Genomic DNA, 121,140 nt, shown 5'->3' on the forward strand with positions numbered 1-121,140 from the left:
CAGCTCTAAGTTTAGTTCTGTGCTATTTACATGTCCTCTGTCACACTCTCACCTGGCCCAGTGTCTCCATCATTGCCAGAAACAGGTTGGTTGCTCATGCAACAAAAATTCCTCGACTTTTCCTCACAGTCAGAACCCTGATTTTGTTCAGATGTCCCCCTTCCCTGTGTGACCAAGGAAAGGCTGACCCCAGCCCAACTCCATGAGTGAGTCCTGTTTGGTCCAAGTTCATCATGGTGGTCACATTTGTCTTGCCGGTGAAGGTTGGGTAGGTCTGGCCTAAAAAATCAGAGGTGAGGCCTATTGCAGAGAGGGGGCTCCTAGAAAGGGTTTCTTCACTTTCACAAGCAGTCTGCCCCCTTTGCTCAGTGTGGATGTGTTTGGTGGCAAAGCTTGAAATTGTGGCAGCTGTCTTGCTTTCAGTGGGTCCAGGAGAGTCCTAGGGAAGAGGGGCTTTTTCTTTGACCCAGACCTGGACTTTTGGTTTGTGAGATGGTCCATCTTACTGCTTACGTTAGTTTCATAGTGGTGTGCTGTCATTTGGCAACCCAAAGAATCCCAACTGATATACTGATATGCACCCCCCAGTGGAGGAGTGTTAAAAAGGGCAGGGTCTAAATTATTGAAGCGTTTGAAGTAAAATGAAAAAAGTCTTGATGGTGGATAAGACAGTGGCTTTATTATTCAACATGTACTTACTGGTGTTGAGTCTGGGCAGGCCTGTAGGAGTGGATGGAATAAACTATGACACTTTACTCCCAAGGAGCTTGCAGTTTAGAGGGAAAAACAAAGAGGAAATGTCAGGCACGGTAGGGTTCACTGAGTACCCTCACATGTTATTGAATCTGAGTCTCAAAGCAATCTTAACTAGTACGTATTATTACCCCCATTTTATAAGGAAGATACTGAGGCTCAGAAAAAGGAGATGTGGTAGAAATTGCTAGTTGTCCACTAAAACTCATCCTCCTGTTCTTCAGTACTAATAGAGTAGCAGTTGGAGGAATGGCTGGTCTGTGAGAGACTGCACTTCCCAGCTGCTCTTGCAGCCAGGCGTGGCTTTCTGACTAAGTTCTTTCCAATGGAACATAAATAGAAATAGGCCTTAAGACATGGGACTTTTGCTCTTCCATGCTCCATTTCCTCTTTCCTTGAGTTGGAACACAGATGTGCTAGGGACCCAGCTTCAATAATGCTCCAAAGGGGCTGACAGAGCAAATATATGAGAGGAACCTGGGCTCCTGAATGACTGGATGGAGTAGAGTCACCCACCGACATGGACCAGAGAGGGAGAATTAATCATTTATATTCTATAAGCCATTGTTTTTTGGGTTTCTTTTTTGCAGCAGATTAGCCTTCTTCATGCTATTCGACAACTGTTTTTAGAAGAGGCTCTGGTACTATTTTATGCTTTTGTCTAAATCCTTCCAGTAGATAAATTCCATTTAATATCTAACTTCAATCTCCTCCGAAGTGTATACAATGTGGTTTTCTCTGGCTGAAAGTCACAACCTCTTTTATCTTTCATAATACTTTCCAGTTTTCAGTCTTTTTGCCCTTCGTACTTCTCCTGACTTTACTGCATCTCAGTTAAGATGCAGGACACTAAAACTGTGCATTATATTTAAGTTTGGCAAGTCATTGCTCTCTTTGGATCTCTGTTTTCCCAACCTGATGTGGTAGAGTGGTCTGAACTAAGACTGAGAGGTTCTGACTGCAGTGTATGCTACCTCCTACCATTCATACTCTAAAAAATAACATCAGCAATTTTTTTGTTTTTGGAAAGCTATCCAAGAGATATTGTTGAATGAAAAAAAAAAAAAAAAGAAGAAGAAGAAGAAAAGAAAGACCCAAGCATATGCACACACATAGATATTGATACAGACTTACACATGTGCACAGATATTATTTGCATAGTAAAAATTCTGTAGAAGTATATAGTAATTCTAACTGTGTTCATCTATGGACTGGGATTACGGAGGGACTTTAACTTTTACATTATATAGCTCTGTTTATTATAATAATTAAAAATTAAAATGTTCTAACTGCTAGATGATATGGGATATTATATTAATTTTGTAATCAGAAAAAATAAAGATACAGTCCATCCTCATTGTTCATGAATTCCATATTTGCAAATCCACCTACTTCTAAAACTTATCTGTAACCTTCGAATCAATACTTGAGGCACTTTTGCAGTTACCTGTGGACATACATATGCACAGAGAGGTGAAAATTTTGATTTGCCCCATACATACTTTCCCAGCTGTGGCTGAACAAGGACACACTCTGCCTTCTTGTTTCAGTGCTCATATTGTAAACAAGCATCCTTTTAGTGACTATTTAGTACCATGTTTTTCTCATATTTGTGCTTTTTGTTGGTGATTTTGCTATTTTAAGTGGGCCCCAAGTGTAGTGCTAAAGTGCTGTCTAGTGTTCCTGAGTGCGAGAAGGCTGTGATATGCTTTTGGGAGAAAATATGTGTGTTTGATAAGTTTTGTTCAGACATGAGTTATAGTACTGTTGGCTGTGAGTTCAATGCTGATGAATCAAATATATATATATATATATATATATATATATATATATATATATATATATATATATATATATAAAATAAGGTGTCTTTAAACACAAACACACATAATACATGGTTATGTATTGATTGATGAAAATGTGGCTAAAGATTGGCAGGAACCTGATGTACTTCCTCTAGGGACAATGATTCAGTATTTGCTAATTCAGTTTTTGCAGTGACTTTATAAAACTAGCTACCGCGAATAATGAGAGTCGACTGTATTTAAAATTGCTGTGTGTAGCGGCATCCACCCAATGCAAGGTACCAACACCCGCATCCCTTTCTATCCAGGTCACATTGGCGCAGGCCCATTCGAAGGGACAGGAGCAGCAGAAGGGACACTAAGCAACTCCCGTGTGCCAAGTGTTGTGCTAGGTGCTTCATGTCCGTAGTTCATTTCTTCCTCAGGACCGCCCTCCAGACTTGACATTTTTCTTTCCATTTGCAGATGAGAAAACTGTGGCTCAGCGGGCGGAAGTGACTTGCCTAAAGCCAGAGCTTTACTTACAAACACAAGCAAGTAAGCGGCACAGGCTACTCTACCCCAAGCTCCCGGAGAAGATTCCACAGTTGTGCAGTCTGGGCCGAGGCCCAATCTGGGCCGTCAGCTCCATACAGTAGACGTCACATGAGTAAATGGTCCAGCTGAGCGCCCTCTCTCAGTCCCTCCCCACCATTCCAAACCTTTGCCTGACTCCTTTAGCCCCATAGGGACCCACCTGCTCTTTCTCAGTGGGGGACCTTGTCTCCATGAAGAAAGTAAAACCCCCTCCATGGGGACTTCTCAAATTCCAGTCCCCTTCAACCTGTCAATGTAGCTATGGAAATGCCTCACGTCCCTGTGTAATGAGGCAGAGTCTAAAGTGAATGAGTGGGCGAAGTAAATGCATTTGTGACTGCATTGGCCCTCACCTCTGTCCTCTGGTCTCAGAGGATGACGTGGGCCTTCTGTTCAGAACTGATTCCTTCCCCTGGGCCCTGGTCTTATGCCCTCAGGCCTCCTCTGGGACCCGACTCCTTCGATTATCCCCCTCGACTCTGTATTTTCGTCTCCTTCCTTTTCACTGGCTGCTCGTCTTCAGCCTATAAACATGCTCAAGTTTCTCTTAAGAACACCCTTTCTACAGCACGGCCTGGCTTCCTGAAAGAACCGTCCACGCATCCTCCCTGCAGCTCCCAACCCACTGCAGCCGGGCTTGGCTCCCACCTCTCCTCTGTACTCACCAATAATCTCCTAATTGCCAATTAAAAATAACTTCTGAAACACAGTTGCTGCTGCAGAAAAACAAAGTAGAGGGAAAAACTAAGAGGAAATTTGAAATAGTCATGATTCCAATACCCAGAAAGAACTGTTGTTAATGCTTAGGGTAGAGCCTTACAGACCTTTTTCACATATGTGGGAGTGGGGAGAGGGGGAGAGAGAGAGATTTGTAAAACACAGACATGAGCTTACTCTCTAAATCAGTGCTTCTCAAAGCACAGTCCTTGAACAGCACGTGTCTTAGCATGGGTTCTTCCAAGAGCTGACGTGGAGATAAGGACTGGAATGAAAATAGTTTATTTGGGAAATGCAACTAACACTAACAGGGAAGTGGGAATGGTGCCACCCAAGGGGCAGGGGAGCTGGGGTATCTATACACTATCTTGGAGTGTTGAGGCTGCTACCCCATGGTGTTTAATTCCTCAGGACTCGTAAACTGTTATGTGTACAGTCAGCTCTCTGTGGTTCTGGGGAAAGAGTCCTCAGCAACCATGCAGATGCTGATGGTCGGAAGTCTTGGGAGCTCACCGACAGGTTTGAGGGAAAGAATAGGGCATTGACAGTATCTATTACAGTCCACCCCTTGCACCTGCTCAGATAAACTTGCACCCACATTAAGTTTCATGTTCTGCCACTGCTTCTTCAAGGTGGTACCGTCATAATTACTTAAAAGAAAGTGTGTGTTGGGGGGAGGAACATGCTCCAGACACCCTCTTGCTATGGTTGGTCCTGAGACTAACTGATGTTCATCATCTTCCTTCTCTACCACCCATTGTAGATGCCCCTTACCTGGGCCAGCAGGGGTTGCTCACACATACCAGTTCAGGAACTCCTTTCTTTGCCTGCTGGTCTACCAGCATGAGGAGCTCCAAACTGCCAGGGGGCAGATATAATTTTAGGTTTAGTAAAACCATTACTATGCTCTATGGTAGAACTGTTTTCCCCTACCCTCCGGGAACTAGGATCTCTAGTCCAGCAGAGCCTAAAGCTTTGGGGATAGGGAGCATAAATTTACCAAGTGGGTCATAGGGAATAAAGGTGAGTTGAGCCATTTCTTGGTTCCCAGACCCACATATTCTGCCTATCAGGGATACAGCATATATTATGGCTATTGGCTCAAGGTATATGTTTAAGGACAACACTACAACCCTAACTTCAAGCTGATGCTTTAGCTATGCTGTCAAGTGGTTATTCCATCATTTTCTCAGGATGGCAGCTTCTGGTTGATATGATATGTAATAGGACCAGTGAATAACATGGTCATGTGCCCACTTCCCCCATGGTATGTTATGGGGTTGGGGGGGCTCCCATGATGATAAATTACACACTCTGGGGACTCTCCGATAGTGGTGCTAGCCAAGACATTGTGGACAGAGAGGGCAAATCTCCATCAATCCCATGAAATCATAGTAGGATCATGCCTCTCCCGACCCATCGCCCGAGGGTGATTGGGTCTAGTGTAATCAACCTGGCATCATGTGGCTGTGTGCTCTCCTTGAGGGATGGTACTATATCAAGAGTTCAACCTTAGTCTCTATTCCGACAGAGTGGGCACTTAGTAGTAGTAATACTTAGATCAGGCTTGGTGAGAGGGAGCCCATGCTATTGGGCTTCACATGGCTTCCATCCCTGCCACCATGGCTACTGGGTTCACAGGCCCGTTGTGCATGCTCTGGGGTGGTTGAGGAGAGCAATAAGCTCATTTCCGCTGGCTGAGTCCTCCTATCTGCCTGGTTCTTCAATGCTTCCCTGAAATGGGCACTTTCTGGTAGACAATGAAATGAGATAGAGTGGTATAATTTGAATATGTTTGTCTCCCCACGGCTCATGTTGAAATCCGATCCTTAATGTGGCAGTGTTGAGAGCTGTTTGGGTCATGGGAGGCAGGTCCCTCACAAATAGATTAATGCCCTCCCTTGGCGGGGTAGTGGATGAGTTCTCGCTCTATTAGTTCCTGCAAGAACTGGTAGTTAAAAAGAGCCTGGCACCTCCTCTCCCTCTCTTGTTTCTTACCGCCATGTGATCTCATTGCACCTGCTGGCTGCCCACCATGAGTAGAAGCAGCCTGAGGCCCATGCCAGATGCAGCTGTCCCAGAATTGTGAGCAAAATAAGCCTCTTTTCTTTATCAATTACCCAGTCTTGGGTATTCTGTTATAGCGACACAAAAACAGACTGATACACAGAGATTCACGCATTTTGTATTTTCTCTTAGAGATCAGTCTACATGCTTTTTCCCTGGACCTTCTTAATTTCAATTTTCCAATTTTGTTCTTTGCAGGTCCCTGAGCAATCAGCCAAACTATTTACCACTGCCCAGGAGTCCTGACCTCAGGCCACTTCTGTTTTTGCAACAAGCCGATGACTCAATGCACTGCTTCAAATTCTGCCTCCTGGGCTGCGCTGCAGCAAGAGTGCATTCTTGTCTCTCACCAACCTATTATGCCAACTCGCCCATAAACCAGGTCGAAGCTTTTTCCTCCTCTGTCAGCTGGTTGTAAGTGTGAACTGAGGGAAAGACTGCAGTGCAAATACAGGTGATAATATGGGGTCTGTGCCTGCTTGTGTAATTTATTTGTGACCTCTGGTCTTGCTTGGGCCTAATCCTGAATGTTCCATTTTCAACCTTCAATGGATTGCTGTTGCACCTGCCCGGCTTTATAGCTTGATGGATCCGATAGTACACAACTTACAATGGGAAGCTGTGGCTACATAGTCAGCTGATTTCCCATGGCCAACTGCTCAGTATCCATTAGAACCCAGTAGCTTGCCAGGCATTGGTTTTCAAATACTGAATGGTTCCCTGCTACATGGAACATGTCCTTACTCCAGAATCCTAGGAGTCTGCACTGAAACCCTCCTACTAAGGCTTGTCAAAGATTCTGTATGTGTCTTTATCTACTATGAATACTTTCATCACCTAGCTTCTTCTAAATGGATTGGAGCAGTATTCCCACATGAGTTATATGCTGTCTGCAAAGTCCAAAGAGGTCTACTGAGTGGCTCTCTGTGATAGAGTAGGAAAGTTTATATAGTTCTGGGGCAAGATCATGAATGTATCCTGCTGTTTGTTCCTGTTCCAAGTGAATGCAAACTGCTTCTGATATTTCTTCTTGCAAATGATTGGAGGGAAAAGGAAAGTGGATTTGACAGAACAATTGCTGTATAGCAAGTGTCAGAGGTGGTCTTGGTCTATTTTAGTAGAGATACCACATCTGGAACAGAAGTTGCGATTGGGGCTACCACTTGGCTAAGTTTATGGTAGTACACAATCACCCACCATGATCTACCTGGGTGTTTTTTTTTTTTTCCTACTTTTGATTTTTTTAGTGCCCAGTGTGGTGAATCAAAAGGGGAAACCGTGGGGACCACCACCCTGTGTTCTTTAAATCTTTGAGAGCGATGCTAATCTCTGCCGTTCACTGCACAGTGCAGAATTACTTCTAATTTACTATCTTGTCTGGGCGTGTGTGAGCAATTTCAAATGTTTCCATTTGGCAATCTCCCCAGTGTGGATCTTTCTTTACTAAGAAACCAATGTGAGGTTTCTACCACCTGCTGAATTTATTCATCCCAATTAAGTATTCAGGGATGGGGAAATGATCACAGAAGGGTCTGCCAGATCCATTGTGCCCACTGTGAAATGGGCTTTGGCAAAGACTCCATTTGTCATGCTGCCTTCATATCCCTCTACTTTAACAGGAGGGACATAGTGGCATTTTGGATACCCTAGTATCAGTGTCAGCCTAGACTCTCTATCCCCAAACCACAGAAATATCTGGATATTTTCATTCTCCAGTGTACAGTTACTCTGGTTAAGTGGCTGGTATGGATTGATTGAATTGTGTCCCCAAATTTCATATATTAGAAGCTTAATTCCCTCTGTAACTGTTGAGGGTGGGAAATCCTATTATGATAATTGAAAGGTGGAGCCTTGAAGCGGTGATTGGATTGTAGGACCATGCCACAGTGAATGGATTAGAAATGGTGGTCTTGGGCATGGTTCTGAGGGCTTTAAAAGGAGAGCACATGAGAGATGAGATGAGTTTCTCTCTGCTCCACCATTTTCTGCCATGTGAGACCCCTGGATCACTGTCACCACTACCAAGACCCTTACCAGATGTGTTCCCTGGACTTTGGACTTCCCAGCCTCCAAAATTGTAAGAAATAAATTTCATTTCTTTATCCATTACCCAGTTTCAGGTATTCTGTTATAAGTAAAAGAAATGAACTAACACAGAACCCTTCCTCTAAGCTTCTAAATTTTGATAATTCCACATTTTACCTTGTTCTACCAGCCCCCGAGCACGGTATCTTCTATCACTGCTACCTTTGTGATAACTTAGCACTTTCTTTTTACCTTTCCAGTTACCTAGTTAATAACTTCATAGGTACTTAACAATAATTTACATTAGATTCTCTGTTTAAATTCATGGTGCAGTTTCTGTCTCCTGAATGGACTCTGATCATTTTTTTTCTCCCAAGTTTCCAGGAACCTTCCCAGCTCCAAGTATCCTTGCCGGGATGGAAATCCGGAGGCCCAGTAGAGTGCCTCCATGCAAGCAGACTCTTCTCTTCTCCATTGCTGTGTTCCAATCCCCTTCCTGAATCACCACCTTCAACATGCATTCCCAGGCATGTCTGCTAGCTTTCTGTTGGTACCTATTAGCCAGGTCCTGCAGTTCTTTTAGTAAAAGTCCTGTTTCTCCAAGCAAAGGCAGTACTTCCTCAGTGATACCATGCTGAGACTTGACCCTAGTGATTGGCCTAGAAGACACAAGAGTAGGTAGGAGCAGGTCTTAAACAGGGCAAGTATCATCTTACAAGGTATCTGCCTTGCATGAGACCTCTGTATAGTGTCCAGGCAAGGGGAGGGAGCCTACTATCCTTTAGCAAAGGGGAATGGGACACTTCTGCCACTCTCATCATTAGGTCCTGAACTTGGTTTTCAGCCCTATCTGCCCACCAGCTGTAGGGGATTAGGAGATTTAAAAATGCTGTCATAGCAGTTTTCTGTCTTTCATGCCATGCCCTAGGTTGGTAGTTGGCTAATTTGACCCTATCATTCTCTTTCTTTAGCACATCAATGATACTTAACAACAACCAACAAACTCCATCAGTTCTTCAACTACCATTGCCTGCATTACATCTTTCAGATGCTGGAGAGACTTCATAAATGACTGTATCCCCGTATACCTGTATCCCAGCCCCCAGTTCATCATAGGTGACAGTCCTTATATGAGGCTTCTACAACATGTTAAGGACTCCAAACAATGGCATCTTGTTGCCATTGGCTGGCAAGTTATCCAATTCTAGAATCCATTCTAAGTATCTGCTTTCTCAGACCACTTCCGGTACAAGCTGTCTTAGCTTAGAAGTCTAGAAGCAGACCCCAAGACAAACCTTTGAGTTAGCTTATTTGGGAAGTGATTATGGGTAGAGAAGTGGGAAGTGATAAAGGAAAAGGCAGCCAATAAGAGTCTATGATTAAGTCAGCTACCACGGTTGGTCACTCTAGCTTAATCAAGCACAGAAACTCTGGGAAATGACACAAAACATGCCTCAGAAACAACCCACCTGAGGGGTGTGGGAGCTGGTGTATTTACATACCAATGCTGGGAGTCTTTGGTTAAGGGTGGATGCTAACAGTTGGCAGGAAAGGTACAAAGTATATGGGTGGGAAACTGGCAGCATCTGCAACAACCTGCATCTACATCTGAGTCATCCGATTACTTGCTTAAAATGCAGATTCCTAATTGGGGAAAATGGTGTGAAGGGAACACAGAACTCCTCTGTAATTTCTTGTGACTTTACAATTATTTCAAAATGAAAAGTTAAAAAATAGGGTGACCAAGGAAATAAATTATATGGAAATGTAGTTAAAAAAATATATTTAACTCAGGTTTCTGGGTTTATTTTCAGTAAGTATGGGGTATTATAGGGAGCATAGACGTGCCTTTCACTTCTTACTCTAAATAAATATAAATGCTGAATAAAATATAACAAACATATTTAAAAATACATAGCTGAGCTCAAAAGCTGTAGATAGCAGAGTCACCTGAGAACAATTGTCTTTACAACCTGCATTAGTGTGAGTGTGAGGATTAATTTGCATTAACTATGTAATGGTGGTTCTTGTGTTTGGGGGAACCCTAGCCAAGAAAGTGACATAAAATTTCTATTGGAATTGGTTAAACTAATGGAGCTTCTTGTGAAACTACCCAAGGTATTCCCCCACAATTCAGAATACTTGGGGCTACTATAGAAAACAACTCCCCCTGAAGATAATCTCATAGTAAAAATGTTACAAAGTATGAGAAGAGAAAGGTTCCTAGGAGAGAAAGTCAGAAGAGCAAACAGCTTGGATAATTCATATGCTGTGTTACTTGGGTCCTCCAGAAAGTAAACGCAGAGACAGAATTGGGAGTGCCAGGGGTTTACTGAGGCATAATGCCAGGGAAAGACGAAATGGGGAGGCAGCAAATTTGGGCAGAGAGAACCTCAGACAGGCCGCAGATCTGACAAGGTCTTGGCTAAGCCAAAGAGAAGTACAGAGCGAATATTGCCCATTAGAGGAGTCCTATATTGAACAGAAATGGCAAGAATCTAGCACCCCTGCCATGTTCAGCTATTACTTAGGGATTGCCAAGGAAGAACGTGGCCTCAATGAGAAAGCCGAGGCAGATCCTGAAGGCACTAAAAGCTTGAGGTTGTCACCTAACTCTACTCCTTGTGGTTGAAATAAGTTCTTTCTCGAAGGAACATCTGAGTGGTGCACCTCCCAGAAATTAGGATAATAAAACAATCAGAGAGACTTGAATATGTATGTTTAAAAGAGATAAAATTAGGAATAGAACACATAAGCCAAGAAAAGCTTATGAAAAGAGAACCAAGTAGAAATGAATTATTAAAAACTCAATAAATGTTTTGAAGAATAGACTAGAAACAGCTGGAAGGAGAATTAGTAAACTCAAACTGATCTGATGAAACCATCCAGAATGCAGCACAGAAAGCAGCACAAAAAGATGAAATTGTGATAGACAGTATAGAATATTAGTAGCGTGCAAGCGCTCTGAAGCCACACACCCGGGATTCAATCTTGGCTCTGCTATTTATCAGTAATAAGGCCTCAAGCATGTTTTAAAACTTCTTTGTGTCTCGATTTTTTTCATCTGTTAAATGCAGAGATACTGTTAGGATTAAATGAGTTTATAGTTCTTGACACATAGTAAGTGCTTGGTAAATAGTGGCAATATTTTAAGAAAGATAAATTAAAAGTTATGGAGAAAACGAGAAGTTCCAACATTTATACTAAATGAGTAGTTAGATTAGTGGTTCCAGACGGAGAAAATAGGGGAGAAGCAGCATTTAAAGAAATAATGATGGGGAATTTTCTATAAGTGAAGAAAAACAAGCCCCTAAAATGAAAAGACACACTGAATTCCGAGTAGCACAAAAAATTCCATTTCTAGACATGTTGTAGAGAAGTTGAAAAACAATAAATAGAAAGAAAAAATCTGAAAAGCTACCAGAAAAGAAACACTACCCACAAATGAATGACATTCTGCCTGAAGCCAATTTATCACTAGCAACAGTAGATGCCAATGGACAAATAGCTTCAAAGTGATCAGAAAAACAATTAGAATCCTTCCTTCAGCTAACCAGCATTTAATGGTGAATGTAAAATAAAGAAAATTTCAGATATACACAGACTGAGAGTTTACTAATCTCAGACTTTTGCTCAAAGAATTTATGAGGGATGAACTTTAGCAAGAATCAAAGACATTCTCTCCCAGCAAAGATGGAATAACAAGAACCAGATTTACCCTCCCACCTGGAGCAACAACAACATCTGGACAAAATATATAAAGTAATGGTTCCTAAGGCAATGGACATCAGGAAACAAAGGGTGGTGACCTCTAAGAGATGGGATATAAGCAAGGTGAGCTCTACAACTGCCCCAGCTTACTGCCTAGGGAAAGTTTCCAGGCCACAGTGCAGGGAGGGGGAACCCAGGGAGACCTGGAGGTCTTCCTGAGGTGTGGAGACAGAACTGGGAGTCCAAGGAAACTAGAGTTTTCAGGGCAGAGTACCAGAGAGGGGAGAGCTTCACAGTACTGAGTACTGAGCAACACACGCATGTAATGATACAACCCTGGGGAAAGAACCTCCCAAAAACGTTAGAGGAAAAAATGATCAGAGTTTACATATAGGCAGGAATAGTGCCATTTCCACCAGCCATAGTGGAAAGTCTCATAATTATTGGAGAATTATGGAGAGTAGTCAGAAAGGTTTTGCCTCAGCAATAGGGAAGATTAACTCCAGACTAAATGCTAGTCTCTTCCTGCTAAAAATGTTAAAAGCAAGACCTAAAAGGGAAAAATTATTTCTAAGTAACTTAACCACATTCAAAACAATGCTAAAGAATATTTAAAGGAATACAAAAGCTATCCAGGACACAAGGAAGCAGGAAAAATACTATTTATAGGGAAAAGACAAATCAGTCAATCAAAACTGATACAGGGTTATGGCCTTGGTTATGGCTGCAGACACAATGATGCACAAGCTCTGTCTGCTCTGCCATCTTCTGCCACATGAGACCCCTGCATTGCCATAAAGCCACCACCGAAGAAGATCCTCACCAGCTGTGTTCCCTGAACTTTGGACTTCCTAGCCTCTGAAACTATTGTGAACTTACTGAGGTCTTGCATCTGCAGAGCTTAACACAGCTTTTGGCCTGTGTGTGTTACTCTGCCATCACTGTTGCCACCACCAAGGCCTTCATCAGCTGTGTTTCCTGGACTTTGGACTTCCCAGCCTCAGAAACTGAATCTAGCCAACTGGTTGAGGTGATGAATGAGCCCACTCAATAACCCCAAACCAAATATTCCAGCACAGCTTCAAACACTAACTGTCTGACCTTAGCATTTAAGAGTGTACAAAGTACTGAGGACTTCCGGTCAAAATGGCAGAATAGACGGTCCCCAGCGTCACTCTCTCCCACAAATCAACTGATTTACAACTATAAAAACATAACATCAAGTGTGTACGGAATGGGGAGATGTCCAGTGGGGGAGGCAGAAGTTCCGCAGAGACCACATGACCTGTGGGGCCGCCGTTGTGTGATCCAGCAGATAGGCTTCACTGCCGCCACCTGGCTCCATTCCCAGCCCGGCCCAGTGTGCACGGAGTGGGGAGACGTCCAGCAAGGGAGGTGGAGGCTCTGCAGAAACCACACACCGTGTGGGGCTGCCACTGTGCAATCCAGCAGGTAGGCTTCACTGCCGCCTCCCAGCTCCATTGCCAGCCCGGCCCAGTGCGCACGCAGCAGGGTGACGTCCGGCCAGGGAAGGGGAAGCTCCGCAGAGACCACACACTCTGCGGTGCCTCTGTGCATCCCAGCAGCCCGGCCCAGTGCATGCGGAACAGGGAGACATCCTGCAGGGAGGTGGAAGCTCAGAAGAGACCACACACCCTGTGGTACCACCCCGTGACCCAGCAGCCCGATCGAGTCCAAGCTGACCAGAGAGGTAGTTCCCCGGAGAGGCCCAAGACCCGAGGCAACCACACACGCAAGGCACTAGTGGCCAACTGAGCAGTTACTGAGGTAGCCATACCAAATTGGCAACCCCAGCAACATCACAGTCAGACAATAGTGTCAAACCTGTGGACTGTGAAACCCCCTGCCACAATGAATAAACATCAAAGAAAAGATACCAGAAATATGAAAAATCAAGAAAGTACACCACCAAAGGGTAACAACACTCAAACTCTAGATCCTATAGAACAAGAAGCCCTTGAAATGTCTGACAAGGAATTTCAAGTGATAATTCTAAGGAAACTGAATGAGATACAAGAAAACTCAGCTAGATAACATGATGAAATGAGGAAAAGTATACAGGACCTGAAAGAAGAAATGTATAAGGAAATCAATGCCCTGAAAAAAAAAAATGTAACAGAGCTTGCCAAACTGAAGAATTCATTCAGTGAAATAAAAAACACAATGGAGAGTTTAACCAGCAGGCTTGTGGAAGTTGAAGAGAGAACCTCTGTACTTGAAGATGGGCTGTTTGAAATCATAGGCTGACAAAAAATAAAAAAAAGAAAAAAAAAAAGAATCAAAAGCATTGAAGAAAATCTGAGAGAGATATAAGATAACCTTAAGCACTCAAATATCCAAGTTAAGGGTATTCCAGAAGGGGAGGAAAAAGGAGATTGCATTGAAAACATATTCAACAAAATAGTGGCAGAAAGCTTCCCAGGCATAGGAAAAATCACAGATCTTCAGATCCAGGAAGCTCAAAGATCCCCAAACGTATTCAACCCGAAAAGGTCTCCAAGACATGTTATAGTCAAATTGGCAAAACTCAAAGACAAAGAGAGAATCTTAAAAGCTGCAAGAGAGAAATGTCAAATCACCCATAAGGGAGCCCCAATCAGACTAACATCAGACTTTTCATCACAAACCCTAAAAGCCAGAAAGGAATGGGATGAAATATTCAAAATACTAAAAGACAGAGATGGCCAGCCAAGAATACTCTATCCGGCAAGGCTATCCTTCTGAAATGAAGGGCAAATAGTATATTTCTCAGACAAACAAAAACTGTGGGAGATTACCACCACACGACCACCCTTACAAGAAATCCTCAAGGGAGTACTGGGTTTGGTTCCTGAAAAATAGCTACCATTGCCATAAAAACCCAAGAAAAATCAAAACCCACTAGTAGAATAAAAATGGCATTCATGAAGAGAAAACAAACAAACAAAAAGGCTATCTACAACTCAAGGAACCAACAAATACAGAAAACAAACAGTAAATCAGAAAGCAAGGAACAAAAGACACCTAAGACAACCAAACAATAATCAATAAAATGCTAGGAATAAATCAACACTTTTCAATAACAACTTTTAACGTAAAAGGCTTAAATTCCCCAATCAAAAGACACAGACTGGCTGACTGGATTAAAAAGGAGGACCCAACTATATGCTGCCTACAAGAGACCCACCTCACCCATAAAGACTCACATAGACTAAGAATGAAAGGATGGAAAAAGATTTACCATGCAAGCAAGAAAAGAAAAACGAGCTGGAGTAGCTATTCTTATATCCAATAAAATACTTTAAACTAAAAACCATAAAAAGAGACAATGAGGGACACTACATAATGATAAAAGGATTGATCCATCAAGAAGACATAACAATCATAAATATGTACGCACCCAATGTTGGAGCAGCCAGATTTATAAAACAAACTCTTTTAGACCTAAAGAAGGAAATAGACACTAATACCATAATAGCAGGGGACCTGAACACCCCACTGTCAATATTGGACAGATCATCTAGGCAAAGAATCAGCAGAGAAACACAAGATCTAAACAATACTCTAGACCAATTGGAATTGGCAGATATCTACAGAACATTCCATCCAACAACCTCAGAATATTCATTCTTCTCATCAGCACACGGATCATTCTCCAGGATAGATCACATATTAGGTCACAAATCAAGTCTCAACAAACTCAAAAACATTGGAATTATCCCATGTATTTTCTCAGACCACAATGGATTAAAACTAGAAATCAATAACAAACGAAACTCTGGAAACTATACAAACACGTGGAAATTAAACAGCATTCTACTTAACGACATATGGGTCCAAGAAGAAATCAAGCAGAAAATCAAAAAATTTATTGAAACTAATGAAAATAATGATACATCATACCAAAACCTGTGGGAGACTGCAAAAGCAGTACTAAGGGGAAATTTATTGCATTTAATGCTCACTTCAGAAAAATGGAAAGATGGCAAGTGAACAACCTAACACTTCACCTTAAAGATCTAGAAAAACAAGAACAATCCAAACCTAAAGTTAGAAGATGGAAAGAAATCATTAAGATCAGAGCAGAACTTAGTGAAATTGAAACACAAAAAACAATACAAAAGATCATGAATCAAAAAGTTAGTTTTTTGAAAAGATAAATAAAATTGCCAAACCATTGGCATGGCTAACAAAAAAAAGAAGAGAGAAGATTCAAATAACAAACATTAGAAATGAAAAAGGTGATATTACAACTGATTCATCTGAAATACAAGGAATTATTCAAAACTACTATAAACAACTATACGCCAACAAATTTGAAAATGTGGAGGAAATGGATAAATTTCTGGACACACACAAGCTCCCAAAACTGAGCCATGAAGACATAGAAAATATGAACAGACCAATAACAATAAAGGAGATTGAAGCTGTTATCAGAAGGCTCCCAACAAAGAAAAGCCCAGGACCAGATGGATTCACAGCAGAATTTTACCAAACATTCAAAGAGGAATTGACACCGATTCTTTACAAACTATTCCAAAAAATTGAAATAGACGCCAATCTCCCAAACTCATTCTATGAAGCAAACATCATCCTGATACCAAAACCAGGTAAAGATATAACCAAAGAAGAAAACTACAGGCCGATATCCTTGATGAATATAGATGCAAAAATCCTCACTAAAATACTAGCAAACAGAATACAGCAACACATACGTAAAATTATTCACCACAATCAAGTAAGATTCATCCCAGGGATGCAAGGTTGGTTCAACATATGCAAATCAATAAATGTGATACACCATATTAATAAAATCAGACACGAGGACCATATGGTCATCTCTATAGATGCTGAAAAAGCATTTGATAAAATTCAACATTTATTCATGACAAAGACCCTCTATAAGTAGGTATAGATGGAAAGTATCTCAACATAAGTAAAGCCATATATGTATGATAAACCCACTGCCAATATCATCCTGAATGGGGAGAAACTGAAAGCTTTTCTTTTAAGAACAGGAACTAGACAAGAATGCACACTCTCACCACTCCTATTCAACATAGTGTTGGAAGTACTAGCCAGAGCAATCAGAGAAGAGAAGGAAATAAAGGGCATCCAGATTGGAAAAGATGAAGTGAAACTCTCCCTGTTTGCAGATGACATGATCCTATATATCGAACAGCCCAAAGCCTCTACAAAAAAACTCTTGGAGTTGATAAATGATTTCAGCAAAGTAGCAGGATACAAAATCAATGCACAAAAATCAGTAGCATTTCTATTCTCCAATAGTGAACATGCAGAAAGGGAAATGAAGAAAGCTTACCCATTTACAATAGCCACCAAAAAAATAAAATACTTAGGAATTGAGTTAACCAAGGATGTGAAAAATCTCTATAATGAGAACTATAAACCACTGCTGAGAGAAATTAGAGAGGATACAAGAAGATGGAAAGAGATCCCATGCTCTTGGATTGGAAGAATCAACATAGTGAAAATGTCCATACTACCCAAAGTGATATACAAATTCAATGCAATCCCCATCAAAATTCCAATGACATTTTTCTCAGAAATGGAAAGAACTATCCAGACATTTATATGGAATAACAAAAGACCACGCATAGCCGAAGCAACGCTGAGCAAAAAAAAAAAATAATAAAGCTGGAGGCATAACACTACCTGACTTTAAACTATACTACAAAGCTATAATAACCAAAACAGTATGGTATTGGCATAAAAACAGGCACACTGATCAATGGAATAGAATACAGAATCCAGAAATCAACCCACACACCTACAGCCATGTGATCTTTGACAAAGGCACCAAGCCTATACACTGGGGAAGAGACTGTCTCTTTAGCAAATGGTGCTGGGAGAACTGGATATCCATATGCAGGAGAATGAAACTAGATCCATACCTTTCACAATACACTAAAGTCAACTCTAAATGGATTAAAGAATTAAATATACACCCTGAAACAATAAAACTTCTTAAAGAAAACATAGGAGAAACACTTCAGGAAGTAGGACTGGACACAGACCTCATGAATATGACCCCAAAAGCATGGGCAACTAAAGGAAAAATAAACAAATGGGATTATATCAAACTAAAAAGCTTCTGCACAGCAAAAGAAACAATTAACAGAGTTAAAAGACAACCAACAGAGTGGGAGAAAATATTTGCAAAATATACATCTGACAAAGGATTAATATCCAGAATATATAAGGAACTCAAACAACTTCACAAGAAGAAAACAAGCAACCCAATTAAAAAATGGGCAAAAGAGCTAAATAGGCATTTCTCTAAGGAAGATATACGAATGGCCAACAGACATATGAAAAAATACTAAACATCATTCAGCATTCGGGAAATGCAAATCAAAACCACACTGAGATACCATCTAACCCCAGTTAGGATGGCTAGAATCCAAGACTCTGAACGATAAATGCTGGCAAGGTTGTGGAGAAAAAGGAACTCTCATACATTGTTGGTGGGACTGTAAAATGGTGCAGCCTCTATGGAAAATGGTATGGAGGTTCCTCAAACAATTGCAGATAGATCTACCATATGACCCAGCTATCCCCCTGCTGGGAATATACCCAGAAGAATGGAAATCATCAAGTTGAAGGTATACCTGTTCCCTAATGTTCATCGCAGCACTCTTTACAATAGCTAAGAGTTGGAACCAGCCCGAATGTCCATCATCGGATGAGTGGATATGGAAAATGTGGTACATCTACACAATGGAATACTACTCAGCTATAAAAAAGAATGAAATACTGCCATTTGCAACGGCATGGATGGACCTAGAGAGAATTATATTAAGTGAAACAAGTCAAGCACAGAAAGAGAAACTTATTATAAAACTACAGTAATCAAAACAGTGTGGTATTGTTATCAACATAGACAAATAGATCAATGGAACAGAGTAGGAATTCCAGAAATAGACCCAGACTTACATAGTCAACTGGTGTTTGACAAAGATGTGAAGGCAATTCAGTTGAGAAAGGATAATTTTTTCAACAAATAGTATTGGAACAATTAGATATCCACAGGCAAAAACAAAAAGAAACAAAAATAAAACTCTAGCCATAACTCAAAATGGGTCATAGATTTAAATGTACTGCATAAAAATATAAAACTTTTTTTTTTTAAATTTTATTTTGTCGATATACATTTTGGCTGATTATTGCTCCCCATCACCAAAACCTCCCTCCCTTCTCCCTCCCCCCCCCCAATAATGTCCTTTCTGTTTGCTTGTCGTATCAACTTCAAGTAATTGTGGTTGTTATATCTTCTCCCCCCCCCGGTTTTGTGTGTGTGTGTGTGTGTGTGTGAATTTATATATTAATTTTTAGCTCCCACCAATAAGTGAGAACATGTGGTATTTCTCTTTCTGTGCCTGAGTTGTTTCACTTAATATAATTCTCTCGAGGTCCATCCATGTTGTTGCAAATGGCAGTATTTCATTCGTTTTTATAGCTGAGTAGTATTCCATTGTGTAGATGTACCACATTTTCCGTATCCACTCATCTGATGATGGACATTCGGGCTGGTTCCAACTCTTGGCTATTGTAAAGAGTGCTGCGATGAACATTGGGGAACAGGTATACCTTCGACTTGATGATTTCCATTCCTCTGGGTATATTCCCAACAGTGGGATAGCTGGGTCGTATGGTAGATCTATCTGCAATTGTTTGAGAAATCTCCATACCAAAAAATATAAAACTTCTAAAAGAAAACTCAGAGGAAAATCTTTGTGAGCCTTGGATTAGGCAAAGATTTCTTGGATACAATACTGAAATTTTAAAAAATTGGATAAAATGCACAAGAAAAAAATCGATAAGCTAGATTTATCAAAATTCGGAAAATCTGTTCTTCAAAAGACACTGTTATAAAAATGAAAAGACAAGCCACAAACTAGGAGAAAATATTTGCAAATTACATTCCCGATAAATAACATATCTAGAATATATAAAGAACTCTGAAAACTCAGTTATAAGAAAACCCATAACTCCTCCCCAAATGGGCAAAATATTTGCACAGAGAATTCACCACAGAATATATATGGATGGGAAATTAGCATATAAAAATCTTTGACATCATTAGTAGTCAGTAAAATGCAAATTGAAATCATAATAAGTACTGCTATGCACCTATTGCAATGTGTAAGACCATAGCAACTGCTGGTGAGCATGTGGAGGAACAACCTTTCTTACATTGCTAGTGAGAATGTCAAATATACAACCATTTTGGAAGACAGTTTAGCAGTTTCTCAAAAAGTTAAATATACACCTAGCCATTCCACTCCTAGGAACCCAAGAGAAATAAAAGTATGTATACCTACAAAGATTTATATGCAAATATTTGTTGCTGCTTTATTTATAATAGAAAAATCTATTTAGAAATAAGTTGTCTCTATCCAAATGTCTCCAATCAACAGATGAATGAATAAACAAAATGTGGCATATCCATACAACGGGATACTCCTGAGCAATAAAAAGAATAAACTATATGTGCAATAACATGGAAGAATCTCAAAATAATTATGCTGAAGAAAAGGAGATGAACAAAAAAGAGTACATACTGTGTGATTCTGTTCATATGAAATCCTAGAAAATAAAAATTAATCTCTGATGACAGGAGGCAGATCAGTGGTGGCCTGTGGAGTGGGGCAGGGAGTGGAGGAAGGAGAAATGACAACAGTCAGGACGAAACTTTTGGGGGCTGTTCATTATCTTAATGGTGGTGATGATTTCACGGGTGTATACGTATGTCAAAACTCATCAAAATTGTTCACTTTAAATATGTACAGTTTATTGTTTGTCCATTATACCTCAATAAAGCTGTTAGAAAAAATCTCAGAGGGAAAGTGTGGGAAGTGAGAGATAATAGTGGGCAAAGAAACTGACAAATGTGTTGGTGAATCTAAAGAAGTATTGGTTATTTACAGTAATAATGATAATTATTACTATTTTTGGAGGTTTTAAAACAACAAGTTGGAATGAAAACGCCTGATTTTGTATTGATTCGTAAGTGTCTAAGGGATTTCTCAGCTCTAGATTGTAACATGATGTATACTTCCATTTTAGCCAAGAGAACAAAGGAAAGGAATTTAAAAAGAAATCAATCCAAAAGAAGATGTAAAATAAGTAAAAAGAAGCAAAGAAAAGGCACGGTAAATGGAAAGACACAAGGTAAGATGAAATTGAAGCCATGGGAAAGCAGTTTAACACATCCCCTTAAAAATTCCTGTGGGAGTCGAGGAAGACTTCCTGGAGGAGGAAACATTTATTTAAGATGGTTTTAAAGAGTGAGCAGAAGATGCCCACATAGAAAAGGCAGGAATATAATGATAAATAGAGGGGGTTGCATAGGCAAATGTACAGGGAGGTAAAGAGACATGGTAGAGAAAACACATAGGATCTAACCTGTGCAGGTGGCTGGAGGGGAAGGGCAGGAGGCTGCAAATGGAGGTTAGAGACCACATCATTGAAGGCTTTGAATGAAGGCAATGGGGAGCCACCAAAAGCTTTTCCAAGCAGAGGTGACATGGTGGTAGTAGTATTTTTAAAGGATCCCTCTAAGGCAGTGTAGAGAATGAACTGAGGCAGTACTGGCAGCAGGGAGACCGGTGAGGAAGGCTGAAGGAAGCCTGTGAGGACGGAGAGCGGAGGCCACCAGCCATGCCCTGCAACTCAGCTTCCAGCTCAGCATCAGTGACAGAGGTGTTCCCAGGGAGCTGTGACTTCCTGGCTCAGAGATGAGGAGACCAAGTTGGAGTGAGTAGTTCTCACAGCACATCAGGGGCAGCAGCGTACCTGTGTGAACATGCTGTTTAACAGTGACCTAACCTCTGACCTTCAGATCCACGGTATAGAGTGAGGGCAGCAAGGAAACAGCCCTGGCCTTGGGGTGTGAGGACCTGTGTTCCGGTGCCCAATTTACCACAAGCTCACTGTGTGACCTTGGCCAAGTCCCTGTCTCAGAGGTTACATCAGCAGGACCTTCTCTCTGACTGCCTGTGACTTGCTCCAGGCAGCTTCACACTGGATCTGCAGATCCAGCCCCAGATCTCTGTGCCCCGCATTAATGTCCCAACCCACTAGCATGCCCTCCTAGTAGGGCCACCTCCCTGCCCCACCACTGGGCTCCAGCACCTGGGTAAGCAAGATCCTCTGATGGCTTTCTTTCCTCAAAATCAAAATGGCTTTATTGGTTTTATTATAAAAATAAGATGAGCTCATTGTTAAAAAAAAAAACTGTAAGTATAAAGGAGAAAGTAAAATTCAAGCAAAATTATACAAAGGTAGCCACTATTAAGATTTTGTTAACAGTCTTCCAGATAACTCCTTATGTTGACACACACATATGGGCACACACACACAAATACTTCAAACACCCTCACATACAATTTGGTGTAAAGTGGATCATAGTATTTTAACTGTGGTGTAATTTAAGTATTTTACTCAATACTATGTCATGGGTATCTATGTAAAAAATATATTTACTTTGTTTTTTTCAAAAATTTATTTTGATTAAATAGTCACACAGAAATAAACGATTTACATAAATGTAATCAGCATGAACATGAGAAGACTCCAGCTGCCTCTTTATTTTTAGTGGCACCCTATTTTTTTTTTTTTTTTTGGTTGTTGTTTGTTTGTTTTTTGTTTTTCTGACGGCTGGCCAATACAGGATCCAAACCCTTGACTTTGGTGTTCTAACACTGCACTCCAACCAATTGAACTAACCAGCCAGCCTCACAATGAACATCTTTAAACATATATCCTTTTGTATTTTTAGGAAAAGTTTCCAGATGTGGAATTGTTGGGTCAAAAATGTGAATATTAAAATTTTTGATATCATCCTCCAAAAAATTAGTACCAATTCTCACTTCTACCAACAACATTTAAGTGCCCATTTCTCAACACCCTTTGTAAAGGAAGGCGTTATCAATGTGTAATCTAATAGGTGAACATGTCATCTAATTGTTTTTATTGTCATTTCTTTGATTATTCGTGAAATTGATCATCTGCTTATTGACTGGATGCTTTCTTTTGTGAAATGGCCAATGTCCTTTGTCTATTTTTCTGTTGTGTACATTTTTTCTTATTGCTTTTTAAGAGCTCTTTGTATATTAAGGATTTAACCTTAGACCACTTGGTTTCTCAAGGTCATTGGACTTGGACAATGTGGTTCTGCGAAGTCAGATTCCCAAGAGACTGGAGCAATTCTGCCTCTGGTCAGCGGAGGGCAGCAGTGTGAAGAGTCGCTTTCAGACCTGATGCACAGGCCTGCCAGGGAGCTAGGCAGAACACACACACACACACACACACACACACACACACACACACGCACGCACGCACGCGCGCACACACACACACACACACACACACGGAGCTAGGCGGACCCCCCCCCAACACACACACAGACTTCCAGAGAGCCCGGCAGGAAACCACTTGGTCCACTGACTCTTAAGGGCCCCCAACAGATGATTTCCTCTATGTCTCTAGAGGTAGCTCTGAACAGTGAAGAGAATCAGGCTTTGAAGTCAGATTGAAGTTCAAAATCCAACTCTGTTAACTCCTGGCTATAGGTTGGGTGTGATCTTCATGACCTCCCTACCTCTCACTTTCCTCATCTGTAAAATGGGTTCAGCAGTACCTACCTGCATAGGTGTGGTGAAGGCAAAGTGCACCAGAAGTGCTGTAGCCTGGCACGCTGTAGGTGCTCAGTGAGCGTGAGTCCTGCCCTGGGGTCCACCCAGCCCACTCCCCAGACTCTGCCTCCTGTTCACTCATTGGCTGAAGGGAGAGAAGTCCTGGCTCCTGCTGTCACGGCTGGGTATGTTCCTGCCCCCATGTTTGATGAGTTCTGTGTCTAAGAAAGATTCCCTTTGGGTTATATGGAGGAAGATTTCAGGGGAGGAGATCGGCAAGGAGGGGGAGAGCTGAGGCCCCAAACCAGGGCAGTGAGGAAATACTCGGGGGCGGCAGGGACCAGTGGGAGAGATACGATTTCCAGGAAGAAAAGTCCAGCACCTGGCGATGGATGAGATGGCCTGGCCGAAAAAGGGTGGGGTAGAGCTCCTGGTTTTCTAGCTGAGGGGCTGGCTGGACACCAGAGGAGGTTCAAGTTTGTCATGGAGGGGGTGAGTTCTCCTTGCTTTGTGCTGAGTTTGAGGTGCTAGAGAGTCTTCAGCGATCTTTCCGGCAGTGGGAAATCATGGCTCTAACCTGCACTCTCCCCTCCTCTGCACTCTTCCTCCCACCCCTCACCCTGGAAAACCTGGGTCCATCGCTGCCCAGGGATCAGAGCTAGTCTAGACTAATTCAGCCCAAGGGAGAGGATCATTTCCTCCTTACTTCCTCTTGGATCTCCCCCCCACCTTTCTCCTCCAACTCCCCGTCAATGCCAGTCTGGGAAGGGGGACCAGGGGGAGCCCTTTTTTTCCAGCTCAGGGTGCCTACCTCTCCCTTGTGCTGGAAGCAAGGCAGGGCCAAGGCTCAGGAAGGGAAACTGGAAAGGTGGGTTTCTGATGGGCACGACTGTGACCTGGGGGTGGATGAATCATCAGCATCCGCAGGGGGAGAGGGCAGTAGAGCAGAAGCAGGTGAGGGCTGGCCCAGGCCCTGAGCTGGGGGGCTTGTGGAAGGGGAGGGAGGTCAGGGGTGGTGTGGTCCTGGGATTCCACAATGCAGGGATGGAGGGGGACAGTCTCTGAGTTTCTCTCAATCTCCAACCCAGTCCCAGGGTTAAGGCAGGCTGATAGACTTTTATTCCTTTGTTTATATTAATAACGACAGCAATGACAGCTCTGTTATAGATTGCTTACTAGATGTTGGGCCTCCTGCTAAACTCTTCACTAGTGTTATTTCATCTAATCCTCACTTACCTTATTGTCCATCTCCCTTTCACAGATGAAGACACAGAAGCTCAGAGAGGTTAAGCCATTTCCCCAGGCCACACTGAGGAGTCAGGGAGTCAGGGCAGAGCCCTCTGTCTGCCGCCAGAGGCTGAGAACTCCCCTTCTTGTCCCCCCCCCCAGAGTCATGGTTGAACTGTATCCTGCACCCATCAGAAGGTGCCCCTGTGGGTGTGGAGGTGCCTTCTGGGGCTGACTTGCCCTCAGGGCAGGTTCAGGACAGGTAAGAGTCCAGGTCTTAGGAGTCTGGCCTGCAGTATTGCAGGCCTGGTTCTACCACAGCTCAGCCAGTCCTGACTGTGACTCTGACCAGTCTCTTTCACTCTCTGGCCCTCAATTCCCCCATCTGTCCAATAAGATTATTAGCTTCTAGCCTGGGGACCCAGGTACCCAGAGTCCCTGGAGCTATAATCAAGGTGAAGAAGCCCAAAGGGTGATGGGTGCATCCATCCCCATTAGGTCACCCCAGCCACGGTTTTCCTAGTGTAGACATTCTGGGCAAGTTCTCTTAATTTGTGGGTTTCATGGGGAGGAAAGGAATGAAACTGGTTGGTGCTTGGTGGGGAAAGTGGCAGGGATGCCTTCACCAGACCGACAGAGAGATGGTCAGCAGAGGGCAGGTGGCAGGGGTTCTTTGGGGTTCCTTAAAGCTGTGCTGTTCCATGGTTCTTTGAAGAGAGACAGGGCATGTGTGTAGGTAGGGGGTGGTGCTGGCAGTCAGCCCCTGCGCTGTGGAGGGGAAGCCTGGTGCTCTGCTCCTATCCAGCCTCAGGTAGGAAGTAGGGGTGGGTGTGGCTTCTGGAATCTTATCAATCCCGCAGGAATGTATGTGGTTTTAGCAAACCCCAGCCGCAGGCAGAGGAGCGGGGTATAGGCCAGGGCCTGTCCTGGTTGTGGGTGGGGATCCTGGGGAGGGCCCCCACCCGGAAGGCTTTGGTCAAGGCCAGGTTTGGGGTGGGGCTGGCCAAGGAAATGGCACAGCAGCATCAGGCATCCCTGCCTGCTCCCCAAGCTGGCTTTTCCTCCCTGCTGCCAGGCTCCACTCCAGCTTCACAACACCCCAACCATTTCTCCAAGATCACACTCCCAGTGCAGCTGTAGCCTTTGTCACATTCTTATTTATCAAACCATAAGGTGTCTAAACTGTAACTGGCATTTCTCATTAAGATCTTATTTAATCCTTGTAACCCACCCAATTATATATATTTTAATCACTAGTTTATGCATGGGGGAAAGTAAGCCTCAGAGAGGTTAAGTGACTGGTCCAAGGCAAAACAGCTACTAAATGTTGGGGCCAGATACTGGCTGACTCCAAAGCTAATTCACTTTTCATTCCACTAAGCTGGGGACTTGGAGGGAATAAGACCTGGTTCTCAGACTCAAGGTGTGACCAGTCAGTTCCTATTGGGATAACCAGACAGTAAACAATCTCACATGGGATGAATGATGGGGCAGTAGGAGGCAGTGCATAGGCTGTGGGATGACTGCTTTTTTCCTGCTGTAGAGAGTTTCCCCAGTGGGTAGTCACTCCAGGATTAAATCATCCCAGAGAAGAAAGAGGAGAAAAAGGAGAAAGAGGAGGAGGGGGAGAAGGAAACAGAAAGAGAGTGCAAGATAGTGTGTGTGTTCTGATGACAGTTGCTAATAAAGTGCCTGGATCCTGCTTTCCATGAGCCTGTATTTCTCAAGAGTGTCAGCCAACAATTTCACCTTTTTGCTTAAGCCAGTTTGACACTTGCAATGAAAAGACACCCAATTAATGCCACTTGAACAGCATGTAAATGGCTTCAAAATGGAACTTCTGACTTTTATCATCAAAACCTATGTCTTCCCCATACTTCCCCATCTTGGTACATGGCTCCACCGTGCACCCAATTACTCAAGCCCTTTTGTCACCCCAACATCCTCATATCTAACCTAGCAACAAGCCCTGTAAATCCTACCTCCAAAATATGTCTCAAACCCATCCATTTCTCTTCATCTCCACAGCACCCTTGTTCAGGCTACCATCATCTCTTATCTGGATTATTGCAAATAGTCTTATCACTAGTCTCTCCGCTTCAAGTCTTGTTTCCCCATGGAAATTTCTCCATATAGCAGCCATAGAGATCATTCAAAAACATGAGCCATATCATGTTACTCCCTTGTGTAAAATTCTTCAATAATTTCCTACTGTACTCGAAATGAAATCCATTCTCTTTTTCCATGTCCTCTAATAGCTAACTCTTATCTGCCTTGTAATGTCATCTCTCATTCTTTCTATTTCCACAAAGCTGCCAAGCTCATTTCTGCCTCAGGGCACTTGCATTTGCTGCTTACTCTGTCCAGAAAAATCTACATCTTCTCAAGGCAGTTTCCTTCTCATTGTTCAGGTTGGGCCTCAAGTGTCACCTCTCGTGGATGCCTTCTTTGAGTACCCTAGCTAAAGTAGCATGTGCTTCTCACTCCCACCCCAAATTACTCTCTGTTCTGTCACCTCTTTACCTCCTCCATAGCACTTTTACAATTTGTAGTTTTGGGTGGATCAGAAATAGACTAGCCATCATAAAGACTGAAGATCAGCTTTGAATCGGCTCAATCCCTGATTGCATTAAGATGACCTGCCTCTACTACCTGTCAAAAGTAAGAGAATATCCTCTCTTGAGGAAGAGAACACGATTGAGCACTTTGAATTATCTCTATGTTTTCCATACACAATGTCAAAATTTAATGAAAAATTACCAAGCATGCAAAGAGAAATGAATTGTCCAAAACATCAAGAGAAAAAATGTATAATAGACCCAAAGGAGACCCAGATATTGGCATTATCAAACTTTTTTTTCTTTTGAGCTTTTTTTCTTTTTTCTTTTTTTTTATTGAATCAAAATTGATTATACAGATCCTAAGATGGCAGTGGCTGCGGCGGCTGGCGCGGAGTAGCTGAGGTGGAAAATGCAGCCACTGGGCCTTAGGCAGCTGGGAAACTTGTGGACCTTCCTCTTGCCGTCTCTCAAGGGAGGACTGCTGCTGGTGGCTGGTTGTGGGGGCTGACCACCACTTTGCCCTTGGCAGGAGAGGCTGCCTCATTTACAAGCAACAGCTTTGAAGTATGGAGCAGGAAAAGAACTGTTTCTTAGCTGCAAAAGCGAGTCTCTAAACAGGGAACATGGCGCCGGGGCTGCTGTTGATGCTGCCAGGATCCCGGAGGCCAGGGCCACACTGAAGGCGGCCAGCTGCCCTATTCAGGATTCGAGGTTTCAGGCCGGCATAAAAGAAGATTCCTGGGAGTGCCTGAGCCACACCGCGGGACCGAGCAAGCAGCCCGAGGTGGCAGTGGCTGAGAACGGGGACGGTGATGACGCAGAGGCAGAGAGGGAGCCGCCCGACCCGGCACAGCCCTGTGAGTGACCCCCAGCCCGGCCCTGTTCGGGGGGCAGACGCCCACCCGGCTTCTGCCTGCCCCACTGGGCCACTCATTGGCCCCGGGGCTGCCTCCATTTTCTCAGGTGGTGGTGGCTCTGGCCCGGCTCGGCCAAGCCTGTCCTCCTTGCCCGGCTCGGCTCCTCACTGAGCCTTCCCACTTGCTTGCCCCGGCGCGGGGCTTCCCGGGGCCTGCGGGCCAGCCTCCCCTCCCACTCCCTCCGCAGTTCTCTGGCACTGCTGGTGGCGTGGGGCATCACGGCCAGCGTAGGGAGGGCAAGGAAATATGGGCTGGGCCGACTGTCACTCCACCGCACCCTGGGCTCCAGCCCCGGTAAACTTCCTGTTACTGGGAGGCAGATACCATCTCTGCGGCCACCAGTTCGGAAAAACGCCTAACCAATTTCTGGTTAGGAATAGTGTGGTCGGAGAGTTCCTGAGTTCGCTTGAACCTGCCGGAGAGCTGACTGCGGGCAGGCACCAGAGTTGGTCCGCGCGGGGGCGGGGGGGGGGGATTCAAAGGCGAACCGTGTGCTGCAGGCTCCTCCCCCGAGGAGCTCACGCTCTGGTGTGGGAGATAAGATAAGTACACAAAGAACCGCGACACCAGGAGGAAGGTGATAAGTCCTGAGAAAGATCTACACAGTGCTACAAAGGCACCCAGAGCAACCGGTCGTCTGTGCACCAACCAGCCGTCTGTGCCTAGCAGAAACCTGGTTGACTTCCTGGGCGAGGCGGTGCCTGGGCAGGGTCTTGAAGGCCCAGCTGATAGATGAGGGTTGCAGAAGACACGTCCCAGCCAAGCCCAGTGAGCACAGGGCGGGGAGACGTCTGGCTAGGGAGGCGGAGACTCAACAGAAACCACACACGCTGTGGGGTCGCCACTGCGAGATCCAACAGCCTGGGCCAGAGCGCACAGAACAGGGAGAAGTCCTGCACGGGAAGTAGAAGCTCAGCAGAGACCACACACCCTGCAGTACCACCCCGTGATCCAGCAGCACAGCAGAGTCCAAGCTGACCAGAGAGGTGGCTCCCTGGAGAGGTCCAAGACCCGAGGCAACCACACACACAAGGCACTAGAGGCCAACTGAGCAGTCACGGAAGTAGCCATACCAAATTGGCAACCACAGCAACATCTTAGTCAGTCAATAGTCTCAAACCAGTGGACTGTGAACCCACCTGCCACAATGAATAAACATCAAAAAAAAAAGATACCAGAAATACAAAAAATCAAGAAAGTACACCACCAAAAGTTAATAAATCTCAAACTCTAGATCCTATAGAACAAGAAACCCTTGAAATGACTGACAAGGAATTTCTAGTGATAATTCTAAGGAAACTGAATGAGATACAAGAAAACTCAGCTAGACATCATGATGAAACAAGGAAAAGTATACAGGACCTGAAAGAGGAAATGTACAAGGAAATCAATGTCCTGAAAAAAAATGTAGCAGAACTTGCTGAACTGAAGAAGTTATTCAGCGAAATAAAAAACACAACGGAGAGTTTAACCAGCAGGCTTGTCGAAGTTGAAGAGAGAACCTCTGAACTTGAAGATGGGCTGTTTGAAATAACACAAGCAGACAAAAAGAAAGAAAAAAGAATCAAAGACATTGAAGAAAATCTAAGAGAGATATCAGACAACCTTAAGCGCTCAAATATCCGAGTCATGGGTATCCCAGAAGAGGAGGAAAACGGAGATTGCATTGAAAACATATTCAACAAAATAGTGGCAGAAAACTTCCCAGGTATAGGAAAAATCACAGATCTTCACATCCAGGAAGCTCAATGATCTCCAAACATATTCAACCCAAAAAGGCCCTCTCCATGACATGTTATAGTCAAACTGGCAAAACTCAGAGACAAAGAGAGAATCTTAAAAGCTGCAAGAGAGAAGCGTCAAATCACCTATAAGGGAGCCCCAATCAGGCTAACATCAGACTTTTCATCACAAACCCTAAAAGCCAGAAAGGAATGGGATGATATATTCAAAATACTAAAAGACAAAGATTGCCAGCCAAGAATACTCTACCCTGCAAGGCTATCCTTCCGAAATGAAGGGCAAATAGTATACTTCTCAGACAAACAAAAACTGCGGAAGTTCACTACCACACGACCACCCTTACAAGAAATCCTCAAGGGAGTACTGGGTTTGGTTCCTGAAAAATAACTACCACTGCCATAAAAACCCAAGAAAAATCAAAACCCACTAGTAGAATAAAAATGGCATTCATGAAGAGAAAACAAACAAACAAAAAGACTATCTACAACCTAAGGAACCAACAAACACAGAAACCAAACAGTAAATCAGAAAGCAAGGAACAAAAGACATCTAAGACAACCAAACAACCAATAAAATGCTAGAAATAAATCAACACCTTTCAATAACAACTCTTAATGTAAAAGGCTTAAATTCCCCAATCAAAAGACACAGACTGGATGACTGGATTAAAAAGGAGGACCCAACTATATGCTGACTTCAAGAGACCCACCTCACCCATAAAGATTCACATAGACTAAGAGTGAAAGGATGGAAAAAGATTTACCATGCAAACAGAAAAGAAAAACAAGCTGGAGTAGCTATTCTTATATATGACAAAATAGACTTTAAACTAAAAACCATAAAAAGAGACAATGAGGGACACTACTTGATGATAAAAGGACTGATCCATCAAGAAGACATAACAATCAAAAATATGTACTCACCCAATGTTGGAGCAGCCAGATTTATAAAACAAACTCTTTTAGACCTAAAGAAGGAAATAGACACTAATACCATAATAGCAGGGGACCTGAACACCCCACTGTCAATATTAGACAGATCATCTAGGCAAAGAATCAGTAGAGAAACACAAGATCTAAACAATACTCTAGACCAATTGGAATTGGCAGATATCTACAGAACATTCCATCCAACAACCTCAGAATATTCATTCTTCTCATCAGCACACGGATCATTCTCCAGGATAGATCACATATTAGGTCACAAATCAAGTCTAAACAAATTCAAAAAAATTGGAATTATCCCATGTATTTTCTCAGACCACAATGGATTAAAACTAGAAATCAATAATAAATGAAACTCTGGAAACTATACAAACACATGGAAATTAAACAGCATTCTACTTAATGACATATGGGTCCAAGAAGAAATCAAGCAGGAAATCAAAAAATTTATTGAAACTGATGAAAATAATGATACATCATACCAAAACCTGTGGGATACTGCAAAAGCAGTATTAAGGGGGAAATTTATTGCATTTAATGCTCACTTCAGAAGAATGGAAAGATGGCAAGTGAACAACCTAACACTTCACCTTAAAGAACTAGGAAAACAAGAACAATCCAAACCTAAAGTTAGCAGACGGAAAGAAATCATTAAGATCAGAGCAGAACTTAATGAAATTGAAACCCAAAAAACAATACAAAAGATCAATGAATCAAAAGCTTGGTTTTTTGAAAAGATAAATAAAATTGAAAAACCATTAGCATGGCTAAGAAAAAAAAGAAGAGAGAAGATTCAAATAACAAAAATTAGAAATGAAAAAGGCATTATTACAACTGATTCATCTGAAATACAAGGAATCATTTGAGACTACTATAAACAACTATACGCCAACAAATTTGATAATCTGGAGGAAATGGATAAATTTCTGGACACACACAAGCTCCCAAAACTGAACCATGAAGACGTAGAAAATTTGAACAGACCAATAACAATAAAGGAGATTGAAGCTGTTATCAGAAGGTTCCCAACAAAGAAAAGTCCAGGACCAGATGGATTCACAGCAGAATTTTACCAAACATTCAAAGAGGAATTGACACTGATTCTTTACAAACTATTCCAAAAGATTGAAACAGACACAAATCTCCCAAACTCATTCTATGAAGCAAACATCATCCCGATACCAAAACCAGGTAAAGATATAACCAAAAAAGAAAACTACAGGCCGATATCCTTGATGAATATAGATGCAAAAATCCTCACTAAAATACTAGCAAACAGAATACAGCAACACATACGTAAAATTATTCACCGCGATCAAGTGGGATTCATCCCAGGGATGCAAGGTTGGTTCAACATATGCAAATCAATAAATGTGATACACCATATTAATAAAGTCAAACACAAGGACCATATGATTATCTCTATAGATGCTGAAAAAGCATTTGATAAAATTGAACACTCATTCATGACAAAGACCCTGTATAAGTTAGGTATAGATGGAAAGTATCTCAACATAATTAAAGCCATATATGACAAACCCACTGCCAATATCATCTTGAATGAGGAAAAGCTGAAAGCTTTCCCTTTAAGAACAGGAACTAGACAAGGATGCCCACTCTCACCACTCCTATTCAACATAGTGTTGGAAGTACTAGCCAGAGCAATCAGAGAAGAGAAGGAAATAAAGAGCATCCAGATTGGAAAAGATGAAGTCAAACTGTCCCTGTTTGCAGATGACATGATCCTATATATCGAACAGCCTAAAGCCTCTACAAAAAAACTCTTGGAGTTGATAAATGATTTCAGCACAGTAGCAGGATACAAAATCAACACACAAAAATCAGTAGCATTTCTTTTCTCCAATAGTGAACATGCAGAAAGAGAAATCAAGAAAGCCTGCCCATTTACAATAGCCACCAAAAAAATAAAATACTTAGGAATTGAGTTAACCAAGGATGTGAAAAATCTCTATAATGAGAACTACAAACCACTGCTGAGAGAAATTAGAGAGGATACAAGAAGATGGAAAGATATCCCATGCTCTTGGATTGGAAGAATCAACATAGTGAAAATGTCCATACTACCCAAAGTGATATACAAATTCAATGCAATCCCCATCAAAATACCAAGACATTTTTCTCAGAAATGGAAAGAACTATCCAGACATTTATATGGAATAATAAAAGACCATACATAGCCAAAGCAATGCTGAGCAAAAAAAAATAAAGCTGGAGGCATAACACTACCTGACTTTAAGCTATACTACAAAGCTATAATAACCAAAACAGTATGGTACTGGCATAAAAACAGACACACTGATCAATGGAATAGAATAGAGAATCCAGAAATCAACCCACACACTTACTGCCATCTGATCTTTGAGAAAGGCACCAAGCCTATTCACTGGGGAAGGGACTGCCTCTTCAGCAAATGGTGCTGGGATAACTGGATATCCATATGCAGGAGAATGAAACTAGACCCATACCTCTCACCATATATTAAAATCAACTCAAAATGGATTAAGGATTTAAATATACACCCTGAAACAATAAAACTTTTTAAATAAAACATAGGAGAAACACTTCAGGAAATAGGACTGGACACATACCTCATGAATATGACCCCAAAAGCACGGGCAATCAAAGGAAAAAATAAACAAATGGGATTATATCAAACTAAAAAGTCTGCACAGCAAAAGAAACAATTAACAGAGTTAAAAGACAACCAACAGAGTGAGAGAAAATATTTGCAAAATACATATCTGACAAAGGATTAATATCCAGAATATATAAGGAACTCAAACAACTTTACAAGAAGAAAACAAGCAACCCAATTAAAAAATGGGCAAAAGAGCTAAGTAGGCATTTCTCTAAGGAAGATATACAAATGGCCAACAGACATATGAAAAAATGCTCAACATCACTCAGCATCTGGGAAATGCAAATCAAAACCACACTGAGATACCATCTAACCCCAGTTACGATGGCTAAAATCCAAAAGACTATGAACGATAAATGCTGGCGAGGTTACGGAGAAAAAGGAACTCTCATACATTGTTGGTGGGACTGCAAAATGGTGCAGCCTCTATGGAAAATGGTATGGAGGTTCCTCAAACAATTGCAGATAGATCTACCATATGACCCAGCTATCCCCCTGCTGGGAATATACCCAAAGGAATGGAAATCATCAAGTAGAAGGTATACCTGTTCCCCAATGTTCATTGCAGCACTCTTTACAATAGCCAAGAGTTGGAACCAGCCCAAATGTCCATCATCGGATGAGTGGATATGGAAAATGTGGTATATCTACACAATGGAATACTACTCAGCTGTAAAAACGAATGAAATACTGCCATTTGCAACAACATGTATGGACCTTGAGAGAATTATATTAAGTGAAATGAGTCAGGCACAGAAAGAGAAATACCACATGTTCTCACTTATTGGTGGGAGCTAAAAATTAATATATAAATTCACACACACACACACACACACACACACACACACACACACACACACACACAAAAAGAAAAAAAAAAAACGGGGGGTGGGGGAAGAAGATATAACAACCACAATTCCTTAAAGTTGATACGACAAGCAAACAGAAAGGACATTGTTTGGGGGGAGGGAGGAGAGGGAGGAGGGAGGGAGGTTTTGGTAAGGGGCAACAATAATCAACCACAATGTATATTGACAAAATAAAAGCTAAAAAAAAATTGATTATACATATTTTTGGGGTTTAACATTGAGATGTGTTGATCAAATCAATATTACCAGCATATATATTGTTACAAATCATAATTATTCTTTATGCCCCTTGTCTAATCTCTTACCATCACCCTCTCCCTCCCCCCTCTGCCATCTAATACCCCTAGATTTCTTTTCTCCTGAAAGAATAATGGTTACTCTGTTGACTTGTTGCCTAGATGATCGGTCCAATGCTGAGAGGTGTGATCAGGTCCCCCAATATTATCATAGAGCAGATGCTTCTTCTGTCACTCTGAAATGGGCTTTGTGGAGAGAGACATCCTCTTCTTTTCTTTATCTCTGCTGGTGACTCTCCTTGTCAATGCACTCCAGTGGTTGGTGGACCGTCTCTGTGTTTGTTGTGGCGTCTAGCTGCTTTTGCAGCAGCCATGGTTATTGTGGCAGCTGTGGTGGGCCACCCACATGGAAGTGATGTTTTTGGCATGCTCCTTGGTGCTGGTGGTGTGCCTGGTTGTGGGGGGGGGGGTCTGGTTCCCGGGTTGGCCACGAGGCACTGGCACAGTGTGCCTGGTTTTGGGAGAGGGGGTCCAGTCTCCTTCTCCATGTCCTGGGTCCCTGGGTGGGCCCCGTGGCTCTGGTGCAGTGTTCCTGTTTGTGGGAGGAGGGTCCAGTCCTGTTGTCCATGCCTCGGGTCCCTGGGCAGGCCCCATGGTACTGGCGCGGTGTGCCTGGTTGTGGCTGGGGGAAGGCATTATCAAACTTTTAAATAACAGTAATTAATATGATCAACAAATCAAATGAAAAATGAGGAGTTTCAGCAGAGAACTGGAAACTATGAAAATTATCAAAATTTGAGAACTAAAATATATGACAGTTGAAATTAAGAGCTCAATAAATAGCTTTGACAGCAGACTGGATGCAATTGGAGAGAGAATTGGTAGAATGGAAATAGGCCAAAAGAAAATGTTTAGATCCAGGTAAGGAGAGAATAAAGGATACAAAAATACAGAAAACTTAAGAGACATATGATACAAAGTGGAAATGTCTAAATTACGTGTAATTGACATCTCAGAAAGGTAAGAAAATAGGGAAGATACAATATTTTAAAAGATAATGGTTGAGCATTTCCAAAACTGAAGTAAGACATCAGATCATAAGATGCATGAAGAACTATGAACTCTAGCCAGAATGGATACAAAGAAAACCAAATTCAAGACGGCCAGTTAGGTCAGTTAGAGTGTGGTGCTGATAGCACCAAGGTCCAGGGTTCAATTCCTGTACCTGCCAGCCACACACACACACACACGCACAAAAAAAAAAAAAAAAGAAAAGAAAAGAAAAGAAAACCATATCTAGGCACATAATAGTAAAACTTCTGAAAATCAAAAGCAAGGAGAATATTTTAAAAGCAGCCAGAGGAAAAAAGATATATTATCTTCAAAGAAGCTACAATAGGACTGACAGTGGACTTCTCCACAGAAATTATGGAAGAAGCCAGAAGGCAATGGAAGGAATGATAGCCTCAAATTGCTGGGAATAAAAATGCTGTCGATCTAGAATTCTACATCTATTACCACTATGGCTTCGTCTTCTTCTACTCTCCCCTGCACTCATTCCGTTCCAGTTCTACTGGTTTCATTGCTATTCCTTGTCCATTCTAGACATGTCCATGTAGTAGGCTCTTTGCCCTGGTTATTTCCTCTTCTACTTGATTCATTCTTCCCTCAGATATTCATAGGGCCATTGCCCTTGTCACTTCCAAGTCTTTTCTCAAATGTTACCATGTCAGTGAGGCCTGCCTTGACCACCCTATTTAAAGCTGTCACATACTTACTCCATCTGGCACTTCTTATCCCTTTTCCCTGAATTATTTTTCTCTAGACATTAGTATCTTCTGACATATTACATATTTTACTTATTTATACTTGATTTTTAGTTGGTGTCCTTTGACTTAAATATAAGTTAATACATGCAACTAATTCACTTAATATATATTTAAAATAATTCCTGCTTAATGAAGAAGTCCTCCTTCATTACTTGTTTCACCTCGTTTTGATTTTTCTCTGTATCTTTTATTGCTGGGTAAGACTAATCTTCTCTGGAAGTTGATGGGATAGGTAGGTAGACAGATATTGAAACGTGTGTTAGCATGGATGCTTTCAATTGCAATTTACAGGAAACTCATCTATAAGTGACTTAAAGAATAAAGACCTTTACATGTTACAGATGAAGTCATCCAGAGGCAAGACTTCTCCAGTGTTAGCTCAATGCTGACATAATTTGCTGTCCATTTTTACATGTTATCATGCTCAGCAAGCTTATTGCTCTGCAGTTTCACGAGCAGACGTGAACATATCTTGCTGCAGAAGGATGGCTTCTTCTGCACCCTTTTAAGGGCTAAGATACTCATTCTCTGCCATGCTCCCCAGCAGACCTCCCGCTGTCTCATTGACCAGTTGTGCACCATGAGGTCATTCCAAAAGCATTTACAGGCAAAGACAATGGATGGTTGTGATTGGCTTAGGCTGATTATAACTTATCTGCTGTGGTGGGAGGGGTCCAGCCCCCATGAGGCAGATAGCTGCTTGATACCTGACCAAAATCAAAGTTTTGTTACGAAGAAAGGGAGTGCTGTTGAGTGAGCGGCCCATAGGATCTCTCACAAAACTTCTTTCAGTTTATCATTTAAAAAATCATTTTACATCCTTCAGCTCATTAATCCTCACCTGACCAGGGATATTTTATCATCTCAGAAATGCTGAGTGACTTGCTGAAGGTCACAGAGCTGAGATGGTCAAAATCCTGTTTGGGGTTCACTGGACAACCCTGGATGTCCTGCCTGTGGATCAGTGGTGGTTTAAAAAATTGGCCACAAAACTTGTACATGAATATCTATAGCAGAATTATGCAGATCAAAAGGTAGAAACAGCCTAAATGTCTATCAACTGATAAATGGATAAACAAAATGTGGTGTATTCATACAATGAAATATTATCTGACCATAAAAAGGAATGAAGTACTGACACATGGACGAACCTTGAAAACATTATGTTGTGTAAAGAAGCCAGTCACAGAAGACCACATACTGTATGATTCCACTTATATGAAATGTCCAAAAAAGGCAAACCCATAGAGATGGAAAGTAGATTAGTGGTTGCTAGGGGCTGGGAATACTGGGGACAGTGATAACTAAAGGGTACCCGGTTTATTTGGGGGGGCTGATGAAAATGTTTTAAAATTGATTGTGGTGAGGGGTTGCAAAACGCTGTGACTATACTAAAAACCATTTACTTGTATACTTTAAGTGAGTAAATAGTATGGTAAGTGAGTTATATCTCAATAAAACTGTTACTAAAAAATTAGAGCAAATTGTTTGAAACTGGAGAAGCGAGGTCTATGTCTGCTCCCTTTGATTCTGAGTGGGCTGGTGACTATTTGACCAGTAAAGTATAGCAGAAGTGATACCATGTGACATCTGACTTTAGTGACTTCCCCCTGGCTCTCTCCAGACACTGAGACATTCCTTCTCAGAATCCAACTGCCATGCTGTGAGAAGCCCAAGCCACACTGAGAAATCACATATAGGCCATGAAGGTGACATTCCCAGCTTAGCCTTCAGCCATCCAAGGCCGGGAGCCAGACATGTGAGTGAAGGAGCCCTGGATGATCACAGTCCCCAGTCACTGGAGTCTTCCCAGATAAAGCCTCATTGATAAACCATTCTTGCTGCATCTGTCCAGATTCATGACCCCTGAATCCATGAGTATAATAAAAATGTTGTTTTATACTGCCACGCTGGGGGTGGTTTGTTAAGCAGCAAAAGGTTACTAGAGAGCCACCGTCTAACTTCTACTTGTCCCATCTGATCCCTTCCCAGGTCTCTCTGGAGTCCCTCATCCAGGAGCCCTGGAGAAGCAGATGGTGCTTGGAACTGCGGAGGGCAAGGGTCTTTCTTTTTCCCTCACCCAGTTCTTCCCTGAGGGCTTTTCCTTTTCATTGCATATGGGTGAAATTCACCTCCTGGTTCAGATTCCTGTTAATCCCTGGAACACCTGCACTGACACCTGTTTGCCCCGACTCTGGGAATTGGGAAAAGGGCTCAGGTTTGTATAGATTTGCATTTATTTTACATACATTTGCTGGGACCTCAGTTCCCCCCCGGGGCTCTCCCACCCCCGTGGCTCTATCTCTTGCCCAGACCTCCGTGCTGAGCTCATGACTTCTAAACCTGTTTGCGTGCCAGGCCATTCCCTGTGCCTCTGTGATGTCTTATGGCACCTCAAACTCGGTGTGTCCACAACTGATTGAACACATCATCTCCCCTTCCACAGCTGCTCCTCCTCTTGTGCCTTCTCGGAAGAAGGAAAACCATCCTTCCAGTAGCCCAAGCCTGAAACCCAGGAATCATGCGTCCCTTTCTATACTCACTCCTAGACTTTCATATCTAGTACATTTCTGGGCTTCAAATATTATCTGTAGTTTGATGACTCCTAAGTTTTGTCTCTATTCCTGACCTATCCTCTGAACTCCTTTCAGCTCTCTACTTGACCTCACCACATGGACGTCTGAAAGGGATCTCAAACTCAACATATCCAACACAAGCTCCTGCTTTGCCTTCCACACACCTGGTTCTTGGGCAGTCTTTCCCTTCTTGGGAAATGTCCACTGCATTCCCCCAGTTGCATGGGCCACACGTTTCGGACCTACCCCTTGATTCCTCTTCTGCATCACACATCCAGTAAGTCAGGAAATGCTGTTGGCTCTATTCAAAGTACTTTCAGGATCCAGTCATTGTGCAGCATTACTTTACCACTCTGGAAGCCACCAGCATCTTTCTCCAGGATTACTGCAAAGGTCTCCTAACTGATCCCCTGCTTCCAACTTTGCCTGTGTCTATTTCCCACACAGCAGCCTCCGTGATCCTTTTACAGTGAACGTCAAGCCTGTCCTTCCTCTGCTGGAAACCTCTGCTGGCTTCCCATCTCACTCAGAATAGGAGCCCAAGTCCTGACAAAGGCTGACGAAGCCCATCTCCTCCTGCTGCCTCCCTCTCTCCCTCTCTCTGGCTACTCTGGCTCTTCCCTGAAGATGCTCTTGCTGCAAAACCTTCCCGATTACTGTTCCCTCTGCAAGGAGTGGTTTTCTCAAGTTTTCCCCAGGGCTTGTTCTCTCATTTTCTTCCGTCTCTGCTCAAATGTTTCGAAAGGGGAGGCCTTCCCCAGTTGCCCTTCACCCCACCCTGGCACTCTCTAGCCCCCTCACCCACAACACTTAACATCCGACACACCATGCAGTGACTTGTCTTTTCCCTGTTGAATGGAAGCTCCGCAAATGCAGGGATTTATCTGTCTGGTGCAAGCCCGGTTCCTAGAACAATGCCTAGAGCACCAGTAGGCACCTTAACAGTCATCTATGGAATGAACGGATGGATCCAGACAACTGCCTCGCCCATGTCCAATCAGTCACAAAGTCATTTCTATTCTGCCTTCCAAAAGTCGCCTGTATCCATCCCCTCCTCAACCCTCACCCCGCCCCCCAGCCAACACTCTGGTTCAGACCTCCCCTCCTCTCCCCCCTGAACTACTATAATTGTCCATCAACCCGTGTCCCTCCTTCTGCTCCCTGTCCGTCTGGGCTCTTGCCACAGCCATATAAAACATTAATTTTGATTATTTTTCCCAAATATAAAGGTGATGTAATATAAAAGTAAACATGCTGCTAATGGAAAACTCGGAAGACACAGATAAATGAAAAAAAAAGGAGAAAAACACCACCCATATGCAGCAGTCCGGAGCTGATCCTGCCAGCTCCATCACTTCCTAGCTATGGGACTGTCATGTGTCCTCCCACCTCTCTGTGCCTCATTTTCACTCTAAATGGTAGGCATTTAGAGATCTGCACCATTTGCATTTTGAAGCATTTGTCTGTGCACAAGCTATTATGTTTTTTACATATAGCTGTGCTTCAACCAACTCTTCAGGTGCCCTACTTTGAAGAAACTTGTAGTCATAACAGCTAATGTTTACATTTACTGTATTATTTTAACCATGTCACTTATGCCTCAGTTCCCTCACATGTAAAATGGGAATGGTATTAATATCCTCCTCCTTGGTAGGTGGTGGGGCTTAAATCGAAAGTGAACTTGTTGGGCCGAGCCTGTGGCGCACTCGGGAGAGTGCGGTGCTGGGAACGCAGCTACGCTCCCGCTGCGGGTTTGGATCCTATATAGGAATGGCCGGTGCACTCACTGGCTGAGTGCCGCTCACGAAAAAGACAAAAAAGAAAAAGGGAGAAAGTGAACCTGTTAAGCATTCAATAGCGCTAGCTATTGTTGCTGTTGCTACTGAGCACTTAGATTATACCAGGCGCTGTTCCAAATACATTCCATGCACTAACTCATGTAATCCTCACAACCACCCCACGAAGCAGGTGCGGTTATAACTTAACATGCTGACCTGAAGAGGGTATGGTGGTTTTACAAAGGGAGGAGAAAGCAAAGCTGGTCATGGCTCCCTCCAGCTTACAAAAGTCCAATGCTCCCACCATCTGTAGGATACGTAATACTAATAACAATAGCTGGTGTTCACTGAACACTTAGCATGCACCAGGCCCAATGCTAAGTGTTTGCATGCACAGACATTCCTCCCACAGAGCCAGTTTTCATAACCTGATCTATGCATAGCTTGATGGATCAATTAGAGAACACAATTTGCATCCTGCAGCTTGTGATTGGTTATACACCAGCGCAAGCTTGGAAGCAGCCTGGAAGCTGCGGCTGCTGTGCGGCTGCTGGCTGGGGTTTGCTTTGTTTATCCTAACAATGGTTGCTTCTCAAGTTGTGTTGCTGCTGGTGCTGGTGGTGGTAGAAATAGGAAGACCAGCAGCACTCAGGAGGAAAATCTAGATATAGTTGAAGCCCAGGCATGTTTAGAAATCTTTACCTTTCATAGCTGTATACATAATGCTATGACAAAGGCCTTTACTATTAAAATATTGGCAAGAAAAATGATTTTGCAATTGCTAGACTGAAAATCTCTAACACAACCACTTTGCACATTTGTTACGGCTAATTTCAAAACAACAGGAATAACAATAATAAAAGTTTACTAACATTTATTGAGCTTACTATGCATCAGGCTTTGTGCTGAGAGTTTTATGTACATGATCTATTTAATCTTTATTTTCTCCATTTTACAGGTGGGGAAAACAAGGCCTATTGAGATGAGGCAGTTGTCAGTGTCATACAGCTGGAAGAAGGCAGAGCTGGGCCTCAAACACATGCAGTCTGGCTTGAGTGAGAAGCCGCAACCACTGTGCTGAATTGTTGATAGCCTGAGGTTGCCTGATGGTTGAATAGGCCATGTGATCTCATTTAGTTTTCCTACCAATCCTAGGGGATAGCTATTGTTATTTTTGCTATTTCTGCATGAAGACCAAGGTACAGAGAAGGCAAGCAAATTGCCTTCGCAAAATCACACAGTCAGTAAGTGGCTGAGCCTGGTCTCAAAATGACACCTGCTGAATCCAAAGTCCTCAGCCTCCCTGCTGAGGTCAAGTTCCATGCTATTTCCTTTTGTAGCACTATGTACCTGTCAATCCATGACTGACCACAGTTGTCATTTTGCATACACCTGTGTGGTTATTTGATTGTCTTCCAAACTAGAAGGTGAGCTGTGTAAGGGCAGGGTCCTTATTGAGTTTTGAACATCGTTGTGTCTCGACTACAAAGTAAGTGCCCAATTACTATCTGTGGAAGATGAATTCCTCCAGAGGAACTGAGCCGGACCCAGGGGGCATAGAAAACACACCTCAGCTCCCTCAACCCCACTGAGGCAGTTTCTAAAGCTTAGGACATTGGGCTCAGCCTGTCCTGACCTCATGTGCCATATAAATGTGTCAGTGCCTGAGCACCAGCAAGTGAGGCCTGAAATTACCTTTATTGTCCAGAGCCTGGACTTGGGTCCTTGGAGTTGCAGATAATGTTGATGGCCTACCCAAATCCATCCCCCTTTCTTCCTGGCTGGAAAGGCCTGTTTGTTTGGGGCCTGCACCCTTGAGGCCAAGAACTCAGAGGACAGGCCCTTCCTCAGTAATGGGACACGAATAGTGATTGATCTAAGTCAACCATGTTGGTTATACAGTTGCCCTTGGTATTTGTGAGGGACTGATTCCAGGACCCGCCTCTCCCATACCAAAATCTGTGGATGCTCAAGTCTCTTATATAAAATGGCATAGTATTTGCATATAACCTAGGCACATCCTCCCATATACTTTAAATCATCCCTAGGTTACTTATGCTACCCAATACAATGTAAATATTATGTAAATAGTTCTTATACTGTATTGTTTTTTATATGTATTATTTTTTATTGTTACATTATTGTTTTTTCTTTTTTTAAAAAATATTTTTGATCTGTGTTTGGTTGAATCTGCAGATGCAGAACCAGCAAGTATGGAGGGCAAATTGTGTTCCCTTTGCCAGATACTGATTTAGCAAAAAGCATGTGATCCTATCCTGGGTGATGGGACCTGAGGGGAAGTCTGATAGAAAGGCTTCCAGTAAAGATTTTCTTCCTTTTTACATTCATAAGAGAAAATGCCTTCTTCACTGAACATTGTCATGTGTGAATGATAGCAGGCACTGCAGCATCCACATTGTGACCACGAGGCAAGAAATTGCTAACACCTGAAGGAGGCCAAAGACATTACTGAGCCACTAAATAGCCAAACCCCAGAACTTCCTTCTCTTTTTATTAGGTGAGAAGGTAAACTACTTATGGCTTAAAACATGTTCAGTTGGGATTTCTGTTCCTTGCTGCTCAAAGCTTCCTGAGTGGCATATAGGGAGCCTCTGGCTCCTGTGGCATTTATCTAGTTATTCAGTGGTGTCTCTGTGCTTTGGTTCCTCATTTCAGGGGTGAGGGTGGAGGCTGGAAACTAACATTCATAAGGTTCTTACTACAGATGCATTGTCTCATTTCTTCCACTCAATAACTGCAAGTATGCAAAATAGGTTCTTTCACTCCCAGTCTATGGAGAAGGAAAGTGAAGTGCAGTTGGGTTAAGTGGCTTATCCAGGGCCACACATGTAGGCTCCCTGTTGCCCATAGGATGAAACCCAAACTTCCTAACGTAGCATTCAGCACCCCACAGGATCCTTGGTCCTTCCCAGACTCCTCATCTACCCATTCTGCACTCCTCACCTCACTCCAAGCTTTAGCCAGATCACACTTTCTTTATAGTCTATTTCCTTTCTGCCCAACCAAGCATGATTCTCTCTTTAGGCATTGATTGTGCTGTCACCTCCTCTCAGATGCCTTCCTGACCACCCACGCTGGCTTTATTATAATTACTTGGAGTCACGTCTGTCTTCCCAGGAGCCCTTGCATTTCTGGGGGCCTCACAGGGCAGAGTGGTGCAGCAGTCCAGAGCTGATCCTGCCAGCTCCATCACTTCCTAGCTATGGGACTATTATGTGTCCTCCCACCTTTCTGTGCCTCATTTTCACTCCCGTAAGACAAAGATATTTAATAGTTTCCTCCTTGCATGATTGTGGTGGGGACTAAATGAGTTCATGTATGTAAAATGCTTAGGAAAGTGCCCAGCACACAGGACACACTCAATATGTCTTGTCTATTTTCATTCTTATCTCTGCACTCAAAGCACTAGGCACCTGCCAGACATTCAGCAAGCGTTTGCTGAAAGAATGGATGAAGCAGCAGAACTCAGATGAACCAGAAAACAGCCCCAAGGGCACTGATGTGGCCCAAAGGCAAACACAGTTAAGGCTCTTGAATCAGGCAAACTTGAGCATAAACCCTAGCTGTGTGACCTCGTGTGAGTTGCTTCACCTCCATGCACCTCCACTTCCTCGTATGTAAAATGAGGAAGCCAACACCTATCATGAAAGATTGTTGTGTCTACGAAAGATTCACCTGGCACAGAGCCTGGCATACAGTAGGAGCTCAGATACCTTAAGTTCCCTCCAACCCCATCCCTCCTTGTCATAATTTTTGCCAAGGGCCACATCAGAAGAAAGAATGTTAGGAGATTGGCTTCTGTCCACTTAAAATCTTGAAGGATAAAGTAGTCTTTGTGACTGAAAGACCCCCTCCCCACCTGTACTGTCCAGATCCCCGACTATCCAGGGGCCTTTGAACTCACTGGGCTTTGGCAGGAAACGGACCCCCCACAGTGGAGAGATCAGAAAGCGCTGACTTCCCGCTGAGCTAGAGGAAGCAGGAGGAACGGGGAGGTCCTGGAGGAGCACCGTGGCCCGGATGTTGGTCCCAACTTGTCCCCTGGCTCCCTGTGTGAGCTTGACCAAGGCCTGCGCCTCTCAGGGCTCCACTGGCCCCATCTGTCCAATGGGGTCGGGCTGCGCGACCTCTGCGGTCCCTTCCCGAGCAGGCCTTCTGGGATGCAGGAAGTGACCCCTCCGCTGCCAGGGAGATCAAAGGTGGTTCTCAGAGGAGGCCTCACAGCTGCCTGCCCTCTGAGCAGCTCCTGGCTTCCTGCTCTGCACGGAGCCCGCTGTGCAGTCCTGGGAACGGCCGAGGCCTCGGCTGAGGTTGGCGCTGGGCCTCCCGATGTCCCACACAGTCCTGGGCTGTAGGTTTGAGATACTCGACTCCATTTTCCTCCATTTTCCACCTGCGGTGGAGGCACCATACTGTGTGTTCTTCATGCATAATTCATAGGAAATGTCTGTCTGTATCTTAGGACACTTGGGCAACTTCCCACTTTACCGTTCTGGAACCTCCCAGGATTCTGCCTGGTTGATTCTCCTCCATCTGGCCTTTAAGGCTCTGTGATACCTGTTTTGCCTCCCTTCCCATCCTCAGACCCTGGCTGCTTGCTTTCTCCTTGCTCTGCTCAGTGCTTCTTTTTAACCTTTCCAAGTGCTGTTCCTGCCCCACCCAACCCCACTCCAAGGTACCTTCAGCCAGATACAGGATTGGAACTTTCCTAGGTCATCTCTATTCTTCTTTGCAAGAGCCTCTGAGGGAGACATTATTTCCAGGTTCACTTTCCGGGAGAAAACAGACTCAGCAAGGTGAAGTGTCCTCTTGAAGGTCTCTGGCAAGCTCCAGGCTAAACCTACTCTAGGACCAGACCACCTCTTTCCACATCCAGCACTCTGTTAAAGAAAAAATTCTTCAGGTTGGCTGGTTGGCTCAGTTGGTTAGAGCATGGTGTTGATAACACTAGGGTCTGGGGTTTGATCCGTGTACTGGCCAGCCACAAAAAAATAAAAAGAAAAAATATTTTTAATGATAATCGTTAAAGCACGGTAAGGCAGAATTATTCAGGACCATTGTGACAGGGATAGGGACCAATGCAATGGGATTTTGCAGTGGGGGAGAAAGATTGGGGTCAAGTCTGAATACAGACTGGGCAACTGAGTGTATGTAGCCAAAGAGCGGGATGGGGTCAGTGGATGGAAAATTACTAAGAGGAAACATCAGGGATAAGGGGGATTCTGGCTAAACTGACCTATCAGGATTCTTACTGAAGACAGGCAAGGGTGATCAGACACCACCTGGGGGATGGTGGAGTATGAGGAACCTGATACTGAGGGCGATCAGATATTGAGGGCAGGTGTGTGTGGGGGTGTTCTTGCTAAACCGACTTATCAGGGTTCTTGCTAAAACTGGATTTTATGAGGAAATGCATAGGTGGCCCTAAGAAAAGGTTCAGGAGTTTGACTAAAGTTTGGTCAAGCAGAGAATCTTTGTCACCTCTGTCCATGCTCTTTCTCCCTTGTTCTATTGGTCGGGACTCTCAGGTTGGCATAGCACAGAAATCCAACTTGTAGCTTAAGCCAAAAGGGAAGTTACTGATTTATTAGAAGGATCTGAGGGTACATCTTAGAGTGAGACTCAGGAGTCAGATGGTGGGAGTGCAAATGCTGACTGTGCCACTTCCTAACTAACTGCAGCCACAGCAAGTGAGGTCACACTTGCTGCTTCAACTTCCCTGTCTGTAGGATGGAGCTTATACTAACGCCTTCTTCACAGGGGTGTTGGGAGGGGCTGGTGAATTAGGGCAGTGACCACAGCTCACAGTAAGAAAGATATTTCATATCATGACCCAGTACATATAAATGTAAAACAAAAGTCCGAGAAACAATATTTGCCCTTACTACGTGTGATATACTCTGATATTTTCTGTTCTAGTTTAGTCTAGTTCTAGTTCTACTTTAGTCTAGTCTAGGATAGTCTATTTAGTTTATTTTTAAAATGCTGCTACCAAATGTTTTCACCTCATAAAAATAATAAGTACGTGAGGTGATGAATCTGTTAATTAGCTTGATTTAATCAATCTACAATGTAAACATATATCAAAACATCACATTGAACCCCATAAATATGTACAATTATTATTTGTCGATTAAAAATAAAATGTAAATAAGTTGTAAATGCTGGTACCAAAGTGATTTCATGACTCCTCCCCCTGCCATGGATTGTGGTATGAATCTGAAAATCAGTAATGTCTATAAAGAGATTAACAAAGCATCTGGTACATGATAAGTCTTAATAAATGTTAGCTGTAATTGTTGTTTTTAAGAAAGACTGGTCAAAACTAAAGAAGGACAGGTTTGATTGCAGCAGGCACTGCAGTACAATCAGGATCCTCTCTCTGGCCCTGTCCCTTCCTTCGGCTTCTCTTTCTGTGTGTCAGCATCTCTTCCTTATGCTGGTTTTCTCCACTCAGCAGGAGCCATAGCTGCAGTCTGCTCTGAGATGACATCAGTATGGCTCCACTACCAGAAAGGAAAAAAGTGCTTTTCCTTTCTGCCTGCAACTAACATTTGGTGTGTGTTTATGTGGGCAGACCCTAGTCTAAATTTCAGTTAGCACTCATGATAACCTGTGGTGGAGTCCAAGGCCGAGAATAGCTGGCTATTTATCAGGCCCCTTTCCTTTTCCCACAAGTAAGCTACATCTCCCAGTCCCCTTGCATCTAGGCGGGGTCATGTGACTAGTTCTTGTCAATGGAATGTGAGTAGAAGTGAGCCACGGTCCAAGACAGTTAGGAGTGACCTTCTCCATTCTTTCTCTTTTCATTTAGTCTGCCAGCTGGCTGAGGACCAGGCGACCTTAAAGCCATGTGTTAAAGACGGTGGGATCACATGGTAGAATGAGTGTCTATGAAGCCTATAAATGACTCCAGGCAGCTTTTACCTGCAAGGGCAGAGTTTAACACAGAATTGATGGTTGTGCCAGAGACCATACCCCTTCCTCCACCCCAAGCCAAAAATATTTGCTATCTAGTCCTTTATTTTTTAAAATCTTGGGACCCCTGCTCTAAATTAAACAACAACAACAACAAATCTTGGAAAGCCAATATGAGTCAGATGACCTGTCCTTGACTGGACCAATCACAGTAGCTGAGAAGAGTGAGGTGCTGTGATTGGCCATGCTTGGGTTGGTGCTTACCCATCAGCCAATCAATGCAGCCAGGAAGGCAGGGCCATAGAGCCAGAGCAAAAGGAGAAGTTATGGACTGAAATGTGTCTCCCCCAAATTCATATGTTGGAGCCTTCATCCCAATGTGACTGTATTTGAGATAGGGCCTTTAAGGAGGTAATTAAGATTAAAAGAGATCTTCAGGGTGGGGCAATCAGGGACAATTTGAACATCAAGATGAATAATAATAGTAATGATATAATCCACTGAAAAAAATAAGAATCAATGATGCTTATATACTGATATAAATAAGTAAATAAATTGGGGAGAAGGGAATGCTTTTTCCTTATGGTAGAATGCCAGCTACTAAGTAAAGAAAGAATGAGAGTTGGAAAATCATCAGAGGATGGTAGAACTCATGGGTGAAACCCTGATAAGGAACAGGATATTAGTGTGGTCTCAGAGTACCCCCCATGTTCATTATTAGTTACAAAGGAAAACTTGGTAACTTTACAGGGGACTGTACCTTCACCAGGTGATCAAAGGAAACATGACCAATATTGGATATCATTTGCTTACTGATATGATGCACTGAATCAACGGCAAACCAAGGGTGGAGAGTTGTCTGCCCTGGGAACAGGCAGTAAGAGGATAAATGGCATTAAAAAAAAAATTGTTTAAATAGTAAAATGAGCTAAAATTGATTTTCCCTTTATTATCATCATGTGCCAGCAATTCGGTGATAAAACAGTCCTCCCTGAAAACATCTAAGCAACTACTGAAATTGCTTTTGAGTTTTAAATATATATTCAGTATATATATAAACACACACATACATATTACATGCATATATAAGTCAAGTTAGCAAATTTTAATTACTTGTAATAAGGGTTGGGTTTAAAGAAGAAGTTTATTTGAAGAATACCCCGATATACAGTTAGCTCTGGCATATGTGGACTCTGCAAAATGTGTTTGTTTGTTTTCAGAGTAAATTCATTTGGGTTCTTACCATTCTAGCTAACTTTGGTGCAGTTTGTACTTCCAATCCCCTGTCATATTATGTATCCCTGTGTTTAAATTGTAGACTCAAAATAAGCAACGATAGCAGAGTGATGGCAATAAGATAGAACCTGAGTTAATTTAATATTGACATTCTATGAGACTACCTGGAGTTTTTCTCCCGTGTGTAACATTTTTTTGGAACTTGGGGAAAAAAATGTACTCATGCTTTTCAGTCTTACTTCACTGATGGAAAATGCTGCAGAATAAAGGTATTACAGCGGAAAGACTTTCCCAGACAAAATAATTGCTCCACACGAAGCTGTGCATGCAGTTGAGATGATGTTTGAAAAGTTAACCTCAATCTTTGAAGTGCTGTGTGATCCAAAGGGGTATCTGTTCAGATTTTGCTCTCTGCCGTATGTGACAATTTCCCCCCCCCTGAGTTGTCTTTTTTCAAGTGTGAAGTTTTAGGTGAGGTCAATCAGACACAAAAATATTTGGAATCAGCCAGAATCAACCTTGATCACTGTACTGTAAAATATTAAGCTTTAAAATTGCTCCTTGAAGGTTGGTGTACAGAAATTGTGGAGAAGTGCATTTACTATGCAACATCAAAATGTAAGAAGACGAATATTTACATAGAAAAAATACTCAAATCTCAAAGAAGAGACCTGGGAGAAATGACAGAAGATGCTGGTCTTATGTTGCCAGAACAAGTAAAGGAAATGTTTGAATACCACGATCATTTTCATCAAGAATTGTATACTTTTCAAAGACAATGGATCAATGGACGATGTCAATGTTCAGCTGTTTTGTCTGTTTTTGCAAAAAAAGAAAAACATTGGAATTTTAAAAAATCAAATATCATAGAAATATTTGATGAATTTTCTGGTGAATATATTTTAGTGGAAATGTTTTGACTGTGGAAATGTTTGAATCAGTAGCAATCCCCAAAACAATGCCATGAGCAGCATTGCAATTTATAGGATATATTACAAAGGGGGATTTTTATGAATCTCTGGCAAACTTACTTCTATGTTTAAGACTTTTTCTACCTATTTAGATATTGGTTGGTTCATCTGAAAGAAACTTTTCTAGATTAAAATCAATAAAGATAATTTTTGAGTGATGATAAATTTACAGATCTGGCTACAGTTTTATTGAACATGAACATATGAAGAAGATCAGTTTTGAGGAAATGAGAAATTTATGGAAGTTAAGGCACAAAAACAGAGACTGTGAGGTTGTTATGCATTTCTGTGACAGATCAACATGTGGGTATATGTTTTCCCTCCTTCTTTTCAAAACTGTACTAATTTAATTAAAAATCATTTTCCATTATTTTTTTTCTTTTTTGCCCTGTAATATTTTTAAATATTTTATTTTCTCATTTTTTTTTTTTTACTGGCATATCTGTGTTTCTTTTATGGCCATTATTATCATTCATATCATTTTATGATTACTTCTGAAAATAATTGTGTCATACAGAAGAGGGGAGTGTTAATTTAAAAAGATCTCTTCTGAGTATCGATGCCCTGGGTAAGCCACTGAGAAGAATACAACCTTTAGTGATTATCCTACCAAAAATGTATAATTTGAGTCTGATCCTGAGGAAATATCAGACAAAACCGAACTGAAAGACATTTTACAAAATAACTGGCTTACGGAATCTTCAAAAATGTCAAGGTCAAGAAAGAACAAAGAAAAGCCCAGGAATTGTTTCAGATTAAAGGAAACTAAAGAGATATGATGATTAAATGCAATGTGCCACCCTGGATTGGATCCTGGACTGGGAAAAAAATGGTTATAAAGGACATTATTGGAATGACTGACAAAATTTGCACATAGACTGTGGATTAGACAAGAGAATTGTATCAATGTTAAATTTCCCTTTTTTTATGATATTATTTTTTTAAACAGAATTCTGTTGTTCTTAGGAAACATACCCTGAAATATCTAGTGGAAACAAGAACTACGTCTTCATGTGAGCGTGTGTGTGAGTGTGAGTGTGAGCGTGTGTGTGACTGTGAGCGTGTGTGTGAGTGTGAGTGTGTGTGCATGTGAAGATGTATATTTAGGCAGAGCTGGAGAGAATGAGAGTTAATGAGGCAAAATGTTAACAATTGGTGAACCTGGGTGAAAGATATTTGGGCATTTTTTGTGCGATTCTTGCAACTTTTCTGTAAATTTGAAATTATCTCAAAACTAAAATTTACTAAAAAAAAAAAAAATCCCCCCCAAATCAAGCAAGTTAAGCTGAACCCAGTTGGTATGTGGGCTAAAGGAAATAGAAGCACTGAAAATGACATGGAGCCCCTACTGTGGATGCATGGAAGAGAGAGGAGAGAGAGAGAGAATATCAACCCAGCAGGAAGAACAGAGTTGGGAAAAGGTGATGAGGAGGCTATGGACATGTGGAATCTCAGATTCCTGAGGGGCCATCGGGGTATGTGGTCCTGGGCTGGAGGGATAGATCGGGTGGGAGGATTATTCTTGTGTAAGTCATGAAAAGGATGCAAAGAGAGAACCAAGCATGAACCCTAGGGAGAGCAAGATTTAAGAGTGAGCCCAGGAAGATGTGCCAGCCACATAAACAGAAAAAGAGTAATCCGAGAGGCAGAGGGAGAGCTAAATGACAGCCGTGTCACAGAAATCAAGAGAGGCCAGAATTTAAAATGCAGGAAGAAGTGGTCACCAGGGACAAATGCCATAAAAGGCCAAATCAGATAGGGACAAACTTTTAAAGTGGATTGTTTCATTCAGCATATATCATAACATCACTGTACCCCATAAATATATGCAATTATAATTTGTCAATTAAAATTAATAAAGTGGATTCTAGCAAGCAGTTAGTGATAACACCCACTAACATACCTAAGAAGACCCAGAAAAACAAAAACTCATTAAGACAATGAAAACCAGCATTGAAAATCAACCCATGTTCAGAATCAAGACTTCCCACAGATTAGAAGGTGATAGAGATGGGTTGAAAAGTGGAATTAGCACCCTGCCACCCCCACTGTGATACTTGATAAGAAAATGCGAAGTGTAAATATCTCATCCTTCCCTCCCTCCCTGCTCCTGGCTTAGAAACTTAAGATAACATTGCAATCAGAAAAGTGGGCAGTTGTGTTTCAAAGGCATGGGTGCTACTTTGGGGCAGCCAGAGTGTTTTCTCCCTTGCTCCACTTCAGTTCTTAAAAAAATCCATACAAAACCCAGAAATCTAGAAAACTGAGCAGGAGGTGGAGGGAGGGACCTGGATTGCATCCGGAATTGGGGATTCTGGTTAATATTTATTTTTTCTTTCTCTTTTTATGTCCTATTTTTTTTCAATGACCACATATTATAATGAGAAGAGAGAGATTAAAAATAATTGTATATAAATTTGTGTATTACCAAATGGCCACAAGTTTTTTAAATGCCTGGCAAAAGAAGATTGGAAAGGAATACATCAAAATATTAATTACGTGTTCACTTCAGCAGCATGTATACTAAAATTGGGATGACACAGAAAAAATCAGCATGGTCCCTGTACAAGGATGACAAGCAAATTTGTGAAGTGATCCATATTTTTAATACACTTTCAAGTGATAAAAAAAGTTATCAGTAGGTGACGGGCTCCTAAAGGAGATATTTTCTCTCTTCCTTTGATTTTTACGTATTTTCAAATGTTTCTATCATGAGCATGCATTGTTTTTAAAATGGAAAAAATAAATGTAATTTGTTAAAAAAAAAAAAAAAAAAAAAAGGAAACATAGGTGAAAAAGGGTCTATGGATTTGAAGACCGGTGAGGAATTGTCAGTTGAGGAACAGGATGGGGGAAGCAGGATCAAGGCTCCTATGATTAACTGCTGAAATTTGTAGAGCACTTTCTGTTTTTCAAAGTGCTATTATAGAGCAGGGAGCTTTGTTCTGCTTCCCTCCGACTCGCCTTCCTTTCCCTCCCCTCGTTGTAGAGCAAGCAGGCGGGGAGATGCCTTTTCTAGTTGGGGCTGAAGCTTGTTCCTTACTTGTCACACGCTCTCTCAACTCTTTGGTCTCATGTGTGGGCCTAGGGCTTTGACACTCAGAAGTCTAGAACATGACCCTTTTGTTATCATGTTGGCCCTTCCCTGATGCACTAGCTACTGGAACGCCTTAGCTCATCGAATTCATTCCTTCCACAAATGTTTACTGAGTACTAACTATGCACCAAGCACTGTTTCAGTCACTGGCCATACCAGCATGAATAAGTGATAGAGGAAGGACTGAGGGTAGAAGGACATTTTGTGGGGGGCAAACCCCTCAGTTCATATTCCAGAACACGATCTTGCCATTGTTCTTGGCTCTGATGCCACCCTGTGTGGGGAGGAGATGCTCAAAGGACAGTCATCATTGCTGGGGCAATGTGGTGGGGGTGACAGGTATGCAGTAGGGGCAGGCGCCATGATTCACTCGCTGTGTGGACCACTGACTTCAGCTCTCTGAGCCTTGGCAACTTTGTTTGTCAAATGGGAGTCACAGGAGCTGCCTCAGAGGATTGTGGTGAGGTTAAAAAGTGGGGGGCATGTGTGGGGCCAGGCTCAGAGGAGGCAGCCAGTGAGGAACAGCTGTTAACATTGTGTGGGTGGCTTTGTGTTTTTTTTTTTTTTTATCTCTAGGATTTTCCTCATGGGACCACAAGCCTCATTTTATCAGACTGTAGGCTCCTGTCATTCTATAAAGCTGACAGACTTGGCAAGAGGCTCTAGCTCTCAGCTCTGCAGGAGCAGACATGGGATTTTGTCAGGTCCAGAGGGGCCAGTCTGGGTGAACTTAGGCTGACAATACTCTTGGGAACCTGATGAATGAACCAGGTGTCAAGTGGCTCATTAACAAACAGGGCTGCTCCTTCCAGTGACCTGAGCACCCATGATCGCCATCAAGGCTGGGAAGACAAAGTCTTGTGGAGTATAAACTGTGACACTGGGTTTGTCCTGTGACCCTTCATTTTATTCCCTCAATGCCCCTATGTTAATTAGCCCCATGATTACATGTAGAAGACAGAATCTGAGGCTCAGAGAGTGATAATTTCCTAGGGAGGAGTTGGAGTTAGTTATTAAAATGCTGCTTTAGAGTCCAGGGCCGGGACAAAGGGAGGAAGACTGATCCATGCCTAAACCCAAGGCATGTACAAGTGTGATTGAGGGTTTTTGTTTGTTTGTTTTTTATTACAAGGGATATAGGCTTGCTATTATAGTGGTTTAAATGGTGCCCCCCCAATACATTTATGTCCTACCTCCAGAACTTGTAAATGTGGGCTTATTTGGTTAAAGGATCTTTGCAGATGTAACTAAGTTAAGGATCTTGAGATGAAATTATTCCAGGTTACCCAGGTGGGCCCTAAGTCCAATGACAGGTGTCCCTATAAAGACAGAAGAAGGAGAAGCCATGGGAAGACAAAGGCAGAGACAGAAGTCATGTACCCACCAGGAGCTGGAAGGAGGAGGGAAGGGTTCTCCCTAGAGTCTTAGTAGGGAGCATGGCCCTGCTGACCCCTTGATTTTGGACTTCTGGGCTCCAGAGCTGTGAGAGAATCAATTCCTGTGGTTTTAAGCCACCAAGTTCATCGTAATTTGTTATGACAGCCCTGGGAAATTAAGACACCTGCCCAAAGGGGAATGACTTTGACTGGCTCATTGTAGCCAAACCAGTTAGGCTGAATTCCCGGGGGGCTGAGACAAGGCAGGCTGCCCTCACAGCACAGGATTTCTGTTCTCTTGGATGGCTTGCTCTGGGCCATGGCCTTAGGTGCCTTCCAAGGAAGGACCAGGAGAAGGATTCTGATTGGCCTGGCTTGGGTTATATGACACTCTCATCACCACTAGAATCATCCCCCCCAAAAGGGGGGGTGCCACTGCCAGCAGAAAGAAGGGGCCTGGCCAGCAGCACCCACTGATGTCCACGCACTGGGCATTTCACCCAGGCCACAGTGAAGCCTGGGAAGTGCTTCTCTCCATGCTAGTGTAATGGTCAAAGGGCTCGCTCATGTAGGACTGGGTCCCCAGAGCTCTGGGATCTGATGTCATGCCTACCTTGGAAGGTACAGCTGTCCCCTCCCCCCTCCCAGGTGAGTCTCTTCTGTGTCCACACTCCTGTGATTTGTGCTGTCACTTTAGTTTTATGGCTATTTCCCTTCTATGTTGTGCAGGACACATGCAGGAATTTTGTTTCAGTGAGTGCCTAGTACACATTGCCTGCCTAATGGCCCTACTTTCTCTGGGCCTGGCCCCTTCTCTTGCTCCATCCCTGACATTGCCTTAGGGCATTACAGACTCTGATTTACTGGATGCAGTTGATGGTACAGGGTGGTGTAGTGGATTGAATTATGTCCCCCCAAAACTCCCTGAAGCTTGAATTCTGTCCCCCAAGTTTTATGTATTAGAAACTTAGCCTCCACTCTGTTAAGAGGGTGGGGAATCCTATTATGGTAATTGAAAGGTGGAGCCTTGAAGAGGTGATTAGATGGCAGGACCATGCCGTAGTGAATGGATTAAATATGGTGGTCGAGGCGTGTTTCCTAGGGCTTTAAAGATGAGAGAGGAGAGTCTGTCTGTCTGTCTGTCTCTTTTTTCTGCTCTCTCTCTGTTCCACCATTTCATAATGTGATACCCTGTGTCACTGTCACTGTGTCACAAGATCCTCACCAGATGTGTTCCCCGGACTTTGGACTTCCTAGCCTCTGAAACTGTAAGCAATATATTTCATTTTCTTTATAAATCACCCAGTTTCAGGTATTTTGTTATAAGCAACAGAAATGGACTAATACAGGTGGCCCACATGACCCAAGCTGGGCCAGTGAGGGCAGATGCCCATCACTGACAGAAGCTCTGAACTGCAGGTTGGGGTAGCTTTTGGTGTCTGTGTTTATAACTCTCTGGAAAAAGGTGGAGAAAGAATAGAGCTGATGTTTGAGGGAGGCAGAGAGGAGGGAGGCCTGAGGTGTCCTTGTCCCTGGTTTGATTGTCCCTGAGACCTCTGCTTTTTTCACAGCTTGGCTCTTCAAACTTTTCTTGGATTCTGTGAGCTGGTAACCCCCTTCTTCTGCTTCTTTGCTAGCCTGGGATGGATTTCTGTCTTTTGCAACCCCAAGTGTGCAAAAAAGAATTGCCCACTATTATGTATGAACAGAACAAGGGCTGGAACAATAGACTTGGGGTGGGTCAAGTGTTGGCTCCATCTCATCTTACATATGTGGAAGCTGAAGTGCAGAGAGATGAGCAAACCACCAAGCCGCACAGCATGTGAGCTGTGGCACTGGCACCCAAAACACAGACATCCAGTTGTCTGCCACGCTGAGTCAACTCTTTAAGGCCCTTTCCCTGACTCTGGCACCCTGATTTGTGTGTGATGTAGGGTGGCTGGCTTTATTTCTCCCGGCCTCAATTTCCCCATCTTGTCCCTGTGGGCATTGAATTCCTGGCAGAAGGAAGGGGAACCAGATGTTATTTTGAGGGCTGCTCTGAGTTCTCAGGGCCTATTATTATTTAATTACTGCAAATGGTAATTATGAGGGAAGGTAATTGTCTGCCCTTTCATTATGGCACTTCTGCCCTTTTCCTCTGGCAGCCCCTGGGCCAGTCATAAAAGGAGCCAGGTCTAGATTGCTGTGAGGCCCAGATGGGAGGATTGTCAGACCAGCTAAGGGGAAGGGCTGTGAATAGTTACTGCCATAAGCTCCACTTTCCGAAGGTGATTTGTGCATGGTGAAGCCCTTCTACAGCCATGCAAGCTTAGGTCCTGTAGGAAAAGGGAATTCACAACACTAACCAGCACTGGCCATGTCCTGGACACTGTGCTGGGCACTCTACCTTCTCTGTGTGAGATCATACCCAAAGCCCAGCAAGGTGCTCGCTCATGGCAAATGCTAGGGAAATGGTGGTGTGGACTATCTCTAATCCTGGCATGCTGCCCTGTGAAGTAAGGATTATTAGCCCCATTGTATGAATGAGAAGACTAAGATCCCCCAGGTCCTAAAACTAGTGGGAACCAAGATTTGAACCCTGTGTACTTGGCCTCAAAGCACTCATGTTCTCGCCTTACAACTTGTCACAGGTACTATTGGCCCATTTCACAGTTGAAGAAATTGAGGCCCATAGATGCAATGTGTCCTGCTCCAGCTCACTCAGGTACTTTACAGAGTCAGGACCTGGAGCCATGTGCCGTCCCCTGCCTGGTGGAGGTTCTGACTTGCTGGTTCTTCTCTGTCCCCCGTCCTTCTTGCTGCCACCTCTGTCCATCCCACAGCCCTCAGCTCGCTACTGAAGGAAAATACTCAAAAGATGACTGAGACACAGTCTTTACCCTCTGGCTAAGGAAACACTCAACTAAATTGCAGACCTGGAAGCCCCTAAGGAAGGCTGGCCCATGTAACCTTGCTGCCCACGATAGACCTTGCTAATCAGTCACAGCATTCTTCCTGTTTAACATCCAGATTCCTAGTCCTTTGAGATTGAGATAAAAATTGGCTGGAATTCCTTATCTCACATCTTGTGGAAATCCATTGAAGTCTCCAAGATTTCTTCAAATTCCAGTGACTTACAAAGTCCCGGTCACTTGCAGCTCCAGCTTTCTACTCCCAGCGCACATTCACTCTCTCTCCCTGCTTGTCTTTCCCCTCTTCTCAGGGCCAATCCAGGCAACCCAGTGCCAACCTGACTAAATGAGTATGCAGCTCACTTTACTGAAGGTTTAAGGAGACAGTGTGGTGGTTGTATCACAGCAATGCGAAGGGCAGAAGATTGAATAATAGATGTTCTAATACATCCTTCAGCCACTGGCCACTGGCCACCTCTGTTCTCAGGCTCTCCCATTGTACTGATCACCCCCACACTATAAGGCAATGCTCATATATTTCAGCTTGTTCATTTTCTGAGCCCCTTCACCTTCAAAAGTTCAATCCTCATTATTTTTTTATTGAATGAGTGAATAAATATGTATTGAGTCTACAATCTAATGTCAAACCAAATGATTAGAAATCTGAATGCAAGATTACAGCTGCAATAAGTGTGCAAAAAAAAGAGCGGTCCATGGAGCCATGAGAGCATCCTGAAGGCAGCAGAAGGCGGCCCTCAGGATATGGCTATGAGGGCATGTTGGGGGAGTGGGCGTTCATTAGGTGAAGGGCAGAGATGGTGGGTGTGGTCAGGTGGAGGAGCATGTTCCAAGAAGAAGCGTCCGGATGGCCTCTGCAAAAGCTCTGTGGCAAAAGGAACCATTCACTCACTGGAGGCTTGGGTGGCTGGAACACAGAGGCCAAGAGAGAAAAAGGTTCTGGTTGAGGATGAAGGGGTTGGCAGGGGCCAGACCATGTAGAGACTTAGAGGCCACGATATCCATCATTTTATCATGTAGAGCAATTTATACCTCCATCTCCTGCTCAGCTCATGGACAACCTTGCGATATCTACATTAATATCTCTGCTTATCAGAAGACCAAATACCCAGGGTCCCCCCAGACAAAGTGATAGAAGTTTCTCCCTCCCTCACTTACTCCCTAAGAAAGTGGGAAGGAGAGTATAGAGAGATTTAGTTTCACACTGAAATCAATTATGCCATCAACCTAAGAAGCAGAGCAGCCAGTGGGGGGTTTAAATGACACCTCCTCTGGGTCATAACTTGGGAGGTACAGATGAGAAGGTCTTGAACAATTCCAACTGGGGTGGGGGAAGTGCAGGCTGGTTTTCTCAGGGGAGATTTTCCAAGGGCAGTAAAGTGGGACAGGTCTCCAAAGGACAGGTAGCTAACCTTGCTATGGCCAAACCCATGCATTCTTTTTCAATACCTGCCCTACAAAGTAGGTATTATCCTGCTCAATTTGTACATGAAAAAACTAAGGCTCAGAGAGAGGAAGAAACTTGCCTAAAATCACCTGCCTATAAATGAAAAAGCTAGGGTCCAAACCCAGTTCTGTTGGACTTTTAAACCTAATTTATTAACTCAACTTTACAGCATCCTTAAGGGCAACAAAGTGAACAAAGATGAAGAGGTTGAATCACCAGAGAGCACATCTGCTCATTCACTCATTCAGTCATTCATTCACTCAGCCAATGCAAGGTAGCACCCACCATGTACCAGGTGCTGCAATAAAAGAAGCTCTGGACTAGGAGTCAGAATTCCTCAGCTAGAAGCCTGGCCCCAAGATTTAGCCAACCACTTCCCATCTCTGGGAATCAGTTTTCCCTACTATGAAATGGGGAAAATGTCCCTTCCAGCTTCCCTCTTGGGACTACTATGAGTGTCCAAGTAGAAAGTGCACATACTGGTGCTTAAGATTGTTTTCAAGTTCTGATGGGAAGGACACCCTAGTCTGAAGGATGAGGAGGTGGGTATCTTGACTAGGGGGCAGGGAAAGGAATGGACATCTCTGTTTTCTGTTGCTATACCTGAGTACTCGAGACTGGGTAATTTACAAAGAAAATAAAATTTATTTCTTACAGTTCTGGAGGCTGGGAAGTCCAAGGTTGAGGGGCTGCATCTGGTGAGGGCCTTCTTGTTGGTGGGGACTTTCTGCAGAGTCCCAAGGCAGTGCAGGGGATCACATGGCAAGGGGGCACACAAGAGAGAGCCAAAGTGGCTTTTTTTTTTTTTGAAAGATGACCAGTAAGGGGATCTCAATCCCTGACTTGGTGTTGTCAGCACCACACTCTCCCAAGTGAGCTAACTGGCCATCCCTATATAGGGATGCAAACCCATGGCCTTGGTGTTATCAGCACCACACTCTGCCAAGTGAGCCACGGGCTGGCCCTCAAAGTGGCTTTTATAACAGACCCACTCTCGTGGTAACTAACCCACTCCTAGATAATCCATTAATCCATGAATGGATTAATCGATTCATGAGGGCAGAGCCCTCATAATCTAATAACCTCCCAAAAGTCTCATGTCTCAACACTGCTGCATCAGCGACTAAGTTTCCAATACATGAACTTCGAGGGGACACATTCAAACTATAGAGGTATCAAATTCCCATTGTGAACATGCTCGGGATACAAGGTAATGAATTCAGCCTTGTGCTGGGCACGATGGGGACTGCAGAACCTGGGAGTCACCTGGACACCTCCTGCTTTCTCACTCCCTACATCTGTCAATCACCAAGTCCTGGCAGTGCTGAGTCCTTAACTTGTCCCACATTTGCCTGCTTCTCTCCAGCTCTGCCAATGCCACCAAGGCCAAGCCATCACCATCTTTCACCTGGAAGACTTTGAGGGTCTCCCCACTGTCTTCCTGCTTCTCCACTTTGTCCAGTTCCAGTCCATTCTCTCCCCAGCAGCAATGTGGGACTTTTGGAGAGAACTCTGATCATAACACCTCTCTACTTAACCCCTACTCCCCCACCCTCTATGACTTCCTACTGCTCTTAAGCTAAAGTCCTAAATGCTTACCTACCCGAGCCCACCCGGGATGTCCAGCCCTCAGTGTCATTTCACTGTCCCCCTCCTTTCACTCCAACTTCACTGTCCTTTCATTATGGCAAGCTCCTGCTTGCCTCAGAGGCTTTGCATGCTGCTGTCGCTGCTGAAAACACTCTTCCCTGCTCTCAGCTTAACTGTCCCCTTCTCTGCGAAGGTCTCCCTAAACTTCTCTCACTCACTGTCTAGACACTTCAAATCTCTCCTTACAAGATCAAATTAAATACGTTTAAAGTAGTTATTTGTTCAATTCTGTCTCCTGGGACAGACTGCAGGTGAGCTCACCAGTATCCAGTTCTCTTCTCCTTCCAGAGGCACACTATATCTCCCAGCCTCCTTTGCAGTAGGGCAGGACCATGTGACTAGTGTTGACCAATGGATGTGAGAAGTGGTGTGTGTCACTTCTAGGCTGAAGCAGTGACAAACCCCTGCATAATTCTCCACTCTCTTCTCCTGCCACGGTGATTGAGAAGGTCATAAGTTTCAGTGGGTACAGTTCCAAGATGGTAGGGACTCCTCAGCCTCAGTCTCTGGGTGACTAGAGCAGGGGATCCATGATTGGCATGAGGAACAGGTGAGCAATAAACAACTGTTGTGTCACTGAGACTTTGGAGTTCTTTGTTACTGTAGAATCTGGTTAACACAGGGCTCTGAGAGAGCAGGGCCTGGGTCTTGTTCACCTCTGCCTCTCCAGAGCCTGGGACTCTACGACGTCAGAGTAGGTGCTTTCTAAATATTTGTAGAATGAGTGAAAAAGTGGAAAATGTAAGACATGGATCCTTCCTCAAAGAATTTTCTCTAATCCAAGGGGCAGATACTTATATACATACAGTTAGAATACAATTAGGGGCTAAATCATAACAGTTAAAGAAGAGGGAGATCAGTGGGTTGGAGCAGCCATAGAGGGCTTCCTGAAGGAGACTAAGGAAGATTTGCAGAATTGGAGAGGGTGAGCACGGGCTTGATTTGGGTCTCATTGTTTGTCCATCCATCCAGCAAACATGTACTCTAATGCACCATGATACATGCTTTACCAGGAGTGTGGCTGGAGGACCATGGAGATCTTGGGAACCAGAGGAAAGTGCCTCTTTCCACGCAGAGGACTGAGAATGGCTTCACAGAGGAGGTGATGTTTGAGCTAAGCCTTGATAAGGAGGTGCTCACCAGATGGAGAGAAAGGGACTAAGAATTTCTTCTCAGGTCAAGGAAGCAGCATGAGCAGAAGCTGGGAGGTACGAACGTGTGCTGTATATTCAGGGATGGGGCAGCATCTAGTGTGGCTGGATTTGGAGGCAAGGAATATGGGTGCCAGTGGCAAAGAACTGAGGTCAGTCTCTCTATCCCTGGCTTCCTGCACCTCACCCCACACCGCCTCCCTTCATATCATAGTAATAGCATCTTGGAAGGGCCTGGTAGGCTTTTTAGAGAATATCTAAACTATGGCCTGAAGGATAAGTTGAAGGTAGTCAGGAAAGGTGGGGTGAAAGGGCAAGGGAGGGTGTTCCAGGTAGAGGGAACAGTATGTGCAAAGGTCTTCTAGAAGGGAGATGGCAGGGCCTGAGACGGCAGCTCACTTTGGCTGACTGGAGTATTTTTGCAGGCGGTTAGAGACGAGGCTGGCCAGGTTATGCTCCCTCTCCCTGTAATTTCCTTCCAGAGGCCCCAGCTCAGCAATCAAGGCCTTCAGGATTCTGTCTCCCATTTCTCTGTCCACCCTAAACTCTTGTGCCTTTGCATGTGCTGTTCTAAGTGCCTAGAATGATGATGATGACGATGATGATGATGATAACATAACTTTTGGGTGCCCCTTAAAATGTCTTAGGTGCTGTGACAAGCATTATTTCATTGAACCTCTCAACAGTGCAATGTTTGGTACTTTTAAAAAGATTTTTTTTCCTTTTTAGTAGACTTCTGTTTTTAGAACATTTATTTATTTTATTTATTTTTATAAAAAGATGACCGATAAGGGGATCTTAACCCTTGACTCAGTGTTGTCAGCACCACGCTCTCCCAAGTGAGCTAACCGGCCATCCCTATATAGGGATCTGAACCCGTGGCCTTGGTGTTATCAGCACCACACTCTCCCGAGTGAGCCACGGGCTGGCCCTAGAACATTTTTAGATTTGCAGATGAGTTGGGAAGATATTACAAAGTTCCCATATACTCTCCTCCCAATTTTCCCTATTAGTAACATCTCATGTTAATCGTTGTTATAATTTGTTACAATTTACTGATGGAAGCTCATAGTTTAGATTTCCTTAGTTTTTAACCTAAGGTGTTTCTGTTTCAGTTTCCCATGTTGGATACCACGTTACACTTAGTTGTTATGTCTCTTTAGGCTCCTCTGGGCTGTGACAGGTTCTCAGACTTTCCTTGTTTTTGATGACCTTGATGGTTTTGAAGAGTACTGGTCAGGTATTTTGTTGGATGCCCTACTACTGAAGTTTGTCTGACGTTTTTCTCATGACAAGACTTGGGTTATGTGCTATTGCGAGGAAGGCCACAGAGGTGAAATATCATTTTTATCACATAATATCAAACATACATAGTACCAACACGATTTGACTGCTGATGTTGGCGTTAATCACTTTTCCATTGTAAAGTTACTCTTTTTTCCCTCCCTTTCCATAGTGCTCTTCGGAGGGGAGTCACCATGTGCAGCCCACATCTAAGGACTAGGGAATTATGCTCCCCCTCTTTGAGTATCTACATAAACTATTTGGAATTCTTCTGTACAGGCAATTTGTCTGTTCTCCCCCATTTATTAATTTATTATCTCATTGAACTTCTCAACAATGGCTCAGTACTTTCATTACTCATTTCTAGAAACTGGAAGGCCTTCCTTTCTTCCCCACCTGGCTCACCCCAGAGCCAACTTCTGTAGACCTTCCTCACCTCTCTGGGAAAAAGAGTGGCTCCTCTGTGTTTTCCCACCATGCTTTGTAACTCCAACTAATTCACGCAGCACGTATTTATGGGGCCCCTTCTCTGCGCCAGGCACTGGGCTTGGGGCTTGGGGCTTAGGGGTTGAGAACAAACAGCCGGTAGGGCCCTGTCCTCCAATGGCTCACAGTATCTGCCGTCCTGTGCTAGATTGGAGTCTCCATGAGGGCAAGGACTTGTCTAACTTGTTCACAGCTGGGCTTCCAGCCAACCAGCACAGCGTCTAGTGCTTAGTAGGTCTTCAATGGATATTTACTGAATTGGGAAATGCTTTCTGGAGACAGGCATACACTGGCAAGTGATTGTTTATGGGTGTGTCCTTCCCCGGGGACTGAGTGCTCTCTGAGGGCAGGGTCAGCCCTGATTCATTCTGGCCTAGAGGCTGGGTGGCAGCGGGTGACACAGAATCTAAGCAGGGGAAAGGATCCAGGAACTGGCTGCCTCCTCAGGTAGAAGTGAAGTTTGGAAGCTGACACAGCCCGGGAGACCCGAATCAAGAGGACTTGGTGACTGATTGGCTGGGGAGGGTGAGGCGGGAGGAGGAGTCACACAGATGACTCTGAGGTCTGGAGCAGGGGGACAGCCGGTGCCACCTCTGATAGACTCTGCGAGAACAGCCGCTGCCAGCCTCAGGCCGCCCCATCTGCTGGGGCTCCGGCCTAGGGCCAGGGAGGGGTAGCTTGGCCTGTGCAAACTTCTGTCCCCCTACCCCCTGTCCCCATGTCCTCGTCTTTCAAAAAAAAAAAAAAAAAAAACAAACCCAACAACCAAAAAAACCCTCAGCCTGGATTTTGAGCACGACCGCTGGTTATCAGGTGTGAGGGTCCATTCTGGGGGTTCCCTCCAGCCTGCCGTCTTCGAGGGAGACCCCCCGGAGCAGCCTGGCCCCGCACGGGCTGGGCCTGGTAAGGGCCGTGGCCCGCCAGGCCCAGGTCCCCAGCCCGCCATCACCGGGAAAGGGGTGGCGAGGCTGCGGCCGGGCCTGGGCGGGACAATGGCCGCGGCCGCCGGGGCCCCGGGAGCCCCCGCGCTGGGGAAGGGGCCGTCCTAGGGCCGGGAGCCGGTGCCCTCCCCGCCCAGCTCGGGCGGGCGGAGGGGGGCGAGGAGTTCCTTTGTGGCTCTGCCTCCGGCGCGGCGCGGGCGGGGGGCGAGGCGCAACTTTGCCAGGCGGCGCGGCGGCGAGCGCGAGACGAGGCCCCGGGGCCCGAGCGGGGCCCCCAGCGCGCGGCCCGCCCCCGCCCCCCGCCGGCCCCCTCCCCTCGCGCGCCGTCGCCAGCGCCGGGCGCTGCCCACTCGCGGGAACCCCCGGGGCCGGACGGGCTGCGCAGCCGGAGAGGCGGGGGCCCGACGCGGCCCCCCCCGGAGCCGGGCGCCTGGCGCGGGGGCTCGCCGAGCGCACGGGGGGCCGCGCGGCGCTGCAGACCCAGCCTCCCGCCGCCGCCGCCGCCGCCGCCGCCTCGGCGCTTGCAGAACCCAGAAGTGAACAGCAGGCGACCCGGAAGGTTTGCGCGCGGCTCCGCACCGAGCCGGAGCCGGAGCCCCAGCCCGAGCCCGGAGCCGGAGCCCCAGCCCGGCCCTGCTCGGGCCGCCGGGCGCGGGGCTGCGGCCGCGTCCCGGAGGCGCCGCCAGCACAGCCAGGTCCGTGCGGGCCCGGGGCGCGCGGGGAGCGGGCCCGGCGTCGGCGGCGTCGGCGGGCGCCCACCCGCCCGCGGGAAAGTTGCGCCGAGTTGCGGGCGGGGGCCGGGCCGGGACGCGGGCGCTGTCAGCGCGGGCCGGGGCGCTCCGAGGGCCCGGGGCCGCCTGCGCCTCGGGCCCGGCCCGGAGCGGCGGCGGCGGGCGCGCGGGGTAGGAAGTGTCTCCGAGTGTGTGCGTGTGTGTGTGCGCGCGCGTGTGTGTGTGTTTTCTTAAGCCGGGCTATTCAAACCTGCTGCAATTCTCCGGTAAACAATGATTCATGGGGCTTAATGCAAATAAACGGATTGCAAACGGCGCGGTTCGCGCACTTTGCAGCCAGCCCGGTGGAGCGGCCAGTGCCGGATTTCTCCCTTTTTTTGCAGATCTGCAGAATATGGCGTCCCTGTCCTGTTTTAAAAATAAGCCAGGCTGCCATTTTTGTTTTTCTTTTGTCTGAAAATTTTAATAAAACTGTCTGAGAATGTGGGAGAGGCGGCTGGAGGCAGAGGGGGCACCCGAAGGGTTGGCTTTTTTCCTTTTCTTTGGCGAGAGCCGCGAGCCTTTCGGGGAGGTGAGACACAATGCAATTGCACTTTAAAGAAAAAAAAAAAGGGGGAAGCCGCCGGGCGATTTGGGGGGGAGGGCTGGGAATTTAAAGTTAACTCCGAAAGTTTTCTTTTCTTCCTCTTCTTCTTCTTTTTTTTTGGAAGGCAGTGAAATGCCGCGAAAGAATCTTGGGGCCCATTACTCCCCCAGCCAGCTGCCTTCGCAGGATTTTTGGGAAAAGTTAACTGCCGGTTTCCCCAGAGCTGCGCGGGGGGGATGTGGAGGGTTAGGGATGGGAGTTTTGGGGGAACCGGGAAACGTCTTTTGGAAGGGGCTCTATAAAAACGGCATTGTAAGGAACTACAACCTCGGATTTGGGGGAGAGGCTTGGCATTAGGGGTTCGGGATGGGCGCAGGGTTTCCTGCTACGACCCCTGGCATGAGGAAATAATCCTGCTCTCTCACCACCGTGCCCTGCAGTAGTGTGGAACCTTCGGGAGCTGGGTGTATGGGGGGAGTGGGCCTGTCTACTTCATGGGTGGCCAAGGCCCCCTTGTAGGCGGGAATCCTGCCAGGGTTTTGGGGTGACCTCCCAGACCCTTCAGGCAAGTGTGCTTGGGCTTTGTAGTTGGAGAGCCCCTTCCGGAACCTGGTGGTCCTCCTGGTCCCCAGAGGTGGTGCCTGGTGGTGAAAGCTCCCAGGTGGTGGACTTCTGGCTGGGTGCAGGCTTGCAGCCCAGTGGGTCCTGTCTGACGGGAGGGGCAGGAGAGGTTGTGTGCTGCTTTGCTAGGCCCCCATGGTGTGAGCCTCTCCCTGTGATGCTCTCTTATTTCTTTCTGCCACCCCTGCCCTACACCCTGGAGGCTACTGAGTTGGAAGCAGTTTGGACTTCAGTGAAGTTCCTGAAGTATCTCAATGGACAGGTCAGGGCCTGCTGGCTCTGCAGGCTGCAGAGGGGGTCTGAAGGCCAGGCCTCCAAGGTCTGGGGTGGCTGGCGCTGTCCAAGTCCTCAGGGCAGGCTTGGGCCTGGCCTTTGCCCTGTTGGGGAAGTCTGTCTGTCCTGGGAAGACCCTGTACTCTGCTCTGAGCCTGCCAAGCCCCTACCCCAGCATTTCCGGAGGGGAGACCCCACTAGTCTCACCCCTGGTCTGTGTCATGGCTCCACTGGGCAGTGTGAGCTCCCTGAGACTGTCAGGGGTTGAAGGCTGGGGTTTAGGTGTTCAGGGCTGGAGGCATTTTTTAGGTGGAGAAACTGAGGTCCAGAGAAGGTGAGTGACTTGCCCAAAGTCACACTGCCGGGTGAAGGAGAGCTGAGCCAGGGACCCAGATATTCAGGCTCTCACTGCTAGGCTCTCTCCACTGGGGGCCCTGAGCCCTGGAAGATTTCTTTTGGACAGAACTGGACTGGAATGGGACAGTAGGACCCATTCACTCCTCCTGTCCTCCCCTATTCCCCCCTCTCCCTGCCATCATAATCCTTCCTGAGAGAATAGGACTTTACAGGTTGCACAGTGTGGGGCATGGTCATTATCATGTCAGACTCTCCCAGAAACTCAGTTGGGATGAAACTGTCTGGGTGGGGATAATTAATCCCATTATAAAATTTAGGAAACCAAGGCTTGGAGAGGTTGAGCAGTGGCAGAGGAGGGCTGAAACTCAGGCCTGCAGACTCCTTGTCGGGACCTTTTCCTAGGTGGACTTTGGTACTTGTGGTCAAGACTCTTTCCTTCTTTGTAGTTGTTGGTCTCTCAAATTCTTCTGCTGACCCCAGTGACTGTGTAAAAATCCAGATGCCCATCCCCAAAGAATGTCAGAGCTAGAAAGGCCCTGGGAGGTCATCTGGCTCAGAGAAGGGAAGCTACTGGCTGGAAGTCACCCAGTGATTTGGGTCCTAGCTTGGACCAGAGCTGTGGTCTCCTGTCTCCCTTCCTTGGTGATTGGTGCTGGTGGTGTTGGTGATGGGGCTATAGAATAATGGCCAGCACTTGGGGAGACATGGGTTTGGCCAAGGGACTGAGGAATAGGCTATCAGCAGTCTCGGGGAATGGATGCAAGCTGGAACCAGGTGGAAAGGGGGAAGCTGGTGTGTGGGTGACGCACGGACTGTGTCTGGAGCTAGGCTGGCCCCAGCCCTTCCCTAGACAGACACTTCCCTACCCTGCCTCACTGTAAAGTGAGGAGTCATGTCTTCTTCCTCCATTTGTTCACTATTCTGCCATTGGTTAGCTTATTCATACATTTGTTGCTAGATCATTCCTTTATGCGTTCATAGTCCATTCATTCATTCATTGGTTAGTCATTTCAGTCATCTGTCTGTCCATTTGTCCATCTATCCATCCAATACCTGGCTCACCCAGCCCAGGTTGGACAGACATGTGGGATACAAACATTGTCCTTCGGGGCTCTAAAGCTAACAAGGAAGAAGAGGTGAGACTGCAGTTGCATAAAGCACTAGCCAAGGCAGTACTCACTGGGTGCCTGCATGAGTGCCCAGGGAAGGTTTCTTGGAGAATAGGAGGCTTGAAAACACCAAAGGAGTTCCACAGACCATCATAATGGTGGACCTGGGTCCTGAGATCAAGTCCCATTGTGTCACATGGCTTCTGTGACTTTGAGCACATTCTTCCTTTCTCTGAGCCTCAGTTTCCTCATCTGTAAAATGGAGTACTCTGTGAATCTCTAATGGGTTGTTGGGAGCATGTGGTGGTACTCAGTATATAACAGCTGAATAATGTGGATTGCTGATTACTGTCCTAGGCCCTACCTTGATTTTGAGCACCATGGTGGTGGCTTCAGGATGAGCCAAATGATCTGGGGACCCTGAAAGCCTTGTTCTGCCTTGTCATTCCCCTGCTAAAACTCTTCTAATGTTTCCTAGGCATTTAGAAGAAAAAAAATTTCAAGGGCCCTTCACGGTCCAGGCCCTGCCTACCTCTCTACCTCAGCTCCTCCAGCCCGCCCCCCAGTATCACTACCCCCAGCCACACTGGTTTCTTTCTGCACTTTGAATTTACAAAGCCTGTTGGCAGGGCCTTTGCACATTCCCCTGCCCGGAGTGCTTTTCTCTAAGTGTTGGCCTAGCTGGCATCTGCTTGTTTTACAGGTTTCCACTAGAATGTCGCCTCCTCGAAGGGGCTTCCCTGACTACTTGCTCTGAAGTAGCTTCCCACGGTCACTCTCTGTCACATCAGCCCCTTTTTATTTTCTCTTGTGGCTCTTATCAGTATCTGAAACCTTTTTATTTATTTGTTTCTTTGTACTTCTGCATCACTAGAACACATCACTAGAACACGCATTTCGCGTGAGCAGGTGGTTCCAGTGTAGTGTGGCTGGGGTTTTAGCAGAAGTGAGGAAATGCTGGGGAGTCAGGTGTGGCAGCAGCCCTGGTGGCCAGGCAGCACCTGGGAGATGATGTTACACTGAGGTCTGTCTTCTCCTTCCCCTGGGAGGCTCAGAGATGTTGTTAGGAAATAACAAGATGATTAAATCATGGAATCTAAGAATCCCAGTCTCTTCCTATCTCTGAACCTTAGCATCTGAGAAGCTTTCCAGCTCAGAACCTTTGACATGTGGAGTCTTAGCATGATCTGATCTTGGATTTAGAATCTTATGAAGTGGACTCTCACTGCCTTATTTTTGAGCAGTACAGAAAGCTGACTGTCAGTCCATGTTCTTTCTAAAAGACCTTATAAATATTAATGTATTTAATTCTCACTGTTATTACTCCCATTTGACAGATGAGGAAACTGAGGCACAGAGATTAGGTAACTTGCCCCAGTTCATGGAGCTCATCGGGAGTGTTGTGGGATTTGAACCCAGGACTCTGGGACTTCTCCTTAGAATCCCAAACTCACTTGACCCCTGCATAAATCAGGAATCCCCTTCCCACATCCTTGACGAAAGGGCCTCTGATCCTTGCTAGAAACCCCCCTCCAGTGCGCTCCCTCCTCACGAGGCCTCCCAACCTCCCGTTGTCAGACAGTTCTCATTGCTAGGAAGATTTTCTTCTTTTCAAAGTATAAAGTGCTACACCTCCCCGGTGAATAATACCTGGGAAATGATGTCAGTGTTAAGGTTTCCCACTGCTTTGACCTTGTAGCCTTATGGCTTCAGTAGCCTCTTTCTCCCTACTGGATTGTAAGCTACTTGAGGGCAGGCAGTCTTGGTGCGCCATGTTGAATGTATGAACAAATGAATGGGTGTACAGTGACTGCATGAACCCTCAGTATTTCCTGCGCTCCTCCTATTCCTGTAGCACTGTATTCTGCGCTTGTGCAGGACAGGCTTGGTGTACTCAGGGAAAGGAGATGCAGTTCTCTCTCCAATAAAGTCTATATCTGATGATATTTATATACACAATTCTTGGAGAATCATCTGAGATCTAAAGTCTTGCACTCTTAGGAGAGAAGTAGACGTCACAGATCATCTAGTGAAACCTCATTTTACCTGTTGGGGAAACTGAAGTGGGAAGGGAGGGGAGCAGGCCTTGTCCAAGGCCATGTGCATCTCCTGATGCTTTACCTGGTGGGCTTTCCACTCCCCAGGTGCCAACAGGCTGCCACAGGTTCTGCCTTGGGGTTCAAAGGCAGTAGAAGGCCCTCGCTGGGCAGCTGCTCCTGCTAGCACTGGTTTCCTCACCTCTACAATGGGGCAGTGTTCCTGGCTGCACAGCCTGTGCCTGGCACTTGGGTGGGATTGAGGAAGTCAGCTGTGGTGGAAGTGGGTTGGGGGCTGTGGTGGGGTTGGCTTTCTGGAGCTGGACTTTGGAGGCTGGGCAGGATTTGTGGAGAGGTGGCTGAGTCATGTCTTTAGTGGATAAGGCATGTGAGGAAGGCCAAGGGATTTGCTCTGGGGGTTAAGGGGTCTTGCCTCATCCCTGTGGCCACAAGGATGTCCTTGGGGGTCCCCACCATCTGGGTTCTTTTCTGAGCTTTGGGCAAAGACTTCGGGCTCCTTGAGGAGACAGTCTATCCAGCCATTCCAGGTTCTAGGGTTCTGTGGGGGGATACCTGGCTAAGATGGGCACACCCCCAACACTCTCAAACACACACATTCTTACATATTTACACTATCAGCTATTCCATTACCACCCCTGACCCTACGCCCTACCTCATCTTTGCCAATTGGGGGTGCTCCCCTGCTGTTTCAGAAATACCACCCCAGATTCCCTGCCCTGGGCCTCCAGGAGTTCAGGCGTGTGTCTGCTGGGTGTGTGTCCACACACCAAACAGGAGGCCCTCCATATCCACAGGATCTGCATCTGCAGATTCAACCAACTGCAGTTTGAAAATATTCAGAAAAAGAAAAAACAATAAAAAGTAATACAAATAAACTATACAGTATAATAAATATTTACATAGCATTTATGTTGATTAGGTGTTATAAATAACCTAGAGATGATTTAAAGTGTATGGCAGAATGTGCATAAGTTACATGCAAATACTATGCCATTTTATACCAGGGACTTGAGCATCCATGGATTTTGGTGTCCACAGGGGTTCTGGAATCAATCCCCTGTGGATACCAAGGGACAACTGTGCAGAAACATCACACAGAAGCACGTGCACACACTCCCATGCCTGCAGGATTACACACCCGTGCGTACACTATGTGCACCCCCACCCAGAAATGCAGACACGTGCCTGCTTGTCCATGTGTTCTCACACCCAAGGTACGCAGCCTGTACATCGGCACACAGCTCTACTGGCCCAGGCCTACTTGTGCACACGTGTTTTTACACGTAGCTGTGTCCTGCACGCACACACTCATTTACACCCATGCGAGTATAGCCTCACCTTCTGGGCCTTATACATGATCCCTCATGCACACCCTTGCAGTCATGTGTGTGCCCACACCCTACCTGGATCTGCTTAAAGTGGTAGAGCAGGCAAGTCGTTCCATCCCCTGCCTTCCCTCAGCAGTATTTCTTGAGCATTTGCTATATACCAGGCCCTGTGATAGATGTTGGGGATAGAAATAAGGAAAACTGATGTGGTCCCTACCCTGGAGGGAGAGACAGGCATTATATAAAGGATTGCACAAATGATTGTATGATGACAGATTTTGGTTAATGCTGGGGAGGAACTACTTTTCTGTAAGGGCTTCCCTGTAGCTTCATGCTTTTAGATTTATGCCCATGAATGATGATAATGGGGTGAGGGAGGGGTGCTAGGAGGAAGTGATACTTGAACTGTTACCTGAAGCTTTCCAGGCATTCCAGGCAGAGGGAACAGCCTGAGCAAAGACCCCGAGGTGAGAAATCAAGGAACATGGAGAAGGTGGTAGCACTGAGACCTGGGGGAGAGTGGAAGGGATGAGGAGGTGGTGGGGCTTAGTCTGGCAGGGCCTGTAGTAGGTCCTCCCTAACCTGTCTCCCCTACCCTGGTGTGCCCCCCAGGCCCTCCCCATGCCTTTCTTCAGCCAGCCCAGCTCTCCCTTTGCTGCCTTGCCCTGCTCAGGGCTCACTCCATCTGCCCGTCTCTACCCACAGATTGCCTGCCCCAGGGTCCTGAGATACAACATGGGGACAGGCTTACAACCATCTGCCCAGGATCCCTTGGACCTGTCTAGGAAGCTCTTGGGGGACAGGCCAGAGCCGGGGTTCAATGGTTGGCTTTCCTGTTTTGAGAGGATCTCAGACCTGGATCTCCATCAGTCAGTAGAGCAGCCCCTGGGAGTCCTGAAAGCCACCCAGAGCTACTGCACTCTTGCCCAGGTGGCACCACTGGTTGGTCAGATTTGGGTGCGGGTCTTTGTAATGTCAGGAAAGGCTCCCTTATGCCTTAGAGGACCTAACAACAATAGTAATGAGAACTAATGCTCTGGAGTCTTTACTATGTACTATTCTAAACACTTTATACGTATTACCTCATTTAATCCTCATAACAACCTTGTGGAGAGATCATTATTCCCAGTTTATAGATGAGAATACTGCTTGGGAATTTAGGTAACAATCCCAAGAGCCCTGAGCTGGTTCTGGAAGCTATACTTTTAACCTCTGAGTTGCCACATTGCCCCTGTGACAGTCCAGGAAGCTTGTCTATGATTTAGTTAAACCTTTTCATTTTAGATGAGGGAGGCCCAGAGAGGAAATGGACTTGCCATAGGGTTCTGCTCTCTCTGCCCTCCCCAGCTGCATGACTTTGGGCAGGATAGCACCTGTCTCAGCCTCATTCTTGACCCCAAGCAAGGAAGAGATTACCCTAGAAGCCAGGAGAGAGGGACCTTTGGGCTGTGGGTGTCCGTTTATGTTCTGAGCATCTTTCTGAATATGCATTTTATTTCAAAGTGTTCACAGCATCTACCTCACAGGGGGGTTAGGAACCTGGGTAACAAATGCTTGTAAATCATCTTATAGTGCCTCGTGTGGAGGAAGTGCCCAGTAACTATTTCTATTTTATCATCATCATCATCATCATCATCATTTCATGCAGGCAGAAGGAGTTCCCTGTGGGGATGGGAGCTGGGCGTCCCAGGGGAAATGGAAGTAGAGAGGGACATGTGTTCAGATCCTTCAGAACATTCAGCCCTGAGAAGAGTGTCAAGGACCATTCCCCAGATTAGGACACTGAGACTCCAGGGAGGGTCTGCTGTGCTGGGTGTCTCTGGGTGGCTGGAGTGGGAGTGGGGGAGTGGGAGGACAGAGAAAGGAAGGGGCAGCAACCCAGCTCCCACTGACCTGGGTGTGGGTCGCTGCCCCCTTCCACCCTGATCAACCCACCCTCACAATGAAACAGCCCTTCCCAAACCTGCAGGGCTGCGGGAACCCAGTCTAATTGGATCCAGGGCCCTCAGGAGCCTCGCTCCTCACAGGAAGTTCCCAGGAGTGAGTTTCTGAGGTTGGACTGGGCTGGCCAGAGTCTTGAGGTGGGGTGGGGTACAGTCTTAGGGCTCTAGACTACATGGAGTCAGGACATGTGGAGGGCAGAGGGGATGTGGGAAGCAAACTTGGAGCATGGGGGTCTCAAAATGGGAAACCTCAGCTTCTTTCTCCTAGACGACCTCTTGCATGTCCACTCCAGGCCATCCTTCTGGCCCCACAACGATCTGTCCATTGAAAACTTTGACCATGGCCCTCCCCTGCTCAGGGATCTCCCATGGCTCCCCATAGCCTTTTATCCAAGTACCATAGCCTAAAACTCTGGCCCTTCATGAACTACCCCAGAAACATTTCCTTCCTTTGCCTATGAATTCCTGCATTTTACCAAACATGATGCTTTCCTGCCTCTGGGCCTTTGCACATGCAGTTCTTGCCACCTGCTATCCTAGGAAGCTGGCAGTTTTCCATGTTTTTGCACATGCTGCCTCTCTGCTGGGAATGCTGTCCCCCCCACCCTCTTGCTCTCACGTCACTCTCTTTCTCTCTTGGCAAACTTCTCAGTCTTTAAGGCCCACATGGGAAGATCCCTCCTCCCATTGATTTTCTCAGTGAATATTTATTAAGTATCTACTATGTGGCCAGCACTTGGCTCTGGGGCTGCAGCGGTGATCCTGTCCTTGTGGGTCACGGCTGATGGGAAATAGGCCAGGAGGAGTTTTAGGGATGACACAAAGGTGGGGTAGGGAGAATGGAGGAGGCTGATTCCTATTGGGGGAAAGTCAGAAAGTGACCTTTAAGCTGAGACCTGAAGGAAGAGCCTGTGAGCTGTGGGGCTAGGTAGGGATGTGGGGTTGTAACCAAGAACGAGACCCAAGCTCTGCTCTTGGGGAGCTCACAGCTTACTTGGGGACAGACAAGCAACCAGGCAGTTCATCCAAGGTGGTGACACTTGAACTGAGTTTTGATGGCAGGGTGACAGCTGGGTGGTGTGGCCCCCAGATGGAGGGGCACAGCCTATGCAAAAGATGGTGCATGACAGCCACTTGTTCTGGGGAACCTGCAGGTGATGTAGTGAGGCTGGAAGGATGGATGCAGTGGGGGGGAGGGGGCGGTACCTGTGGGGATGAATGAGGCCAGCAGGACCTTCTTGGCAGAGGCCCTTGGATGTCAGGCTGTGGAGCAATGGGAACCCAAGAAAGATTTTAAGTGGGAGAGTAAGTGTCCACGGCATGCTCTCCTTCAGCCTGGTCCTCCTTGCTGGAGCCCCCAGGTGGGACGGGCATTCCCTTCCTGACTCTATTCTGCTGGCTGGGGTCGCAGATGGGATTTTGAGCAAGCCTCTGCCCCTATCAGAGCACCTCTCTCCTCTGTTAATTTGCAGGGCCTGAGGCTGGAATCCCGTGTGGGACTATAGGCAGGGGATTGGAGTATCTTGCTTTGCCAAAGCTTGATAAAACTTTAGTTTCATTAAAAAAATTCCTTAAAAAGGTCACATAACCACCCTATAGGAAAATCACAAAATAGGGAAATGAAATAAATAAAAACCCACCCCCATGTCCGCCTCTGCCCCAAGCCACAAACACCACCACTGTTAGCATTTGGTCCCTTCTTTTCTCTCAGCACCCAATTTTTATTTAGATGCTCTATCTATGTGTATAATTTTTTTTTAATCTTCCCCTTTTGCACCTGACTATTGTTGTATCACGAGTATTTTCTAAACAGCTGCAGGGTGGTTTCAATCCTTCATTTTAATGGATCTGGTGTCAGTGTGGAAAGCTTGGTCTCCAGAGCCCGATTGTCTGGATTCAAATCCTACATTTACTATTTGACTTGGGACAAGTTACCTAAGGTCTCTGTGCCTGAGTTCCTGATAGGTTGATATGTGTGTTAAATGAGTCATCACAATGCCAGTAACACTGGCTATTATTAATGACCGTTGACCGTATCACTGAGTAACATCATTTACAGAGACATCTTATTGTTTAAAATTTTGGCTCTTTCAGGTTTTTGCTATTGGGAAAAAGCACTGAAGCAAACAGCTTTGTGCATATAACTTTGTCTATATTTGGGTTATTTTCTAGGGATGGATGACCAAGAATGGGATCACTAGGCCAGGAAGTTTGAACAGTTTTAGAGCTCTTGACACATTATTGCCAGATTGTTTTCAGAAATGATTGTTCCAATTTATACTCCCACCAATAGTGCACGAGTGCCAGTTTCACCAAATCCTTACCAGTATTAGGTGTTATCATTTTATCATTTTATTTCTTTTTGCTATTTTGACAGGCGAAGCTCATTTAATTCTCACTGCTAGGGAAGCAGAACCATTTTCTGTGTTTATTAGCTGTTAGCATCCTTTTGGGGTCTGCTAGACTTTACAGAGCACATACAGTCCCTTTGCAGATCAATTAAGAAGATAGCGCTAGATACAGGAAATAAGGAACAGTGTAATGCAGGGGACAACATAATGCCAGAGAGGGTGGAGGGGAGGGGGCTTTCTTCTGTCTAGGCCGAGTCACTTTCAGTTTCCTCCACCTAAGCATTCATTCATTCATTCATTCAAACATTTATGAGATACTGTGCAGGACTTAAAAGGTAAATGACGTAGCCATGATCCTTCTCTGACAGTGCATGTTCAGCAGCAGAGATGGATGAGAAAACAGACAGAAAATGGAGAAGTGCTCTGATAATGGAAATGCAGGTTACAAAGGGAGCAAAGAGCAGAGGCACCCAGCACCGCCCAGGGGTGGAGGTGCAGCAGTCCCTGAAGGCTTCCAGGAGGAAGTGGCCTGTAACCTGGGGTCCAAGGGAAAAGTTGGAATTAACCAGTGAGATGGGGAAGGCAGAGGGTTCCAGGGAGAGGACAGAGCCTGACTGAAGGTGAGGAAGTGAGAAGGGAAGTAGAACTTTGAGGGAACGGACCCTCAGTCTGGCTGGGCAGAGTGTAAGGTAGAACAACCAGTGAGGCCAAAGAGATCAGCAGGGGCTGGATGGGGAGGCCTAAGGAATCCAGAGTTTGTCTAGAAGGAAGCAGGGAGCTATGGAAGGTTCTAAGTAGAGCAGGGTTGTGATCTGATTTGTATTTTAGAAATATCACCTCTTCCAGGTAGCCCTTCCTGATGCCCTCTCTCCTGCCCCCCATGCCCCAGGTCATATGTGCGTTGAGGATAGGGGCTGTGCAGGGCATGCAGCAGTCATGAGGGCCACGGTCAGCTGACCTTGACCTTCCCTGCTTCTCCATACCTCCAGGCCTTCCATCTCTTCCCCTTGAGCTACCAACCCCTTTCTTTCATTTTTTAAGAATAAATTTATTGTTTTCATTATAAAAACAACTGGATGACATTACTGAGCATTTGGAAATTAGAGAAACAAAGACAAAAACAAAATCAGCCCCAGCCACCTTCCTCAGCATTCTCAGACTCCCTCTGGGCGTGGTTCCCTGCACCTTGCTTTTTCTGAAGCAGGTTTTTATTTTTGCCTCTTTGTAATCATAGTGTCCGGACAGTTTTGGGTACTGCTGTCTCCCATTTGCTTTGTTGGGAGCTAATTCCCATGTGGCCATGGGGTCTGGGTGAATCTCATTTTTTTAATGTCTGTGGGCTGGGCTGAGGCTGAGGGGTGGGATTAAGTTGCTTAACTGCACCCCCTGCCCTGCAGTGGGCAAGGCTTGTTACTTTGCACCCTGGGCTGCCTGTCTTCTCTGTGTCCATTTGTCAAGCTCTGAAAGTCCCCAGGTGACAGGGCCTGGCACCTGGTATACCCCTCTCTCAGTACCCTCTTCCCCAGTGCCCCTTTCGTGGAGCTTGCTGAACTGGTGTCGGAGGCACCCTCCTGAGAAAGGGTGATGGACAGACCAGCTTTATAACCTCAGGCAGGTCGCTTAACCTCTCTGGACCTCAGTTTCCTCATGTGTACAATAGGTCTGTTGTAACAGTAAAATAATGCCTGTAAAATGTCCCAGCACAGTTCCTGGCCCGTTGTAAGGGACCACCTTTGGGCTAGATGCTAGCAGAGGTGAATGAGCACCAATGGTGCCTGTGAAGAGCTCACAGTCTGGCAGGGAAGATACCCAGGAAACAGATAAGCGCAGCAGAGTGTGATTGACATGTGATTGGCCCTGTAGTGCTGGGCCAGATCTGGGTGGCATCCTAACTCCATCTCCTACTAGCTATGTGACTTTGGGCAAGTTGGTCAACCTCTCTGAGCTGCAATTTCCTCTTCTGTTAAATGCACATCTCACAGGGTCATTGGGAAGATTCAGTGACATGAATCATGACGTACTCAGCACAGTGCTTAGCACATAGTAGGTGTTGAAATCAATGATAGCTGCCATTTTATTGTTATTGTTATTATTATTGTTATTCCCATATACAAGGTGCTGTTGGGAACACAGAGGAAGTGGCTGGCTGGGGGTTCAGGGAAAGCTCCGTAGAAGAGGGAACACTTGATCTGGGTCTTGAAGGATGAGTAGAAGTTCACCAAGTGGGAAAGGACACTCTAGGTAAGGAGCCTGTGCTTCCAGGTTGCGATCTGTCCATGAGGGGTTTGTTCTTTGGGGGACTGAGGCATGCATTCATCCCACCTTCCCCGAGTGCCCTTCATTGCCGCCCTCTGGGTCTGCCCTGGGGAAGGTATGTGTCCACCCTCCTGGAGCAGCCTCCTGTGTCCTGGTGGCTGAGGGTTCCTGCTCATGACAGTTGCTGTGTCCCCATCAGTCCACATTTGGGGCCACAGGTGTGTTTATGTCATGTGTGTCCGGGTTTGGTGCTATCTGTTTGCATGTTCCTGTGGCTGTGTTTGTCCGTGTCAGCATCCAGAGATCTCCCAGGCCACACCGGGGGCTGGGGGGCATGGGAGGGGCCCTGTACACTTCCTTGGCTTCCAGCTCTAACTGCACAGCGAGGCCTCTTTGGTCAGTCCTCCCTGGCCCAGGTGTAGCCCCTGCCTCTCACCTCTGTTCTCCAGGGGCCTCCTAACAGGTGTCCTGCTTCCTCCTCTCCTGGCCTCTCCAGTTCTTTCTACGCTCAGCAGTCGGAGGCATCTTTGTAAGCCACAGGTTCTGTCCCATCACCCACTCCTTCAAGTCCAGACTCCAGGCCTAGGAATCAAGGGTTCACGGCTCCAGGCTCATCGCCTACCCCTCAGTCAACCCTGGAGCGTTGTAGCTCCCCTCACACAACGTGCCATGTTCTTCTCACCCGCGGGCCTTTGCTCAAGCTGCTGCTTCTGCCGGGAATGCCCCCGCTCTGCCTGCACTCCTTTGCCTGGCTAACTCCCACTCATCCTTTAAGACCCAAGGCAGGCACCACCTCCCCTGGGAAGTCCTCTCTGGTCCTCTCCAGGATGGTTCAGGTCCCTGACTCTGGGCTGCTAATCCCTTACTGGGGGGGCAGGAGCAAGTGACTTGCCCAAGATCACACAGCTGGTGAGTGGGAGCCAAGCTTTGAACCTGGGCCTGTTGGGCTCCAAACAAAGCAGGCTGTCCCGTGGTCCAGCTGAGGTGATAGTGGCTAGGACTCATGGAGAGGTGTCGGGGGTTTAGAGAAATTTGGAGAATGGGATCCTGAGGGTGTGGCTGGTGGTGGGTCTGAGGAGGGAGAGGAGGAAGGGGAGAGTGTGGATCACTGTGGGTCTGTGGCAGGAGCATCTGGGCAGGTGGGGTCCCACTCTAAGGTCCTGCTGAGAGTTGGGGACGACCAGAGGAGGTGCACATCTTAGGGGAAGACCAAGTTGAGCTGTGGCCTGCTGAGTCTGAGCAGCCTGTGAGACAGCTACAGGGTGGAGTCGGCTGGAGAGCTGGGCCCAGAGCTCCAGGGAGAGGCCTGGGCTGGAGGTGGAGGCTTGGGGCTTGGCTGGTATTTAAAGTCCTAGAGTGGACAGGCCACCCAGGGACTGAGGCCAGTGGGAAGGAGGAGGCTCCCACCCCATCCTGAGGATCCAAGCTGGTGGGGGGAGGGTGTGGGGAGCTGTGAGAGAGGTCATGGCACACAGGTCTTCTGGCAGGGCCCAGGTGGCAGGGAGGCCATAGATGATAGGGCTGGAAGGTGGCCTATCAGCTTTGACCACGTGGAGGTCATCCGTGGTGGGTGACAGGTCTCACAGGTGGGAGTTCCTTTTTGCAAAAGCCGTGGGTCACTTGTGTGCTCTCTCTGCTTAGCTTGGGACACCTGGAGGGCACGGATCTTCCCGTTAGCCTCAAGTTCTGCAGCACTTGTCCCTGGTTTGGCCCAGAGGGTGTTTCCAGTATGAATAGATGGATGGATGGGCCAGCTGCCATCCAGATGCTGTTTTCAGAGGCAGCTCTAGGAGGTGTTTCATTCAACAACCCATCCAAACTTTTCCACCTTTTAAAACAAGAGAAACAAAATGACAGTTTGTTTGCCCCTCTGCAAGGATCAGGGCTGTGTCTTCAGGCTCTTAGTACAGAGTCTGGGCTTCTTTCTGGTGCTGAGGGCCCACCCAGTCTGCCTGTCCTGCCCGAGCACCAGCATGTCTCCTGTGCCCTTCCTGGTGTGGACATTCAGCTCCAGCCACCTGGCTCCTCTGCCCCCAACCCCCACTGGGCACCCAGGCTTCTTCCTGACCTTGGTGGTCCCCTCTGCATCCTTGCTCCCTGGCCCAGCATGCTCCCTAACGCCAGCATGCCATCCCAACTTCTTAGCATGGCATTCAAGGCCCTGCCGACTGGCCTCTGTGTCTCTCGCCACCTCACTGCTCTCCAGCTCTCTTTGGTGCCTGCGGGTGGCGGCTTACTGTCCCAAGCCTGCCTTGTACTCTCACACCTCCATGCCTCTGCCAGGAATGCCCTTCTGCCTGGTCCATCTGTCCTAAACACCCATGTCTCTCCTGCTTCAATCCCCTCCCTCAGGACAAGGTCTGAGTAGCTTAGCCTGGCCCTGGTCACCTTCCCTCTTCACCTCTTGCCAGGACCCACCCTTTCATGCAGGTCCCAGGGTTGCACAGGGAATGACCACCTGAAATGCTTGTTGGGGGGTACCCATGAGATACTGTTGATGGGCAGCTAGCAATGTGTCTCATGCTCAGTAAGAGCTCAGTAAATGTTCAGCCCCTGCCCTGCCTTCCCTGCATGTGGCACACAGTAGGTGGACACCAGGGTCACTGAATCATTAAATTACTTAGGACCAGCCAGAGATGGATGCAGAGAAATCAGGCAGAGGCTGTACAGATCAGATTAAGTGATCCAGGGCAGACCCTTTCCCTCTGAGGGCCTGGTTCCCCAACTAGGGTGAGGGGTGGTCCCTGCCTGACCAAGGGCCTAAGTGGAAGAGATGAAGCTCTATACCAGCTATGGGACCCTGGGCAAGCCCCCCTCTTCCTCAGAACTCTCTGACCAGAGTGGGGGCTCTGAGAAGCCTGAACTTGACATTGAACTGAAGAGGAGAGGAGGCCCCCCGGGAACTGTCTGAGGAGTAGTTGAGTGCAGTGGACAGAGTCCTAGGCTAGGGCAGGAAGGAGGCGGGCAGACTGTTTCACTCCATTTTACAGATGAGGAAAACTGAGGCTTAGAGAACCGACACCCAACACTGCAGCACAATGCTGCCTCCTGTTTCTCATCTGTGTGGCCTGGAGCAAGGTGTCTCCCTTCCGTGCCCTAGCTTCCTCCTCAGTGAAATGGGGGTGAAACTTCTCTCCTGCTTGCCATCCTCCTGGGGTTCTGATGAGGATGCCAGTGGGCACAGAAGGGCTTTGTAAACTGTGAGCAGTGCTAGATAATTGTGTGGGATTGTGCTTAAAATAATTGACTATTCCTTCATTTATTCATTCCGTCATACAACTCATATTATCGATAACCTCTGGGCCTGGGTGCTAGGGATTCCCGGATGAATGAGACAGGTGTGCCCAATTCCCAGACTCCCCTGGGGCAGCTCCCAATAACCTGTCCCTCCAGTCCTGGAGCTTCTTCACTCTGGCTTTAAAGTTCAGTCTCCTCCACGTTTCCCCCCTGTGGACAATAGCAGGGTTGGGGGGGTTCTGAGACTGCTGGGTGAACAGGTGCCCACCCATGGGTTGCAGCTATGCCATCCTAAGGCAGCATGTGTTCACAAACCTACGCTTTGTCCTTCCCCTGAACAGCTGAGGAACTGATAAGCTGGATTTTGAGGTAGGCAGATTAAAGTGGGAATCTCAGCTCTCTGCTTATGTGCTGTGTAACCTTGAGCAAGTCACTCCACCTCTCTGAACTTCAGTTTCCTCAGTTGTAAAAGGGGGATGATGAGAGTACCTGCCTTTCAGTGTCAGTGTGCCTGGTACAAAGTAGATACTTGGTAACTTGCAGCGCCCTCACTGTTATTATTGTTTTGAGGTTTTTCTGGGAAAGAAGTCCCAGGCTCTGAAGTAGTTGGGGAGAACTCCAGGGAGGAAATGCTTCTTGTGTTGGGCTGTAAGGGAAGGGCAGGGTTTGGACGGGCAGAAGGAAGGGCATCTTGGTGTCTGTGGGTGGCAGGAGCAGGAGGGCTGATAGAGGGCAGTAGCTGCCCTGGCCACCCCAGAGGAGTATACTCTGATTCCCCAGTCTGGCCAGGCTCGTACCCAAACCAGCCCCCAGGCTGGAAATGAGGACTTTTGCATATAGGGATTGAGCTCTTTGCATGTGGGTATTTGCTCTATCAGAGATTAGGGTTTGCAAAGCAAATTCCCCAGAGGAACCAGCTTGAGCAAATCTGATTTCTGGTCTTGACTCTGGCACCCTAGCCCCATGGTCTTAGATCTCTTTCTCCTCTCTCCGAGCCTCAGTTTCTTCTATAAAATGGGATAATAATACCTCTTGTTCCTACTTTTCAAGTAAAGAACACAAGAGATAATTTGTAGAAAAATTTTTTCTTAAAATATTGAGATTATATTGTGTCCTTGTTGAGTATTTTCTCCCGAAACTCTATGCCTACAGTTCCAGAGCATCTCAAACTCACAGGACAAGGAAAATAAGTTGAAGGCACTTAATTTTGGCTTTTCCTGTCAGAATAAACAATTTCATTTAAGCAACCATACTAGTTAGGTATGTACTTTCTGTAAGGAAGAGATAAGAGAAACTTGATAGGGAGCAAGACTTCATGGAATACCTCTTGTGCAGCATGGTCCCTGTAAGTCACTTCTTGACTTACTCTAGGGTTGCAGGAAGACTCAAACCCTCTGGAAGACTGAGATAGCTTTGAAGGCCCATCCTTCATACTGCCCTGGTTGAAAAGGCCTTCTAACTGCACAGGCCTGCCTAACCACACTCGCCGAAACTTGCCAGAGGTGAGGGCCACCAGACAGATTGTCATACAGTTTTATTAACGAGCCCCAAACTGCCCTAGCTTCAGGCCTCCTGAGTCCCTTCCTTAAGCACGGTATTCTGATACACATCCCTGTAGGTCAAATGCTGCAAATATCTCTCCTGTTTCTTGAAGATATCTTTCCAGAAGTACAATTTCTTGAGTCAAAGGGCAGTAATCATTTGGGTCTCCATAAATCCTCCTGCCAAACTGCCCTTTAGAAAGGCTGTATCTGGTGACCCCAGGTTACCCTCTGTACTCTGACGAAGATGTCTGTACTCAAGGGGGACACGGGGCAAAGGGCAGGGGTCAGGGATGGGCAGTTTCTTCTGTTCTGTGACCATTTACAAAGCTGCTCCAGGGCTCCTCAGTTTGTCACTAGATGGTGGTGGGGGGGGAATTCTGTGTGGAATCCATGGGTCCATGGGGTTGGCTCTGCAGCCTAGGGTCCTGGGGGATGGAGACTGGTCTGTCTGCATCACAGTGATGGGGGATGGGGGGACAGAGAACACTCTGATCTATATAAGACCTTTGCCCTCTAGGGCCCATTGAGGGAGATACTAAATTCCAGACTTTTCAACCTGGAGATGTGGTTCCCTGGGCCTGCTCTGGCTGCAGGGCTGAGGGTCCCACGGGGCAGGGATCCCAGACAATCGCCCGGACTTGTGGCCCCCGGCCGGTGGGGAGGGCTCTCTTCCCTGTGACAGTCGCTTTCTCCCCGCAGGATGGCCGAGCCTCGATTTAACAACCCCTACTTCTGGCCCCCTCCTCCCACCATGCCCAGCCAGGTAAGATCGATGTCGCTCCTCCGGTTGCCTTCCCCCCTACTGGGGTTGCTTCGCTTTGCCCGGGTTTTGGCTGTGGCCTGTGGGGCGATGAGGTGGACCGGCGGGCCTGGGGAAGGGGCAGGGCACGACCCAGCCCCCTCAGCCCCGCTCTTCTCCCGCCCGCAGCTGGACAACCTGGTCCTGATTAACAAGATCAAGGAGCAGCTGATGGCCGAGAAGATCCGGCCGCCTCACCTGCCGCCCACATCGGCCTCGTCGCAGCAACCGCTGCTAGTGCCGCCGGCGCCCGCCGAGAGCAGCCAGGCCGTCATGTCGCTGCCCAAGCTGCAGCAGGTGCCGGGGCTGCACCCGCAGGCCGTGCCGCAGCCCGACGTGGCGCTGCATGCGCGGCCGGCCACCAGCACGGTCACAGGTACGACGCCCGGGCCGGGAGTGGGCAGGGGCGGGCCGGGAGTGGGCAGGGGCGGGCCTGGGTGGGCGGGCCTGGGTGGGCGGGCCTAGGTGGGCGGGCCTAGGTGGGCGGGCCTAGGTGGGGTTAGGACCGCGCTAAGTGAGAGGCGGCGCGCAGGGTCTGGGTTGGGGGCAAGCTTAGGGTGCTGGAGCTGCTGGGACTGGGCACAGCCACCAGACTTCCAACGACCCTGTACTGGGAGGACTGGACAGGACAGGGGCAGGTCACTGTCCGCTGAGGACTTACAAGGAAAACCAAGTCAACATAGAGAACTTTGGGAATTCGGAGCACAACACTGAGCAGATTTGGGGGTGAGAGACTTCCTTGGAGGAGTGGGAATGCAAGGAAAGTTCGGCAAACTAGGGCAATGGAGCAGAAAGAGGGAACAGCACGTGCAAAGGGAGGATGTATGTAGAAAGCAAGAGGACCGGCTACGGGGGGGGGGGTGTCAAAAGATGATGATGGTGGTGGTGGTGCTGGCAGCTGACTCCGGTTGAGCACCTGTATGTATTTATCCGTATTCATTCCGTCACTCCCAGCAGCCTTGTGAGGTGGGTGCTGTTAGTGTTAGGTTAAACAATGGACTGTTTATGACTTATAAAAGCAGCAGTTTCGTGCGGTTCATCTTAAATATCTCCACTCAGCAGACAAGGAAACAGGCAGAGAAGGTAAAGCTGTGAGAAATCATGATTTCCTAGCTAGAAACTGGCAGAGGCAGGCAGTGTTCTTCTGGAGCCCATGTTTTAACCCTTTTTCTATCTATACCCAGTACTGCTGAGGCTGAGAGGAAGCAGGCACTAGATTATGAAGGGTCCTGTGGGCCACGCTAAGCAATTTGGACTTCAGGCTTGGGCACAGGGGAGCACTAAAGGTTTTTAAGTAGGGGAGGAAAATGCTCATATTTGGGTTTAGAAAGCTGAGTCTGGCTGTGTGGCAGAGACTGGGTTGTCGGGGACAAGCATGGAAGCAGGGAGATCTTCAGGAGAAGACAGTGGTCTAGGCCCCCTCGCCCCACAGGCCACAGCCAAAACCCGGGGCAAAGCGCAGTAACTCGAGTGGGGAGAGGGCAGCCAGAGGGGTGACATCAGCAGTGGCAGTGGGGACAGAGAGAAGTGGGCTGCTCTGGGGTACAATGGGGAAGAAGGGTGGACAGGACTTGTGCTGACCAGGATGTAGGGTAGTGAGGAGAGGGAGGAGATGAGGGAGACTCCCTGGGCACTGCCCCTGTGCTGGAATCACTGGAGGAGGAACAAGGGTTGCAGAAAGAGGTGAGCTCAGTCTTGGATAGGTTGAGGCTGGGGTGCCAGGGGGACATCTGGGGGCGGTGTCAAGTGGCTGGAGTTGCCTCATGCCTTCCTTAGAGCCTGGTGGACGAGTTTTCTGCAGAGGCCACAGCAGCTGGGCCTTTGTTCCTTCCCTGCTCACCCCCTGCTGCCAGCCAGGTGCCTCCGCCTCTCCCTCTCTCCCTCCTTTTCTCAGAGATGCCCAAGAATTATGGGGCCTGGTGAGCCTCCTCAGGCCCCTGCCGCACTCTGCACATCCCTTGTTATTATGATTTTATTAAATTTATGTTTTTCATTATAAAAGCAATATTAAAAAAGTAATATAAGCATATTAAGGGAAATTTGGAAAAAAGAGAAACTAAGAAAAAAAATCTCTCATAATCCTGATCTCCCCACTTAACAGCATAGAAGGCCTTTTGGTCCATTTCCTTCCTTTTTCATATTTTTTGGCTGTTTTTTAATATGCACGTGTGTTTTGCTGAGTTGGTGACAGGGCTGTATCTATAACTTTAACTTGCTTTTCTTACTCACCATTGTATCATAAAAATAGTCACTGCATTATTTATTATAAAAGCCATAAATTGTCATTATGGAAAATTTAGGAATTGCAGATGAGCTGAAAGTACAAAAAATTAGCCTTAGTCTTACTGTTGTTAAATTTTATATGTTTTCTCTATATTTTATTTTATTTTATCCTTTAATCACAGGTATAAAAAATGGATGAATTCACCAGGTAAAAGATTCAAATAATATAGAAGCACATAGACAAAGTATGAAAATCTCTTTTTACCAAAAAATTCTTTTCCCTCCTTAGAGAGAACCACAATTAGCAGTTCAGTGTTTGTCTTCTCAGATATATTCCTGTGTATTTACACATGCATATATTGTCCATATATACATAGGTAGTTCGAGTGTAAGTTATTTTTAAAATTCATGGGCTCATAATGTCTGTGATTTGTTTTTTTCCCTGGCAGCACATTCTGGCATTCTCTCTTTGTCACTGCATTACATCAGTCTTTTTAGTGGTCGTGCTGCCCTCCTTAATGAGGATGGACCACATCTGTTCAGCCCCTACTGAGGACAAACAGGTTGTGTCCAATTTTGTTTGATTACAGTTTAGTATGGAAGGCCCATGTACACAAATCTTTGTGCTCATGTGCGAATATTTCCTTATGGTAGATTTGTAGAAGTAGAATTGCTTGGTCAAAAGTTATGTACATTTAAAATTTTGATGGCTATTGCCCAACTGCCCTCTATGAAGGCTACAGAATGCAGAAATGTACACTCCCCTACCACCAGTATGTGATATGAAATACACTCGGGCCAACTCTGGATATTATCTTTTTTAATGCATATATTTTTGGTTTCTTTTTTGAAAAAAAGCATTGTTTGAATCACATAATAGCATTTTCATCCTTTTGTCTACTAAACTTTATATTGTAAATGTTTCTAGTCCCCTCATTTTAAAAGAATAACTTTTATTACAGAAGTGAAAAAAAGTTTATTGTCAAAGAATCAGAAGTACAGTTAAGCCACAGTTTTTAAAATTACTTCTAATTCTACCTTCCACAACACTTTTTGGCACATCTCCGACTTTGGTGTGTGTGTGTGCATACATATGCGGTTTTTTAAAACAAACATAACCTCCTTTTTAATGGGCAGTTCAGTAGAAGAGATTGATCACTGCTCACAGAACCGGTCCCTTATGTCGCATATTTCAGTTACCTCTAAGTTCTTGCTATTATAAATAACACAATAGTGAACATCTTTATGCCTCAGTCTTTTTCTCTGGTTTGAATTATTTCAAAAGTGCCTCTGTGATCTAACTCAATTTAGTCTTACGGTATCTAAGGCATCTTACAGATATGCAAGCTTTCATTTAGTTGCCCTTGGGTAATAATTTATGAATGGGAAGGGGAAGCTCAGAGAGGTGGGGTGACCTGACAAAGTCACACAGCTGGGTGGGCTGGGGCTCAGCCAGCTTCTGCAGATCCCCTCACCCCTGCCCCAACCTGCTTATCTTCGAAGGTCTGGGGCTCTCCTCCAGGACCCCGGCTGTGAGCACCTCCGAGTCCAGTGCGGGTACGGGTACCAGCACCCCGTCCACACCCACCACCACCAGCCAGAGCCGCCTCATCGCCTCGTCCCCCACCCTCATCTCAGGGATCACCAGCCCCCCCCTCCTGGACTCCATCAAGACAATCCAGGGCCACGGCCTGCTTGGCCCCCCCAAGTCTGAACGCGGCCGCAAAAAGATCAAGGCGGAGAACCCAGGGGGTCCGCCTGTCCTCGTTGTCCCCTACCCAATCCTGGCCTCGGGCGAGACTGCCAAGGAGGGCAAGACGTACAGGTGGGGGTCTTGGCGGGACAGGGTTCTGACTGGGCTTGGGGTGGGGGCATGTGCCTGGGGCTGTCCCTGGAGTTCAACACGTGGGGCTAAGAAGAGGGGCTCCAGGGGCTGAGGGCGAGGGCTAGGGTCCAGATGGGCAGGGTCTCCTGACAAGCCACACCCACAACCCAGGTCCTGGTGGTGGGAGTGGCCAAAATGGGGAATAGAGCCTTGGTCCCATCAGAGGTGGTCTGTGGGTGGAATCCGACCCCGCCTCCGGCCTGGAGCTCTGAGAGTCCACTTCCTCCTCCCTCTAGGCAGTTTTTCCACCCTGGCCATGTTAAAATCATCTGAAGAGCTTTCAAAAATGCCAGTGCCAGGATGCACCTCCAGAAATCCTGAGTATATTTTTGGGGGATGGGAGACATGGGGGACAGGCATTGGTATTTCTTGAAAGTTGCCCAGATGATTCTGATATACAGTCAGGTTGAGAACTACTTACCTGCTCCTCCAGAACTACGAGAGAGTGGCCCTGGGCAGAGCCTTACTGGGATGGGGAGGCCCGAATTTCCTATGAGGTGTAAGCCTGCAGGCTGCTGTAAATGATGCCCTAGGTGTAAAGCTTCCTCCTCCACACTGGAGGGTGTCCAGGCTGGGAGTCTGCCCCCTCTCTTTCCGAGGTGGGCCTGTGTCCCCTGCACTCCTCACAGGAGAGATCTGTCCCAGGGGCAGGGTCTCTTTGATGTAGAAGGTCTCTCCAGAAATGTGCAAGCAGGCACTGGGGGGAATCTTCCTAGCTGTGAACCTGCCTCTTGCCCCACAGGTGTAAGGTATGCCCGCTGACCTTTTTCACCAAGTCTGAGATGCAGATCCACTCCAAGTCGCACACAGAGGCCAAGCCCCACAAGTGCCCGCACTGCTCCAAGTCCTTTGCCAATGCCTCCTACCTGGCCCAGCACCTGCGCATCCACCTGGGTGTCAAGCCCTACCACTGCTCCTACTGTGATAAGTCCTTCCGACAGCTCTCCCACCTCCAGCAGCACACCAGGTGAGTGGCCTGCCTGGTACTGCCTACCGCAGCCCGTTTCAGCTCAGCACCTGTGGTCTGGTGCAGGGAGGAGCAAGGACCTTCTCTAGGTGCCCATTGCCCTCAGGGTCAAGACCAAATTCCTTTGCTTGGCATTTGAGACCTTTTATGATACAGCCCTTGTGGACCTCACTGGCCTTGGCTCTCACTACTGCACCACCCTTCCCACTGTTTCTCATCCCTAGGTCTTTGCATGTGCTGCTTCCTTTACGTGAGACACCCTCCCCTCCTTTACTCTGTTTCTCTGGCCATATCCTATCCATCTCTCAGTCCAGCTTCCTCCAGGAATCCCTCCCTGGTCCCCTGAGCTGGGTAAGGCACCCGGCCTCTGTGTTCCCACAGGCCCTGTGTGTCCCCGTCACAGCAGTGGTAGGCTGTCATGTACTCGCCTGTTTATTTGCCTACCTCTCCCGATACATTGGGAACTCTTGAAGAAAACCGCTTGGTCTCCTCCATTGTCACATCCTCAGTGTGTGGTGTGGCACATAATAAGCATTGAGGCATTTGTTAAATATTTGTGGAAAAAATAGAACTAGTTTTTATAAAGCATAAGATCCATCCACTTAACAGATATTTATCGAGCCTCTACTCTATGCCAGACACAATTCTATGTGCTAAAGATATAACCAGGAACAAAGCAGACAAAAATCCTTGCCCTCATGGGGCTTATAATCTAGTGGAGTTTGTGAGAGGGACATTCAAAGGTATAGATGCTGTAAGGAAAGAAAAGTTTGTGCAGGGGAGTACAGACTTCAGGAAGACTGGCTTACCAAATAAAAATACCATAGGCATGCAAAGAAACAAACCAAAAGTTACCAAGATCAAGCTTCTCTTCTGTTAGAGGGGAAGGAACACTGTTTTCTAACATGATGATTATCATTTCTGTAAGCACTGTCATGTGTTTGCCAGTATCAGCATTGTAAAAGTCTGGGATAAAATTGTTTTTGTTGTGGAGTTTGTTAGTTACAGAAATTGCTCAAGGCTTTCTATTTTGGGGACTAGTGCTGTAGGGAAGGATCCTATTTTTAAATTTTTTTGTTGATTGTTATTTTTGTATTTATGTCCATTGTCTTGTATTTTTTACCTCAAAGTGCAAAATGTTTTGCCTTGTCTATTTCTCTGACTCTGGGGCATGATGTGCAGGCTTGATAGTAAGAAAGAAATGACAGAATGGCAGCAGGGCGGTGTCCATCTATTTTCTCACTCCCATGCCTCCTGAGGCACGGATCTGACCACATAAGTCTGTTTCAGCAGTTTTCTTATTTTGCCATTATTTTGGTTTTTCTTTTTAACTTGGCTGGTTGTATGTTCATAGGTGTATGTAACAAGGTATTGATTAATAAACACAGTCCTCCTGGTCATATGGTTCTTAAAATGAAAGCATGTGATCCAAAGGCTTGAACATTAACTTCTGTCAGGAGATTTAGTAAAGCTCCTGAGTCAGAATTATAATCGTGTGTGTGTGTGTGTGTGTGTGTGTGTGTGTGTGTGTGTGTGTGTGTGTGTGTGTGTGTGTGTGCGCGCGTGTGTGGGAAAAAAAATGTCATATTGTCAGAGATCAGGAACCTAGAACCATCCAATTCACCTCTGTCAGACTGTACCTATGCAACCTGTAACAGTAGGAGTACCCTCTCTTTGGAGAATTCTCAAGTATGTCAGTGTTCGTGGTCTGGCAGGAATTGATGTTTTTTTATAAACTTAAAGGCTGGCATTCTATAAGCAGGGGCAGGTCCAGTCCAGTTTCTAGAAGACCTGGGAAGGTCTCATTGCCAAATACAATGTATAGTCCTTGTTCCTTACTATCAGGCTCATCATCTCATGCCTAATTATATGAGATTTGTCTTTAAATGTGACATTTCTGGCACGGTCATGGGTACAAACTTGATTTATCCAATTATATCCTGTTTGGAAGGAGGACAAATTCCCGTTGAAACTATATACAGAATTTATGATCATGAAAAGAAAAGGGTCTCAGTAAAGTCACCTTGAATATTTTTTAGCAATTATTCTGAGTAGTTTTGTAGAAGAGGCCAGTTACATACGTTGTTTTTAATAGAATTATTATTTTAAGATTTCCTTGATAACATTAATTTATACCTATGTTAAATTTTTGTAGTTCTGTCCCCTACTGCCAGAATTCTGAAGGGTTAGCTGGAACAAGGCACCATTTAAGGAATATTTTATTCCAGTTTGTTAAATATAGCCTCCTAAATTGAGGATTAGAAATAGATCAAAGAAAAAAAGGGTTTTCTCATATGCTCTTTAGAAAATAGAACATTGACCACAGTATAATCAGTTTCATCCAATCTCAGGTAATAATTCCTGTTTCTCTGCTCCTGGGTTAGTTAGTTCACTTTGCAAAGTTGTCTGCTTTTGGACTAGGGACTCTCAATTCCCACCTTGGCTCTGGCAGTGTCAAGTCATGGTGATGATGTCACCTTGGAAGACTGTACCCATTTGTCTATTCCCTGAAGTATGAAGAGCCAAGATTATGTGTTATAGTTCTTTACTGAGGCTATCATTCTTTTGGTGTTTCTTTCATAAGACTCAATTTCTGACCTGCAGCTTGAAGCAGAGGCTTTTAGGCAAGTGTGTGTGTGTTGGGGGGTGGGGGTGGGGATCAGACCTGTTGATAAGATTAAGTGATTTTGATCAATCTATTGTAATAATCAACAATATCAGAACGGAGGAGATTGGAGTCCTCTTTTAAGGTATAATGCATGATCAGTTGTTCATGTTAAGAACATATTATAGGCAGCAAGGGCATTGGACCATCTTCAGGGTCTTTTAATTTATTTCATAAAGCATGAGTTATGATTGTCACTAATGGATAAGGGTATTTTAAATCTAGAGACAGAATCTTTTTAAAGAAATGTCTTTGTTGATGCTTACCGTGCCAGTCCTCTGTATTAAAATAGTTTTTTGTCTACCTTAAAAAGTGCTCAAAACATATATATTTATATTACATATTATATACTTCATATATTTACATATGTATAAAATCAGCCCAGGAAGATCGAGCTTCTCTTCTTTTGATTTGCCAACTTTCTTTTACTACATACTTCATTGGGCCGCTCTCACTCTCAAGTTTGGCTAATTAGAAAGATAGAATATAGAATACAAAACAAGCCCAATCGTTCTGAGCATCCCCCTTTTTGTAAAGTCGGGGATCAAATCTTTGGTGTTCCTGAGTGGCCATCTGGAAACTCTAAGAGCATTTGCATGTGAAAGACACCTTGACAGTTTTATTATTCTGAATTAGGGGCCTGGATTTTAGAAAGGCAATAGCACAAAGTTGACAGAATTGGCAATATAGGAGCATCAGTCTAGTTGCAAATAAACACAGTAGCAAGTAATCATAATTATTAAGAATTCTGTTTTTTTTCAGAAGCAGACATTGTTTAAAAATAATCATTTAAGAACACGACCAAGGAAAGCAACAAAAATTCAACAGGCCCTGGAAGGAAAGTATTTTGCCAGATGTTTCTTGACCCAGGGATTGCTCTCTATTCCTGAGGGCACAAATTTTTTTCTCTCTTTTTTTCTTTTGAGTGATTTGAGTTCATAATGGCAGGAGACCAAATAAACAACCTAAGAGGATTCTATCAACATTCGGAAGACAATTTATAAGTCACTAGGCACTGGCACATATAATTAAACTGATGTGTCCTAACCCAGTAGCAGAGAGGCGAGTGTCCCAAATGCCCCAAAGTCCCAGAATTCTTTAGACAAACAGACAAACAAAAAGCCAAACCTAAAGAAGCAACCAAATTCCAGATTCCTTGTTTTCTGTTATTCAACAGAGACCCTTTCCTGTTTTTTTGTCCTTTGGCAGAGAAGCCATCAAATCATATAATCAAATCCATCTTCCCAACATTATTGCTACTAACGAAGGGAAGAAAAGAAGGTCATGTCCAAAATAGTACGAGGCCTGGTCAAGTGACAGACGTAGCGTTAGAAAGAGGGTGAGCAAGATCCATCCTAGGAGTCGTAAAAGACGTGCCTGGGAGCACTTGGAGTGACGGAGTTAGTGGCGCTGGTGAATCTGAGGCATCTCAGTGGGACCTGCAGCGTGAACCTAAGGCACACAAGTAAAGTAGGTGACTTGCAACGTGTTGCACAAGTCCAGACTTCAGAAGGTTCAGCCCACTAAGTAATCAATACCACATGTACGTACAGAGAAAATGAGAATCTTCTGTTATAGTCAGCCTGTTCTTGGTGGTAAAGCAGCAGTTGTCTCATGCAATTAGCACGTGTGTAAAGGTCCTCACATATCTGCAGATACCGCAATGCAAAAGTCAGGGACAAATTGTTCTGGGAGGGAGTAAGTTATAAGAAAGGGCTCAAAGTTGTGTCTATTTGTGGAGCTAGTGCTAGACAGAGTGACTCTGGATTTGTTTGTTTATTCCAAGATGCAGTGTTTTTGTTTTTGTTCTTTTCCTGGCTGTGTGACGTTGTGCGCATGTGCCATGATAATGACATGGTGGGGGGAAGGTGTCATTTTATTTTATCAAGTCTGTTGTTAGTAGTGGTAATAATAACACAACAGCAACAACGTCTCCTTGTCAAAGAGCTACTATGGGCCTGGCTCTGTGTAAGGTGCTTTGCCATACAGGTCCTGTACAGTGTGAATTCGTATTTCTTCATTAGAGACCATGAGTTTGAAGGACGCCATGGAGGGGGAATCATCTCAAAGAATGTAACTTTCACTCTACCATGGTTTTGGTTACAAAGCACAAGATGGCTTAAGGCTTTCAGTATCATGTCAAGTTCAGTACCTGAGAAATAAATGAAAAGTAATAACTAACAAATTCTTAACAATTGTATTTAAATATTGAATAAATTCCCTCTTTGTCATTTTGCACAAATTGCTTGTCTTAAATAGAAATTAATGTATTAAAAACTAACACTGCAAAACTGTTTTATGAACACCATTTACATGGAGTCATTTAATTCTTACAATTCTGATAATTTTTATTATTATACCCATTTTAGAGATGAGAAGACTGGGACTTAAGGAAGCAAAGTCACTTACTAAGGTCACTGAGCTGAGGTAGCAGAAGTGAGATCCCAGCGTAGCACACCAAGGAGCACCCTGCACTGCAGAAAGCAGGAAGGGATTGGGATGTCAGGCTGCAGAAGAAGGTCACATGCAGGGGAGGTAGCAGGCAAAAGCAGAGCAAGCCTGTGGGGCCCCGGGTGGGACTGGAGCAGTGGGGCGGGGTCAGTCCAGGGAAACTGGTTTCTGCTCGGCTTCCCTGTGCTGCCTCACGGAGAATGGCTGCCTGGATTCAGGGGTGAGCTTCCCATCACCACAGATGTGGGAGCCAGGGCTGGGTGCTCCCCTAGAGGAAAGATACCCTGCAAAGAGAGGATTCCAACATTAGAGTGGAGAGCTGGGACCTGACTTGGAATTCGGGGACTGAAGACGAGGACTTTGTGTGCCGTGGGAACAGGCAGCTTGGTCCTTCATGTGCCAACAGCCACTCCCTGAAGCCCTTTCTGAGCTTGCCCAGTGCTGGGGGCCATGCATGGAGACAGATCAGTGGTCAGAGGCTGGCTCAGGCTAAAGAAACTGCCCCTCTGACCTGGGAGGCTGGCAGATGTGGAAACTTCCATGAGGTGTGAGGTGGAGGCTGGGGAGGACCGTCCAGGTTGAGTGTTGAAGGGTCCACAGCCCTCCCTTGTCAGAGGGAGAAGGACATTCTGTCTGGGAAGGCTCAGAGGCTTGAACAGTGGCTCTGAGGCTTGCTGGGGATGCATCTGCATGCATGGGGGGAGGTTGTAGGTGCCCTGCCGGGGAGTGTGGTAGCAGAAAAGGAGGCTTTAGAAACTGAGGCCACAGTGTGAAGGGTCTTGAAAGCTGGGACAAAGGCTTTGGACTCTGTCCTGGAAAAAGAGGGAGACAGTGGAGGTTGCAAAGCAGGGCTGTGACCAGGTCAGTCCCTGCGGCTGCTGCCATGGCCAAGGTCAGGCAGGGAGAAGCTGAGGCTGAGAATCCAGAGAGGAGGGGGGCAGTTGTTTTACTTGGACGGGAGGAGGCCAGAGGGGCAGTTTGCTGGTCAAGAGGGCTTGGCTGAGTCCCTGAGGAAGGATCTGAGGTCCCCAGGGGACTGTTGGTCAGTGGTCCACAAGCATTCATGAAGTATGCCTCAGGAATGGAAGTTGTTGATTATGTGGAGCATATTTCTGTTGTCAATGATGGACTTCAGAGAGAGAGCTGACCTTCCTTCATTCAGTCTACAGCTGTTTCTGGAGTCCTCTCTGTATTGAGCCAATGCCAGGGACTGGGGCGATGGTGGTGAATGAGACCAAGCGAGTTCTTGCTTTCACAGAGGCAGCCCAGACACAGTGACCAGACATGGGCAGGATTAGTACCGTGTGCTTGCTCCTGGGAAGGGGATGTCCGCGGTGCTGGAGGGTGGGCTGCAGGGGCCTGACCTCGTCTGGGAGTCAGAGAAGGCTGTCTGATGAAGGGGCTTCTATGCTAAGGACAGGAGTGTGGGTTTTAGCCAGGTGTCAGCTGAGGGAAAAGTGTGCCTGGCAGAGGGAAGAGTGTGGATGAAGGACCAGAGGCAGGAAAGAGCTCAGAACGCTTCAGGTGCTGGTGGGAGGCCTGTGGGCTGGGCTTAGGGGCTGGGGAAGGAGTGACCTGAGAAGCAGTGGGAGGAGAGGACTCTGGAGTGGGGTCTGGTGGGGTTTAAAACAAAAGCAGTGCCTGTCCTGCATACCCTTTGACCCCTTTGCCACCTGACTCCTGACCAAGTGGACTCCACAACCCTGGAGGGGAACGAGGATGGGACAGAATTGAAGGGATGCTGGCATCAGGCGGAGTTGGTCCAGGTAGCTCTGAAGTTCCTTCCACTGTAGAAACAGGGTGCAGTAGCCTGGGATGATGTCCCCAGACATGTGACACCCAGAAATGTGCAGGCAGAACAGGGCTTTTCAGAACGGGGCCAGCCCAACTCTACTTGGCACGTCTAGGTGCAGTCTGTGGGCCAGGCCCTGGGCCTTGTGCCTAAGGCTGGAATCTGTCCCTGCCCTCGGGATTCCCCATGTAGTAGAGGGAAAAGACATGGGCAGCCCTGAGAATCCAGTGGGGTCCGTGTCGTGACAAGGAGCTGTGATGTGCAGGGGCTCGGAGCCTAGGAGGTGGGGTGAGCGGCATGCACAGGGGAGGCTCCTCTGAGCCCACTCTGATGGGTTGGGAGGGACAAGTTGACGTTTGGCAGGCAGGGGAACAGGGCGGCCTCCTGCTCAGGATGCAGCAGAGGCGTGGTGCATCCTGAGCAGAGGCATGCTGGGCAGAGGTGTGCTGGGGAGAACCATAGACATGGTTGCCAGGTGAGAAAGAGTTCTCTGGCTAGGATGTAGGGTGCGTGACAGCAGGGAAGTGAGGCTGGAGCCCCCAGGAAGGCCTTGGAGATTAGGCCTTTGGACTGTCAGTATTGGTGATGGCAGCCAACGTCGTGGGCTTATTGATAGCAGGGAGTGTTTTTATTCAGCCCTGAGTCCCTAAGTGCAGCACTGGGCCTGGCTGAAGGGACGTTGGTTTCTTTGATGAGTTTGTTGATGGGCAGAGCAAACCCAGTCAGCGCGATGGGCTGGGGCGTTGGAGGGGAGGAGCGGACGCTGTTTGGCCAAATCTGGACCTTCCCTCCACTTCACGCTCCCTGGCAAGTTAGGAAAACAAGGTTCAGGCCCAGCTGGCATTTCCTGGCCAATCTGCTTGGCACAGAGGACTTGCCAGAAAAGGTGATTCAGGACAAGGCCAGGGGTCAGCGCAAAGGCTGGCGCGTGGAGAGCAGAGCGGGCCGCCGTACGTGGGCAGTCCCCGTCATCTCTCAGCCCTCTGCTCTGCCCACCTGGGCTGCTGGACAAGGACAAGCTTGTCACTGCTCCCATGTCACCTTCTCAGTGGCTCCCTGCGCCCTTTAGAACTGCAACCCCCCATCCCTGGCACTCACGGTCCCCCTCACTGTGTTCTGTTCTTTCCCACAGCACTTACTACTTTCTACACCTGATTTCTGTACTTATTTCATGTTTTCTGTTTGTTTCCACCAGGCAGTGGTTTTTGTCTGTTTTGTTCACTGATATACTCCAAGTACCTAGCATGCTGCCTGGCACATGGGTGCCTTCTGTAGTAAATGTTGAGTGAACAAATAACAGCAGCAAACGTTTATTGAGTGCTGATCTTGTGCCAACACTAGGCTGAGCCCCTCACACATATTATCTTTTGTAATTTTCAGAAAGCCTGTTGAGGTAGGGACTGTAGTTTTATACCCATTTTGTAGATGAGGAAACTGAGGCTCAGTGATTTTCCCAAGGTCACCCACCTGGTAAATAGTGGAGCCAGGATGAGAACCTAGGAAAGGGGGTACAAAATGAGCTTCCAGGAAGGACACAGAGGGGCTGGGCGTCAGTGCCGCACTGTCCTGTATTTTCTCAGTCATCGGAGTGACTGTGTATCCCTCATGGACGTGGGCCTGACCTGGGGAAGGGGCCAATTAGAGGGAGATGTCTCCTTAGGGAAGGAGGCAGGGTGGGCAGGAAGGTCCTGCTAAAGCTGTGAATCTGTGTTCTTTTCAACGGGTGGTCTGCAGGGTGGGTTTTTTAGAAAGAGGGACAGAATGCAGTCAAAGGAAGCCCCGTACGATGAGCTGAAGGCCTGGGCCGGGTCTCTGAGTGAGTGCTGGTGGTGGGTGGGGGGCAAAAGGGACCTGTGAGGAGTGGGGTGGCTCTGGGGTCATCACTCCCCCTAGAGGATGGAATCCCCCAGCATCCCGGTGAGAATCTCCCTCATCTGAGCCCACCTGAGTTACCACCCCACCTGGCCTGCTGGTCAGAGTGGCAGTGAAGGTCAGAGAAGGAAGAAGGAGATGGTGGCATTTGCAGTGTCCAGCTCTTGCCTGGGGCTCATTCTTAGTCACTGGGGAGAGTGGGGACTGAGAAGCTAGGGCTAGAGATGTGGCCCAGGCCAGCCAAGGGCTTGGGGACTGGAGCTGGTCCAGCGGTATGTGTCAGGGACCTCCACCTTATTGGGCTGCCCATTGCAGAATCCACACGGGCGACAGACCCTACAAGTGCCCACATCCTGGCTGCGAAAAAGCTTTCACTCAGCTCTCCAACCTCCAGGTGAGTGCCTGCCTGCCTTCCGCCCACCTGGTGCCCAGCTGCCTCACCCCTCCAGAGGGAGCATAAGAAGGGGGTGGGGCTGGGGGAGCCCTGCTCTCTCATGACCCCCTGCTGTGCTCCCCGCAGTCTCACCAGCGCCAGCACAACAAGGACAAGCCCTACAAGTGTCCCAACTGCTACCGGGCCTACTCGGACTCCGCCTCCCTGCAGATCCACCTCTCGGCCCATGCCATCAAGCACGCCAAGGCTTACTGCTGCAGCATGTGCGGGCGGGCCTACACCTCGGTGAGTGCCGGCCGCGCCTGGGCCCTGCAGGAGCCTCTTCTCCTTCCTGAGCCTCAGCTACCTCCTCCGCCTCAGATCTGTGCCCACCCACTCTCCCCATGTTCCAGACAAAGAAATAGAGGCCCAGAGAGGGGAACTGACTCCCCAGATCACAGGGAATGGCAGGGCCAGGGCTTCTGCTTCCCACTTCTGTTTTTGGCTGCCCTGGCCGAGCTCCCAGCCTCTCCCCTGCCTTTAGCCTGGGCTCCCGAGGCAATACTCAGGCAGTGGTGGGTGGGGGCCTGGCACCCTGCTCTCCAGACCCCAGGAGAGAGAAGAGCCTCAGCTCTGGGGAAGCTGCAATCCCCATTATGACCACAAGGTGGCACAGTGACTTGGCCCAGAGCCACCCTCATCTCAGGGAAGGCCTGAATAGCGCCAGAAAAAGGCATCACATCCAGAGCCCTGTCCCTGGGTGGGAAATTCTCCAAACGAGGGCCTTTTGGTACCCAGAAGTGCCTTTCGGCATCCAGGTGAGTCACTTGTGTGTATACTCTTGTTAATGAAATATTCTGGTTAACAGACCCACGTATACTCCAACATAGAGATCACTGAGCCTCAATTTCCTCATCTGTAAAATGGATTAACTCATAGGGCTATTGGCTGGCAGAGTAGTGCCTAATAAACCTAAGCTAGTACAATTATTCCTTTCAGAGTTTACTGAACACTTAGGCTAGTTGTTTGGGAATCAGGATGAACAAAACACATACTTTTTGCCTCCAGAGAGGTTAGAAACTGCTGTTGGAGATAGGTATTAAACAAGTAACCACACAAATAAATATTTGGCAAAAATATTTGGGAAAAAAATGGCAAATTGTGGTAATTGCTCTAAAGCAGAGTTTCTCAACCCTAGTCCATGTTGACATTTGGGCAGGACATTTGTTATAAAGGGCTGTCCTATGCATGGGAGGATATTTAGCAACACCGCTGGCCTCTACCCACTAGATGCCAGTAGCAACCCCCTCCCCAAGTTGTGACAACCAAAAATGTCTCCACACTTTGCCAAATGTCCCCTGGGGGGCAGAACTGCCTCTGGTTGAGAATCACAGCTCTAAAGGAAAAGCATGTTTTAAAAGACAGCAGCAGGGTGGACACTGAGGAGGTGGGAAGGGGGTGGGCCATCTGAGAAAGGATAATTAGATGAGGAGGAGAAGGAAGGGAGGAAGGGAAGGAAACTTACGTGCAGGGGAACAGTGAGTGCAAACGCCCTGAGGTGGAACAAACTTGGTGTGTTGCAGGAACTGAAAGAAAGTTAGATCATGCAGGGCTTGGGCCCTGTGAAGGAGTTTGGATATTTTTCCAAATGGAATGGGAAGCCAGTGGGAGGGGACCATCAGAGGGAAAGTATTTTTGAAAGGTCAGGCTGGCTGGAGGGGACTCATGGATTGTAGGTGGGGTAGTTGGCAGTATTTGTGAGGTGCCAGCCAGGGCTGCTGCTTCTCAGTGCTGAGTACGTGACATTTATCCTTCCCTGGAGTTGAAGGGGCAGGAGAGCTGCGAGGCTGAGAAGACAGAACCTGCAGGGTGAGGGCCCCGAGGGGATGTGTGGTGGGGGAGCCCCTACTTGGCTGCTGGTCTTCGGTCGGTCCTTGCCCCTCTCCAAGCCTCAAGTTCTCGATACTCCCCATGCCATCAACTAATCCTGCCTCATCCAAACCCTATTTTTTAAAGTAAAACCCAGACATCATATCATTTCATCTGTAAAAATTTGACTTTGTGTCTCTAAAAGACTCCTTTTTTGGAATATGTCCATAATACCTTTATAATACCTAAAAATAATTAACCAAAGTCCTTCTCCTTCTTATCAAACATCCAGTCAGCATTCACATTTTCGTGTCTCATGAATACCATAATTTTATTTATTTACAATATTATTTTTTAATCAAGGTCCAAACAAGTTGTACATTGTACTGGGTCAATATATTTTTCATCTACAGCTCCCCCACCACCCTTTTTTATCTTTGCTATTTATTTGTTGAAGAACAGTTTCCTAGCTTGGATTTTGCTGAATGCTTCCCTCTGGTATCATTTAATAGCATGTTGCTACCACATTTGAGAGGTTCCTCTGCCGGATTCTAAGCATATTGAGGTATGAGGCCAAGGAATGGCAGGTGGGGGCCCAGAGTACCACCTCTGTTCCTGGTAGAGACCAGTGAGAGGGCCTGTGGCCTGCAGTGAGCCCTGGGTCACCTCGCCCACTCAGTCAGGGTGCCTCAGGTCATACGTAGCAGGACCAGTGGGGGGCTTACGGCTAGCTTCTCCCCAAGGGAAGATCGAGTGAGGGGATGCAGAGGCCAGGAGTCCCGCCACCACCCAGAATGAAATGTAGAGACAGGGGAAGGAGTGGTCCCTCCACTCTTACTGCATGCTGAGGGCTTTATTCATATCACCATGACAACCCTTCCCCATCCCTGCTTACAGAGGAGGAAACTGAGGCTTAGAGGGATGAGATGACTTGTCCAAGTTCCCACTATTAAGAAATGACAGAAGGAGGCTCAAATCCTGGTCTACTGCCTCACCTTCACTGGGATAGCTAGCCAGATGTGGGCGCTATGCTCAATTTGGCAGGCAGGGCTAAGGTTCAGCCAGTATACCCCTCTACAGCCAGTGGGTAAAGGGCTGCTGGCTGGGGCCTCGGAAGTCTCAAGTGGGCCCTGCGAAGGGACAAGCTTGGTGCCTGTCAGTTCTCCAGCCAGCACTCTGGGAGCTCAGACTCCAGCAAGTGAGCCAGCACTCACCCCTGGCAGCAATGCAGTACCCCTAGTCAATCCCAGATGCTCATTTAACCCCCAAAGCTGTGGCTGCCCACCGCCCACAGACCCCCCTACCAAGGAGCCCCTCAGTGGCCGCCTATGGGAACTGCAACCTCTTCTGCCTCCCTTACCTGTAGTTACATGTTCTGAATCTCGACCCTGCCCACAGGAGACCTACCTGATGAAGCACATGTCCAAACACACGGTGGTGGAGCACCTGGTGAGCCATCACTCGCCCCAGAGGACGGAATCCCCCGGTATCCCGGTGCGAATCTCCCTCATCTGAGCCCACCCGAGGCACTGCCCCGCCTGGCCCACTGGCAGACACAGACCCAGGCAGCACCAGGCCCCGACACCCTCCAGGGGCCCTCCAGGATCGCCGAGCTCTCTCATGACCTTCCCAGCCTTCCAGAAAGCTTGGTCCACAGAAGCCCTGCCTGGTTCTGCTCTGGGGGTGGCCAGGCCAACTGCAAGATTCTGGACCGTTTTGGTGGCATCCAAAGACGATCTCAGAGCACTTTGAACCTCTCTGTTGGGTTTTCTTTTTGTTCCCCACCCTTCACTTGCTTCACTGTTTTTTTTTTGTTGTTGTTGTTTGTTTTTTGTTTTATAAGTTTGTTTTGGAAATAACAAAAAAGATATTTATTGGCCAGGAAGCTGGTGCTGCTAAGACCGAGAAATTAAAAGAATCAAGCAGATGGATGCAGAGAACCAGAGGGCAGTGTGGGACCTTCTCTTGCCATGGCCTCAGGTCTCGAGGGAAGGCTCAGGCCTGGGTTTCTGGACTGCAAAGGGGACCCCCCCAGGTGGGAGGGGGCAGGAGGCAGCTGGAGTGAGCCCCTCACCCCTGGGTGCTCAGCTCGTACCTCTCGAGCTGAGCCCTGGGCATCACTGAGCAGAGGGATACGGCAGCTACCAGGGCTGTCCGGGCTTCAGGAGGCAGAAACGAGAGGGGCAGGGAGATCTGCAGGACCAAAGGGTGCAGTGATGGGCTGGGTGGCGGGCCCAGGGAAATGGGGTGAGAGTGGGCTGGGTAAGACCTGGTCCCTTTCTGCTGCCCTGAAGACCACCCCAGTCTACCTCGGTGCTGGCCAGGAAACCTATAGGCTACCTCTCCCGCCATCCCAGACTGTGGGCAGGGGGATGGGGAGGGAGTGGGCCTGGGGCTAGGACCCCCCTCCAGAATTTCCTCCAGATGGGGGCAGTGCCCAGGGAGGGGTCGTTTGTCTTCCCTGCCATGGAGGGGGAATCCCCAGCCCAGGCCCTAGGCCCTAGGCCCCTCGGCAGGGAAGGGATCCTCGGGGAGGAGGGTCCCAGGAGCAGACTCTGCCCCCAGCCCCCACAGACACACCCAATCTGAAAGCCATGCGTGTCCATGTATATAGGAACCATGTACAGAGCCCGGAGAAGCCCCCCACATCCCCCCGGGAAAAAAAGAAAACTAGACAGAAACTCATCTATATATTCTGTATCTGGAGTTCCGTTTTGAATATTAACTGTGTTATTTTTATACACTTTTTAAGCCTTAACTCGCCTTTGATTTACCAGTTTAACGTTTCCTGGGGTTTCTTTTCCCATGGGGTTCTCTGCCCCGACCCCCACCCCTTTGTTTGACTTGCGTCGTCTGATACTCAGTATTGTAGCTTTTTGTCCGCATGTTACTACCCTGTAAATATGCTGTTATACATATTGTTAACACCCCTTTGCTTTTTTCTATGGGACCTCCAGGCCACCGTATTTAGAACTAGTTACCTTATTAAAAAAGAGAAAACAGTCATTGGCTTCTCAGTCTGCATTTTGGTGGCAGGGAGGTGAGGGCAGGTGCCCCTGAGACACTTCAGAAAAGAAGTTTTGCATTCTATTTAAACAAGGGGATGGGGAGCAAAATAAAAGTCAGATATGGGGGGACAACACTAAAGGGGGCAAGAAACAAAGGAATTACAAACCCTCTGCTCTTTGTATTTCTCTGTTGTGAAGAATAAACTGTACCTGCACCCGGGTGGCGGTGGTGTGTGGTGTGCTCTGTGCGAGGGCAGGGCTGGGGGGCACCTTTCCACGGCTCCTCTCCCCTCCCCCGCCCCCCAGCTCGGGGAAGGAAGGAAATGGTCCCTCTCTGGGAGCCTGCCTTGCTCCACGGGCTGAGCTGAGTGCTTTAGTTGACTGCCTCACAAGTCCCCTAAAAGTAGCAAACCAAGGGAGGCTTTTGGCTGAGGATCAGGCTGCAGTGAAATGGCAGGGTATGTCTAGTTTTGAAGTCTGTTTAGATGTACTGGGTCCACCAATGAGTCTCACTTCCCCTGCTCCCCAAGGGGCACTCCAACCCTTTGGGGGATCCATCATCAGTGCTTGATTTATGGAAGCTATTCTAGTGATTGGGGGGGGATGGGCCTCCTCACATACATTTTTCTCTATGGGGATCAATGTTTTGATTACCTAGGAGGGAAATGAAAGAATTAATTCCCCCAAAGTTTATTAAGGCTGGCCCTGTGGAAGCACTGTGGGTGACTCAGCCACGAGTCACCACGTAGCTTATTATCGGGAACATTCCTCTGAGCCCCTCCCAGCCTTGTGTGTCAAGATTTGACTGCAAGTGATAGAAAGTACAATCCAAACGAGGGTTTATTGGTTGGTGTGACAGGACAGTGGTCAGGCCAGTTTCAGGGCTTAAAGAGTGTGTCCAGCTCTCCACTTGGCTCTATTCTGAGTCCCCGACACCCTTGGGCTCCTGTGGGGTCAGCAGCTCCAGCCTCACAGCCCCCAGGTTTCTAGCAATTAAGTCTCTGTCTCTGCCAGAAGCCTCAGCAAAAGTCTAATTGGGTCTTCCTGGTTCTGACTGGGTCATGCTTTGTGCTTGTTTGGCTTGGGCTTAGGGCCCATGCTGTAAGCCTGGAGCAGAGGGTGAAACCCCACCTGCAGTACGTCTCCCCAACAGGAAACCAGAGTGTGTTACCATTAGAAGGAGGAATGCATGTGGCATAGCCAAAAACTAGCATCATTTCAGTAATCTCATAGGCCTCATCTCTTTCTCTGAAATTGACCTCCCATAACTGCTGTGCCATGAAGGGATGGGCTCTGGCAGCCATATTTGCATCACATGACCCAACTGCAGCTACAGCTGATTGGCTGGGGGTGGACACCTGACTCAGCAACTCTATCCATAGACATGGCCAGTGGTGCATAATGGCCATCCTGGCTCATGTGCACCAATTGTGCACACCTTTTCCCAGCTCTGCATTTGGTGAGTGTTGGTTGCTTGAAATCAGCCATGGTGAGATTTACAACACAGGAAACTGGCAAACACTACAAATCAGGGCTTGCTTTTTCTTAGAAGAGCCAGTTGCCAAACATCTACCAGCACAACACGGGATGGAGCTGACTCTCCAATCAGATTCTCCATTCTACGAATTAGGAACAAGTTAGTAGGAAAGGGCAGGTAACTGAACTGGAAAGCCCTGCAGACTGGGGGCTGGGCTGGCTCTGTTGGGCTAGACACAAGCAGAATAACAAGGGGGGCAGAGAGAAGGAGAAATGGACAGAAGAGGCCGAGAGCCAGTGGTCACCTCAGTTCCTGACTTTCAGTCTTCATCCTCTGGCCATGTTTAAGTGGCTGTTTGTTTGCACATCAATGAATTGAGGTTGCTGGTGTTGTGACATTGGGCTAGTTACTGAACCTCTCTGTGACTGATTTCCTCATATGTAAAATGAGGTAAATAATAGCAACCAATTTACAGGGTGGATGTGAAGATTAAATGACTCAACACATGTCTGATGCTTAAACAGGGCCTGGCACATCGTAAGTATCCAATAAACGTACATGTTGCTATTGCTATTGTTTGAGTTGGCCCTAGTGGATCTATGTTCCTCACGATCAATGATCTCTGATTAGGACAGCTGAAGATGCCCTGGAATTTCTGAGCTGTATCTGAGCTGGCAGGGCAGGGTAGGGTGGCTGGGACAGGTGAAGATTTTGCATGTGGCAATGACACTGAGGGGACTGAGAATCTGATTTTCACCTGCTCACCTGGGGACTGAGTGAGCACCACTGTCCTTGTGGGCCTCAGGATAGGTGCTGAGGACAGTGTTGATGGCCATAGAGGTAGCTGCAGAAGGAGCTTTATCTCCCTTGTTATTCCTGCTTCAGACCCAACTTCCTCTATAGCCCCACCCTGTCCCTGGGTCTCTGGGCACCCTAGGAGAGAGCCATTCCCAAGAGGTTGCCCACCCTGCTCTACCCTGCAGCTTCCTTGAACACCTCCCCCTTCTCAGGAAGGTCACCATCAACAGCACAAGGCTGCCCCTAGCCCAAGACCTGGAAACTCCTGATCGTGCCTTATATTCCCCTTTAAATCAGGAAATGACTGTTTTGGAATAACCTTTTTATTATCATAGTACTTAAATATGTACACACTGTGCTTATGGGCAGGGGAGGTAAAAGGGCAGAGCCAATGACAGGAATGCCACTGTGTTTCTCCCTCTGTGACATGCCCAGAGGCAGCCCTATTTGGCTTGAGGGGCCGGTTCTGGCTCTCCGGCTGCTGACATCACAGTGACTCAGTCAGATCCTCTGTAACCCTGTGTCCTTGGGCAGTTATGTTCCCTCTTTATGCCTCACTCTCATTAAAAAAAAAGGGGGGGTGGGGAGCTGAATTCAGCGAGGTCAGAAGTGGAAGGCCTATATGCTGCCTGCCAGAGGCACTACTGCGCTGTGCTTCAGTCACCGTCGAAAGTGAGGGAAGGGGTCTTTCTCTTCAAGTGACAAGCTCCCAAAAGGCCAAGACCTCCTACTCCCACCCCCACGGATGGGTACACCTGGGAGAGGGTGGGGCTTTTTCTTCAACATCTCCCTGCCCTCCGAAGTGCTATGCAGCTTCCAGAAGGGAGTCCCCCTGGCTTCGGGGTCTCTCCTTCCTGTAGCTCCCACTCCACACCCTTCCAGTGCCAGAGGTGCCTCCGCTGGTGGGGCGAGGCGGGCAGCTGGGCCAAGAGGGGGTAGGGGGCAGGCAGTTCCCGGGGCGGCCCCTTGGCGGCGCTAGTCGCGCAGCAGCGTGTACTCCTTGGGCGCCCAGAGCAGGCGCGGGCGGTGGATCTCGGCCCGCGGGCCTATGTCCGGGCTCCAGCAGTACTCGGGCGACAGCACCTTGGCGGGCTTGTGCAGCCAGAAGAACTTGTTGAGATGGCTCTCGTCGTGCCAGCGCGCCTCGAGGCCGCGCGCGCGGTCCCGCTGCATGCCCCGCGCGCAGTGCGCCGTGAGCTCGCGCAGCGCCGCCACACTGCCCCCGAACACGGCCGCGTGGTAGTAGAAGTCGCCGTCGCCCGGCGCCAGCGCGGCGGCTGAGCGCGCGTTGCGCTCGAAGGGCAGCAGCCGCCGCGGCCAGTGGTAGTGCCAGGCATGCAGCTGCGCCACCGACTCGGCCAGCGCCTCGGGCCCGAAGGAGCTGCTGAAGTGCTGGTCCACGTCCATGCACAGCACGAAGTGTGCCTCGCGGCCCAGCCGTCCGCCCAGTGCCTCGTGCAGCGTGCGCATGCGCCCCATGGACACTTCCTGCCAGCGCCGCGCGCGCTCCACGCGCTCCACGTGTAGCCGGCGGCCCGCGCCCAGCGACACACGCGGCACGGCGGCCGGCCGATCGGTGAACACGTAGTACACCACGCGCTGGCCCACCATGAAGTGCTGCTCGGCCGTCTCCAGGAAACGCGCCAGGTACTTCTCTAGATACCTGCGGGGCCGCCAGAGTCAGCCTGAAAGCCACGCCCCGCGTGGCGTGTGCAGCTTGCCCATCCCCCTCCCCCGCTTCCGAGGCTTCCGCGCAGCAGCCGTGGAACCCCAGAACCGTCCGGTGCTACAGTCTTTCATCTTTGAGAGTGTGTGTGTGAGGGAGTGTGTGTGTGTGTGTGTGTGTGTGTGTGTGTGTGTGTGTGTGTGTGTGTGTGTGTGTGTGTGTGTGAGGGAGTGTGTGTGTGTGTGTGTGGGCGTGTGGGTGTGTGGGTGTGTGGGTGTGTGGGTGTGTGTGTGGTGGGGGGGGTGCCCTGAAGAGATGGGGCGCTTCCGAGGCTTGACCACAGCAGCTGTGGAACCTCAGAACCGTCCAGTGCTACAGTCCAACCGTATGTGTGTGTGTGTGGGGGGAGTGTGTGTGTGAGGGTGAGTGTGTGTGTGTGAGGGGGGGGTGCCCTGAAGAGATGGGGCGCTTCTGAGGCTTCCCCACAGCAGCCATGGAACCTCAGAACCATCCGGTGCTAGTCAACCGTGTGTGTGTGTGAGGGAGAGTGTGTGTGAGGGAGTGTGTGTGTGTGTGTGTGTGTGTGAGGGAGTGTGTGGGGGGGAGTGAGTGTGTGTGTGTGTGAGGGAGAGTGTGTGTGTGTGAGGGAGTGTGTGGGGGGAGTGTGTGTGTGTGTGTGAGGGAGTGTGTGTGTGTGAGGGAGTGTGTGGGGGGGAGTGTGTGTGTGTGTGTGAGAGTGTGTGAGGGAGTGTGTGTGTGTGTGTGTGTGAGGGAGTGTGTGGGGGGAGTGTGTGTGTGTGTGAGGGAGTGTGTGTGAGGGAGTGTGTGTGTGTGAGGGAGTGTGTGTGGGGGAGTGTGTGTGTGTGTGTGTGAGGGAGTGTGTGGGGGGGAGTGAGTGTGTGTGAGGGAGTGTGTGTGTGTGTGAGGGAGTGTGTGGGGGAGTGTGTGTGTGTGAGGGAGTGTGTGTGTGTGTGAGGGAGAGTGTGTGAGGGAGTGTGTGGGGGGGAGTGAGTGTGTGTGTGTGAGGGAGTGTGTGGGGGAGTGTGTGTGTGTGAGGGAGTGTGTGTGTGTGTGAGGGAGAGTGTGTGTGAGGGAGTGTGTGTGTGTGTGTGTGAGGGAGAGTGTGTGGGGGGGAGTGAGTGTGTGTGTGTGAGGGAGTGTGTGTGTGAGTGTGTGTGTGTGAAGGAGTGTATGTGTGAGGGAGAGTGTGTGAGGGAGAGTGTGTGTGAGGGAGTGTGTGTGTGTGAGGGAGTGTGTGTGGGGGGAGTGAGTGTGTGTGTGTGTGAGGGAGAGTGTGAAGGAGTGTGTGTGTGTGTGTGAGGGAGAGTGTGTGTGAGGGAGTGTGTGTATGAGGGAGAGTGTGTGAGGGAGAGTGTGTGTGAGGGAGTGTGTGTGGGGGGAGTGAGTGTGTGTGTGAGGGAGTGTGTGGGTGTGTGTGTGAGGGAGAGTGTGTGAGGGAGTGTGTGTGTGAGGGGGAGTGTGTGTGTGAGGGAGTGTGTGTGAGGGAGTGTGTGTGTGAGGGGGAGTGTGTGTGAGGGAGTGTGTGAGGGAGTGTGTGTGAGGGAGTGTGTGTGTGTGTGAGGGAGAGTGTGTGTGTGAGTGTGAGGGAGTGTGTGTGGGGGAGTGAGTGTGTGTGTGAGGGAGTGTGTGTGTGAGGGAGAGTGTGTGTGAGGGAGTGTGTGTGTGTGAGGGAGTGTGTGTTAGTGTGTGTGTGTGAGGGAGTGTGTGTGTGAGGGAGTGTGTGTGTGAGGGAGTGTGTGTGAGGGGGAGTGTGTGTGTGAGGGAGTGTGTGGGTGTGTGTGTGAGGGAGAGTGTGTGTGAGGGAGTGTGTGTGTGAGGGGGAGTGTGTGTGTGAGGGAGTGTGTGTGGGGGAGTGAGTGTGTGTGTGAGGGAGTGTGTGTGTGAGGGAGAGTGTGTGTGAGGGAGTGTGTGTGTGAGGGAGTGTGTGTTAGTGTGTGTGTGTGAGGGAGTGTGTGGGGGAGTGAGTGTGTGTGTGTGTGAGGGAGAGCGTGTGTGAGGGAGTGTGTGTGTTGAGGGAGAGTGTGTGTGAGGGAGTGTGTGTATGTGTGTGAGGGAGTGTGTGTGAGGGAGGGTGTGTGTGTGTGTGTGTGTGTGTGAGGGGGAGGTGCCCTGAAGAGATGGGGCGCTGCACTCCCTCTATTGAGTATGTTTCCCCTGACTGCTTGATCAGCAGAGTACCTAGGAAGTGACGCTGTGCTGACCCTTTGGAGGACTGTCCAGTTTGTCTCTCTAGAGCTTTGAGCCTTCATTTCAGAAGTCCCAGAACGTTGGTGCTGCTTTGATGCGAGGTCTCCCAAGCTAGCGGTATGGAGGGGCTGTGTGGGGAGAGAGGGTGCCCCACCAGTCCTCAGCAGTTGGTCTCGCAGTTGAGACCCAGATGTTTGGGGGCAGTGAGGAGCCCTTCCTGTGAACCCTGTCTGAACTTCTGACCCACAAAATCATGAGATACAATAATATGGTTTTTTTTTTTTTTTTTTTTGTGACCGGTAAGGGGATCGCAACCCTTGGCTTTGTGTCGGCCGCACCGCGCTCAGCCAGTGAGCACACCGGCCATTCCTATATAGGATCTGAACCTGCGGCCTCGGCGCTCCCGTGCCGCTGCGCTCCCAGCGCCACACTCTCCCGAGTGAGCCACAGCGTTGGCTCAATATGTTGTTTTAAGTCACTGAGTTTGTAGTCATTCCTTACATAGGTAACTGGAAAGCTTGGAATACTGTATGATATATATATAAACAGACCTTGAGATCTTAGGGTTTTAAAATAGTTGTAATAATGCCTAATGTTTTGAGCATGTATCTTGTGGCAGACACAGTTCCAAGTCAAAGTGCATTATCTCATTTAAAGAGTTTTAGCGACTTGGGCAAGTGTACACAATTGATAAGTGGCAGAGTCAGGGTTTGAAACTACCTTGGTATTGGAGCCTGCACCTTTGCTTGCATTTGCTGACTTCCTGATGGAACTATGGGAAACTGGAATCAAAGACCTAGGAAAGTTCAGCATCCCAGGGTGTTGCACTCACTGCATCTTGGATCTCAGGACTTCAGGATCACAGAATTTCTGCCCCTTGAGATTCTGACCCCTGGGTCTGCTACAGGAACTCCCTACTGAGCATCTATAATGGAAGTAGGGGCACTGAGGCCCTGGGAAAGTCCAAGGCCCTCAGTGGCCCAGCAGTTCTGCCTGTCTGGTCCATGAGTCATCCCTTGGTCCTCTTTGCCCTCTTGCCTTTCAGAGGCCCTCCTGGCTTTCTCTCCCTTTTAGAGTGTGAGGGACAGAGTTGGAAGAGCCTTGAACAGTTGTCTGAGGTATGACAGAATTTCTTCTCTAGCCTTTCCAATATTTCTTCCTGGATCGGAAGCTCTCACTACCTTCCCCAAATAGCCTATTTCATTATTAGAAATGCTTCCTTTAAGTGCCCTGAACTCTACCTCTCTGTATCTTAAGGTTGTAGGATCTGATTTCCACTCTTAGCCAGGAGTCCCCTTTGCATCACTTCTGGCAGATGGACATCCAGCTTGGACACCTCCTCCCATCCGTAATGGGGAGGTCAGTGCCCTTGACCTTTCATCCCTACACCTGGAGGCCCAGCCATTGCCCAGGCCTCTAGTTCCTTGATTGATGTCCTCTCCTGTAGTGATTCTGTTCTCCACCCTCCTCGGTCACCTGCCCCCATGGCTACTCCCTTGATTCGGTCATCATCAGTGTCTGTCCCACCTTCAAAATTACAACCTTATCCACACCACTCTGTGAGGACTCTATTCTTCCAGCTCATTAGCTCTGATTACCACCCCTCCCCTTGCAACAGTCCTATCTCATTGAGTCCTCTAATCTGGTGACCCTGCCACTTTCTCAGTATTTGTCACCTCCCTTCTCTCTTCACTTACTTCTTTACCCAGCTCAGATGCACTTTCTTGCAAAACCACTCAGCTCCTCAGCCCCTCTCCCTCAGCCAGATTTGCTTGGCAAAACCTCACTGCCATCCCACCCCCACCCCCACCCTGTGTGCCTGCACCTGAGCCGCTGACCTCCAAAGGGCACTTTGCAGCCAGATCATTCTTTCGGTGCCACCAGATGGACCTGCCCCAGCTGCTAGGCAGGTTCCTTCTAGACATAGTTCTGAGCCCCTGGCTGCCTGTGTTGGGTGGGATCTATGGTGTGGGTGTCCAGGGAGGAGAAGGGTGGTTTTGCACTCGTCCTGGGAGTCTAGGTCATGCTGCCTTTGTCTCTATCTTCACTTTGGGATTGCATGGCACAAGGGAACAGGGTAGGGTGCCCCACCTCCTTCATCGCATGCACACCCCTTCTGCTCCCTACCTGAACAGCACCACTCCCCGGCCCCAGGCCTTACCTGCCTACAGCAAAGACAGTCAGTCCAATGGTGAGGTTCTGCTCTCCAGCCTCTTGCTGGGCCATATCTGGGTTGAAGGTGCCATCCCAAATAATGGGGGCCCCCCAGGAGGTACAGGTCAGGACTTCAGGCCGGGCCCTGGCCAGGGCAGGGATGGGGAGACAGCTCCATTCATCCACCTACTTGCTACTTGCTCACTGCCACCTCCCCAGGTCTGGGCCCTAAGGACCCACAAGTGGATCTGATTCTGTCTCTGCTCCTAGAAGCCTCTAACTCAGAACCAGCACAGACAGAGGACTGGGAGATGTGTGGTCCCATGGGGCTGCTAGGGTTGGTAGGTGGAGCTGCTAACCCTGCTGGGGTGGGGGATGTGAGGAGGGCAGGGACATGGGGCAGAGCTCTGTAGGGTTTGTGAGTGCTCTCAGCATGGAAGGGATGGTAGCTCCTTACCAGGGAAGCAGGACACCCGTGAAGTTGTCTCTCAGCAGGAGCATTGTGGCCGAAGAGCAGACGCCCATGGGGATGAGGACTTCCAGGTGCCTGTGGGGTGGGGGCAGCAGTGAGGTGCATATCAGCCTGCTCGGGAGCTCTCTTGCTTTACTCCTTACAAGGAGGGAGAACCCACAAGGACACTTGTCCAGGCTGAGCTAGCCACCACCCACCATCCTTTGAGGAGGTACTTGGAAAGATCCACTTTAACCCTGACCCTGGGGTTCCACCTCAAGTGCTGGAGAAGGGGCTTGTACCTGACTATAGGGATCCCATACAGGAGCAGGTACAAGAGGCCAAGTGCAAGAAGGATCAGCCGCCAGAAGGTTCTCTTCCAGGCCCTGGGGGGGAGGGGCGTCAGTAATGCATTTATATACACACGTATACCTGCACACATATATGAAAATTTATTTGTGTAATTTTAATATTGTTGTTGTTTTGGATATGAATGTTCCATTCACATGGTACAGACATTCAAAGGGATCGAAGAGTGTATACAGTGAAAAGTCTCCTATTTGCAGCCACGCAGTGTTACATGTTTCTTGTGTGTCCTTCCAGAGAGTTTTTTCATATACAGGCAAATGTTAATATGGTAGCAAATACTCTCTCTTTCATTCCCCCCCACCACACATGATAGCACAGTGGCCATGCTATTCTGCACCTTGCATTTTTCACTGACCGTTATCTCTCTGAGGTTATTCCATCTCAGTATTTAAAGAACTTCCTCACCCTTTTGTCCAGCTGCCTACTATGCAATTGGTTGGAGATAGCATAACTTACCTAACCAGGCCCCTGCTGATGAGCATTTAGGTGTCTAATTCTTTGCTTTCCCCAGCAGTGCTTTGGGGCACGACCTTGGGGAGGGCTGGGGGATGATAGCATTAGGGGTTGGGGTGCTTAGCCTGGGTGGGATGACCTTGGACAGGAAGAGAAGCTGGGAAAGGATGCAGTGAAGCTTGAAGCGTGGTGGCTGGGAGTTAAGAGCTGACTAAGCCCTAGAGATCAGTTGCTGGGCTGTCTGTGGTCAGAGAACACATGTCTGTGACAGCTTCTGTCACCAGGTGGGGCAAGTTCCTCCAGCAGAGTTCAATGGCCCCATTTCTGATGCAGAGGAAGTGGGCTTTGGGATTTGTCCAGGATAGCTGTTTCTTGGAAGGGCCCCAAATGTTGAGAATCATTATAAACTCCTCCTGGGGAGCTCATCCTATTCTCCCCTCCGCTGCTGTGTGCTCATGTCTCTAGAGAGACTGAAACCATATGGCGAGGAGCACAGACACTGGGGCCAGATCCCCAGGTTTGACTTCCAGCTCCACTACTTATTAGGTGTCTGACTTTGGGCAAAGAAGATCTGGCCCTCTGCATGTCAGTCTCCTCATCTATAAAATGGGGATAATAAGAATACCTGCCTCAGAGGGCTGTTGTGGACATTGAGTTAACACAAGCTAAGTGCTTAGAACATGGCCTCACTTACTAAACTTTAGCTACTGATATGATGATTATCCTTCTTCCTGAACAGACCCTCATCATCCCCTGGGCAACTTCCCAGCTCCACTCCCTGCCCTACAAATCCTTCCAAAGTCTGGTTCCTTGTGGTCTCTTCTAAGAAGCCTGACTGAATCAGACCCTCCTGCCTCTGCCTTTTCTGCTCCTGCACTTAACTGTTCCTCAGCAAGTGTATCTGTTAAATAGCTCTGAGAACCACTTTGCAGTTGTTTGTGTGTGAATATATCTACCTGGGCACCATTTCAGCACAGAGCACCTCCTTCTGTTCAGCTGGCCAAGCCAGAAACCTGGGTGCACCCTGACTCCTCTCTGGCATCTGCTGTCGGTCCCCAGGTTGGGTTGGCTTGGTCTCCTTGATCTCTGCCCCATGGTCCCCACAGTGCTCCTGTCCTGCTCATCCATCACCAGGACTGCTGCAGCAGCTCTCTTCCTACTTCCAGCGACTCCCTACACAGCCCCCAGAGTCATCTCGTAAAAAATCAACCTGCCTCAAGTTTCCATGTCACACAAACAAGTACATTCTAAAAGAAGAAATGCAAACATATGGAAAAATGTTCACCCTCACCAGTAATCAAAGACATACAAATTAGAGCAAGGTGGTATGTTTTGCCTATAAAATGAGCACTTTAAAAAAAAGACATAATGAAAATAGCCATGCTGCAAGAATACAGCAAGATAGGCACTCTTGTGCTTGCTGGTATGAGTGTAAATTGCCACACCCTCTTGAAAGCTATTTAGCTATGGGAATGGAAGGCTTTCAGTATTTATCCCCTTTGATTCAATAACCCCAGCTTCTGGGAATCTGTTCAAAGGAGATAATCCTCAGTATGGAAAAACTCTGTACATCAAGATGGTGACCGGTTTCTGTTCAGTCATGCATTCAGCATATGTTTATTGGGCACAAGCTCAGCATCAAGCACTGTGCTAGATCAAGGATTTAGATGTGAATGAGACACAGACCCTGTCAGGGTGTGGAGTCAGGAAGATGGCGTGGGGTGGGGTCAGGGGAGGGGAGTGAGGGAATGGGTCACATAACAGACTGGAAACAGATGAAGGGAACACAGCACAGTGAATACTGTGATTAGGATAAATACAAGATGTTACGAGGGCAAATTAGAGGGTGGCACCTAAGCCTTGGCAGATGAGGAGGAAGTCAGGAGGCTTCCTGGAGGAGGTGACCTCTAAGTTAGGACCTGAAGAGTTAGAAGTTATCCAGGCAGAGAAGGCAGTAGAGGCAGAAGGGAGGTCCATGAAAAGAAAACAACACTGTGCCAAAGTGAGGAGGTGAGTGAAAGCCTGGAATACAAATGGAACTGTAAGTTGTTCCACAGCAGTGGAGTGTGGAATGCAGATGGGGAGCGGTGAGAGATCAGGCTGAGAGGTCACCCAGGGCCCGCATTCCACTCTCAGGGTTTTGCATTTCATCTTGAAGGCCAAGTATTTCCTCCAGGGAGTGACACAGTCAGATTTTTATTTGGAAAAAAAAAAAAAAATACTCCAACTGAACTGTTGAGCCTGGACATGGTTGGGTGGGAGGGAGGGCATAGCTGGAGGCAGGAAAACGAGTGAGGGGCCAGGTGCCAACCTGTGGGAGCTACTAGGGGCATGAACCAGAGCGTTGGCAGCTGTCTGGGGAGGATTAAGTGGTGAAGGTCTGTCAAGAGGTGGAATGGGCAGGACTTGACCTTGATTAGAGGGACAGGGCTGGGAGATTGGAAAAGAGAAGATGCTTGATTGGTTGGAGGTAGGGGCTGGAGCCCACAAGGCAGGCAGGCTCAGGAGAGAGTTTTGGGATTCTCCAGGAGGGCAGGATGTCATGGGAGAGAGGGAGAGAGCACAGAGGGAGAGGAGGCTGGGCCTGGGCCAGGTGGCAATGGGAGGGAGACTGAGCGGGTAGTTAAGTGGGAGGTGCAGGGGTTAAGGCAGAGGCCGGGGGTGATGGTGGCGGGAGTGGACTCTATCCAGGAGTAAGGAGAAAAGAGACAGATGGCAACTGGAGGGGGTCAAGGGGTTGGGATTGATGGAGGTGTTTGTTTCTTTTACATAAGGGAGACTTGAGCTTGGTTGAATGCTGCTTGGAAAGTGTCCGTGGAGAAGATGTTTGAAGTCACAGGAAAGGACTTTATCTGAGCCACTCAGATATAACTGAAAAAGGCTTTAGTGTCCAGCTGAAGGACTGATGAAATAAACCTTGTTATGAAGACTCTGCAATCACAAGGAAAAATGCTTACGCAGGAACGTTAAAGGAAAAAAGCAAGACCTGAAATTGATACGCACTATGATTACAATTAAGCAAGAATAAAAACATGCACCAGAAAATGACTAAGAGGAAAAACTTAAGAGTTTGTGCAATAAGATTATAGTAGGATTTTTTCCTTTTGTTTTTTCTCCCTAATTATCTATAATGTAATTATATTGCCTTTGCTAGTGAAGGAAAAATACAGTTAGCAATTTGCAAAAAAACCCAAGTTGTGTTATGCTTCCTGCAGACTGCAGGATAAAGCCCACTTCTCTTAGCCATGCCCAAGAAGCCTTCAGAATCTTGCTCCTCCACTGTACTATCGTCAGAGCTTACACACCCTGACGCAGGTTTCCTGCCTCTAGGAATGGAGGCTGCACATTGAGCAGTCTAAGAATGTTCTTGCAGCATTGCTTGAAAAAGCAAATGGATGTACACAATTTCAGTGTTCATCAGTAGGGAATTGGATGAATGCATTATGCACATTGATACAACATAGCTGTTATAAAAAAGGATGAGGTAGATATATATGTACTCCCTGAAAAAGATCCTAATGTATTAAGGGGGAAAAGGGAATAACAAGTAATATGTAGAGGGAGATTTCTGTGAGGGAAGCTCCTATACCTGTGTATCCATGTGTTTACAATCATGTGTATTGATGTTGTTTTATAATGCAGGAAAAGATCTTAGAACAGCATAGTCCAATAGAAATATGATGTGAGCCACATATGTAATTAAAAATATTCTAGTGGCCACATTTAAAAAGTAAAAAGAAACAGGTATAAACTTATTTTAACAATATTTTTATTTAACCCAGCATATCCAAAATGTTATTTCAACATGGAATCAATATAAAAATTATTGAGATATTTCCCATTCTTGTTTTATACTAAGTCTAAATACTAAATCAAGTGTGTATATTAGACTTACAGTACATTTCAACTGGAACTAGCCACATTTTGAGTGCTCAGTAGCCACATTTGGCTATCATATTGGACAGTGTGAATTTTGAGGGAGACACACCAGACAGCTAGTGATAGGCTGAGACTGGAGGGGAAGGGGGCTCCAACTTTTTGCTTAATACACTTGTACAATGTTTGACTTTGTGTAATGAGCATTTATTATTTCATTGTCTATATAACTTTTTTTTTTTTTAAAGATGACCGGTAAGGGGATCTTAACCCTTGACTTGGTGTTGTCAGCACCACGCTCTCCCAAGTGAGCCAACCGGCCATCCCTTAATAGGGATCTGAACCCGTGGCCTTGGTGTCATCAGCACCACATGCTCCCAAGTGAGCCACAGGCCAGCCCTATATAACTTTTTAAGGTATATTTGTATAACTTTACCTGTCTATATAACTTTTTATCATGCCACACTCCCAACTTCCTCTTATGTTCTGGTCACCTCCATCTGACTTCACTTCCTGGAGCCTCTCATGGGACAGATCTGGGCATCAAGGTTACAGTGACAGAGGGCACCTGCAGGCATTGGTGGCCACCTGACCTCTCTATTTGAGTGTTTCACCAGAACCTCAAAGTTATATGGTCACAAAGGAGCTCTTGGTTTTCCTGGGAAACCTGATCGCCACATGTGTCTTCTCCATCTTGGTAAATGACATCACATTGACCTCTGTACCCCATTTCTCAAGCTGGATGTCCAGGAATCCTCTTTGGTTCCTCCTCTCTCTCATTCTCCACATTCAGTCCACCAGCAAACTGTGGGGCTCTTGCCATCACCTCCTCTCATGCTGCTCCCGGCCATTGTGCCTCCCACGTGGATAACCTTCCTAGCCTCTCACCAACCTCCCAGCTTCTACTCTTGCCCACTACAATTCATTCTCCACAATGAGTTTTCAAAAGCATACATGAGAATATGCCTCTCCCCTCTTCAAGGTCTTCCAGTGACTTCTCACTGCTCTTAAAATAAAATCCACATCCCTGGTCTAACAAGTTCTGTGGCTTCTGCCCCTGCTGACCTCTCCTATGTCACCCTGCCCAGGCTTACAGCTCACTTTTGCATGGTTTGTCATTCTTGACATTCAGATCTCAGTTACAATTCTCTAGGCATCCTCTTTCACTACTTGGCTTCTCTCTACCAGTGACTCCAGCCCAGCCCTCTTGCTGAGCACTAGCCTCAGGTATCATGTGTTCCCTGGACAGCTGTGTCCACTTGGGCATCCCACTGACACCACTCAGTGCTTCTCAAGCTGCAGTTTGCATTTCCCCTGATCTCTTCATCCTTCTGTGTTCTCAGTGACTGGCCCCAGTGACCCAAGTGGGACCCTTTCTCCCCCCACCCCCTGACAGCACTCAGTCACTAAATTCTATGCTTCTACCTCTGTCCTGGTGCCCAAAGCTCCCTGCTGTCCACCCCCACTGTTCTATTCATGTGTCATTGGATTCCAGTAACAATCTTCTAACCTGCCTCTCAGTTGCCAGCATTCACCCTGCACCATGATGTTTCCTAAGTTTGCCACGACTGTGTCCTCCCCACCTTCATATGTTTGCCAGATTGCTCCTTTCCATCTACCAACAAGCTCTGAATAATTCCTTAAGACCCAGCTTCCTCCTTTGTGAAGACTTCCTCTACCCCATCTCCAATGCCCCTCCCCCAACAAGCTCCTCTGTACCTTTTCCTTTAGTACTTGCCAAACTGTACCAGGCGATTGTCTGCCCCACTAGGCTGTGAGTTTCTCTTCTTTATTAGACTTTATAGTCTTTGTGCCAAATTTCAGAACCTGACTCATAACTTGTGGTATTAATAATTATTTGTTTAGTGAATGAGTGAAGCTATGAATGGGTTCTTTTGACTTCATTCTCTTTCCCAAACTCTTATGCCTTCACTTAAAACTCCATTTTCTTCAGGATTAAGCCTGGACTCTTTATTAATAGCCCCAGACACTTACTGAGCTGGACACCCTGCTAAGTGTTTTTTATGCCTGTCTTATTCAGGTGTGACCACAACCTCTTGAAGATGCTGAGATTATCTCTACTTTATAAAAGAGGAAATTGAGGCTCAGAAAAGTGAAATCACTTGCTCAGGGTCACAAGGCTGCTGAAAGTTAAGTGGTGGGGCTGAGCTTTGAACTTAGGGGTGTCTGACTTCCAAGCCAGAACTTCTGGCATGGCATTTGGGCTCTTTATGACCTGGCCCCAGCTCAGCCCAGAGGCTCCTCTTTTTTTTTTTTTTTCCAGAGGCTCCTCTTAACAAGGGTCCCCAGCTGTTATTTTTCCCCATAGGCTTGGCTCCTCCCAAGTCACCTCATGTTTCCAGGCAGCGTCTCTCCTGCAAGAAGCCAACCCCCCTCTCCACTCTGTCTTCATCTCTTCTCTGAGTTCCTGGAGAGCTGACTGCAGCTGGGCTTTTTCCAGTCCCTGGAAGCCTGGTCAAAGCTGGTGCTGGCAACTGGCAAGAATGCCTCAGGAGGTGCACTATGGGAGATACTTGCCATGCTGAAGGGGCAGGAAAAGGCTGGAGCAGGCCTTTCTCTGCCCTTAGTAGCTGTCCCTACTCTCTGTCAGTCCCCTCCCAACCAGAGCAGGGTGAGCTGATATTTATCGTGGGCTCTGGGCCAGGGCAGCCAAGCTGAGCTGGCCTTGAGTTGCCCAGGTAAGCTCAGTCAGGTCTGGGAGGGTGCTGAGACAAAGGCCTGGGTTGGGGACCCACCAGCTCCTCCCGTGCCTCCCATGCCCCAGCCTGGGATCCCTTAGGCCACAGAGACTCATGCCTGAACCAGTCCTCCACATTCCTTGGTCAGATATTTTTAGGAGGACCCAGTCCACCCCATCTCCACCTACAGATGGTCTCTCAAGCCCCACGCTGTGCTCTGCTCCCCACTCTCCTTGCTTTCAAGAAAGGCTAAAGATCAGTTAGTTGCTAGTTCTTAAGAAGGAACACTTACAGTCCTGGACAATCAGCCCCAGCAAGGATAGGGATAGCTCTCAGTTACATGGGGAACTTAACCCTCCGAGCCTTTGCTTTCTGGCTCACCAAGGGGGTTCAGAGTTCAGAGAAGCAAGAGGAGTCCAACTTTTCACTGGCTATGAGACCTGCAGTCTTCCTCCACCCCACCGTCCCCACGCATGGGCTGTCTCTCTACTCACTGTGCAATGTCCCCTCTTGGAGTCACCTTTTCCCAGGACCTATGCCTTAGCTGGTACTCAGTGGGCTAGCTTCGGTGCTTCCCATTTGGACTGTTTTGGGGGAAGACTGGACCCTTCTTAGGTCAGTTGTCCCCATGCCTTCTTCCTCCCCACACCGGCAGCATCTGCACTCACCTGAGTCCCTCCTTGACAACCATATTTAGAAGCTGGTAGGACAGCCTGCAGCGAACTCATTCAGCTCAGAGCCAGGGAAGAAATGACCTGTTCTTCCTGGAAGGCTGACAAAGCAGCTTCCTGCCCCTCTGACTCAGGAACCACACCCACAGAAGCAGTCAGAGATGGTTTGACCCAAGAAACTGCTTGGGGTGGAGCCTACTGGAGGAAGTTGGTCCCAGGGTTGGGTGGGGGCTGGCAACCATTTTGGGGCCAATCACCTTGAAGAGGTAGATTTGAGCAGTCAGCCTCTGGTTTGCCTGAGGCTATTTTGTACAAACTCCTCTTCCCTGCCCAGGGGGTCCTGGAGCCATTCCTTCAGTGTCTTTCTGCTCCAGGGAATGGCTGGGCATTGGGGTATGGTGTTTGCCACCCTGGGCAATCCCTGTTGTGCAGAGTCCCAGCCACATCTGAAGGGCACTGGGTACTTGATTGTCACCTTGGACAATTCAGCTGATGGTGCCCTTTACTTCCTCAGTAAAATGGGGTACATACACCAGTCATCCAGGAGGCTGAAAACCAAGTAAGATCATGGATGTGGAACAGTTCTGTAATGTGTACCCTGGGCAGTGTTTTTTTAAAGTGGGAACTATGACCCATCAGAGGGCCATGAAATCAGTTTAGTGGATTGTGACCAAGATTTTAAAAGTATGAACAGGAAGAGAACTGAAAATAAAATATCAGAATGTATTGTATATATAAGGGTAGGTTTCGTTTAATGAGATTTTTGTTTCAGTTAAAATATACTTAAGTGTATATATGAGGTTGGGAAATGTTTTTAAACTGTGGGTCGTGATCAAAAAGGGTTTGTGAAATTCTGCATAAAGTGTAAACAGGAGCAAATATATATTTAAGGACTCACCCTTCAAACTTTCACCTAAAGTAAAGAAATAACATGAATGCTTACTGGTGTAAGTCAAATTCACCATATCCTCTTTTAGGAGTCGTTTTGGTTCCTTCCCCCTTCGCCACACACAAGAAACCAAACTCTGGTGCACCCTAGTTTTCATTTTCTTCCATAAAGGGAAATCACGGCCCAGAAAGTGAAGAGCCCTGCCCACAGTGCTGGAGGCTGACGGTGCTCCTGCACACATGGCTGCATTCCTCAGCCCAGGGGGAAGTCAGCACACGGGGCCCCCTCACTTGCGGGTCCCCAGGGCTCACTCCCACGGGGGCACCCTCCCTCTTCTCTGTCAGTCAGGATCCTGCCTCCAGCCCCTGGTTCCACCCTCTGGGGATCAACTTTTTTTCTCTTCCTTCTCCAAATATGTTACATTTTAACAGGCTCTCCAGAGAGGAGTTATCAAGGTATGGACATAAGTTCTCAAAAGTTATTGTGCTTAATCTTCCCTTAGACATTCTGATTCCGTAGGTTAGGGCCGGGGCCTCAAAACCCACATTCTCATCAGGTAGAAACAGTGCCTTTAAGAAGAACCTGGTGAAGGGAAGGAGCAGTGAAACCAAGCTGCCTCCTTTTCCCTTTCCTGGTGACAGATGCAGGGTGGATTTCACTCCATGCAAGAGGACCTGCGATTTTGTTCTTCACCCCACAGCCTTGTTTCTGAAAGCTCAGGCCAGGCCCACAGAAGCATATGGTCAACACAAGTCACCGTTAGCTGCACCCACTTCATCCAGTCCAGCCAGCTCATGTCCCACTCATCTACACTGCCGCATGCACACGTACACTTTTGTGCATACCGCTTGCATCTGGAACGCCCTTTCTCCTCCTTTATTCAAGGCTTAGGTGTCACCTCCTCCCATCTAATCATTTTCTATTTCAGCATCCAAAAAATGCTTGGGAAGTGCTTAATGAACCAAAGCTGTCCCAAGGGCATTTCTGAG

General features: G+C 47.0%; 2 protein-coding genes and 1 non-coding gene across 5 annotated transcripts; 2 read left to right on the forward strand and 1 right to left on the reverse strand.

Moving 5' to 3' along the window:
* Positions 1-52,298: 52,298 nt before the first annotated feature.
* On the forward strand, positions 52,299-52,405 carry LOC134385321 (U6 spliceosomal RNA). Its single transcript, XR_010024313.1, has one exon. It is a non-coding gene; the product is annotated as a U6 spliceosomal RNA (small nuclear RNA).
* Positions 52,406-64,683: 12,278 nt separating this feature from the next.
* Positions 64,684-102,660, forward strand: ZNF362 (zinc finger protein 362). Of its 3 annotated transcripts, none has more exons than XM_063105401.1 (9): positions 64,684-64,838; positions 77,615-77,740; positions 83,236-83,299; positions 83,465-83,711; positions 87,062-87,383; positions 88,186-88,410; positions 97,506-97,584; positions 97,711-97,869; positions 100,831-102,660. In XM_063105401.1, exons 2-9 carry the CDS (start codon positions 77,703-77,705, stop codon positions 100,945-100,947), a joined length of 1,251 nt encoding a protein of 416 aa, XP_062961471.1. In that variant the 5' UTR covers positions 64,684-64,838; positions 77,615-77,702; the 3' UTR covers positions 100,948-102,660. The 3 variants fall into 3 exon arrangements, with proteins under 3 accessions (XP_062961471.1, XP_062961473.1, XP_062961472.1); XM_063105402.1 differs by lacking the exon at positions 64,684-64,838 and adding an exon at positions 72,115-72,135; XM_063105403.1 differs by lacking the exon at positions 77,615-77,740 and having other exon boundaries at positions 64,685-64,838.
* A 3,030-nt stretch (positions 102,661-105,690) lies between these two features.
* A3GALT2 (alpha 1,3-galactosyltransferase 2) lies at positions 105,691-119,325 on the reverse strand. The gene is made up of 5 exons (XM_063103771.1): positions 119,260-119,325; positions 111,497-111,580; positions 111,201-111,290; positions 110,751-110,888; positions 105,691-106,378 (listed from the first exon to the last, which is right to left on the reverse strand). The coding sequence occupies exons 1-5, from the start codon at positions 119,280-119,282 to the stop codon at positions 105,691-105,693; spliced, it is 1,023 nt and encodes a 340-aa protein (XP_062959841.1). The 5' UTR covers positions 119,283-119,325.
* Positions 119,326-121,140: the final 1,815 nt, after the last annotated feature.

This window comes from Cynocephalus volans, chromosome 8 (genome assembly GCF_027409185.1).
Source record: "Cynocephalus volans isolate mCynVol1 chromosome 8, mCynVol1.pri, whole genome shotgun sequence".
NCBI lineage: Eukaryota > Metazoa > Chordata > Mammalia > Dermoptera > Cynocephalidae > Cynocephalus > Cynocephalus volans.

Coding starts and splice junctions, on each gene's coding strand:
- ZNF362 (XM_063105401.1), top strand. CDS start 77,703: ATGAGTAGAAGTTCACCAAGTGGGAAAGGACACTCTAG. Junction 83,712..87,061: donor GGCCACCAGCACGGTCACAG/GTACGACGCCCG, acceptor TTATCTTCGAAG/GTCTGGGGCTCTCCTCCAGG. Junction 97,585..97,710: donor CTCAGCTCTCCAACCTCCAG/GTGAGTGCCTGC, acceptor TGCTCCCCGCAG/TCTCACCAGCGCCAGCACAA.
- A3GALT2 (XM_063103771.1), bottom strand. CDS start 119,282: ATGGTTGTCAAGGAGGGACTCAG. Junction 111,581..119,259: donor GTTGTCAAGGAGGGACTCAG/GTGAGTGCAGAT, acceptor CCTCCCCCCCAG/GGCCTGGAAGAGAACCTTCT. Junction 110,889..111,200: donor ACGGGTGTCCTGCTTCCCTG/GTAAGGAGCTAC, acceptor TGCCCTGGCCAG/GGCCCGGCCTGAAGTCCTGA.